Source organism: Pseudonaja textilis, chromosome 2 (assembly GCF_049901715.1).
Source record: "Pseudonaja textilis isolate UNSWEBS1 chromosome 2, rPseTex1.2, whole genome shotgun sequence".
In the NCBI taxonomy this organism is placed as follows: Eukaryota; Metazoa; Chordata; class Lepidosauria; order Squamata; family Elapidae; genus Pseudonaja; species Pseudonaja textilis.
This window is the reverse complement of record NC_141991.1, coordinates 227,425,786-227,569,964: the sequence shown is the minus strand read 5'-3', so window position 1 is coordinate 227,569,964 and position 144,179 is coordinate 227,425,786. Positions and strand designations below refer to the sequence as shown.

Genomic DNA, 144,179 nt, shown 5'->3' with positions numbered 1-144,179 from the left:
GGTGGTCCTGCCCACTTTGGGAACCACTGGTCTAGATGAATGTATACATAACAAAATAGTAGGGAGTCATGGATGATTACATGCTGCCCATATAGGTAGTCCTCATTTAGCAGCCACAATTGGAACTGGCAACTTGATCATTAGGCAAAGTGATCACTAAGTGAAGGCACTGTGATTTTTCAGCTTTTCTTTTTACAAGGATTGGTTGTAAAGTTTCTTTTTTATCACTGTCATATCTGTGAACGGTTGCTATACAAGGTAGTTGCTAAACAAAGGCTCCCTGCTCTTCAGTTTGGGTTCTTTAATATAATTCTTAATATATTCATCTTGATTTCACATTTGTTCTAAAAAATCATGTATATGTCACCCTCTTAAAGACCATCTCTTCTGTAGCCTAGAAACCTTACAATTTAGATTTAAAATATCAAAGATATCTCAGCCAGAATCTTGGATTCCATGCTGCTTAGTAAAAACATGATGGGGTTGATGTGGGGAAGGGCCATGGATTCAGACTTCTGGATAATTTTGAAAGGGGAATAATGACCCATATTTACACTACAAAGAAATGCCAGTTATTTCTCTTGATTATCTATAAAAAGAAATATTTTGTGCCTGATATTCTTATTATGAAAAAAAAAAGTTATATTAAGTTGTCTCTCAAGGAAAGCACTGTTTTTTACTAAGGTTCTTGTGGATTTTTCTTTTAGAGGCAGATTTTTTATTTTTTTGAGTATGCCCTGAGATTTGAACATTTGAATTTCATCCCAGACACGATTAATAGACCTCTTTGTTTTTCCTAACTGTAAAAGAATGGCTTTGGCAGCTTCAATACTATTGATTTGTTGCTGTTTTATCAAATTGGGAGTACTTTTCTTCTGCCCTAGATCAATGTTTTATTGTCATTCATTTGTAACTTTTTGTACACAGTGTCATTGAGATGACTGGCCATACAAATTGTTTAAATAAAGATAAATACTCTCTCATTTTCCTCCTAGAAGATACGCAGCCCATATCTTATAGTGCTTCCCATTGGGGAATATAGTTATCTTTGGACAAGTCTTCCAAAAAACTGATCACCAAGCTTGCTGTATCAAGAATACATGTTATATGAATTTGCCTCTAGGAAAGAATCACAATAGGGCATCCTGAGCCATATTCTTTTGCACACATTTCTATTTAGACAGAAAGATGATTGTCCCTTCAAAAGAGTTAAAAATTTTGTCCAAGAAAGCATCAAATAAAATAAAACGCACCAATAATTTGATTCTATCCAATGTGTTGGCATTTACATATTGCATTTTGGACAAAACAGAGGCAGAAGAAAAACAGGTGACAATACATATGTTACTTTTCAGATATTATGAAACTGCAAACTCAAGAATTCATAGCCAGTGATAGGTATACTCCAAGATACCTGGAAAACACATGATATAGGAAAACCTACTTCAAACTTTTGGCAAGTCATGAGAGTCATTTCAATAGTAATCCTCATCAGGAGATAAACAGGAGCTATATTCTGTTAACTTATTGTCATATTATTTATTACAGTTTGTAATAAACCCTTCCAGAGGGATCCCCAGGCAAGACACATATTTTTTTTTCATAATGGCTGTGTAAGATGAAATTAATAAAGAATATACCTGGCCTAATGTAACCCGGTGAATTTTAGGGATTAATTGGTTAGAATCTGGATATATTATATTCAACAGTCTTTATAGTGCAATATATTGCTCTGGTTCTCTCTGTATGCCCATCATGTATTATTATGCTGGGCTATACAGTCTGCGAGGACATTTTGATTTAAATGAAAATTATTTCTACTCTCTTCTCTAATAGCCAACATGTATGACAGATATAATATCTGAAGAAGCAGTGCTTCTGAGTAATTCTGTAAATCTAAATCTTTGATATGGATGAAACTGACACCAGATGCAGATTATGTATGTGGAAATATTAGGGTATGAGCCAAATATTGGGGTATGAGGCAATGCATTAAACAGTGCATTTGAGAAATGTCTTGTATAATTTTTCATACATTTCATACATTTTCATTCCCTTATAGCCTAAAATTTTGCCAAGATTTTGGGGGAAATTGTGCACTGAATACTTAATGGTGAAAACTTTGCTGCCAGTGATTTTATATGCAAACACCTTGCTTCACTCTCTTCCTCTTACTACACAACCATTACTTCATCTCCAGTAATATGTTGATTAGGTTGCAGGCTATTGACTAGAATTAAAATATCATTCGATCTATAAACTGTAGCCAATCAACATGACTTGTGATCAGGCCTCAAAATTCTCAATAGGATTGAATAATAGAAGGGAGGTAAATCAAAGTTAACAGCTCTTAGCTCCAGCCAGTCTGTCTCCACTTAAGGCATCCATTCAGCTAGGAAGCATATCAAAATTTATAACCTAGACATTTATTGTGTGGGGCATTAAAATGATGAGGAACCCTACACTCATGCCATGGGAGCCATTAAGAGGAGATATGGGCTATATTTGTCTCATGCTAAACAATTGCTCAGTAGCCAAAAGCAGCCAGGGGAACTCAGAAAACATTTTATCTACAGGCTAGTTGGATTTAATCTCTGTATAATGACAAAAGTCCTTTATTTTTGAAAATGAATGCTACAATCCAAAGCATCCTATCCTAGAGGAAAGTCCCACTAAAGGTTGATGGAATTTATTTTTGAGGAAGCTCAGAATTAGGTAAGACATTTGCAGAATATTAAGAATTTTCCCATATGGATCTTATTATAGCGCAACCAATAAAGGAAATTCTTGAATCAGGTTTATGGCAGCAGGTACTGTATAGTAGATGTATGATACTTCTGGGGAAAGTCTTTTACTGTAATAATGAGATGCCCTAACTATGCTTCTGTTTTTCATATGCAACGTTAGCATCTTGAAAGTACACCCTTGTTTTGTTTATTTAATAAAGTTGCAACAGGTTTTAAAAATAAGATTAAAAAATAATCATTGAAATTTTCAAAGCCAAGTGAGAACAGTGAACCTTTCAGAAGATTACCTGAATCCACTGCTTTGCATTACTATTAGAAGCACTATCAAGTGTAATTGCAAGGAAAAGTACAGGGGTTAATCACTTACAACCAACATTGTAATTTTTTTTAAAAAAAAAGAGGATGAAAGAAAGTTTTATTTTACATATATTTTGCAAATCCTAACATGAGCATGTAACTGTGGGGACTCTGGATCTCTGGTCAGTTCTCCATTCCAGATTGGGTTAGAAGGAAGAAGTGATAGGAATGGCAGGTGTTTTTGATGTGAGGGCAGTCAGGATCTTCTTCTCACTTGGATATGCAATAGGCGTACCAACGGTCAGGCTGAGTTAGCATTTTGAAGCTCATCTTATAGCAGGCTGTATGTGGTCCTGAAAATTCCCAAGATTGGGAGCACAATGCTAGTCCAAAGTTATTGCCAAATTGCAACGAACAGTATAACTAGAAGGCAAAAATTATAAAGGCATGAAAAGTATAATTTATGTGTGTTCACTTGACTTGAATTACATTAATTTTCCTTGGTTCCCACCCATATTTTTGGATGCACCTCAAAGGAGAACTAGGTTGCTCACTCTCCTTTCTCTCATTTTGGGAAATACTGTAGGACGAAACAAACCTGCTCAGCCTAAAATGGGCTTTTTCCAGTCAGAACAGAACTAGAATTAACAAGATACAGTATGAGATTTATATACCAGATTAGAGAGAAGCTTAATCCTCCTTGATCTGTGCAGTTTCCTTCCAGAAGTTGATTTGAGGGAGTCCTTCAGTAAGTGATTTGTGATGTAACCCACAAGGCCATTGACAGCCCTAGAGAGGAGGTAAATTTCTAACAGAATTCAATACTTTTAAGTCAGAATTTTTATTACACCAAAGAGTCTTTTTATGTATTTATTTTAATTGCAATGCACATATTGCCTCAATACACATAGCAATTATTTTTTCGGACAAATCCATTCTTCACAGTCAGAGGTCTGTTTCAACCCAGAGTACATTCCACCAAAAATTTCTGCAACGAAGTGAGTAGAAGCACACCCACTCTTAATTTAAAATAACAGAAGAGCCCATATTAGAATTGCGGCAACCTGAATTATAAAAGAAATTAAAACTCAGCATTGATTCCCATTTGCATCCAAATTCTTCACAGGTTTACAGCAAACGATGGAACATAGCACATAATCAAAAGCACTAGGAAATGTTCATGAAAATATGTTTCTTCCCATCGCACTGCCATATGCTATGGTGTCTGTAGATTATGTAGCCTGCTTGAATTGAGCAGCTTTTTCCTCTGAGTTAAGGAAACTTTAGGATAATGGTTCTGGCCCTGCCTAATAAGAGTGCAAGTACAGATAGACAATCCCCCATTTTTGGGTTAATAACTTTACAGTATTATAAACCACAATGATTTATTCCCAGGAAGCTTTGCAAGGCAATGTAATCAACCAACAGGGCTATTGCTACGCTTTTCTACCATTATGTTCTATGCATGCCTCCTCAGAAACAGATATCAGTGTCTTATGAAGATTAATTTTCAGATTACAGTTGCAATCTTAATGGAATGATCCTGGAGGAGTGGCTGAAAACATTTGAAGATGTGAATCTGATGTTTGCCTCTTGAATTAGGTCAATTGCTAAAAGCATTTGCACTGATACCCTTTGCCAGTTCTGTCATAGTAAGGTGCACCACAAACAAAGATAGATAGATAGATAGATAGATAGATAGATAGATAGATAGATAGATAGATAGATAGATAGTTGTATGTGTATACACACACACACACACACACACACATTAATAGACCTTTTCTTAAGTTTTCATGGGTATTTATATGTATGGTATTCAGCTCTGTTTGGGTATTTTCCCACGTCATTATAGTTGTGCTTTTAAAGTTGTAGCAACATTTCAGCAGAATCTCATCTACCATCATACAAGCCTGATGATGGCAGATGAGATTCTGCCAAAATGTCGCTACAACTTTAAAAGCACAACTGTAATGACGTGGGAAAATACCCAAACAGAGCTGAATACCATATGTGTGTGTGTGTGTGTGTATAAATATCTCCACTTGATAAAAAGTACGAAAGACACCTAAAACAACATGGATCGATGACATCAGTAATTATTACCCAATTGGCAAAAGAAAGCTCAGACCATATTGGTGGAAACATGTGGGAGAAGCCTTCATCCTGCAGTGGATAGACAATGGCTAAAAAGATGAGGATGAAATATATTCCAGCATCTTACTTCAATTTCAAAAAAGGGGAAATTATTTGAGTTATTGAAATTTGTCTGACTGATTTGACTGATTGTTCTCTCTGAAACAAATTTTTCTTTTATAATAACTATTCCTTTTGTACGTAGATTTCAGAAAAAATATTTTCTGAATGAATGCTTGACAGGGGCAGGTAGTCATTGGCAGAACCCAACCATTGCTATAATCTGTGCTGAGAATTCAATTTCCTTTACTGTTTCCATATTGTCTCTACTTCATCCTGCAGAAGGTCGATCTATGAATTGGCACTAATTTGATCGCATCTAATCAATCATTGTTTACCAATTTTCTAATATTCTCCAATGTGTTTTAAAAAGTAAAAAAGATAAGGCAGATGTAAACATATTTATTCATATATTTACTTATTTGCAATAGCCTTGTTGGCTTACTAGTGTATCATGATCTCTTTATTCTCAGGGCACTTGTAGTACTATGTACAGTTATGGTCAGGTGCTTAATTTTGGGCTGGTTGTTGTTTCAAAAGATACATCACTGTAAGGTATATTAATTTTATAAGGTAGGTTAGCATGGCTTTTGTTTAAACAAGGTTTATGTCCAGATTCAAGAAATTCTTTTTCAGTTTTGTTGTCTAAATGTAACTAGATTTATAGAACTCTGTGGTTATTGATTCCATTCAACATTTTGCCTTCCATTTGTGCTAAGGTTTGGAACGAAACTGCCCTGTGTCTCATTTAGACTTTCTTTTTGAAAAACTGAAAAGAAAAAAAAGTAATATCTAGTCTATTTCTAACTGTCATTGTGGCAGCCTGGTAATTAAAATCAATTTATTTTCCTGTCACTTTTACACTGCTTGGAACAGAGCAACCAAAATAGCCAGGTATTTTAGAACAGAAAATGAACAATGTATAGGCGATGTGTTTCTATTTAAAGTAGCTATTTTGAACCAGTGTTCCCCTTGCACAAGGATGGTAGGATGACTTTTAATTTTATTTTTATTTAACCAACAATATAATTGTCATAAACCCACAATGAAAATCACAATTATCAAGAATTATAGTTAGGGTAGATTTACATATCCCAATTATAATATGGTTTTCTTACTGTAGTTTTAGTGTGCTGTGTGAACCTGGCTACTATGACTTGTCCAGCAAGCCACTATTAAATACACCTTAGGTTAGAGTAATATGCCACTGGGCTAGACAGTGCTGGCAGACAGGACCAAGGGCAGATATGGGATCCACAGGAAACCAACAGGGAAGAGACCAAGCCTAACACCCCCAAGGGAGACTGGAGACTGGAAAACACATACAAGAAGAACTCTCTAAGATCAGCTATGTAGTCCTGTAAAGGTCAATATTACCTTTGCAACAATGGTCATTGTTTTGGTTGTTTTTATTTTCATTTGCATTTGCATGTTGCTTTTCTTCCCTCCAATTGGTGTGTGCATTAAATTTAATTTAGGCGTCCTTGGTTATGCTAGTAATAGTGATCGCTTCCATAAAGTAGTTGAACCCCATTTTCAACCATCCTTATGAGCCAACACCAGATAGCAATAACAATAGCACTTAGACTTATATACCACTTCACAGTGCTTTACAGCCCTCTCAAAGTGGTTTCCAGTCAACATATTGCTCCCAACAATCTAAGTCCTCATTTTACTGACGATGGAAAATTGAATCAACCTACAGCCCATAAGACTCGAACTGCCAAATTGCAGGCAGCTGGTGGTAGCTTGCAGTACTGCATTCTGTGTGTGTGTGTGTGTGTGCGTGTGTGTGTGTTTGAAGAAAATCTTTCCAAAGAAGTTTCTGAATTCCAGTAGCAGGTATAAAAGAAAATAAAGGGACAAGTTTACCTACTATCCCAAAGTTTCATAATTTTGCTTTTATTCCTAATTATGTTTTTCCTAAGCTAAGTGGTCCCAGGTTTTAACACCTTCCATTTCTTTTAAACAAGACGTAAAAGGATTGAAAATATTGTGTTTTTTCAGATGATGTATCCTGGGATTTCACAATCATGAATAGTTTGGTAGCTCATAAATCTTTACTATTCACATCTGATCTTTCACAATCATGTTTGGAACTCATGAAGATGCCTTCAAAGAACTCATGGAGGTGCCTTCAGATGTACAGCTCTCGGTATGAAGCCTTCTTCACTGCAGACAGGCTGTATTTCTGTAAGATTATTATAATCTTTCTTAAGATGGGAGGGGTGCTTACTTAGTGAATTCAGCATGACATGTATCACTGATGTGAGAAACGGTATCATAGAATTAGAAAAGACTGTAACTATCCCTTTCCCCAATCCAAGAGTCCCAATTAAAATATCTCCTAGAAAGGTCTGGCCATGACACCCAGTGAAACTAGGGCTACCAAGTCTGGGTTGAAAAAAATTGGAATCATCACAAGATGGCAGGAAAGAAATATATAACCCTTTAAACTTTTTGCTGCCATTGTGTTATTATCCATAATTTTGCAGTGCAAATCTGGTAATCCTACTAAAAGCTCCTAAATATTGGTTCCATGTAGATAATTTAAGTGAATCAGCTTTCTTGTTTTCATTTCTAGAGCCATTTTGCATATAGTATAGAATATATTAGCTTTTTTACAACAGTCTATACCTGTGATGGCGAACCTATTGCATGCGTGCCACAGGTGGCACGCAGAGCCATTTGTGCAGGCACAGGAGCCCTAGGCAAACTTATCTCACTGTGCATCTGTGCGCCTCCCAGCGGATTTTCAGCTGGTTTGAGGCCTTTTTCAGCCTCCCAGCCTGGAGGAAAGCCTCTGCAGCCTTTGGAGGCTGAAAAAACAGACCGATTTCATCACTTCCTGTATTACCGGAAGTGACCAAACAGGCCTTTTTTTCGGCCTCCAAAGGCTGCAGAGGCTTCCCTTGAGCCTCTGGAAGGCTGAAAAAGGTCTCAAACTGGCCAAAAATCAGCTGGGAGGTGCAGTGCAAGTAAAAAGGTGGCAGGGGGATCACACATGCATGTTCAGGGGTTGGGGGGGTGTTTGCGCACATTGCCTTCTGGGTGCTGGCAGGCAAGAGTGTGTGCACAAGCGCATGCACAATCTTTGGCACAGGAGCCCAAAAAGGTTAGCCACCACTGGTCTATACTATGCATAGAATCAGGCAGTACTTAAACATACAGCCGTGTGAAGGAATTTAGCAATGCCAGCTGGTCCTATTTTATTTTACATATGCTTATTATGTGTATTTGCTATATTTGGTATTAGATAAAGCATGAAGGTATTAGATAAAGCCTTCTTGTCACCTGTTACATTTTTAGCCAAATAAAAGAGATGTTTTAAGTGCATGCATTCAAAAATAGCAATTATTGATATGCACACACAATAACTTAGGTACCTACAAAAATACTACTCAAAAATCTTCTTAGTGCTCCCAGCAAGTATTCTAGAAGTTTGAAGAGAGCTCTGGACCTCTGTTTGCCCAGACATCATCAATATTGGGGAGATAAAGTTATATATTTCAGGCTCAGCTTCAAACAACCTAGTTGAAAGACTGGGAAGTAGGACTTCTAAGCTCCCAGGGATCTATTTTTCCATTGGACAATACTTGCCTTACTCCTTCTGTTGCTCCAGGTCTTCAAAGAAAAGTGCTAGCATAAAGGTTTGGCAGTCCTAACTTGCTAATGAATATTTATGAAGTGAAAAGGTGGTTGTGTAGAAATGCCCACAGTTATCTGTGGCTCCCTGTTAAGTCTTGTTTGAGAAGCAACCCTAGGTGTCTGGAGTGAGCCAAATATCAAAGGGATACCATTGTGCAAACGGCATGATTATAAAATATTCTTGTGACATCTGATGTAAATTATAACATTTGTGTCATGATTTTATGATGCATGTGTTGCCATTTGGTCCACTCATATGCATATAAGAACAGCCAAAAGTCTGCTTCGGTATAAGGTATTCCAGCGCCCAATATGCTAAATTTATTACCAAAAAAGATTAGAATTCACAATATATCTTTCAATAAAACTATATTAGTGTGTTGTCAATTGAAGATTCCATCTGTGTCTTATCAGCTTTGAGAAACCCCATTCAGTAATGTTACTTTTTTTAAAAAAACAACTCATGGGTATATTCCGCTGAAGACAAACATTATTTGACATTTCTAAAAACTCAACTGAGACTTATTACCTTGCAATAGTCTCAGTCAGAGCAGTTATCAAAGGATGAAAGATGGGTTCCTTCAATTGGATCTGCTGCTCAAGCTATTTCTTATAGAATTATGAATATGTGGTTACAGCACTATTCATTTTAGAAAACTATACTTGTTCCTTATTTTAGAATAAAAAGGGAGATACATGTAGAAGGAATAACAATACACATAAAAAAGAGATTGACTCGTGGTAGAAACAATGGCTCTAAATGATTATCTTTATGTATCAATAGCACTTATATACTGCTTTATAGTGCTTTACAGCCTTTCTAAGCAGTTTACAGAGTCAGCATATTGCAAGAACAAGCTTTCTGATGAAGTAGAAGAGGGATGGGTATGGAATAAATAAATGAAACACAAAAACGCTGCAATAAGAGATGTTTGCTCTGGCACTAATAGAGTGCTTTAAAGCTTCACAATAGGAAGGACTTCTAAAGCACGAGCTTAACGAATAGCTTGTTAGAAGCATGTAACTTTTGGATGCAAAAGTCTGGGTTACTACTAGATGGAAATAAAGCATTACAGGACATTAATTCTTTGCTGTCTTCTTAGTGGCCTTTCAGATTTTTGCAGTATTGGATTCATCAGGAAGCACCTTGTACCTTTCCTCTCCCCCTTTGAATTGGCTGCTATTCAAGTATTATTCTCTGTGCAGGAATTGCACTTTCCCTGGTAGGAAAGGCAGCAACTGTTTGCACAACATGCTAACTCTGACTGGCTAAGCCAAAACCAAACAAACCACATAATGTGAGTGAGACTTTTACATTATAATAAAGTATTGTGTTTGTTTTGGCTTGATATGCTAAGCCAAAGGAAAACAAACTACAATATGACTAAGTGTGATCTGTGAATTAGCCCCTGGAAAAAGTGCACGTGTGTGTGGTAGGCACAGGAGCATCCCAGGAGAGGGTATAAAAAGTCAAGATAGTAGACATGACAATGAAAACCTCTGCATTGACTTGACACACCCCTGGGTAAATAACATTTGAGCAATCATGGACAGCAATCCAGCCTCTTAGCCTTTCTCTAGGACAGTGGTGGCTAACCTTTTTGGGCTTCTGTGCCAAAAATAACGTGTGTGCCAGCGCGCATGCACTTGTGTGCCAGCACCCAGAATGCAATGCGCTGCCCCCTCCCCATGCCCCATGCACACACACATGCAATTCCCCCCCTTACCTGCACAGCTGGTTTTTTGGGCTGGTCTGAGGCCTTTTTCGGCATCCTAGAGGCTTGGGAAAAGCTTCTGCATGGCTTTTCAGGACGAATTATAGGCCCATTTCATCACTTCTAGTATTATAGGAAGTGACAAAATGGGCCCATAATTCAGCCTGAAAAGCCTTGCAGAGGCTTTTTCTAAGCCTCTGGGAGACTGAAAAAGGCCTCAAACCAACCGAAAAAAAAATCGCTTGTGAGGTGCACACATGTGCAGTGGGGTAAGTTTGCCTGTGTCTCATGTGCCAGCACAAGTGGTTCTGCATGCCATCATGGCTCTAAGATGTGGCAACCAGGCCAAAAAAGATGAGATTAAATTTTTCGACAAGGTGAAAAATTGTATTGTCAAATTTTGGTTGCCAAAAGGGTGATTAGGTTGTGTGTGTGTATGCATGTGTGTGTTGTTGCACACAAAGAGAACACAAAATAAAATTCATGATGCAACATTTGGCTCTTAGCCACCTAGTCTTGGGGCTCTGAATGGAGGTAATATGTAGCCCAGAGTTGCTGACATGGAAACAGTTTGATGGGTAAATATTAGAGGATAGTTAAATTAGTGCAAAGTGTCAATGTGTTTATTTATGGAAAATATTTTAGATACTTAGGCAGTAGCTTAATTCAAAAATATTTAATATTTTCATATAAAGTACTGTATTAGCCAGAAAAATATAGCATATTTTAAAGGAAATTAACCTGCAAAATCTTGTTTATTTGAATCAGTGCAATACTTTGTCTTAACTAGAAAAGGAAAGGAGTTCCTTTGTTTACCTAATTAATTGTCACTATGATATACTAGGACAGCATCTAGCAGAATAGGTATATACATCAGGTTGTGACATGTTTGTCAAGACTCTCAGAGAAGCTGAAAGTCTGCTGGACTAATGGAATTCAACCAGACCTCTTTTTAACATGTCAGGATTGCTTTTTTGATAAGCATATAATCAAGTAGAGTAAAGATAGAAGTTCAATAGAAGTTTCTCAGTTTTTATTCTATGAAATGTGAGAGTTATCCCCTTGTGTGTATGCAAATCTTCCATGGCTGTTATTTTGTGAGCATGTTCTTGAAAATCTAAACATGACCATAGCACAAACAACTTTCCCACCCAAAGGAGGGATTCTACTGGTTCAGACCAGTTCAGGTGAACTGAATGTTAAAGTTACATCTGGTTCACCAAACAGGTATTTCAACTGACCGGCTGGCCCTACCCCACCTACCCCTCCCCTCCCAGGAGTCTCCATGCATCTCATTTTCAATGGAGGTAAGTGCAGGATCTGCGCAGAGGCTCTGGGAGGGGGTTGTCTGAAAGTTTGGAAATGGGCCTGTTTCCAGTTTCCAGTGGGCCTCCAGAGCCCAAGGGAGGTTCATTTTCACCCTCCCAGAGATCCAGGGGAGGTCTCCGGACCAGGGGCGGGATTCAAATTTTTTAACAACCGGTTCTGTGGCCGTGGCTTAGTTGGTGGGCATGGCTTGGTGGTCATGTGACTGGCTGGGCGTGGCCAACTCAACATCACTCTCATTGTGGCACACATCTCCTTGCCTGGCCTCTTATGACTGTGGAGATGCTGCAACAATCGTAAGTGTGAAAAATGGTCATAAGTCACTTTTTTCAGTGCCATTGTAATTTTGAATGGTCACTCCACACATGCGAAGTACTAGTAAAGGAGGAAAAAAAAACCCTCCAGAGAAGTTACTGAGACAGGAAGTCTAGTCCTGCCAAGAATGTAATAAGGGTTAATGGAGAGGCAGTTTCTGTAAGCAACACCAGAATGTTTCCTTCCTGCCTTCTTTACAAGATTAGGCCAGTAATTTCTTCTAACAACCAGTTCTCCGAACTGCTTAGAATGTTAACAACCGGTTCTAGAGAATAGGTATGAACCTGTAGAATCCAACCCCTGCTCCGGACCCTTGGGAGGGCAAAAAATGGCCCTCCCAGAAGTACCAAAAGTTCGGAAATGGGCCTGTTTCCGACTTCTGGTGGGCCTTCAGAGCCTGGGGAAGGCTGTTTTCGCCCTCCCAGAGGCCCAGGGGAAGCCTCCGGACCCTTGGGAGGGTGAAAACAGCCTCCTCCAAGCTCTGGAGGCCCACTGGAAGGTGGAAGCAGAAAGTTCTGTTAGGCCATGCCCACTATGACCACACCCATCCAGCAACCAGGCAGCAAACCATTGCTGGGATTTTTGAATCCCACCCCTGTTCCCACCTATATTTTATTGGGAGATATTATGGTATGGGGTAATTATTTATGCTTCCTTTTATTTCTGCCCTTGAAATTCCTTTTCCATTGTTTCTCAGCTAGTTCTTAAAGTTATTTAGGTCAGGGTTTCCCAACCTTGGCAACTTTAAGGCACATGGACTTCAACTTCAACATGCTGCCTGGAAATTCAAGTCATATGTCTTAATGTTGCCAAGGTTGGGAAACTCTAATTTATATTAAAAGAACACATAAATTCCCTGCTGCACAGGTAGATGAGTCTTGCATTGATGGAACTCAGCAATTCTAGAGCAAACTTTACTATTATTTTTTAAAAAATCTTCTGTTTCTTATGCAGTACTGTAGTACAACATTCAAACTGTTGTTTTTTCCAATGGATAATTTCACACATGGAACCTGTGGTACAGTGTTGATTATAGAATAGCTCAGCTTTAATTCGCTTGATCTATGTTTCAGTTTGATTTATATGTGATATTTAATTCACATAATCCACTTCATTAATTTGTGTTCTGACCGGTTCATCATGAGAATGCTATCCACTCTATCATGACCTATATGCAAAATACTTGTAATCACAACCTGATTGTGAAATGAATGGGATGCTTCCCATTTCTATCATCATAGGAATCATGAGATCTGTGCTTGTTATAATTTATAGGCACATCCTGTCTGCTATTTGTCATTTCTATGTTGCAAAGATTTCCATGTGTAATTCCTCAACTCACAATTTATAGAGTCATCCTAGCTGTAGAACCAAGGTCAATTTGTTCCTTTTACTAGTTGAACTAAAACTCCTTTCTCTTTTTATGGAGATATTGGTCCCATGGGGAAAATTAATTGTTGTATTAAACTCTATCTTTAGTTACAGAGGTGTGAAGGAAAAAGAAAGGGAGGTGGAGGGAAAACATGTCAATATAGCTAGACAAAAAGGTTGATGAAGATCTGAATATTAAGAAAAGAAAATATGAAGTAATGGAAAGAGGCTAGGTCACAAAAGGAAATTATATATGTGTAGCCTAGAACTATCATGATGATATCAGAAAACAAAAGCTTTTAACAAACTGAGGTTATCCAGTAATGCTGAAAAGAGCTACCAGTTGCTTTCAGAAGGTAAAATGATAAGAAGTGCAAAGAAAAGCAGAGGAATCTTAGTTCCGTTCTTGCAAAACTGTGTTTTCCACAAAGAAATGTGAACAGCAGCTTGAAGGGGTAGGATTGAAACTTGCGAGTTATAAAAACATGGTCTAAGAATAACTCTTTAATCTCAATGGATTTTAATTTTAAGTATCAGATGAATTGCATGATAGGATACAAAGGAAATAGAACCTTTATGTGTTATTTTTGAGAGAACCTGAAAAGTGGATTTCTAGTAAGGGTATGGTGAGCAAGACATCCCAAAAGGAGCAGGGATAGTATTATGGCAGAAGCTGGTGACTAAGAGAGTGGACCTTGACTATCAAAATATCTCTGGACAAAGGAGAGATTGTGATATAACTCACATGTATTCTGGACAGCTGTGCGTTACAAATGGGCTGCCAGAACTGAGCAGTCAGCTAATGTCAAGGGATTGGAAGTCAAGGGATTCCAACTAAGCTTTTAGTTGTAATGGACATAAAGTTTGGTTGAGCTTCATTTCTTAATGTCTTTTTGAATTACTTTTTTTTTCTTTTTTTCATATAATAAGACTCTTCAGACCAGCAGGTTTTATTGCATTCACTGGATAAGTTTCTTTTAATTCTTAATGAAAGAGGGCTTTTTTAGGACATAGAAAAATTATTTGGAGGGGAGAAATAAATGGCAAAAGGGTTATTAGAGTATTATTTTTGGAAAGTTATAAATGGACCAAGGATCCAGGTGGATTTGAAGTAAGATTTTGAAATTAATTATAAGAATCCATCCCATGGAAAATGGCTTTGTTTTGAATTCCAGAAATAAATAAAAAATGATAGGATGGGACTTTGAAAGTTGGATATGAAGTGGGAGTCAGGAGGAATTAAATATTACAATTAAAAGAAAAAAAACACTGAAATCTATTTGCTGACAAAGGAGCAAAATACTTTAACATTTGATGCATTGAAAGATATTTGTGAACAATGGACTCAGATGAATATCTGCTATCAAAAATAGATGGTGTAAATGATATAACAGAAGAGTTTTACTGGACAAGACTTAAATAAATTTGAATGTGAATTTTAAAATGGTAGGTTATAATAATGTTCTGGAAAAAGACAATATACTATATGTACCAATGAAACCAGATAATGTCTTAACAATTAAAAGGGATGTATAAATAACAAACAAGAAGAGTGAGTTGGATAATTTTCCTATATTGGCTTTATGAAGGAGACCTGTTGAAATTATGAAACACTTGGTAAACAAAGACAAAGAAAGTAAACCAGTCTAGTTTTAAGATATCATTTTAACAGATGAAAGATCGACTGTTCAAAGGAAATAATATAAAGTTGGTTTACTTGACTAAGTTTAAAGTAGATATGTTATTATTTCTGGTAATCTTTAATAGGCTTTTGCTGACTAGGATTAAAAGGTGAGGTTTGGGGATTTGTTTATAGATAAAAACTGAGATATGGGATGTAGAGATTGTTTGTTGAATTTTAAGGGAAGGAGATAAACTATTACAATTGTCTATAGTTATGAAGTAATTATAGTAATGAAGGGGGAATTTACTTTTTTACATATTTTCTTCTTTTTTCCATATTATTACTTTTTCCTTTTTTATTTTTCTATTCTTTTCGTTTATTTATTTTTGTAGTTCATATTAGTTTTTATCTGTATAACTGTAATGCTTAATAAAATTATTACAAAATAGAAATGAACTGATGACCTTTCAGATGACTACAAAGAAAATATTACCAATGATTTCAAAGAGGGCTAAAGGAAAAGTCCAATCATTATAGTTCTGAAGACCTGGAAAGATCATAAACAATCAGTCTGGAAATTACAATGAGGAAATTTCCAAAGGTCAGCGTGGATTAGACAAAAAGAAATCTTGCCAAGTTATTCATTTAATTTATTGATTGGGTAATGATTGTAGGAATGTTGGAGACATAATATACCATGAGTTCAACAAAGCATTTGACAAAATACCCCATGGAATGCTGATGAGACATCTAGATGAATGACATGACAATTACCTTGAAACATACTTGGCTCCAAAACTATACTCAAAGGGTAATCATTGGGGAAGGATCACATGGGATGTTACAAGGATTAGATAACCCAGTATACTATTTTTATTTATAAAATATTCAAAAGAGGTGTAGGTAATGCTTTGCAGATGATATAAAACTAAGTAAGATAACTGAAAATCTTTCAACTTTATACACTGAAACTTTAGGGGAACAAATGCCTTCATAAGGGGGAAGTAAATAGAGAAATAAAATTCAAAACAACTTAGATAAGTTGAAGAAATAGGCTGAAAATAATAAAGTGAAATGAAATATAGAGATAAGAGAAGTGATATATGGTGCAGAATACTTATGTTGGTACTTATGAAAATGATTTTGTAACAGCGGTTCATTGCATAATATAAATCCCGCAGTGTGATATTGCTGCAGTGAAAGAAAATTCAATTTTAGCTGCATCAACAGAAATAAATTTCCAAATCATGGAAAACAATGTTTGGTCCACCCTCACACTCAATATATCTATTTTGGGACACAATACTTTAAGAGTGTTTTGAGACAAAATGGAACCAATTGAGGAAAATGCAAGAAAAATTACTAGAAGACTAGAAATTAAGTTCAATAAAGAGAGATTAAAAGAGTTTTGTATGTTTACCCTGGGAGTCATGAGAAGGATGTGAAAATACTATATAAATACCTGAAAGTATGTCACAAAAAGAGCACAGCCTGAAATAATGGATTAGCAAGGCAGATTTTTGCTATAAGCAAGTGGGGGAGGGGGGGGGCTTTCTAAAACTAAGAGAAGTTCAATAGGAATCAATGATCTGAAAAGTATCCAGGTACTTTTTTCGGGGTATATTCAAGAGACATCTAGAAAGTCATTTATTTGGGATTTATTTCAATCTGGATTCCTGTATTGAGCTATGATTCTAAGAATATGGCCCCATATGGCTGTGGCCTCACCAGCGAGGATGAGAAATCACACTGACACATAGATTAACCAGTCATATTTCATGTGGAATGAATTGATATAGTACGGTTAATGGATAGATCATCATTTATTTATTTATTTGTTTATTTATTTTTGTCAATTGCTTACAAGATAATAGGTAGAAGTAAAAAACATAGTTATGAATACATGGATACATATAAGAAAAATTTAAAAAAATAATAATAAAACAATAGGACAGAGACGGTAGGCACGTTGGTGCGCTTATGCACATCCCCTACAGACCTCTTAGGAAAGGGGCGAAGTCAATAGTCTAAGGTTAAAGGGTTTGGGGAAGAAACCACAGAGTCAGGTAGAGTATTCCAGAATTGACCACTCTGTTGCTGAAGTCGTATTTCCTGCAATCAAGTTTGGTGTGATTAACCTTGAGTTTGTATCTATTGTTTGCTCTTGTGTTGTTGTGGTTGAAGCTGAAGTATTCATTGACAGGTAGGACATTGCAATGTATGATTTTATATACTATACTTAGATCGGACTGAAGGCGGTGGAGTTCTAGGTTTTCTAGGGCTAGAATTTCAAGTCTGGTGGCATAGGGTATTCTGCAACGAGTAGAGGAGTGGAGAACTCTTCTTGTGAAATATTTCTGGACTTTCTCAACTGTGTAAATATCAGATATGTAATGTGGGTTCCAGACTGATGAGCTGTATTCAAGTATTGGTCTAGCAAATGTTTTGTATGCTCTAGTTATTAGTGTAATATTATCAGAGAAAAAGCTCCATAAAATTAGGTTAACAACCCTTAACGCCTTTTTGGCTATGTAGTAACAGTGGGCTCTAGCACTTAGATCATTAGAGATGAGTACTCCAAGATCCTTGACAGAGTTTGGATCATCAACAAGGTCTTGACTATTCAGCCTCTATTTTATTTCCTGATTTTTTGGCCAATATGTGGGACAGAGTATTTGTTGAGATTTGAAGTTGCCATTTGTTTGACCATTCTGATACATAGTCAAGATCTTTTTGAAGGGTAGCAGTATTGTCTGTGGTGTTGAATAGTTTTACATCATCAGCAAAGAGAACGCAGTTGCTCTTAATATGATCAAAGAGGTCGTTTATGTAGAGTATGAAAAGAGTTGGTCCTAGAACACTGCCTTGGGGGACACCCAAGGCACTGTTGACAGGTGCAGAATTTGATAGGATGCTCCCAATTTTGACCATTTGTTGTCTGTTTGACAGGAATGCTTCTATCCAGTTATGCAGGTGAGATACCATAAGATTTTAGTTTTAGGAGTAGTTTGTCATGTACCGCTGAATCAAAGGCTTTACAGAAGTCTATGTAGATTGCGTCTATTGCTTTGCCCTGATCGAGTTGTGTCGTCCATATGTTTTTGCAGTATAAGAGTTGCAGATTACAGGATAGTTTTTTTCTGAAACCAAATTGTGTATTAGAGAATAGGTTGTTTGTTTCTAAGTGGAGGATGATGGATTGGTTAATAATTGATTCCATGACTTTACAGGAGACGCAGCATAAGGAGATTGGTCTGTAATTTTCAACTAGGCTGGGGTTCATGTTGTGTTAACCTAGAATATTTTTAAATTAAATAAATAATGAAAATCTAAATAATGAAAACCTCCTTAATTTGGCCTCTTTTAATTAGTTTTGGGAGATCAAAAAAAAATCTGATCATTTTGATGGGTACCAAATACTTACTGAGATGTATTTTTTAATTATGAGTAGCCCATTTGGTTCCCATTCATCATTAGAACTCTGATGCATTTTAAACTACAGTATAAGAATTACTAAGTTTCCTGGCTTACCTTTTTCCTTGCCAGTGATTTTTCTTTTCTTTCTCCATTTTATCTTTTTGAAAAAGGGCTCTTCTGTTTCTAATAGGTGCCTTTTTGGTTTAAATAGTTTCATAGGAACCTTTTCATACATAAAACAATTCATTCCAGTGAAATGTTCAATTTTTTAAAAGACCTCTCATGCATAAACCCAAATATAAGACAATCTGCTCCTTTTACCATTGAGGAATGCTATGTCAATTATTCTCATAGTCTGTCCACTCAGCCTAAGAAAGAATGCTCAGAATTCCATTTGGAGATAGGAAAAAACAAACAAACCCTGAAATTCTGGATAGAAATTTAGATATTAGATAGGAAAATATAAATTCTGGATAGACAAATGTGTAAACATCTCTGCAGTATTTCTAATTCATTCTAAGTAACTTATTTATTTCCTATTTCATTAAAAAATGCTATGTATATGTGTTAATAGGTAGATGCTGATTTATGGATATTGTTATCATTTATATCAGGGAGATTAGTTCCCAGAATAGAGGCTTGCATAAAAATAGAAATAATATAATTAAAAGTCCTGGACACATCGTATCTATCCCCAAAATATGACACTCTTCCTGGCATCCAACAACTGGGCTTACATAATGAACACTTCCAGTTCTGTTGAATAGTCATTGACTGCTCAGAGAAAAGAACATTTTTGGTGGTAGCTGATGAGTGTACGTCTTATTAAAATGTATAACTGTTAACTGAAAAGGTCACAGTATGCTTGTTTTGTTCTAGAATGTGGTTAACTTAAGTTCACTTCACTTTGTTTTTTGGGGGAATAATTTTATTAAATTATTCCATTTAAAATTAAAATGATAAATAATAATACCAAAAACTCAAGAAAAATAGAAAATGCAGAAAAAAATTAGAAAAGAAATGAAAAAGACTTTGGTAAAGAGAAAGAAAAGAAATATATAAATTAATGACTTTCTTCTTCATCACAAGTATAAATAATTTTAATAGCTTTATCATCTTCTCTTTAAAAAAAAATCTTTCCCATATCCCATATTTTAACTATCAAAAACATCCATAAAACTCTTGTTTCAGTCCTTTATCAGCAAAATTCCATTAAGGGTTACCAGCAATAACAATATCTCTCTTTTTTAACCTTGATCAAATACACCAATTTTATACTCCTTTCTTTTACTTGATTTTTAGTTCTTGAACTTGAACTTGATTTGTATTCATTTTCTTTGTTGTTGTCCACCCTCCCCCCTCCAAAAAAATTCTTCAAAACTTTAACAATCCTCTTTTGCAAATCAAATATGGGAAAATATTCAGGTTTCTCTATTGCTTTGTTATTTATACATCATGTTTAAATTATTAAGACATTGGCTGACTTTTTTTTGTATACCCAATGTAGCATCTTTTTCCATATCATTTCTGTAGGGGGTCATTTTTAAATCCATTTCTTAATCTTAAATCCAAATCTAAATTTTAAATCCAAATCTTAATCTTATCAGATATAGCTTGTTAGTCTTTCATAATATATTTTAAACACAGCCTCTTTATACAGGCAGACATTCTTAAATTTACTTCAGGGGCCATTGTTCAAAAATATCATTCAACATATTCAGTGTTAAAATATTTTGCTTCATTCTGTAATTAGTAAGTCAAATTTAAGTGTTCCTATTCTTCATTATAATCTTTAGATTGTTTTGTTTCGTTCTAATGTCCAATGTTTAAAGTCTCATCCTATCTTTTTTTAGAAAGAGCATTCAAGAATTTTCTCATGGGTTACAGTTAATCCCAAAATCTTATTTCAAATCTATCTGGACCCTTAGTCTGGTTATAACTTTTCAAAATCAGTTATAATTATCCTCTTGGTGTTTATCCTGGTTTTTTCTAATGTCTGTACTCCTGTGTTTAATTTTTTTCCCACTGAGGATCGAAGGAAACTCACATGGTGCTCTAAAATATACTAATCCAAAAGTTCCTAATAGCAGAAAAGTAGTTTACAGTTAAGATCCAAAAATGACTAGAAAAGGAAGTATGCAAACCCAATATCCTTTTTCAAGATGCTGACAGTGGTTATAATAAGATGGATATCATATTCCCTAACCTTCCAGAGCTTTAAATCCACTAGAGACCATTATCTTGCATTCTCCTACTAGAGAGCAACTATTTGGAGCGCTTGTGGATGATCTCAAATCCTCTCCTTGTCCGGACAGGAATTATAAAGAGCTGGACTACTCATTCATTCTATTGTGGTTATCAGTTCTACTTTTAGCAGAGGCATCCTTATTTTACCATTTCATCCTTCTAAGTCCAAATATACTTCATTTTTAATGCAAATTTCAGATTATTTCCATTTTTAATAAAATATTCCCATATTTCCAGGAGTCATGTTAAGCAATATTAACATTTTAAAAGTATTAAATAACATCTATTTTGACCTTGTGTAGCCTGAATGGAACACCTGATGATCTGAGATATATGTATGTATGTGCTGCAACATAGGCAAAAAAACTGGCAGATGTGTTTCACACATTAAAATAGTTTTTATTAAATTATTTTAGAAGTTTAAAAAGAAGAGCCTTTTCTGCCATAGTTCCTGACCTCTGAAATATTGTGCCACCCCAAGGTGAAATCCAAAGCCATCCTTTTGGCCTTCCAAAAGGACTTGAAGTCACAGTTCTGCCACCTGGCCTGGGGCGCCAAAAGGGGTGTGGCATTCTGGAGATGATTAATGGATTAGATAATACCTCATTTCTTCCCAGTGCACAAAGTGAGCTGCCTTTGCTGCCTTTCTCTCCATTTTGGTCAATTCAATTTTCACTGAACTTTAAATTTCAGATCACTAGAGTCACTTTTGGTGAGATAGGTTTAATTAAATAATGAATTAAAGATTGGATCAAACTAAAAGGAAGAAAGGTTATAGAAGCATGCAATTTACATGAGATGGCTAATAATGTTCATTACAGAAAAAGCGGGAATAATGTGTTCAGTGGTTAAGCTGGAACTATTTTATCTATTTTAAAAACTGGCTGAAACATCCAGGGTGAAAAACTAGACTCCTGCAAAGCAAAATAACTTCTCTTTTGAGTTAAGTCCAATCCTGCAATGATGTTGCAATTAGTTATTGCCTGAAAGCTGTGTAGGGTTGGTTTCCTAAATCAAATTACTACAACATGGTTTGAATTCAAGAAAGTTAACAAGCAATGTTCTGCTACAAAGAACTATGCTACAAAACTGCGGCAAGACAAAACAATCCTGATGAAGTTGCTGTGGCACTCATGTTTACAGCCATTTAATCAAAGGGCTTGGATTTAAGAGGTTACTTTCCTTTGAATTATGTTTTGAATCCAAGACAATGTTTTTACAGGCTCTGAAAGCAGATAAAAGAATGCCTAAATTATTTGCTTTAGCTGCAGCTTGGATTAGGCATGCATAGGCTCTACATTATTAGCCTCTTTCATAAGCCATTCCTCTCAACTTTCTGTACATTCCTGGAAGGGAAGAGAATTGTACAAGCTAGTCCTGTCCTGCTCAACCTAACCTTGTACATTTTGAAAGCACTTGGATGAATATAGTTGGTAAAATTACTCCTGCAGTTGGTAACTCTGCTCCATTGGGATACTGCTAATAGTACAGAGATGTGCCTACTGAACTATAAAAATGACTGGGAAGTGGGGATTGGCAGGAAGAAAATACTGGAATCAAGTCTATTAGGAATTAAAAAAAAACCTTAATCCTTTGTCTGCTGAAGATGTTACCTAGCCTGGTAACAAAATGTTTGGAAACCAACTCATAAGCTCAGAGGACACACCTTCATTCTCACCTTAATCCTTCCCACAAATAGCAGAAATGCTGCAAAGCAAAGGGACAGACTCCAGTACCATCCTTATTTGTATAATAGAATGCTTCTGGATCCCTAAAGCAGTGGTTCCCAAAGTGGGCAGTACCACCCCCTGGGGGCGTGGGGGATGCCTTAGGGGGTGTTAAGAGGCAAGGGGGCTGGCAGGGGGCACTAAGAGGTGGCAGGGGGGCGTTCGAGGTGCCGGCCCTGCAGGTTCACTCATTGACTGTAGCACCGCTCCAGAGCCGGCGCCTCCAATGCAGAAGTGGTGGCACATTATGTGCCACCATGGCCGCGTTCGATGCACCGCCCCCCTCTTAGCACCCCTCTGATGGCCCCCTTGGGGACGCTAAGAGGCAGCAGGGGGGCATTTGAGGCACTGGTCCTGCAGGTTCACCCATTGACTGTAATGTTGATCCGGAGCCGGCGCTTCCAATGCGGAAGCGGTGGCACATTATGTGCTGCCGTGGCAGCATTCAATGCACGGTCCCCCTGCCACCTCTTAGTGCCCCCAAGGGGGCCAGCAGAGGGGTGTTAAGAGGTGGCAGGGGGCGTTCAAGCGCCAGCCGGCCCTGCAGGTTCACCCATTGAGGCGCCGGCTCTGAAGCGGTGCTACAGTCAATGGGTGAACCTGCAGGGCCGGTGCCTCAAACGACCCCCTGCCACCTTTTAGCATCCCCAAGGGGGCCAGCAGAAGGGTGCTAAGAGGCAGCAGGGGGTGGCACGTCAAACACAGCCGTGGCGGCATGTAACGTGCCACCGCTTCAGCATTGGAGACGCGGGCTCCAGAGCAGTGCTAGTCAATAGGTGAAACTGCAGGGCCGGCCGGCGCCTTGAACGTCCCCCTCCTGCCTCTTAGCCCCCCTCTGCCAGCCCCCTTGGGGATGCTAAGAGGTGGCAGGGAGGCGTTCGAGACGCCGGCTCTGCAGGTTCACCCATTGACTGTAGTAATGCTCCAGAACCGGTGCCTCGAATGCGGCAGCACGTTGGGAAAAGCCGCTACCACTGCTTTCCAAAAGTGCTGCCGCTGTCGCATTCTGTCTGTCTGTCCATCCATCCATCCATCCATCCATCCATGTTAGAAGTGCTGGCCCCGCAGGCATATCGGGAAAGTAGAGCAAAGCCAGTCTGAGAGGTAGGGAGGGAAGGAGGGAGGGAGGGAGGGAGAGAAGAGAGAGAGAAAGAGAGACCTGATGCATCAGATTGAATGAGGCCTAGTTTAGACTGAGGCCCTTTTCCACATTGAAACATCTTTGCCAGCATCTTTGCCAGCACATTGAAACCTCTTTGGTTTCTATTAAAGGTTTTGTGGACGAAACATGGTCAAGACTATCAGGAAGCTCTCACATTTTGTTGAGGCTTTAAACAGGATCCATTGGACCAGATCTCCACCCTAAAAATTACTTTACCCCAATGTATTACAGTGCCAATTCTGAAGAAGGCAAAACCAAAATGTACTGGTAAATTACAAGAACACACACACACACACACACACACACACACTCCCTTCTAACCCTGCTGGAGCAGGTGATTGGACTAGAATAGATATCTCATTATCTTTCTCCTCCCTCCCTCCCTCCTTTATTTCTTTTTCTTTCTGTCCCTTCCTTCCATCCCCCCTCTTTCTTTGTCCCTTTTGCTTTCTTTCCATTTTCTCTCTTTCTTTCTCTCTTTTCTCTTTCTCTTTCCCTCTCTCAGGCTCATCCCTTTGGATCAGGGTCGCCAAACTTTTGGACCTCAGGGACCACCAAACTCATAATTTTAAATCCTGGAGACAACTAATTTGAATTTTGACTGACGGTGGCTTTCTGCATTGGTGGGAGAGAGAGAGAGAGAGAGATCTCATCCAACCTCTCTCTCTCCCTCTCTGTCACACACACAGACAGGGGTGGGATTTAGACCCCCTGATCTAAAGCTGTCAAAACTCCAAAAACTGGTCAAGTAGCTCTGGGGAGGCCAGTCATAAATTAGAACATTTGCTAAACAACCAGTCATTAAGTGAGGACCACTTGTATTTGGTTTGCCAGTCACCTGGCCACGCCCACCCAGTCACATGACCAGCAAGCCACACCCTCAATTTAGGCCACACCCACAGAAATTTAAATCCCACCCCTGGGTGGGGGGCACCGAGGATGAGTTTGTAGCACCAAGGGGGCAGTGAACCAAAAAAGTTTGGGAACCACTGCCCTAAAGGTTTCTCAGAAATGGACGGGGGTGACACAGAGTTATACATGGGGGGAGATCAAGAGAGTCTCCTCCCCATTTTGTGTTATTTTATATGACCAGGCATAAACATTGTTTAAATAAATAAATAATGTTTCACCATTGTGACACCTGTTCCTTTAGTTTTTGACTCATGACATCAAGTGAAGCATTCAGTCTTGCAGACATTCTGGGGAATAGCTTTCACCAGCACTTTGCTTAGTGGCATGTGCTTTTGCTTTTCAAAAAGATCAGCTGAGGTGGTAAACAATATCAACAAGCACATTTATTAGACTTATTTCTCAAAATTCCCAGTGTATACCATGGGTCCAAAGATTGTTTCTTAGTGATGTGGTGATCTCGTTTCTGAACAGGGTTAATCAGTCCTTCTTACCAGAGAATCATATTGCTTCTGTAGGACCCAGTGGTATGAGTAGAGGAATGAAGCTTAAACATAGTATCTCCTTGAGATATGTTGATAGCTCCTATTTAGAATACAACCACCCTCATCCTGATAATTTGGGGTTGCTGCTCATCCTTAAGAATAGATTTTGGAAATATGCAGGCAGTATAAATGGAGAGAAGAGGAAAAGTGCTTTGTTCCACTGGAACCCTCTGTATGGTCTCAGGATTCAACCTTTAATTTTAACATGAAGCTGGTAAATCAACAACTGAATTTATTATCTGAAGCAAATAGCACTGCAATCTTTTCAAGCTGAGTAGCTTTGGATTTGGTTAGTCCTAGACAGAAGACTGGCTAATAATTCTGCATATAAATTTTGGATATAAATACAAGAAATAGATAAAGTTATGAAACCCAAGGATTTCAGTGTCTCTGTCAGTATGCAAAATATGAGGAATGAACAAGAAGAATTAAAGGGCTTAATATGAAAAATATAAATACAACCTAGTATACATTACTAAAAGCCAGTGGGGAAAACCATTGGGATGAAAATATTAATGTAATTTATTAAAATGGAAATCACCAGATAATGCAGGAGGAGCAGTCATTTTATAAGGTAAAGGTTCCCCTCGCATATATGTGCTAGTTGTTTCCAGCTCTAGTGGGTAGTACTCATCTCCATTACAAAGCCGAAGAGCCAGTACTGTCCGAAGACGCCTCCGTGGTCATGTTGCCGGCATGACTAAGTGCCAAAGGTGCATGGAACGCTGTTACCTTCCCACCAAACTGATCCCTATTTTTCTACTTGCATTTTTACATGCTTTTGAACTGCTAGAAGCTGGGACAAGTAACGGGAGCTCACTCCGTTACACGGTGCTATGGATTCGAACCACCTGATCGACAAGCTCAGCGTCTTAGCCACTGAGCCACCGCATCCCGTTTTTTTTGTGGTGGTTTTATATGTGATGGCAAACCACACTTGTATAAAGATCCAGGAATCTGAACATTTGGAATATTTGGAGCATACGGAAGGGAAAACAACAAGATTATATCAATATGCTATAGACCACAAGCCAGGCAAAAGACCTGGATAATGCCTTTCTGGACCAGATTACAAAACTTTCAGGGAATAGTGACACAATCTGTCCTATACATTGGTAAAGAAAAATCAATACACCAAATACAAGCTAACTGGATATGACCTTGTTGATGACCCTCACTCTGTCAAAGACCTTGGAGTTCTCATATCGAATGACCTAAGCGCCAGAGCTCATTGCAACAACATTGCAAGAAAAGCTTTAAGAGTTATAAATCTGATCTTACAAAGCTTCTCCACTGGTAATACTGATTTGCAAACTAGGGCATACATAACTTTTGCTAGACCAATACCTGAATACAGCTCCTCTGTCTGGAATCTGCACTGTATATCAGACATTAATACGATTGAGCGAGTCCAGAAGTATTTTACAAGAAGAGTACTACATTCCTCTGTTCGCAACAGAATACCCTACACCACTAGACTTGAAATTCTAGGCTTAGACAACCTTGAACTACGCTGGCTAAGATTGGACTTAATCATAATACATAAAATCATATGTTACAATGTCTTACCAGTTAATGAATATTTCAGCTTTAACCAAAACAACACAAGAGCACACAACAGATATAAACTAAATGTAAACCACTCCAAACTTGAATACAGGAAGTACGATTTCAGCAACAAAGTGGTCAATGTCTGGAACTCACTACCTGATTCTGTTGTCGCATGCTCAAACCCCCACTCCTTTACCTTCAAACTAACCTCTATTGACCTCACCCAATTTCTAAGAGGTTTGTAAGGAGCGTGCATAAGCGTACAATCGTGCCTACCATCCCTGTCCTATTGTCCCCAAGTATTAGTTGCTATTTCATGTATTTAAACTTATGCTTATTCTTATTTCTATTATATTGTAAGCATTTGACTAAACAAACAAACAATAGTAATGGAAGCCTTCAAAAACCTAGACATTAATTGGAAAACCTATTAAAGCCAAGACTTCAAGATCCCATAAATTATTCAGAGATGCTGCTATTTTATTTTCCAAGAGGCTAAAATAGAAATAAGGAGATTGTCTCTCCTTTATCAGATCCTAAGCAATAGAGAAGAGACGGTTGAAGTGGGAGCTTTGAGAGGAAGTGACAGTATTATCTTGGGTTTCAAGATACTACAGAAAGAGAAGTTGAAGTTCTAGATTCCATGAGAATCAGCTTATAAGTAATGTGAATTTATGGACAGAAATGCTTACATTAAAGGTCAAACTGCAGGATGGGAACCACTAAAGAAATAGATTTGCATAGCTTTCCAATGACAAAAAAAAAGGAAGTTAGCTGAGAAAAAAGTTGTGGATAAAAATGGAGTTAAAAGGGACAAGTATATAAAATGGAAGGCAGATGTAATTACCAAGGAGGAATACCATAAATGTTTCAGGAGAAGACATTCAGACCTTTATCTTTCTGCTGTTCATTAAATAATCCACACATTTTCCTGTCTCATTTGAAAGTCCCCCCCCCCAAAAAAAATACCGGCACCCCTGTTAAAATTAATCACATTAATTTTAATGAGTGGATTCATTAAAACATTTTCAAAGGCTCTCATGAAAGCCCCAGAAAATTCTGGTTAATGAATAGAAAGGGAGTGCTGCACTCACATGAGGTCTCAAAGTGCTTCTGAATCATTTTGGAAGTGTGCACAGCTGTACTGATTAGTCATGCATAGACTTGGATTATTAGTGAGATCTACCACAATACCAATCTTTCCACTTGGTAATAATTCTCAGTTCAATAAACCACCCTGCAATTTGTTAGTAATGTTTTCCTTATCTGCAGACTTTAAACAGTTTCAATCCAGTATTGCCTTCATATTGCAAGTTTGGAGCTTGAAGAGGGGGTTCCCCCCCCAGCCAATCATCACTCTGTCCAAACTAGCGAATCAGCTGAATGCAAAGAATGTTAACCAATTAGTGCTCTTTTTTTTTTCCATTTCAAATTGACCAATTGTTGACTGTGCAACCTTCAGACCATCCAGCACTGTGAGATTTTTTTTTAAAAAAAGTCTTTCCTCTTCCATCACAATGAAGAGAAAGAAATACATTTCTATAATGATTTACATCATTCATGTATTTGTCTCAATGTATTTGTGTATTGTATATTTGTTTGGTAGTTTTTAAAAATATTTCTGCTAATAATCTATAACAAAGGTGATTTCAGGAAACTACTTCATTGATTTATGAAATTATTGATAAATGCATTGCATAGCCCCAAAAGTTCTGTTCCCTATCGTGTAGGTGGGGTCTTTATAGGTAGCCCTGTTAATGTGTTATCTATGCAAATCCAGAGAAGATCATATAAAAGTAGTGTGCAGGAACAGACTAAAACTCTGGAACTGCCAGTAAAGCAAAGCAACTGTACATGAATGAGCATGTTCAGATGACCTAAGAAAACCTTTAAAAAGCCATATCAGGCTCCTCAGAAGATTGAAGTGTTGCCTGAGCGCTTCAAGGAATTGTACTTTGTTCACACCAACTCACTTTATGAGTTCAAACACTTTGCATGGCCCTATTTTCTAGTAATATAAATGTAAATATCATGTTGATTGAAGCCTGCATTCAGCACTGTGTTCTCATTAAAAAGCTCATGTTAAAAAAAGTGCTGCTATATGAACCATCTGCATAAAATGTGGTAGAATGGAATGACTTATATTTTGAATATCTGCTTCCATAATGATAGCCCCCAGGAAGGAGGCAATCTTTTTTTTTTTTTTGGCAATATCCTTTCTAAATTTCTTAATTCAGGCCAAACTCCCAAGATGTTAGTGAGCCACTGGTCTTGCCCTCCATCAGTAGTTTATGCTTTTGCATCATATTGATATACGTAGATCCATTGATTTCAGCTTTCATAAAAGACTGATTGCTCATATATCATTTCAAGGGAAAGAAAACAAGATGAAAGCAGTGAGTACATAAATGATTCCAAAGGTGGTGGAGGAGGAGGAAGAGGAGGAGGGAGGCGGCTCATGTGGACAAACACCATCTCTATTTTTGGCCCTTGCTCCAAAGGAGGAGGAGGGGGGAGGAGAAGGAGAGGGAGAGGAGGGAGGAGGAGCAGGAGGAAGAGGAGGAGGAGGAGAAGAGGAAAAGCCACCAGTTACTGACATGATAAGAAAAGCTCCCATTTCCCACTAATTCCATTTGGAATTTGGAATTATTTGCCTATTCCCATCTTTTAGTCTGCTGTGCTTTAAAGTAAACCCTTTGTTTTATGAACTGGAATGAATTCAAGTAACCACACATTTGAACAAGGTGGCTAACAGAAAAACTCTGGCATATATATGCATATTATTCTTACAGTCAAAAATGCATAACCACCGATCAAAATATATTTTTCATAAGTCTTTCAGCTTATTTTTGCTTGTCTTTTTCTCTCTGCATGCCTTTTACAATACATTCCTTTGGTTTCATTTTAATAACATTTCATATTGCTTTTTATTAATTTCTCATAAATCACTAACATTAACTTTTCCTTAAATTAGTTGACCTTGTGTCACCATACTTGATCCAGAGAATTTACCGTGCTTAAAGTCTTCAAGAGTTTCTGGGCAGCAGGGGAGTGTGGGGGAGAGATTATTATTACTTTTTTTTATACTTGCATGATATAAATGCAAAAGCTATCATCACTGTCTGAAAAGAAGGGAATATTGGTTTATATCACATTATTTGCTAAATTGTTTTCAGATGATGAATGTGGTTGTTTTATATCTTGGAAGAAAATTCTAATGCATTGTATATTTCAAAATTTGGATGCATATAATACTTCATGCTGTTCCATTTACAACTTTCTGTTCAGCAGTTTATCAAAAGGGTGTCCCTGTCTAAAGGCCAACAAGATCTCAAGGTTCCTAGAAGCTGGATTTGTTGGGAATATGCCATGGAAACTATAAATGCTATTCGTTCTTGTCAAAGAACAAGGCTGCTGAAACTCCTTGAAACAGAATTATGTTGCTAATAGATATATAAACCAGTTAACCATTTGGAGAACTCCAATTCTCTAGCTTAGAACTGCAGTGTTAGGTTGCAGGGGTTTTCTGAGCTTGGTTTCCCATTGACAGATGTTAAAATACTTGCCAAGATAACATCTTTAGTTCTGTCATCTTGGAGAAGTGAAGTTAGTTGGTCAAATATGGAGTGTATAGTTGCTTATCCTACTAGTCTTGTATATGATTAGGTATATTGTGTTGTTGTTATTGTTTTCTAAATGATTGACATGTTATCTCCTTCTATTAATACAATACCCCTTTTTGTTTATCCAAGTGTTGATTAAAAGTCACGTAATAAAGGGGGAATTCTTTAATATTATGGGTATCCCTACAGCAAAAATTAGTGCACATAACCTTAATTTTTCTAGATTCTATGGTTATTCTACAGTAATAGATTACTTTTATAATGGTTAAACCACTGGATTAAGAACATACATATGCAAGTTCAAGTCTACGCTCTGCCTGCACTACAGGTAGCCCTCTCTAAGCAATTTCCAGAGTCAGCATATTGCCCCAAACAATTTGGATCCTCATTTTACCGACCTTGAAGAGATGGAAGGCTCAGTCAACCTTGAGCCAGTCAGGTTCGAACTCCTGGCAGTGGAATGCAGAATTAGTATGCAATGCTGCATTTTAACCACTTTGCCACTATGACTGTCCAACAGCTCACAACACAGTTCTAATGTTCCAATGGCTGAACAAGCCTCATAGTCACATAACCATATTTCAGGCACTTGGCAAGTGGCTCACATGTACAGCCATTTAAAGCATTCCATGGTCATTTACTGTAATTTATATTTTTTTTACTTGTTTCCAGCTTTTTGACTAGTTTTTGGCAAAGATACCCATTGGAATTTAATGCCCATTTAATGACTGCTGCCAAAAAATCATTGTACAATTGGGTGCCTCAACTTACAAGCATCATAGAACATAGAATAAAAATGTTGGAAGGGAACTCTGAGGTTTCTAGGCCAACTTCCTGCTCAAGCTGGAGGCCTTTTACAATTTTGGACAATCTCTTCTTGAAAGTCTCCAATGACAGACACTCACAATTTATGAAGGTGAGGCATTCCACCATGACTTACAACAGAAATGCCAGGCTCCATTATGTAAGTTAAGGATTACCAGCGATATCCAATTGGGTATTCATTTTAGTCATTTTCAGCCCAATGCACTTTGCAGGGTTGTTTTACCTAATTTCAGAAGCTATACGTGGATAAGTAATATAAATCTCTGAAAGGATTTTTTTTCTTGGAAAGGTAAAAAGAAAAAAGAACAAGGGAAGGAGGAAAGGGATTTATCAGGGAGAAGGAGAGGAGAAGAAGAAGGAGAAGTCTGGTGTGGACAAAAACAGTCTCTATTTTTGACTCTTGCTCCATACAGTGTTTGATTCCTCCCCATCCACCACTGATTTACCCTGAAAGGAATGTGGCTTTTTACCAAAACAAGTTGCCTCTGTAAATAAACACATAATGAAATATTTTTCAAAATTACATCTCTTCCTCAAATGAACACATATTACCAGGGAAACCAGTGAATGATTCAGCAATTCACATCTATGTGAGAATTGCAGTTGCCTTGGATTAATTTACACTTCTTTAAATGTTTACAATACTCTTATTAACCCTTTCTTTATTTTTTTAATCCATCCTAGCTTTTGATGGAGTCAAATTTAGAAAGGTCATCAACCACTAAAAAACACCGGATAGCTGAGAAGGACAATTCTCAGGTTTAGCTATTTTATCTTAATGCTATAAACAAAAGTTTGTAAGGAATAGATGAGATAGGCAGGTCTGACAGTTTATATGAACTTAGAAGAGAAGAAAAAGAATGCCATCTGAATTTTAACACTTGTTTTTCTTTTATGTTAGCCTGAAAATGTATATGTTTTAAAGCACTTACATCCAGTTTTATTATATCTTTCTTTAAAGAGGAATTTATCAAATTAGTTGAAATAGCACTCTGCTTACGAAAGTGCATTGATGTTGTGGTTAGTTCTTCTTGGGTGGCAGGAGACATGGATATGCATGGTTAACAACTATACATTTTGAAATGCATTATTTATTTGCTGCAGACCAGCTATTATGTTCTATAGATGTAACTCCTGCATTTAAACTTCAGCTTTGTGCTATAATTGTACAGTATTTGCTTCAGGTCACAAACTAGCTTTTTAAATAAATATTTTGTAAATGGGCCTCACTCTATTCCATCCGTTACCCTTACATAGGTCTTTATGGAACTGAACACTTTTCCATGCAGATTTTTAAAAAGTCTATGAGGCTGTTGGCTAATAAATTCACTCCTTGAATTTTTCAAAGGCACTTCCTGTTAGACAAAGAGAGAGATGAAAGAATTGGTGTTTCCAATTTTGTTTTTGTGGAAGATATCAGCCACTGACCAACCATAGGATTATTTTTCTGCATCAAAATAGTTGGAGCTGGCATGGCTAGCTCTGTTGAGATGGACATACCTACATATCTAAAGGATCAGGTTGTTTCCTATGTGAGTTTCTCTTTAAAAATTACCAACTCCAAACAATTGGAATGCAGATTACCCATAGGTCCAGCTGTTCTGATGCAGTTCTGAAGGAATGTAGACTAATATGCCTAATCAGGGGTGTCAAACTCCATTTCATTGAGGGCTGCTTCAGGGTTGTGTTTGAGAGCTGGGGTATGGCCGGGATGTGGCTGGGCTGGGCGTGACCATGGTGGGTGTGGTCAGGCCGCATCTGCACCCTGTTTTTGGTAGCAAGCCACCACAGGCCAATTCTTTGCTATTTCCAGGCTAGCACCACGGGCCACAGCTAAGCATCCCACAAGCTGGATCCAGCCCACAGGCTTGACTTTGACACTCCTGGCTTACATGGATACAGTTGTATCATCACTGTAAAACAGTATTTTAATCTTGAATATAAAACATTCATCTTGACATGCCAAAAATAATTGAAGGCAAAAAAGGTGGTTTTCAGAAGCATGAATCTTAGACAATGACTTCATATATACATTACTTGAACATATGAATAATTATGTTGACATTCTACATTGGTATCATTTGGCAAATGGTGCATTTTAAATCTAGATTTCATATCTACAGATGACATTGTGGCATTATCTGTCAAACTTAGTTTTTAAAAGCTGGATGCTATTGCACTTACTTAGGATATGTGGTTTCATATGCAGTTGGATTGGGGAAAGAATGGGTTGACATAGAAAAATCCTGATACTGGATTTGACTTTATGGAGTCCTCATGTTTTTTTTTGTTTGTTTGTTTCTGCTTAACAAGCAGGAGTAAAGTTTTTTACTTATTTTGTTTCTTGTCAAGGATATTTAAAATGTTCATGCATGGTCAAATAATAGGTAAGAAGTTTTATTTAAATGATATTAGGAAGCACTTGTTAAAATATTGGGAAATTCATGGGATCTCATGCAAATATAAAATTCTCTTGTTCAGTTTTCAGTGATGGTTATGATGAGGCACTTCACCTTGATAATATTAAACCAGGATTCTTAGAACCACAGGCAAGCCATCATGATCTGATGACACATAATACTAAACTAAGATTGAGGCAGGATGCAGTCTTCCTCCTACTGACCACTTGAGGCTGCTGTAGATGTGCAGGCTCACAAACTATTATTTTCAGGGATATTTGGCTTTTAGCAGAGGAGAGAGTAAGATGTCTTAAATTTTACTGTATATTTCACATCTCATGCTAGCTCTCCATATCTGGTAGCAGATCCCCAAGAGAATTGCAAAACGGGGAAAGCTCTTTAGCCACCAGTTCTATTCTGCAGAGTTTTTCCATGGGATCAGAGAATTGTTGGGAGAAGAGAAGTGTGGAGAAGCAACTCTTCATTTATTTATCCAGATCTATAGGTCTCCAAATCTGAGGACTCCTTCACTACTTCCTCCATGTTAAAACTGCTCACCCAGATCTGCTGGAGAAGTGCCTGATTGGTGAAATAGGGTAGGTCTACTGAATGCCCATCAAAATATTACTCTCATCTGCAGATTAAGATGTACAGTATTTAGTTGGCAAATTTACTACCTGGAAGTAAGGTGAGAACTTGCATTAAAAATCATTTTCTCTCTGATTACACAAGGCAAGTTGGATCTTTTGGTCTCCAGTTGCCAAAACCCACAAAGCTGGGCAAGATCAAGAAAGCAAGAATTACATGGTCTTCCAGAAAGTGCCATTAATGCAAGTATCAGGGTTACTGGAACATCTTGGATGCGGATGAAGCTTGTTCCTTTATAATATTCATATTCAAATTTATTTAGAGATATTTTTCAATATGTTGGTTTCATGGGATCTTTGCATCTTTGAAAATTTATTTTATAATTAGGATTCCAAAGTTAAGTGGGTGTTTATTGTTTATATTCTTCCCTCCTCCAGGAATTATACATGATATCCCCCCTGGAAGGAGTAAAAGATCAGATTCCATAAGCTTTGCCAGTGAATTCTCCTTGTGTGATCCAATTCAGACAATAACCCAAACAATTGGATTCTAAACTGAAACAAAGCTTTGTATTTATTCTTCACTCCCCATGTGGGTTTTTAAACAAGATTTCTCTCTCCCCCATCCCAATCTTCTGCTATTTAAGGCAAGCGTTCGGGATAATTCCTTCCTGCCTTCATTTTGTACTTTATATCTTTCTGTGTTGATCCAACTATGTCTTGGGCTGAGCCATGATTTCATTCTCCTCAGTGCTTAGTGCGAAAAAGAACATTGTGTTCCTGAAAACAGCCCAGCAAACATACTTCAGGGCTGTGCCAAGTTTGCAGCTGACCAACTGGCCCGCATTTGCAGAGGATTCGTTTTCAAAGCTATCTTTACAAATAAGCTGAAATGCTGGAAGTTTCTTTGATTTCATTTTGCTGAAGAGTCAGATCTGATTCCCACTGACAAATTAAATTTTAGATTATTTTCCCAGTTCTGTAAGCAACCTGGGTGAAAAATACTATCAAGACAGTTCCTCAAATGACTGGACCTATTGTATGTGAGCTTTTTCTCTGGCAACATGAGCCTAGAAAAATAGAATCATTTAGATGCAATGGGCTTAAAATCTTATAGTCAATTTATTAAAAGAGAGAGAGAGATCAAAGGCAATTCTGTTTTATTAGTAAAGCTAAGTTAGTTACAGCCCAATTTTGACTTACCTGAGTGAGTAACAGTTATCCAACAGTTGTTTTCATCCCACAGTTGCACATGATGATGATGATAAGATAGACCAGTGTTTCTCAATCTTGGTAAGCTTTAAAATGCATGGATTTCTGGGAGCTGAAGTCCATGAGTCTTACTGGTTAAGGCATCTGGTTAGAAAGCAGGAGAGTTAAAGTCCCACTTTAACCATGAGAGCTGGCTGGGTGACCTTGGGCAAGATCCTCTCTCTCAGCCCAATTCATCTCACAAAAAATAGGAGAAAATAGGAGGAGGAAGGTGTGTTGGCTATTTTGCCACCTCGAGTTATTTGTAAAAATAATAAAGGCAGGATATAAATAAAGGTGACTTTGGGCAGTGTGGACATGCAAAAATAAATATTAATGACTATTAAAAGCAATTAGGCCTACAAATCAAGACTGAAGGACAATGGTCCATATCCTAAACATACATACATACATACATACATACATACATACATACATACATTTTCTTAAGTTTTCGCGGGTATCTATATGTATGGTATTCAGCTTTCTTCAGGTATATATATATAGAAAAACTGAACAACTTCCTCACATACCTCAACAGCCTACACCCCAAAATACAATTCACCATGGAAACAGAAGCCAACAATCAACTTCCCTTCCTAGATGTCTTGGTATACAAAAGATCCAATGGCTCCCTAGGACACACCATCTACCAGAAGAAAACACATACTAACCGCTATCTACATGCACTCTCACACCACCACCCAGCACAGATCAATTCCGTAGCCAAGACACTCATCTCCAGAACAAAATGCTTAGCCGATGAACAACACCAAAAAACCGAACTACACACTCTCACCAACGTACTTACAGCCAATGGATTCCAAAGAAAGAAGATTACCCACCTAATCCAAAAAGAAACCCCAACCAAAATCCAAGACAGAGAACAAGAAAACGGCAAAGCCCTCCTCCCATATATAAAAGGCACTACAGACAAAATTAGCAAGATCCTCCAAAAACACAACATCAAAACAGCATTCTGCACAAACAGAAAAATATCCACCATCCTAAGAAACCCCAAAGACAAAATCGAATTAGAAAACCAAGGAGTATACGAAATCCCCTGCACTGCCTGCCCTACCACATACATTGGACAAACTAACAGAAGAATAAGTGCACGCATTGAAGAACATAAGAACTCAATCAAAAAGAAGAAACGACCTCTTCCCTGGTCCAACACCTCAAAGCCACAGGACATGAAATTGATTTTAAAAATACCAGAACTATCGCCAAAACCGAACACTTCAACAGCAGAATAATCAGAGAAGCCATAGAGATAGAAAACGCCCACACAGCATGAACAAACGAGATGACACCTCCCGCCTTCCAGCCATTTGGAAACCCGCCCTCATGAACAGACGAGTACCTAACATGAAGAAGGACACCAGACCCACACCCATGAGAGCCACACAAGATGCCACCACCACACTTCCATATAGAAAACAGACTCCCACCCATTCAGAAAATGAGACACGACCATGGACCAGAAGCTGCACTGCAGCTGCATCACTACCCACTTCAAACCCCTCTGAGCCATACATGAAGCAAACCGACACCCACTATGAAGATGCAGCAGGGCCACGTACTAGAAGCCAAACAGCAAGATCACAGCTCACCAGCTCAAATCCCCCAGCAACTAAGACTAACCTGAGCACAACCAAGCCCCCACCTGAACAGAACACGCCTCCAACCAATCAGAACACGGCTAACCCCCCAACCAATCAGAACACAGCCAAACCCCCTACCAATGAGAACACACCCCCACCCAATCAGAACACAGCCAAGCCCCACCCAATCAAGTCCCACCCCCACTGGCAGTTAAAAGGAGGAAGCAGCTGCAATCTCACATTACTCTGAGAAGCACAGAGCCAGAGCCAGAAGCCTGAAGATGATGAATGAGACTTCATCGAAACGTTGCCTAGATACTTGAATCTTACGCGGAGAAAACCCGAACAACCAAAGATCCACATACAAATACCCGAGAACCTCAGAAAACATATATATATATATATATATATATATATATATATATATATATATATATATATATATATATATATATACACACACACACACACACACACACATACACATACAGAGAGAGAGAGAGAGAGGTGGGGGAGTGGGGGAGGGAGGGAGGGAGAGAGAGACAGAGAGACAGAGAGAGAACATGTTCTAAGGGCTTTCCAAAAGACTGGTAGAAATGAAGCAAACCTCATCTCCAGTGGGATGCTTTTCCAGAAGGTGGGAGCCACAACAAAAAGGACTCATTTTTTGGATTCTATTAGATAGAATTCTTTAACAGACAAGGCCCATAACATATCCTTCTTGCCAGACCTGACAAGATGGGTAAATGTAATTGGAAAGAAGCAGTGCCTCAAATAACCTATTCCATTGCCAGGTAGCGCTTTGAAAATCAAAACCAGCACTTTGCATTGAACCCAAAAGCAAACTGGGAACCATTGCTGTTCATAGAGTGGGGTTGTAACATATGCCATTCTAGTGGCACACATAACTACTTGCAGCATTGTATTTTATGCAAGCTGAACTTCAGGTCAGAGAGGATATAGGATAAATTTACTGAATAAGGCAGTCAGATAGTATTATGATTGGTTTGGCTCATTCTTATTCTGAGTTCACATTGTTTATATCTGAGTTAGGTTTAAAATGTATCTATTATACAGGATGTCCATAGTGGATCCATCTAATTGTAAAATTAAGATACATCATGACTTGTTTTTGTAGTTATCTGGTGCCCGAAAAAGCAAAACAAACATCTGGCCGTTACTTCTCACTAAAAAAAGATAAATAATTCATCTGGTAATGTAGAAGAGCATTCATAATTATAAAGACACCTGATGCTTGCAGAAATGACTCAGGGATATTTGTTCTCCAAGCCAAATTAAAAGGGAGACACATACATACATACATACAACGATTGACCAGGAAAAAGTACATCTTCCATTATACATTGACATTGCAAGCTAGTTCAGGGAGTACAGGGCTAATGATGTAACACAAAAGCTCTGTCCTTCCCTACCCTGTTGCCAAGTTCTCTCTCCCCCCCCCCCTCCCCACAACTGCTACCTGAGGCAACCTTTGTATTCACCTTCCTGCAGGTTCAGCTCAGAGTGCTGGAATAATTCAGAATTGTATGGGGAAAACAATTGAACTTTAGCAAAAATTCCGTATAAAGAATTTTCTGATATGGAAGGACATCGTCCTCTTGCCCTTGGCTAAGGCATCATGGGATAGATGTATTATTAAGAGTATTTCCAAGTCAGTAATCCATTTGTTTACAGGCCCAGAGTAAATAACTAGCTGAATTCATCTGCTGTTACTTTTCAGAGTGAAATTACTATTTGTCTGGAGCATTTACCCTCATTTCAGCAGCGAGTGAAGAAAAGTGTTACAGAAGTCAAGAAAAAAATAGATGAGGACATCAGCTAAAGGGGGGAGGGGACAGAGTCAAGAGAGCCTGACCTGTAAGAAGGTCTTCCTGACACTGCCAGTTTGCTTAGAGTTATAATAGTGCCTGACCCCAGAGATTTACCCAGCATTCTCTGTTATCTGGCAAGGATTAAGAAATCCCCTGAGAAGCAATGAAAGATTGAACATGTTCTTTCTACATCATGACTCAAATCAAACACTGGGCATATGACACAACTTGAATGCTATAGAGCAGATTCCCGTGACCAAACATTGACAGATATGCTGCATTTCAGCTCCCAGAATTTCTATTCAGACTGACAAACACCAAGTTGGGAAAGGTATGTTACAACTAAGGTATGAATACATCTAAGATCATAGTTTTGAACGTATATATAGCATCACCACTTCCCTGTCATGATTTAATGGCAGGTTAGTTTTCAATTGAATATTAGAAGTGTCTTACTTGTAAGTTGCAATCTATCATTTTCCTGTTGGACCAGTGTTCATAATTAATTAATTAATAGGTTTGTAAGTTTAACTCTGTATTCCCCATATTAGGAAAGGGAATGAATTAGTGAGCCAGAAAGCCTTGGGCAACTATATGAATATAAGAATGGATCAGATCAAGGTAGAAAGCAGAACAGGAATAATTTGAGCCACCACTCAAATAAGATAATTTATACAATTGAATGTCTTAGTGAAAAAGCTGATGCTTTTGATGTAGATCAGGGGTGTTAAACTTGCAGCCCACAGGCCAGTTGCGTCAAGTGCTGGTTCCGCCCCCAGTTTAACAAAGTTCCGATACGTCACGTGATGATGACGTGATGTGAGTTTGACACCCCTGATGTAGAGTCTTCAAATTTTCTCTGTAGGATTGGACCAAATACTGTTGAAATGTTGAAGAATTTTTGTCAGTGTCAATAGTGCATTGGTCTAAATCAGGATTTCCAGAAAAGTGAGGTGTACCTCCCTTGGGTAGTGTAGACAGAGTCCAAGGGAGGTGTGAAGAAAGTTTAATAGGTGGCCTTCCCTTAACAATCACTTGTTCAATGACTGTTCACACTTTGATGGTGCTAAACAAGGGGAACCTGTTACTGTACCTCATAGTTGCAGCCATCAAACATCTCCATAGTTATATGACCACAATTGCTTGGCAAATGACAAGCAATTATAATGTTGCAGCATCGCACAGTCACATGATTACCATTTGTAACTATTACTGCCAGTTTCTGACAAGCATAGTCAATGCAAAAGTCAGCAGCAGGATGCAAAGAGTGACCAGTGATGTCAAGTTTAACAAGAGTAGCAACCAGAACTGCCAGAACGGTCATTGCTAAGCAGTGCAGTCATGTGATGTCACCCTTTATGACTGTGTCGTTTAGTGAAATTCTGGTCCCAATTGCAGTTGTTAACTGAGGACTATCTATAGCAGGGGTATCAAACTTGAGGCCCACCGGCCGGATCCAGCCTACAAGGTGCTTAGATCTGGCCTGTGGGGCTGCCCTGGAAACAGCAAAGGACCAGCCTGTGGTGCCTCTGTCAGCAAAAACAGAGCCCAGGAAGGCCGTAAGCTCCATTTTTGCTGGCAGAGGGCTGCAGAAGGATCCCTCCAGCCCTGTTGGGGCCACCACAGGTGTCCATGACACAAGTGATGTCGAGCTGGCCATGCCCATCCTGGCCATGCCACCCCGCCCCCCTCCGAGGTCAAACACAACACTGATGCGGTCTTCAATGAAATCGAGTTTGATACCCCTGATCTATAGTTACATTGCTACATAAATCTGCTTTCCCCAAAGTTCATTATTTTATTGTTCATTTGCATTTATTTTGATATTTGGATTTTTAGGGGTGGTGTGTATTTTGAGATTACACTGAAAGGAAGTGTGATGGTAAAAGTTTTAGAAACCCCTGGTCTAAACCAATGTGAGACCACTTCATTTAAACTTCAGTCTAAACAGCAAAACAGTTCCCACGTTTTTTTTCCCATCACATGCTGTGCTCATTAGTGCTTTTTATGTTTCTCCATTTGTGATAGGCATTAAACCACATGTTCCTTTGAGGGTTAGAAATATAAAAAGACAAGCAATATTATTGATCTCACACTAAGAAATATGCACTTGAAAGGACTTTAGAATGTTTAATTATTCTGTTTCTAATTCTCTAACAATGCTGGATGCAATCTGTAGAACCAGTTTTTCCATATTGGAGAAGACTTGATTAAACAATCAATTTGGATGTGAAATGAACATAGGCTGCATAAATTTAGTCAATTGTGCCTTATTCAGTACACTGTGGTTTAAAAAAAAATCCTATAGCTTAGTGATCTATGCACATCCTAAACTAGTTGGGATCTTATTTTTGGATAGAGATTAATGGAGGACAGTGTCAGACAAAAACCATGTCACTAAAATGAAATATTTAGCCAAACTGGAAAAGGATGGTCATGTGCTCCAGGCTCATAGAGGGATGTTTCAGGAAAAACACCGTACACACAATTTTTCTACTTCTTCACTCTTCAGCCTTAAATGTGAGTTTTAATGTTATATATTTAGCCTTTCTATACATGTTAAGGATTCTGTACTTCAGAAGTGTGACTTCTTGATACTCTAAGGGTGCAGCATTGAAGCAGCAGAAATGTGTCATAGTACTGAAAATGGTCCCATGGGGTCCATCATTCAATCTCACTGGATCTACAGTTTGCATCCAGCATTGTTAGGGAACTAGAAACAGAATAATGAATGATATTCATTTTAAATTCTCACCCTCTTTCTAAACTATCACAGAACACTAATGAGGGCTAGGATCAGAGTACACCTCCCTTTAACTCAGTCTTCTATTCCATACAGACAACTACTTGAAATTATCAATGGACTTCAGCAACTTATTTTGTGGATTTCAATTCCATCTATCTGTCTGTCCATCCGTCCGCCTGTCTGTCTGTCTGTCATCTATCTATCCATAAGGTTCATACATTCAAAATTCAATTAAAATAACACTAACCAGGATGGAGAGGGATGGAGCAAAATACACACAGGGTAGGGAGTTATCTACTGTATTAGCCACCTCCAAAGTGCCACAGTTGATTATGGAAGTCTGTCATTATGGAAGTTAAAGTCCTGCATAACATCAGGTTGGGAGAAATGGCTTCAGATCCTTTCTCCTCTCCATTGGTTCAAGTACTATGGATAGCAAAGTAAGCAACAAACAAGTTTTGGTCAGACATGGTTTGAAACGGTTTTTCAATTACCTTTTTTCTTTTTGTTTATGTGTTCATACATGTTCTACATCTTGATTAGTGCTGAGCCATCTGAGGCAACGCTTATCTGGCTTTGGCTCTCTTTGAAAAAGAAAGTACTGGAGGCACTCTGTATTTTGTGATATTGAGTTTCTTTACAGATAAGTGGATGAGCAGACTGCATAACCCTCTCGGATGCATTGAGATGACAGCATGCTGCTTAATTTCTTTTCTGATTCTCTCATTTTCAAAACTTCTGCTTTTTCCTTCTTCAACTAAGAGATCTTTCCTCTCTCATTAGCTTGACAGGGAATGAGTTATCTTGACTAAAACGATTCTTAATTTAAAGATATGGTGTCCTTTTCTAGGATGCTTTGCTGTTTAAAGCAAAGGATTAATGGCGATGCTTTCTTCTTACACTAGATTAGATGACCAGTCGGCTCTTGAGTATTGCAATGGCATCAAGGAAGTTTAAAGGTTGCAAGGCAGGTTTTGCATCTCCTTTTCTCCCAGTGAGAAGAATGACAAAGGTATCCAGAAAGAATAGCTGCCAATGTTGGTTTCCAACTCTAACATCTGCAGCACAAGGTGGTTCCCATACTCAAACTATTTATAACAGAGGTGTCAAACTCATGTCATCATGGTGGTATCACGTGATGTATCGGGACTTTTTTCCCCTTCGCTAAACTGGGCGTAGGCATGGCCAGTGTATGAGGCATCCGGCCCATGGGCCGGGAGTTTGACAGCCCTGATGTATAATTTCCCTAGCAAAATATGCTGTGGACACCTTTGGTTGAAAAATTAAAATATATTTCATGACTTCCTTATGCATCTTTTGTTCAAAATCCTTTCATTGCCATGGAAATGTATAACTCCACAATTTCTGTGAAGCTAAGTTGTTTCTCATATATGTAGAAATCTCTGTCTTATTTTTGTCCCATTTTTCTTCCAGATTGAGAAAAACATTTGAAAAATCAGGATTTTTGCGTGAATTTGCACATCAACATTTGTTGAGGCAAATACTAGTCTTCTCCTCAAATTTTCCTTCTTCTGAAAATTGGATTTGGACATATATGATTTTAATATCCATTGAATAATTATCCATTCAATCTAAGCTATTATGTAAATAAAATAGATGAATGAATAATGTCATCTATAGTTGCATTTGCAAAAAAAAACCCGATATTAAATAAAAGTTTAATAAATCCATGTTGAAGGTTTTCATTGCAGTTTTCATTCCTGTATTACATTTTCTTTAGAAAAGATATCTTAGTAGATCAATATGTTTTTATATAACAATACATAAAAATAAAAACTTAAATTCACTTATGAAGGGTCATGTTCATTCTTTCTAACCAATACACAATAACTATTTCCAACAATAATAATTGAGAGACAAACTGCAAGTGTACAAGAGTAAAAAAAGTTATATAGAGAAGTGTAAACAACAGATCTCTCTTCCATTGTTGCGCAATGCAATGTGGGTAATATCAATCCAAGTTTGTTGCTTATTTTTAAAATGACTCATTAGTAATGTTAGGCTTAATAAATCTTATCTGGGTTACTCTGCCAATTTAAAGTTGTTTCCAACTCCCATTTGCAATATACAGAAGGAAACAAAAGATGAAATATTTTGCCATTTTTTATTTGTTACTTTCCTGCATACTGTCTAATGAGATGTGGGAAACTATTATCAGGGAAAATATATAATGTTAAAACAGCCTGCTTTCCTGAAACAGCCTGTCTTTGCTATAGAAGATGATTCACATCTGAAGTGGTAACTAGTTCTCTGTTTTGTTATTTTTTGTCATAATAGTCCTTACAGAATACTAATTTGCAGAGATAAAATGTACTTATAAATCTACCCTACATGTTCTCATGATAAATTAATATTCTGTTCTTTGTCAATAATGGAATTAGTCTTTCTTTTTCATACTTTTGTACTTTGGTATCAGAGCAACAGAATTAATTGTTCTCACACTCTATTATACAAAAGCAAGTGGACAGGGAATTTTTTAAAGAAAGAAAGAGAATTGCTAAAATGACAGAAAGAAAATTTCAACAGCAAAGGAAAAAACACTATATTAGAACTATAAATTTACTATCAAAAATGAAAATGTTTCTTGTTTCTCATGAAAAGTTGGGCATTTCATTTTACAGAACAGTTGAACGGTTGGTTGCTTATCATTAAAAAAAAGTACATGCAGCTTCAGTTGTTTATTTTCTTTCTAAGGCTTGAAAAAAAAAACCCTTAGTAACTAAAGAAAAATAAGTGCCTACGCCTCATGTTCCAGACTAGTCTTAAGGTCACCTTACTGAACATGACACTTTTTTTGAGAAACAAAATCAAAACAAACAGAATGGCTACCAAAGTGATTGTCTTTTCACATATGAGAGAAAGAGACATACCAGCTATTAAGTCCTTGTTGAAAGAAGCCCTTTATGAAAGATGAATTCTAATAAACCTGTAGACAAATACTTCCATCCTTTGACAAACAGCTCTGACAATCTTCTTGATACTAGGGTTCTCATCCACCCAGGAAACAATGCACACACACATTTTCTTGCTCTAAGAGAATATTAAAAGCAAAAAACAAAAGTGAAATTATTTCTTCTTTTGCACGTTCATGTATGTTAATGTCAGTGGTGGGATTCAGCCAGTTCGCACCAATTCGGGAGTTAACTTTCTGAGCAGTTTGGTGAATTGGTTGTTGGAAGAAATCATTAAGGCAGAGAACTGGTTGTTAAATTATTTGAAACCCACCACTGGTTAATGTGTATACTGCATTAGAACCAAATTATTATTTTTTATCTTCAGATTCATCAGAAAGCTATCCCAGTTCTTCTCCATGGCCTGCACCAGTATTTGCACATGTTGTCCATGGGTAACAACAGGAATCAGATGTTACCTTTGGACTGGTGTCAAATGGGGGCATTGCTCTCACATTTGCTATCCTCATTAGTTAGATACCCCCAAAAGTTTGATCATTTCAGGTCAGGTTTCATACTGAAAAAATGACCTTACCTTCAATGGTAGGTAGCTCTGCCCATAAAATAACCTTTCCACTGTCTGGCTGGCAGTAATCCACCCCTATAAGGAATGGAGGAATGATGTTTCCATGGTTTTTGCCATAATCATTCCCACAAGTAAGACAAGAAACTGGGTAGCACTTGGAACCTGCTAGAGAACAGAGTCCAGAAGCGGAAGATCACTCAAATCTTGCAGTGCTTCTGATCCCTGATTTATTTAGAATAAAGCAACTTTCCCTAAACTGGCAACTTTTAGATGTGCTGGAATTAGAATTCCCCAGTATTCCAAGCCTCTATAGTTGGGAAGAGATTGCACAATGAATAGTCAACTTTGTCTGAAGGTGTATTAGATGCAAACCTAGTAGGATATAACTAGTCTCAACTAAAATCTGGTGTTCTTTGCCAAAATAACCATTTTCAGTTTCTTTCTTGGCACAAATCATATCACAAAGATTTTTTAGTGGGACTTTTCATAAGATTCAGGCCAGACCTTAATGCTCACACGAGTCCATGTCCATTAACGGAAAGGGAGAAAAAACAGGAAAAAAGAACAACTCCCAGTATTCAGTACTTGAGAACAAATACAATAATATTTCAAATAATGAGATACTGACATTGTTTTAATAATAATTATATAACTTTGTGTGTATTTAGAGCTCTATATACTATAATCTACTAATTTATAAAAAAGGTGGAGCTAAATCTTAAATTAATTTCACAAATGAATCTTGTCCACAGTAGGGGAAGGAAAACACTTATTCTGATTAGAATACAAACTTCTCCAATTTACACTTTGTGAACTGATTTGAAAATCAGAATGATTCACATGGCAATTTTGATGAATCAGATCAGAACTTTAAGATTGCATGCTTAAATACATAGATGAAGTGTTCACAACATTTACCCATTAAGGTTGCATGGAGAAGATATGGGCAAATTATTTTAAATCATGTTGGCGTTAAGTTTATAAAATGTTTATTATTAGGAAACAATGTATACAAAATGCACATTTTAGGGCAAATGTACAGAAAAACATGGACACTGCAAAACAGATGAGATTGAATACAACATAAAACCAGTGAAATGAAAATTGCATAAAATACTGCAATTTTACAAATATAGGCATGACGGTTATATTCAACTATTAGTAACACAAAGACAGTACCTAATCCATTTCCCCATTTTTCTCATATTCTGTTCACCTTTAATAATCCCCAGTTTGCATTTTCTACATTAAAAAAAAACAAAGATGTGACTGCAGGTGACTTTATCATTTACTTACACGTATATGGAGCTCAGTACAGTGTAGCAGTAGTTAGGAACATTATCAAAATTAAGGGACAGAGTTTCAGTCTTATCTTTCAATTTCCATGTTTTTCTTTATTGTTTTATTACGGTTTTTGTGGTTTGACTGATAAAAAACAGCTGGTAGGAAGTTGTACTACTTTGTATGTGTTAAAAAGCATTAAATCAGTTAGTTATGCTGTGCATTGCTGATATTGTGAAATAGCAGCTGAACTGTGGGGATAATTTTACTCCCAGTTTATCATTAAAAAGAAAACAAAATATTTGTGGTCTGTTGATCTCAGCGAAAACTTCCCTACCATGTTCTATTACATTATGTAACACTGAATGAACTGCTACCATAATAATACTTAACATTTCCACACTTTTTACTAAATGTTTGTATAGAATTCCTAGAAGAAGAATACATGATCAGGTAATTGGAACAGCAAACTTATGCAAGCTTACTTTGAACTATAACATTAGCTCTGTAATTTTGCATGTTTTCAGTGGTTCAGTGATAATGTATTAGGAGGGAATAACTAGGATAATGGAAGATAGGAGTTCCCTTTCTCGAATGATGTATAGGACCTGGAACTTACTGAAAGAGTCAGAACATGAAGTCCACATCAAGTAACATATGATTTCGTAGCATCAAGTCAGTGTATGTTGGGAGAGTAGAAGAAAAGTAGAGAAGAGGATAACCAGCAGCAAGGTGTTTTAATTCACTAACAGCCGTGGTGAATGTACTGTTGGGAGACTTGAAAGAACATGTTAAGGATAGAATAGATCTTCATGGGGAAGATCCATCTATGTAGTTGCTAGAAGTCAAAAATGACTTGATTGCATATAATCATTCAGTATATTTCTCATGGAAGGCATTGAGTTATTGTAGGATTCCCATTTTTCCTAAGGACATTCCATAACTTGATATTGTCAACACAATCAAAGGCCTTACTATTGACTTCTTTTTGATATTCTTTGGCTTTCTCAATTGCCCTGCATACACCAGCAATGACTCTTGTTCTTTGGCTTTTTCTGAAACCAATTTGAATAATGTGGCATCTCCCTTTCCATGTAGGCTCTAATCCAAATTGGATTATCCTAAACATCATATTTTTAGCAGTGAAAATAAATATATGTACAAAAGTTTGCACACACTAAATCTTTTTTCTTTGGTGTTGGTATGTAGACTGATGTCTTCCAAACTGTGACTACTACGTTATTCTCCAGATTTTCTGTCATTGTTTGATTAAAACCTTTATTAATCTTTCTGCCATTATGGATCATATTACTACAGTCATTCCATAAATTGTTGTAGCTGTCTGACTTGGCAATGAACAGAATGCTAATATAATTTTTAATATTATAGATTCTTTTAAATAGGACCTATCTTCTAAATTATTCTGGTTGTTGATAACTCAAATGTATAAAGTTTCAGTATACTTCTTCCAGCTTTGTTTGAACTGATTAGTACAGTTTGATTCAAATTACTGTCTCTCCTTTGGCATCTTTTAGCATGCCTATTTGAAGTTGGAACCATCTTCTGAGTGTGGAGATTTTGGAAGACTACTTGTTTTCCATGCCTGTTTCCATTTTCAATATCTCTACAGCTGTTATTGTAATATTATTTGGTAACTCCCCAGGAGTCTCTGAAATTCTTTGTTAGGTCCTTTCCTAAGGTCATGTCTTTTCTACCTTTGGCTTCTCCCTTTTCTTGGCAATTTCCACTATTTGTTTTGATATAAAGTTTTCTTTCTTCTCCTTTCACATTCATTCTAACAACATGAATCCTTCTTTGGGGGGAATCCTTTGATGAATCCTCCTTTGGGGTTCTCCCAAAGGATCCACCCATCAGAGGATTCACCCCAAAGGAGGGGAGTGCATTTAAGGGTGTGAATCCTCCTTTGGGGTGGATCCTTTGGGAGAATCCTCTGGGAAGCTTGGTGCTAAGGGTCTGTAGGATGATTCCCTTTCTCTTCTGTTTGGATTGGAAGGTTCAAAGGGCAAAGTGGATAGATTGTTCCCTTTTTAAAACTACCAGGAGGGGTAGTCTGTATTCTTAGGTCTGTATTCTTAGGCACGGCCAGTCCGTATTCTTAGGGAACAGACGGGGGGAATGAGAGTAAAGAAAACTTAAAGGGGGGGAAAGGTCCACAGGGGGGTTTCGGGTGGCTGGAGCAAGAGAAGAGCGCCTGATTGTACAAGGGACGAGACCATGACCCGAAACTCTGGGGTGGGAAGCAAAGCAAGGCGTTGGGGGGAGAAACGATCGCATCACCCTCCCTCCACCATTTCCACCCACCCAATCCCGAAAGACTCACCAACTTGCAGGACCTTGTCGACACAGCTGCCGTCAATCAAAGCGATGCCCCTGTGGGAGGGCAGGCGGTTCTTGTCGGCAGCGGGGTCTGTCTCACTGCTGCTCCTGTTGTTGGAGACGGTGCTGGTGAGAGAGGTGCCAGCGCCAGTAGGAACCGTGAAAGCTATGGATTCCCCACCTGAGAAGCAGCTGAAACGCTGCCGGTGGAGGAACGTGAAGCACTCCAAATACAGCGTGCAGGCAGAAGGGAAAACAACAGCGGCAGAGGAAGCAACAGCAGCAGGCGCGATGCAAAGTGCCCCACTGCCACCAAGGCCGACATCCACGCTGCCACCGCCACCCATCCGCTGATCCGGCCTGCACCCAGCACCATACCTGGGTCTGCAGCAAAGGTGTTTGGCGGGGGTCGGGAGCTCTCCACGCTCTGCCATGATGGGCCATTAGGAGCGGCTGGTGGCAAGGCGTGGCTGCCCGCGGGGTGCTCCTAATGGCAAGTTTCCCCTGTCCCCCCAATTTTGCATGTTTTAAACTAGGCCTAAATTTGGGGGGGTTAATTTCACCTTATGCCTAGAAAATATGCTGGGTCTTCCTATTGGGGGGGGGGCATATTGTTGGAGAAACACAGCAGTTTGGATAAAAGCTGCTTTTGCCCTTCCTCTCCTAACTATTGGTTCAACTATTATCAATAGAAAAACAACAACACTCTTAAGCTAGGCAACATTTGCACTTTTTTAAAAAAAGTGTTTTTACTTTTCTTTTGAGTTTTACTTTTCTTTTTAGTTTGCACACTTACATTATATGTTCCCCACTTCAATACATATTCAGACTCTTTGGGGCTATGTTTTCTGGCTTAGATGGGTCTTTTTGGAGAAAGGGAACAATGGAAACCAAATTCATTTTCCAATATTTGGTTTGCTTATAAATACATTACTAAGGAAACAGTATTGGACAATATTTTGTGGGTTAACACATTTTAACATTTTAATATTCTTGGGTTATTTTCCAATTCTGGTCAAATTGCTCATACTATCAGGTTTTGGTGAAAGTGATTTGTGAGTAAAAAAGACTGTATTACTCACCCTAAACTTTCAAAACAAGATAAGCAAAGAATAAACCATCATAGAAGAATGCTAAATTCAGTTATCTTGAGAATGACAGCTTTATAAGTATATATTACAAGACTCTTATAAAACTGGCACTAATTAAATATTTTGTCTTCATCCTATCTATTTATGTTCTCCTCCCATTTTGACAGTTATCATGATGCACAATTAAAGAATTTTTATCAATGCTTTGCAATATTTCATAGCAATATATTTTCTTTAAATATTTGTTTCACATGTACATGTGCTTCCTGTTTACAACTGTAGCTGCTAAATGCACCATCTAGCAATTTGCATGATTTATGTACATACACAGAAACACTTATTTTTGAAGTTAGATAGAACATTATTTTATAATTTCTGAATTTGTGAAATGATGTGGCACCCTCACTCACATATTGTAGATATCACTAATGTAGTGAAACCTCAGCTTAAAGAATCATTTGCAGGAAGGGGTGCTCATTAAGTATGAATGTGCTTTACATTCAAATTTTTATCATTCCTATACATTTATATTTCATTAATTTGATCAGTTGTCTGGAATTTAATTTGGATTTATCAAACTTTGTTCACTAAATGGTGGTGATCATCTGCTAAGTGGAGGTGGAGTCTAAAATATTGTCCATTAAAATTGAAATCTGTTAAACTGAGGCTTGTTAAATGATACTACGGTATCTATGAGTGGCCTCTAGTGCAACTAAATATGAACATTATCTCAACCTGCTTTTCCTCTTTGCCTCTTTTTCTGCATCAGTCATCCTAAATTTCTGCCTTTTTCATATTTTTGAGCCAAATCCCAGAATTTCTCAGCCAGAATGGCGAATGCTGAGAATTCTGGAAATTCAACCCTGCAATTCTGGAAAGTGTCCAGTTTTGGGGACACTTTCATTTTGTATTCCCCTTTAATTAACTGACTTGATTCTTAGTGAAATTGCAGAAACACTCATCAAACCTCAGTCATTTGGTGGCAAAAAAAAAAAAAAGACTGGGTCTTATTTTCAGGGAAACACAGATATGTGTGTGTATTTCCCCCAAAATAAGACCCAGTCTTATTTTTTTTGCCACCAAAAAAGGTACCAGGTCTTATTTTTGGGAGAGGTCTTCCACTGACTCATCTTGCAGTGGTGGCACCAACAGCCTGCCCAGCAGGAGCCTGCTGCTGGTCCACTTCTTCTGCAGCCACTTGTCACCACTTGTGCATGTCGCCCCCGGTCTCTGTTTCTTTGTCAGAGGCCTTCAGGAAAGACTTCTGCAGCCGAGATATGGGCTCCAGATTGACGCACATGGAACCCCTCAGCCAGAGCTCTGTTATTGGCTGAAGAGCCCTTTCCTGAACGGCCTCTGACGTGAAATGGAGTGACACGTGTGTCAATCCAGGCCTTGTTACTCAGTTGCAGAGGCCTTTCCAGAAGGCCTCTGACAGTGAAATGAGACTGGAGGGCATCACATGCATCAATCCAGAGTCCTTTTCTTGGCTACGGAGGCCTTTCCTGAAGACTTCTAACCATGAAATAGAGGCCGGGGTTGACGCACACAAACATCGGCATGTGGCTGTAAAAGAAGTGGGCTGGCAAGTGTTGGAGTGTGCAAGGCCTAGTAAGTATGGCAGCTTCATCCCCAAACCCATCCCCACCCTAGCTTAATTTTTACCTGTATGCCTCACTCCACCCTGTGCACCCTGGAGTGGACGGGGGTCTTAACTAGGGCTTATTTGGGGGGGTAGGACTTATATTGGGTAAATATGTGTAAAAAATCAAGCTAGGACTTACTTTCAGTGTAGGTCATATTTTCAGAGAAACACGATGTGTGTGTGTGTGTGTGTGTGTGTGTGTGTGTGTGTGTGTATCTCCAAATCTTCCTTCTATCTGCCACATGATTCTTGGGGGGGGGGGAAACTTTCTTTTATTGTATGCCCAATTTTAAGATTTAAATTTAATCATAACAGAAGATAGGAGAATGACATAAAATACATTGCAATTTCTAGAGGAGGTTCTGGCCAGTCACACTTTATGCTTTCTTTAACAGATAATATATAATAATTTTTAAAAGTGCTTCTTCTGTCACAGATAACTCTAAAAAGTAGACTTTCGTCTCTGTGATTTTTAAACATATACGGGCCTTAATTAACTCTCCGATAATGTGACTTTTGCCTTATTGTGATTCTGTCAGCAGAAAAAGCCTTATATATGACTATGTAAGTCAGATCTCTTATCACCATTTTACAAGGCTAAAAAATAAACACAGATGTCACTCTTCCAGATAAAGTTTGTAGTCAGTGCATTTCATACTTGCACTGATTTATCTAATAAAGGTTTGGATACTGTATTCAGTTATCAGTGTGTAAAATGTTCAGTAGCAGTAATCTCTGAAAACTTCTCAGCATTTCTATCCTGATAAAAAAGATAAGTGAATCTTTATTGTGAAAAGATAACATATGGTAAGTTTCATTAAATGAAACATGAACAGACATTCTATGCTGATCCACTTTCAAACTTTGCTTGTATCTTTGACTGTGCAAATCCATGGTGAGCAGTTGCTATACTGCAGGGTCTTGAGAATTCCTGTGTTTAATAGATGAAAATATATTGATCAAAAGTGACATATTTATTTGTTGCCCAGCCGTAACATCAATGAAGCCATTATGTTCATGCAGAGATCACGCTAACTTTTTTTTTTGGAGTTGAAGGAGCTGTTGACAGCAGCAAGAATACTCTAATGCACAACAATAGAAGGATACTTTGATTCCCACAGCGGAAACATGGCTGCAAAAGTTGATTAAGTTTTATTTTATTATTTATTTTATTTATTTATTTTGTCAAATGCTTACAATAGAAATAAGAATAAACTGTTTAAATACATGAAATAGGAACTAATAATTTGGGATGATAGGCACGATTGTGCGCTTATGCATGCTCCTTGTTAGCAGATATGGCTAAATTGACTGCTTTGGTTAAAGAAAAAGAATAAAATTAATTTTGTTTCTACTTGGAAACCGCTTCTGGACTTTGTGCTTGAGGTGGAAGAAAATGAAACTTTGATTTTGGGTTTTGCTGATTAGATAAGTTGTATGTTATTACATTATTCTACTGTGCTAAGAAGAAGCAGAAGTCAGTGGAGGGTTTTGTTTTTTGGTATTTTATATGCAATTCAAACTTTGAGAACCATGCTACAATTTAATTATGGAGTATCACCTTGCTATAATTTTTTTAAAAACCCACCTCTGAAAGTATGTGGGGTGGGGGTGGACTGCTGCAGCAGTGGTGAGAATTGGCGGTGAACAGTGGCAGTGCTTCCAGCCGCCTGAACAGCGTGTCGCGAGGCCGGGTTCCGGCTGCTTCACAGCTGGCAGCAGATGCTTCAGAATTTCCCTGGTGGTGGCTGCAGGCGATGACGGTGCTTCCCATGAAGTTCCTGCCGCCCGAACTAGCTGATTGGTGGCAGCTGCAGCAGCAGGGGCTCAATCAACCATCGCTGATTCTTGGCTGGCTACATCATGGGACTGCACACTGACTGGGGCCTTAAAGTTGACTACTGAATGGTGGTTGAGCAGCTGGAGCCGTGTTCAGGTGGAAAGAGGGCCCTGCCTACATAAGACACTGGGAAACAGAAGCTCCTAGCGCTGACTTTGCAACGAACTTTCAACCAAAGGACTCAATGATTATTGAGGCTCTGGCCTAAATAAACCTTTCTGTTTCTGTTTAACAGTTCCAGAGTTTCTGTTTTGGCCAGGTCCGGAGTTTGGGCCATTGAGAGAATGACTGTTCCATCTGGGCTACAAAAACCAAAGCAACCAGTAGAGGGTAGCAGAGAACCTGAGTTTTGTGCATTTCTTTACTGTCCTCTAATGGTCATCTAGATTTTTGCTGGGACAGCTATAGCTCTCTTTTTAAAAACTGCTCCTTTTAGTGTTTTGTCAAGACTACTCTGTAATTAAATGTTCCTGACAAGTCTGAGCACCTATCACTCATTCTAAACTTGACCAAAAAAACAAAAACAAAAAGCACTAGTGTTTTAGGTTGTGTAGCACAGACCTTTTCAAAGAGAGCTGACAGTTTTTAGGAAGCAATTGGCCTGTTGCATCATGCTATTAGGGAAGTCTAATTGTGTCTGGTAATGTATCAGACATGGCAAGTCCGTGTTGTAATAAAAAAACCTTTTTTATTCAGCAGGTATAGTATCTGTAGTTTTACCTTTATTTATTTCTGAAATATAATAAGCTGCCCGCTCCTATGTTGTCTCTCTAAGCTGTTTACATACACTCTTATATTAAAAAAAATGAACCATCAACCATCACCCCGAGGGTGGGGTCAAATGGATCCTCAGTTTGGAGTCACTATGCCCCCCCAAGATCTAGTCCATCACCCCCCTTGAAGTCCATTCTTGTGGTGCCAATTTGCCTTGACTGTTAGTAGATCAGATTCTTGTACATGGAATAAATTCATGCTTTTGAATTCTATCTTGGCTCCCAATTTCCTGTACCTGACACAAGCAAGTGGAAAGGTATACTGAGATTCTTCTACAAGAGAATACTATGAAATAAATAGTTGAAAGAGTTTCCTCCCAGCTACACAATAATTTACTAGAGGAATGAACCTAAACTGGTACATTCTTCTAATAAATTATCATCTAATAAATTATCAACTAACTTATTAGAGGAATAAACCCAAAAAGTTCAGAAACTTTTTTCTCAGAGTAGAAATTCTGACATCACAAGAATGCCAGAAAAAAGCAAACCTTTTTTGGATTTGGTAAATACGAAAACTAAGAATGGGGCTTCTGGTTGTGATAAATTAGTATGAGGAAAGTAAAAGAATGAGGAATGTAATAAAGACTGATATATTTTTTTACTGGCCACAAAATTACAGATGTTTAAAGGGCAAGATCCCTTTATCAGATTGTCCACATTTCTCATTAAAAATGAATTTCAATCCAATGTTTTTGGTACTCTACGATAAGTGCACAGAATTGCACACCCTACTGGTCTGTGTAATATTAATATATTCACAGTCATAATGACTTGATGCAATTGAAAATTTACAGTCAAGTCATCTGTACATGTAACTTAAAAGATTTTATCTCATGTTGAATCTGCGCTTTAATACTCTAATACTCTGTGAGATGGTCTTCCATTTTCTTAGATTTATAGAGCTACAGGCCATATTAAAATCAAGCTTTTTGGAATTTGTGTTTTGGGGCCATATTTGCAGAGTAAAGGTAGTCTTCGAGTTACAACCACAACTGAGCCCAACATTTCTGTTGTTAAGTGAGACATTTAAGTGTATTTTGCCCCATTTTACAACCTTTCTTGCCACAGTTAAGTGAATCACTGCAGTTGATAAGTTAGTAACACAATTGTTAAGTCAGTTTGACTTCCCCATCGATTTTGCTTGTCAAAAGGTTGCAAACATTGATCACATGACCTTGGGACACAGCAACGGTCATAGGTATGAACCAGTTGCCAAGCATCTGAATTTTGATCACTTGGGGGATGCCACAAAGGTTGTAACTGTGGAAAAACGGTCAGAAGTCATTTTTTTTCCAGTGATGTTGTAACTTTGAACGGTCAGTTAAAAGGAACAGTTGCAAGTCGAAGACTACCTGTCCCTTCCGGCTGTATTGTACCACACAGGTCACAAAAGCAGATCAGGTAAGGCTATTTTGCTGTCTTCCTGAATTCCACTACGCGAGGAAGTTCAGCTTGCTCCTTTTTTAAAATCCCTAACCCAGGTCCCTTTTCAGTCCCCAAACTTTAAATGCGGAGACAGGCCGCCACAGACACCAACCGATTACTACATTAATGTGATTAAGGCTGAGCGGGGGCGCGCGCACGTGCCTGCCTGCGTTGGAATTTCAGCGCACGAGCTATATATATATATCATATATATATGAAGAAACAAATGCGGACTGGGGTGCAGCGCAATCCCGCATGAAGCAACCGAGGCTCTGGCGTCGCCTTGGCCAGTTCCGTTCCGAGCCTCCAAGGCGAGTGAGAAAGGGCCAAAAGAGAGGTGGCGGAAGAGAGACACCCAAGTATTACGCTTTACAACGCCCTCCCCATCTCACGCCGGCGGGCCCCCTTCTATTACGCCCCACTCCTGGGCCACGACCGCCCTATTTTTTTTTCCCCTGCTGGCCGGGGAAAAAAAAAAGAGGACGGGGGTCGCCGTGCGAGGAAGCAGCAGGCCGAGCCGCTCCGAGCCGGCACCAGCAACCAGCCCGCGGCGGCTCTCAGCCCGCTAGCAGCGCGACAGCCCAGCCAGGCGGGGAGGCGGTGCTTGGGTCCCCAAGGCGCGGAGCGGGTTGGCAGGGGCGACGGAACGGAGGAGGAGCGAATGGCGAGCTGAGAGGGCGGCCAGCCTTTACGCGGCTCGGGCTGCCTTGGCCGGGACGGAGGCGGCGGGAGGGAGCGGCGCGGCTGCGGCAAGCGGCGAAGGCGAAGGTACGGGCGGCTTCTGCAGAATCGCCTCCTTTTCCCTGCCTCGGTGGGGAGGCGCGCGGATCCAGGCTTCGGAGAGCTGGCGGCGGAAGGTGAGGTGGGTTCCGCGGGTATCTGGGCGGCCTAGCGAGGGCAACGCCAAGAGGACTGGGACGCTGCGCGCCTGGGCAATATCCTGCGCGGTTCAGCGAGGCCTCTTGCAAGCCCGGGGCTGGAAGGGGCGCGCGAGGCCGCGGGCTTCGCTGCTGCTGCTGCTGCTACTGGCAGCTTCTCCCCGCGACGGGCTCGGGGCTGCAAGCGCGACGCGTGGAAAGCGGCTTCCTATTCCTGCCTGCCTGCCTGCCTGCCTCTTCCCCCCCACCCCCCGCCCGCGCTTTGCTGAGCATTGCTGAGCAGAGGAAGTTCCAGGAGCCGCTACAAGCGCTGGAGCCCGACCTGCATGGGGTTCCGTGGAGTCCCCGGGCCCTGCGGCTTGGACGCGGAGGCGGTTCGTGAAGAAAATGTGCTTAAGCGTTTAGCCGCCGTCATAATGGTTGCGTTACCTGGCATCTCGTAACCCCAGGCACGCGGGACTGCCAGAGACTGCGGGCAGACGGCTCTGGCAGCCCAGGGGAAGATATTGCAGGAATGCCCACATTCAACACGTTTTTTCCTGTCCACCGAAGATAATACGTCCTGACCGCAGTCACTGTAAATTTGCCCTGAATTGCAACACGAGTAGGCGAACTGTTGAAAAGGCTGTTGAATCCGATAAATTTCTGAGCGTCTCGAGTTTTTTGGCTCTTTAGTTCAAGATAGACATTAATTGCCCTTCTAATATTATCTACCGTTTCCCCGTTCTTTTTATCCAATGCATCCCGTCTGAGCACCAGTGGCGAGGAAACTCATTGCCAGCTTATTAAGTTTTATTGTTATTATTACTACTATTTTTAGCAATCCAGAAGTGAGTGTCCATTCTTCCTTGCCTAGAAACAGTCTGCAGGGGAAGTGTTAGACTAGTAAATGCTAAATAAAGCTTGGTACTAAAATTGCACACAACTGCAACCATCACAATTGGGGGCTGTGGGCGGAAAAGATTTGATTGCTGCTGGGTACATGGAGGTGCCATGGGTTGAATCAATAGCAGTGATATTTTAGGAGGCCTGTGTAAATTTCAGTGAAAAAGCCTAGTGAGCTGTTGAGAGAACTTCTTGTGCTGCTGAGAACACTGCTTTGTCTTTCGTTTCTTTATTAATGGCATTTGGGAAGAATAGCTCTTATTAAGGAGTATTGTGACTTTCTTGGAAATCAGAGTGTCTGGTTCTGAAAAGAACAAATGAGTGGTTGAAGGTTTTGAGCGCATGGGAGGGACAAAAATCTGGTGGGTTTTTAATGCCAAATTCTTCTTCCCAACCACTGGAATAGCTGCATGTGTAAAATTGTGTCTGACAACTGTGAGGCAAGCAGTTGTGATACCAGTTCTGGCCAAAAATCTTTGGAAAGCAAGCGGCCTCTCACACTGTTTTGGCTGTTAGGAGACCCAGTGACTCTACATCTGTGGCACATCTTGTGATGACTGTGGAATAAAGTATGTATAAGCTAACTTTGTTGGCAAAAACTAAACATTAAAAGGATAATTTAAACTGTATGTAATTAATTGTATGATAAAGCAGATTGCTGGGATTCATGGTTATGTTTACTCCTGAGAAATCGCACATCAATAACAAGACAAATAAATTGCCTTGTGACACTTTAAAAAAATCACTGGAATGAAATTTAAGTAGTACATGGTTCCTAATTTATTGTATTCTATTTTATTTTATTGTAGAAATAATTAAAATTCAGTTCTGAATTCAAAGCATATTGATGTAAATGAAAGTTGATTGACTTGAATAGGAGTTATGCTTAAAATAAACTCAGAATTGGGATGATTTTAAATTTTGATTAATTATCCACTTTCCGGCATATATATTCATTGTTTTGATACAACTTTTTCTTCTGATTGCTGATTTTTTTATTATAACTTTGCAGGCTCCAGAAAGCTCTGGAAACTATATTAGATTAAATTATGAGTACAGTCATAGGAAAACGTTTTAAGCTGAGTGCAACAACTAAAAATTTAAGTGCAACTTTTTGCTTTCAGGATGACAAATGCAAAATGTGTAGTGAATTGAAAAAAAATACTTTAAGCAAAGTCAAGTATGTTAATATAGTTTGTGTTATTGAGCTGTCATTTACTAAATCAGAGATTGGACAACTATTTATCTGAAATGGTATAGGGTCACTTCCTTGAGCAGGGGGGTTGGAGGTCCCTTTGAATTCTGTTATTTTGTTCTGTTCTATCATAATTTTAAGACCTCTGATGTGGAAGTAACTACTTTGGATATGTATAATATTTTTAAAAATATGAAAAATATGTTAATATTTCCCTGGTGTGAACAGTTAACGCAATTTTGTGTTTGTCTTCTCGGAAATAGGTTTGGCTAAGTTCGCTGGGATTCATAATCAGGAAAATAGATTAAGATTGCAGCCTTAATCTGGTGGCGTTATATTGATTTCTGTTGCATTCTGGTTTTTTGGGGGGCGGTGGGGATAAGCAGAGCTTTTCAGAGATGCAACTGGATGATCTTCATGACTTGGGATCACGTTAACTGCAGATATTTAAAATGTGAGCCATATTTATTTAATGGAGGCTCTGTGTATCTCTGACTATTCTAAACCCATAATCCTACATGTATTATCTGGCATTCGTGTATATGAATAAGCTGTGTAAAGACTTCTATAATTAATCAGTTCTAGACAGTTTATGTAATCATAGCTATAGGCAATAGCTTAGGTTTGGATTAAATAGGATAGGTCTGTGTGTCCTCCTTCAAAAACTTCTGATTTGTTTTCTAAATATTAGGTCATGTAAATGTGCTTAGGCAGAGTACTTCAGCATATCTCCAGAAGCAGAACATTGATACCGAGGCTATTGCCCAACTGGGCTTGTCACGCGAAAGTCACTTTCCTCTCTGATAGACTGCAGACAAGATAGTGCTGCAAAGCTGATAGTTTGGCCAGTATTGCCAGCTGTGCTAAATACTACTATATAGAAATAAAGTTGAAGAACCAGAGAGGAGTTGTACAAGAGAATGATGGTAACTTCTATGGGCAAACAGCAGAAAAGGAAATCTTTCATAATAGCTCACAGTGAGTTAGATATTCGATATTTTCATAGTAATGAACGTATTAAACTTTACCATGGGTGATTGGGTGTAAGAAAGTATTTGTACCTAAGAAAGTAAAATACATTCTTTTTCCGTATTATGTATCATTAATCCCAATGGGTTAGAGCTTCTGATAAACCTTGTTTATATTATAATAATCCTTTTATGTTTTAATATGTGGGGGACTGAATTGTATCCTACACTAGCACATTAGGGGACAAAACCCGAGTAATCAGTTTTTGTAGTTTAGAGAAACTATTTGACTATCAGAATACATATGGCTACAAAAATAAACTGAGAATATCTCCTGACACCCCTATTGAACCCAAAACTATTTCTCATTAAGATAATAAATATTTCAAAACAATTTGGAATATTTGGGCAAGTGTTAATTTTCTGGTACATAGTGTACGCATATTAAGTTGAACGTTGGCAGTATTCCAACATCTCAAGGCAAGATATATTTAAAAGTATATTTTCTGGTTTGCTGCAGAAGTTAGGAAGGAAAACAGTACAGTTAAAATGACTTCAGAACAATTTAATTCATACTTAGATATTTTCACCCCTTGTGTCCAGTTTTTGTCATGTTATAGTGTGGAAGTTCTAAAATAAGCAATGGATTGATAACCTTTCAAATTAATGTGAAATATTTTGGTGGTGTGCTTTAAGATAAGATACAACTTTAATCATGAGTTCCAAAACACTGAAATATTCTCCAAGATTCAGAGTTTAATATAAAAGAATTATTATATGATAAGTATATCATATTTGAGTGTGCCTGCATGCACACTTGTGTAAATTTTTTTAAAAAAATCTAAGATTTCAGTGGTGCTTTGGTCTCAATACTTCTCTATACGTTACTGCCACTGGATTCTTTTGGTACACAGTTTGCCGTTATGCATAAGTCTAAATAAAATACTCTCAGGCAGTGTCTGGAAATGGGCAGAAGTAACTTATTTTAATAATGCATGTTAATTCTTTCAGTTGGAAAGCATAGAAAAACAATGGAAAGGACCTATTGAAAAGAAACTCTGCAATGCACATGGATAATTACTGGTGACTTATTTAGATTAAGAAGGTAAACACAGTAAGGAGAGAAGGACAATAGGTACATTTAAAGAAGACAATTTGCTGTTCAAAGTAACACTAGTTTTGGCAGGCCCTGTTTGTTTTGATTTTCTGTAAGAAACTTTTCAGTAGTGTTGAATAGATGGTGGTTGGTACAGAAGTACTTCCTGATATTTTGTATTAATAGGACTTTTTTCTAGATGTAATCGCTTGGAGAGGTAGGGTGGTATAGTGGTTAAAGTACTGAATTAGAGCTAATTTCTAATTAATTTCAGGTGATGGAGCTTTGGGGCAATTAATTTCTCCCAGCCCAAATTGCTTTAGAGAGCTGATTTAAGAAACATTGGAGGAGAAAGTGTTGTGTACCAGCAGTCCTTGATTTACAAACATAATTGAACCCAGAATTATGGTCATAAGTTGCGGCAATTAAGTGGGTCGCCACATGACCACACCTAATTTTCTGACCTTTTTTGCAGCAATAGTTAAGCAAATGCCACAGTTGTTAAATGAATCTATTATCCCCAATGAGTGTTTTTTGCCAGAAATGGGAAATAAATGCTAGAAATTCAGAAATCACTGAAAATGTGACTGTGGGATATTGTAAGGGCCGTGAACGTGAGCGGTAGCCAAGTGCCCAAATGCAAATATATGATTGTGGGGTGAGAGGTGGTGGCTATTGGAACTTCGAAATTGGGTTGTAAGTACCTTTTGGAGAATTTGTCATAATTTTGAATGGTTGCTAAACAACCAGTTGTTAAGTAGAGACTGTCTGCTGCCTTGAGCTATTAAATGAAAGGCATATAACTGCTGCATCCGAATGGTGAATGTAATTGTTTTAGGTTTTACAAAAAAAAAGGATAATAAATGGCAATATGGGAAAGTTAACTAATAATTATTGCCCATTCTCCCCAAATCTGCATTTCACTGGAGTTGCAGGTGAAGATAATGAAAATTAAAAGCTATTATGATTGACCTATGGATTATAATTTGAAGTTATTTTTCCATTTTAGCATGACTGATCAATGCAGATTCATAAAAATAACATCTGTCTTCAGTTGAACTTGATGGATGCAACCAGTTAGATAACTTGAAAGCAAGACAGAGGGTTTTGCTGTTCCAGCCTTTTAGAATCTCTGTGCCTTTCTTTGTGTGTGTGTATTTACCTACTAGTCTAATGTAGCATTTCCTGGAGGTCCCCCATCCTAGGACTGACCCTGCTTAGCTTTTTAGCCAGGTAAGATCAGCCAGGTGCTGCCACCTGCTGGGACACAAAACAGGAAACTATAGAAACATTTCCACTGAATATTAATAATTCTGACTTACATAAATGTATCTCCAGAGTTATTCCCTGGTGTTACTGTTCTACCTTTAGCATTGTTGTTGCTTATGAATCAGTGATAAACAAATAATTATTAAGTATTGCATTTCTCAATGACAGTGTCAAAAACAGTGCTGGACTTTGCAGTATTCATATACCTGCAAACCATGCATTAAAAGTATGGACGAAATGGTCATGGATTTTTTTCTCCAATAAAAATAATTTTGTTTTGCTTTTATATTTTGTTTGTCTATGACATACTGTTGAAATTTTTCCTAGCCTGGTCTATAACTTTTTTCAGTATTCCATAATCAATCAAATCAGTGGGTTTTTAAGATTCACCGAAATTTTCTTCAAATGCTACTACTTTGTAGGTGTGAATAAGCATACATAGGTGTGCATATGACTGCATATGGTGGATGGCTCAGTGGTTAGATGAATGGATAGATACATGACAAATGAATATATAAAAAGATAGGGAGGATGGCTTCATCTAAGGAGAAACAGTTGTATAGAAACCATGCTGCATCTCAAAAGTTTCATCTCAGAATAACAAGACATATTTGCACAGATGCCAAATGTTAAAAATGTTATTCTAATCTAGGAAAAAAGAGTGACTCTATAGTTCTATGGGTTTTTCTTAGTACAGCTCTGGGGAAAGATTACCAGAGAAAAGAATACTAATAGCAATATAGCATTTCTTTAAGATAAAGGCCCTAGCCATAGTAGTGAAATTTGACAAGAAACTATATTAATATTTTCGTTGTTATAGTGTAATAAAAATATAAAAGCTATTAAGTATGATTCAAGGCAAATGATTCTCTCACTGTGTATTGTTCTTGGATGTACATGCAAAAGGAGAAATGTCAGTTTGATGGTCAAGCACAGATGACCAATGAAGATATGGATTACTGTAATCATATTGTATTGATTAATGATGAATAGGCTGATATAGTTATATTTGTTGTTTGGAATTATCCATTTCTGTGGCGAACAGGCTGCCTACATGTAGAGAATTGTTGGCCTTGACAGTTTCATGGTTTAGTAGAAAAATTCCAGTCTTTGAAAAAGACATGAAGTAGAAGCTATTTGGTCCCTGTTAATATAAACTGCTGTCTACATCTCTTGTGTCAGTGCAAAATAACATCATCATAAAATATGTTGTCTTAATTGTCAGTCCTTACCCTTCTCTTGTAGTCATTCATTGCCCAGATTGCAAATGTGTCTAATTTATAAGCAAGTTGATTGGTTTCCTCCTCTGATTTCATTGCCATTTTTCTTGTCAATATCTCATCATCCTGTTGAAAACATTCACCAATCAGTATATATGAGGTGAAGCGGGTATTCTATACTTTTGAAATTTATATTTATATTTAAAATTATATGGAATAAGGAAACAATTGGGAATACGGTAACCCATTACAAATATGTACTTAACAAAAATTAAAAGTTATCTGAGCAGTGCCAAACATATTTTAATTTTTTGTACTTCATTCTATATTTTTAGTAGGTAGGGTGCAAAAAACCCAAAACTAAAATATCCAAGGAGAAGGAGTCCACATAAAATAAATTTGCATTTGCTCCGGGAAGTTGAATTACCCAAAAGGAGTTGAAGTGGGTAAAAGAAGAAGCATATACAAAACTCCAGTACTGAAAAATTACCGATAGAATTCTAGGGCTCCATTGCTGGTTTCAAAATGGTTAAGAACTGTATCTGGTTTTTTTTAAAAAATCAGAAATGTAAATGCAGACATAGTTAAAAGAGGAGAGAGAACAAGGCTACAGGCAGCTCAAGCAAATATTTGTCCTCATTCTATTTACTTGCATTTCAATAGATCCCATGGATAGAAAAGGGCAGAGGCCTAATCATCCTACCAAATTTGAGCATCCAAATCACTTATGAATTATTTATTCAAATTAATTGCATCTCCAGTGCAATTTGGATTCCATAATTGAGCCCATAACCACGATTGTAAGTTGTGAGGATCGCTAAGTGGAAACTGGCAAAAAATGCCAAAACTTGCAGTCACTTATCTTGGACAATTCAAACAACCATAAATGTGAGCTAGTTGCCCAAAATACAATCATGTGACCACAAGGGCCCCCCGAGGGGGTGCCATCAGAACTGTGAAACTGGGTCATCAGTAGCGTTAGGAAGATCTGTCATAACTTTTAATGGTTGTTAAGTGACTGGTCATTAAGTGAGGATTCTGTGTGTGTGTGTGTGTGTGTGCATGCACACGCACATACATGTACACATGCAGTGCAGAAACATGGTAAATAATTTTCCAAAACTCAATACATTTTCCAATTATTTTGAGCTATTGTATTTTAGAATATTGAAGAGTGTGCTGCAGCTACGTGTAAAAGATCTTCATACAAGACTTTAAAAGTTGTCCAAGTATGCCCTTTCTTTTCTTCAGATAAAAGGGGTAATGTGGTCTGGGTTCTTCTATTTCTATTACTTTGGAAGCTTAAAGTGTGGTTGATTTCAAAAATTGAGTGGGTGGGATAAGGGGTAGGTGCAGTGGTGCGATTCAACCGGTGTAACAACCAGTTCAGTGACTGCACGCTTTGCACGTGTGCACACCATTTAAAAAAAACATTTTTAGCGATAATACTTACCTTCTATTTCAGCCCTGGTGAGTAAAACAGCTGAGGCGCAGCAAAACCACTCTGCCACGCAAATCAGCTGTGCTCCAAAACAAGGAAATAAAGCACAGGGAAGAGCAGGGGAGGGTGGGTGGGACCAAATGATCACTGGAACTACCTGCTTGCCTGAACCAGTCCAAACTAGTAGAATCCCACCCCTGGGTAGGTGATAGATGAAACATATATAGGCCCGAAGTGAGAGGACACATTTTGAGAGGGAAATAGCTACCCAAAGCTGCACAGACAGCTCCAATTTGTGCAAAATACATTTCCATAAATCATCTAAACTTACTACTAATAGTTAGCAAAATGTTACAGGCTTTACATACCTTGAAACTGGTGGGAAAATATTGGATTGAGGATAAGTGAGAACTACAGTATTTTTTTTTCCAATATGTAAACTGATAAAGATATGACTATTTAAATCATGGCTACAGAAGCCATTATTGTATAATCATGAGGAAAGATTGGGGTTTTCATGTTGGAAAATAAGTAGATAGCCTATGAACTACAGTTGACATCTTTGGGAATACTCTACAACAACTTAACTTCTTACACTCCCCAAGGAACATGTTAGCTTGTGGGAAAATTAGGAAGAAAAAGCTGCAGATTTGAACCATTGTTACAATAAAAGCAGTTAGATTTCCAATCATCTATTCGCTGTCAAGATCCTTATCTAGCCACATATTATCTGTGAGATTTCTGCTTAAGTTTTAGCACAGGGAATGAATTTAGCTGCAGTGTGTAAAATCACAGGTGGTCAGTGATTTGAGAAAGGCCAGAGGGTCTGTAGTTTGAGAAGAGAATTGCATTAAATGGATACAATAATGGCTTGGCCATTAAGAGACAATCTTCCATTCTTCAATTAATGTGGCTTCCCAGTTATGTTTTGTTCATTTTGCTCATAGAATAACTTGGAAATTTGTCTTAAATCAAGAATAGATGTTGCAACAAAGACTAGGATCTGTAGGGAGTTGGGGGAGTTGATGGACACGTGCAATTTTGAAAGCACATTACTGGCATTCTTAAAAAAGGGATGCCATGATGATATATCTATTACAGAAGACAGAGTTACTTGAAGACATAAGCTTAAATTGATCTTTACTGTTTGCATCTCTTCTACCTGTTTGGTCTCTATTAACTAAGCTCTTTTTTTCTGGCAAGTGGGCAAATGTGGGAAGTATTAGTCTGCAACCATACACCATTTTAATTTCTAAGAATCCTTCAAGGCAGGGGTCCCCAATGCCCAGGCCGCAGCACAGTACAGGCCTTGATCCCTTCAGAACCAAGCTGTGGAAGTGGCGGGTGAATGCACATGTGTATGCATTCCCCACTTGAGCAAGCAGCGGGCAAGCACCCCCTTTCCCAACCCTCCCTCAGGCCAGTACAGAACCACCCCCTCTCCCAATCCTCCCTCAGGCCAGTCTGCAAAATTGGAAAGGTTGGGGAACTTTTCTCTATAATCTAAATGGATTCCAATGCATTGTTGGAAAAGATAAATCATGCTTCAGGATGTTTTGCTTTGTGTATATTTACTATTCAATTATTTATTATCAATATGGTTGTCCTTTGAGTTTAAAGAACACATATTGTTGGGCAGTTTATCTTTGGGTACAGAAGTGGCTCTGTTGTCCCATTCTGGAAGCACAGAGTTTAGTACAAGGTGGGTACTGGAGGTCCATTATTGTAGACACTATAGGTATTATTTTGTGACATCACGCATGGTTTTCTATCAGTTTTTGGCAAAGTTTGTCTTGCAAGCTAGTGGAAGCTTCATAGCACAGGGCTCACCAAAGTGTCATTTATTAAAAACATTTAAAACAGCTTAATGTCAGGGAAATGTCAGCAGACACATAATAGTGTTCAAAGCAGCAGAGAGGATTTCTATTCTATCTGATTTGCAAACAAAAGAATCTTTTTTGGACTTCATTGGAGTTAAATATGCAAAACTTTTTTTAAAAAAAAATCAGAACTTTATCTTTTGTTTTGGTTTTTATTTATGACAATGTTCTCTTTATGAAAAAGTTACCACGAAGAAAAGTTGCTCATCCCAGTATTTTTGTCCTCCAAGTCTTAACTCCCTTCAGTCCTCTCCTCCATATCCACAAATCATATTGAGATTTGTAGTGCATGAACATTTGGGTGACCATCATTGATACCTGAATAATTGCACTAATTCTGTGTCTCAATGTTTTTTTCTCCATAGGTAAAGTATGTGCAGAATTCTACAACAAAGGTTTTAAGAAAAGTGAACATTATGGCGAAGCTATCAGAAGAAAGTTCAGCAAAAAGTAACATTCACTCCACTTTGAAAAACTCTGCCATTAAGTGCCAAACAGACCCGAAAAAGAATTAACTGGGAATCTAAATCACAATTTCTCCTGGTCTAACTACAAAGAAACAACAATAACATCAATGCACAACCACGGGTTGTGGTGCCTTTTTCATATTTGAGTTACAATCCTCATAATTCATATGTATCACCGTGTTTAAAACTTCTTTAATTGTATATACAATAAATCCAAGTTAGAATTGGCTTGCTGTTCATTATAATAATTGTGCTAAAATTTGCCAAAATGAGTGCAGAAGGATACCAGTACAAAGCTTTATATGATTACAAAAAAGAACGAGAAGAAGACATTGACCTACATTTGGGAGATATTTTAACTGTGAGTAAAGGTACTTTAGTTGCTCTTGGATTCAGTGATGGAGAAGAAGGAAAACCTGAGGAAATTGGTTGGTTGAATGGCTATAATGAAATGACTGGGGAGAGGGGAGATTTTCCAGGAACTTACGTAGAATATATTGGAAGGAAAAAAATTTCTCCCCCTACTCCAAAGCCTCGTCCGGTTCGACCACTACCCATGGCACCAAGTCCTGCAAGAGTTGGAACAGAGGCTGATCAACCAGGTTAGTATTTGTTGTTATTATAATTGGCCAAGCAAACTGAATACCAGATAGTACAACCTTGCTTCTTTCCCCTCAGGTAATTTAGATTCTTTAGCACTTCATGCTGTAGAATATTAACACTGCACGTGGGAAGAAATTAGTTTAAATGTTGTGTAGGGTGTTAAACAATGGAAATGAATGTAAATGTAAAAGAAGCAAGTTCATTTGATAACAAATGTGACTAGAAATTATTTCACGCTGTTCACATTTCTTCTAAGTAGGCAAACATCTATTAAAAGTAGGGAAATATTTAACACTCTCTCCTAAAAATGTTCCTTCTACACAGCAGGGATTTCTGATACAATGTGGTAGGAAAAGGAAGCCCAGTATTATGAGGCACATAATCTATCTGCAAAGATGGCAGATCTGATCATGTCCCCGAGTGCCCAATCTCAGGGAAATCAAGTCCTGTAAAATATTCTGACAGGCAAGTAAATGGTTGTTTCAATGTATAGAAAGGAGAAAATTCTGACAAATTTAACTGCTGCTTCTGAATTTATTTAAAATCATGGATCTATTGCACTTTAAATATGTAAAGGTTTTTTTCATATAACTTCGTTGTTTGTAGTCACAGTATGTGCATATTGGTTTCTGTTCAAAATCTTTTAATAACGACTGATAATTAGGCTGGGATAATTAAAGTTGAAAAGTTGAAATAAAATTATGTGGGCGGCTTTGTATATTATTAATTAAAAGATAAGAAACCTAACATTTAAATAGAGTTAACTAATTATGGAATATATCAACATTGCCCAATTTGAAGTCAGTGGCAATATGCTTAAGTAAGTGGTTATTATCTTTCTCCTGTTTCTCTTCCACATCCTTCTATAAAATATAACAATATCCTGTCCAAAGTATATGAACAGATTTCTAAAATGGAATTTCCCCTTCTTTCCTTTTCTTTAACACCACCATGTGTCCCCAGATTTAGTCCAGAAAGTTTCCCAATAATGTTTGGGGTGAAGGATGGCTAAAAATGGACTCTCCATTGAGTCAGTCTGTTGCATGTGAAGCATTACACTGGTAGACAGATTCTTCCCAAACTAAAAGAGGTCATACAGCATGAATATACTGGTAATCTCTGAGTTATGATAGTTCACTTAGCAACCGTTCAAAGTTGTGACATAATGCCCTCTTCAGTACTTATGGCACAGTCCCAAAGTTACAAGTGTTACGGCACTATGGCAGTCATTCACCCTTACAAACGACTGCAGAGGGTCTGCAATATTTGCCCTGCCTATTTACCCCGCCACCCCCCAGGCTTGTGGATAGTCATCTTGCAAAGATCTACTGAGCTTTTGGTTTCTTGGCCTGTTTCAGTGCTTCAGGCTGTTGGTGCGTTTGCAGAGAGGCCTAAAGTACAGTCAGTTCTCTGCAAACAGGGGCCTGGATGAAATCTATGGTCAGGGGAAGCCTTGGATGGTCAGAAGCACTAGCCCCTCCCTTTCGGCCTTCCCCATCTCGTGCACTTAACGACCTCCGCATTCATCAGCGAATGTGTGTGCAAAACCAGGGAGTGATCATGTTCAAGTTACATGATTCACTACTATCAATCCTCCATTTACGAATGTAATTGGCAGGCTCCATTACATTCGTAACTCAAGGGTTACTTGGAATCCTTTATATAGTCAACAAATTTTATCAGTGTTCTGGAGGTGGGAGGAAAGCTATTCAGATTATTGAAGGTAAATATAGGTTTTTCTTAAGACTTCCACTCAAAATTAAAAAATACTGTAAAGGTGTATTTAGGCATACTTTTAACATACGGAGTTACTTCTCCAATGCTGTAACTCCACGGATTACCTTAAATCCATGTTTCTTTTCCAATATGATTATTGCTTAGCTGCAACATGACTGCAGAATGTCATATACATGAATAGGTTCTTCTGAAACATGAGCCATGAAAGATAGATTTGTCTAGTCTTCAAAAATGTGACAGTAATAGCAGAAATGACTACTATATCTATATGTAGAAATTACTTCCTAATCTATTACTGATACAACAGAGATGCAAATAATGAACAAATAATCCAGTATGTATGCAACCTATCCTTAAAAAAGAATAGAACACCTGAGATGTTAACATTAGTGCCTAATCATTGCATTTAGAGTTTCAATTGTTAAATATGGCAAAAATAGAACTTCCAGAGAATAAAGTGAATAAAATGGTTAATGGTTTACGTAGTCCAGATGGGTGTGGGCAGCAAACCAGAAGAAATCTTTCCAGAGTAATAAACTGTTGCTTTGCAATTTGAATATAAGGAGCATGGTATAAGGCTTGCTTTACTTTATTTGGTCAAGTTATATTTTCTAAACTTCACAATTTCAAACTGCTGTGTGCCAGTAAGTGGTGAAGAGTCTGAAAAAGTGTTTTTCTTTTTACTTTACTGTTTGGAATTAGATTGAAAAAGCCATTTGTTTGTGTGGTTTACAAAGTACATCTCCTGTGGTTTCCTTCCAATACATTAGCTATGATACATTTTCTACAAAGTTTTCCTAAACATATAAGGTTTTCTATAAACATATTCTACTTGTGTTTTTGTGTAGCTATTCCATTATGTTAATCAAACTAAACAGCTTGACACTTAGTTGTTTTGGTTAATCAGACAAGTGTTTTGTAGTTTTTAGGAGCACTTAGACTACTTTTCATCTGATTGGAAGTCAAATCCCATGTTTGGAAGGCTGATGTTTCAATTATGCTTTATTTATAGTTGAGATAATTTTAATTCATAAAGTTAACACAATAACGCTGTTAAAAATAGTTTATTCGCTTTTCTTACAGCGGAGAAATTCCAAGTAGTGTGGTGTAAGTTTTATGCAGAACTAAGTTTGATACAGCAACAGTTGATTCACTGTAACAAAAAAAAATATTGTGGCAGCTTTAAAATCTTAACAAATTGTTTAGTACCAATGATTCTCACTTATCATTGCCAATAACATGATTATTATGGTTTGTACTGTTTGTGTTTCATTTTCTTCTAGTCTTGGAGCTTTTAATTCCCTTGAGTGTAGTCCTTTTCTTTCTGTTCATATTTTGAAAGAAGAATCATACAATGTGCATAAATACTGTAGCTTTCAAATACTAGAACATTTCTTTCAGTGATGCTGATAACTGGACATAATCAGGTTATTTACTCAGACCCGATGATCTCTATTCTTGGACACTATGAGAAAGTAGTTAGTACTAAGTGGAAACCACTACTGCTAGACTTCACTAAATAAAATTCTAGCACATCATAATTTATATTACAATTTTAGACCTGCTGATTTCGACAATCCTGAGAGAAAAATATAAATCATCTAATGCCCAATATCAATGTTTCCTTTCTTCCCCTTAGCCGAATGATCATATATGGCAAAAGTTGGCAAAGCATGCTTAACAAGCCTCTTCAGTTCCTCTTAAATATAATTATATAGAAGTCATAAGACTTCATTGCACATTGGATCTGTTTCCCAGGCAAGCAGGTTTTTTTTTAGCCTATTCAGTGAGATTTTTCAGAATAACCTTTTTAAAAAGGGGGAAATGTATTTTGTTAGTTTTGTTTATTTTATTGATAAAATATACAAAACTAGGCAACACAATATTTTATAATATTCTGATCAAAGGATTATTTTTAAAAAATGTGGTGGGTAATTCTCAGTAAGTGTTGCCAATGTATATTATCAGGAAAAGTCACAAATTTACACACGTAATATCAAGAGTAGGTTGGAAATTGTACATTAGAAGAAAATACCAAAATAATTTTGCCTATTTATGAAAATCTGAATACAATATATTAATACTGTTGAAAATGCATAGAAACTTCTACTTCCTTCCTTTAAACTCTGTTTCTTTAAATAGTGAATATTGAGGAATTACGTGGTTTTTGAAACATATTGATTTTTCTTTAAGAATTAGACCATTAGGGCCAATGATAAAGGAATGACATCTTGTCTGCTGTTTCCTGGGCACAAAAACTATAATACAGTTGTTTATGCATTAGCTATAATTCATAATCTCAATAGAATCTGCAGGAATACTAAAAAGATCCTCAGATTGCTGCCCATTTCTACAAATGTGAATATTACATCACACGTATAACTGTTTAGTAATGTGGCATGCTTTGTAGTTTGTTTCAGTATGGCTAGTTAAAAATGAAAAGAGTATAAACACGAAGAAAGATGTGCATAGCTAAATGTCTATGGAGATTCTCAGCCATCCTGGTCATAGTTGGGTCTCAAAGGGACTTTTTCAAGAGGGAGAGTTGAAGAAGCTTCTTGGGTGAGAAGCGAAACATCTTCAAAGAAAAATAGTTGCCTTCTTTTTAGGGACAAAAAGAAAAAAGATGTTTCCAGAGGCATTGTCACACAGGAATGGAAAATGAGCACACTGAGGTTAGGAATCTGATTGGAAAAGGCAGTGGATTCTCCCTTTATACTTCAATTATAACTTACATTAGCCTTTATTAATAATGATAATAGTAGTTAATTTTTCAGGTTGTAGTCCAAAAGAAGAGAAAACAGTAGGGGGAAAAAAAGTCAATGGAAAATACTGGATTCACTTAACAACCAAATTGTTTCCTTAACAACCGTTGTAAAATTGAGTAACAAATGCCCCAACTTACAGCCAAAATTCCGTGCCCAATTGTGATTGTAAATTGAAGCCTATCTGTATTCTTTAAATATTCAAGAAAGCAACAAAATTGCCACTCTGAATAGCAACTGAGTATGAGAAAACCTGTACAACAAAACAGAATTTAGTGTCTTTAAAGAGATACATATATTTCATGGTACATATCAAGAGTGGTGAGAAGAGCTTTGGATATATACCTAAAATTGGGAAGACTCCTGAGAAATATTAAGAATATGGCATGAGGGAGGTTGAGTCAGTTAAAATTACCAATAAGAAATGGCCATTCACAATATGCTTCTTTTGTGAGTGGCATGTACTTTTGTCTTGGTGAGTTGATAGATATGTGTAGTAGGATAAGAAATCTTAGATTTAATGAGAAAGAATGCTAATTCTTAACAAAAGGTGTTTTAGTTCAACCATTTTCCAGTAAAATTTGTTTTTCAGTAAAGATACGACTAAGGCCTAAAATTGATTTCTCTCTTTCCATGCACAATCTATAATAAAATTGCTAACTATCTTTAAACTGTTCTTTGACTCCACCTGCTGGTTAATGTTCATAATACTGGAAATATATCTGATGCCAAATTAATGGATTTTCAATTAGTAAAAAAACAAAAGGACTATTTTTTCCAGATTTGAAAGAAATGTGATTTTTGTAATACAGTGATGTTTCACCAACCACTGTTAATATTGTGTTTAACTCGGTAATTCCTGCTGAAACAAAACATACACAGATTTTCAATTTGTCTGTTTTTGGATTTATTTTTTTTAATGTCACATTGAATACACATTAAATAAAATTTCATCTCACTCCCTCATTCCCCAGTGTAGGGGAATCATTATCAGAGAAACTTTTTAATTGAGGTAATATTTACTATCAGGAAAAGCTGGAATAGGTTAGTTATGTTTCAGTTAGAAAGATTTAAAAGGAACACCTTTTTTCTGCAACATGTGGTAGTTTGCAACTGCTGAATTCTTGCCAAGGATGATAATTCTGTACCATTCTTTCCTCTTAAATCTTTATTTAATGCTATTTACAGATACGCTGCCTCTTGTGAAAGAACCCAGATGTCTGCATTGCAGCTGCTTATAAGCCCTTTGCATGTGCAGCTTGCTTAAAATTTTATGTTTAGTTGAATGACCATGAAATCAGTTTGAAGACTAAAATCTGAGGAATTATAAAATTTTAATAGCTTGGAATGAAAAATGTGCTTGTGTAGAGTTTATATATTCAAGTCTATTATTTTGTAATACTTTGTCAGTTGGAAAATTGGGGTACCTTGTTTCAGTATAGCTACAGTACTCAATTTAAATATATTTCAAAAGAAAGGCTGTACTGTGACATATTGTAATTGATTATTGAAATTGCTAAGTCCTACTCCAAAATTTATTGCAATAGTAGCCTTGCACAAACATACATACATAACAAACAATTCATACAAGAACGCTTAAAAGCTCTGTTGACTAAATTTAAACAGTGCTTAAACTGACAATATTTTTAGCACAAGAGAAGGGGAATTTCCCAGCGGTGACACAGCCACTTGTAGCACATCATTAAAACTCTTTGTAGTCCCAAAGTCATAAATAATATAGGTCCAGAAAATATTCTGATGCTCTAACTTAATTAATTGCCATAAATTAATATAATTAATTGAAATTATCATATTTAGTGATAGTTAACACTTTTAAAAAGGACAGCACAATAATTTTATGTGCTACATGAATATATGTTCCAATAGTTAAAACTATTTCAATGTATTCATTTGATTGCTTATTTTAGAAGTAAAATATTTTGTGTCACTCATGAGAATCCAAGAATGACACAAGTAAATGCTCTAAGCAATTTCTTTATTACTGTTTACCCTTAGACAAAATCTTGCCAGACTAAAGCACATTCTACATAACTATCTGATAAATGCTGAGAAGAAATTAGGGAGGATCCCTTCCATTCTGCTTTCTGCATAGCAACAACTCAAGCTTGATGTTTCTCTTCCCCTTCCTGTAATTCAGCGCCAGATTCCACCATATGCACACTCAGAAGCAAATCCTTTTGTTAGGAATGTAAGTAACCTAACAGCTATTTGGGTTGAAAATATATAAACCAGGAGAAACATTTTAATACTGTATCTTTAAGAAAATGCAAAAGTGTAATTGGGTGTGGTTTCTCAAATGGCCATTAGATGGAGCCAGAAACCTGGGTTGTCTTAGTCTTAATCTCAGAAGAGAATGTGTCTCAGTCTCTGTTTCCTTCTGTTGGAGAGTATTGCCGTTCCTCCATTTTTCTTCTAATTGACTGCTATTCCTGGATTTGATGTAAGTCTGATACTGAACTGTTTTTGACACTTGAATTTGTTATTGGATTATCCCTGGACTAAAAACTGAGTCAAATACGTCTCCCTGTATGCGCTCATTCTCCTAATGGGGAATTACCTCAACACTGGGTATGGGCCCAGGCCATACCAGGCTCAGATAACTGAGAGTTAGTGTGAATGCACAGTACTGTATACAGACAGCTGTTTACTGTTTAATTGTGGGTTACTATCCTGGTAAAGATGGCACAAGACACTTCAACAAGTCTATCACTGATAACCCGGTTGGATGGAACAAACTATGTTTCCTGGTCTATGAAGTGCAGTCTACTTCTGCGTAGAGAAGGTTTAAGGAATGTAGTTCAAGATCCACAGAATATAAATGCTTGGGATACAGCTAGTGAGGACGATGCCAAGAAGCTTGTTAACTTTAAACAGAACAACAAACGAGGTCTTTGTATAATTGGACTAACACTGAGTGACCAGCCGCTAGTACATATTCGTGGAGAAGAGTCTGCTGCTAAGTGTTGGGAGAATTTGAAGAGGATTTATGTTCGTGACAGTGTAGGTGCACACATACATCTTACACATAAACTGTTTAGAGCATGTGTTCTGAAAGGTGGAGATATGTTAGCTCATTTAAACTTCATGAAAAGAACTTTTCAAGAGCTACATGAAAAGGAACTGATATTTTCAGAGCTGCATCAAGTTTACATCATTCTTTCCTCATTGGATGAAAGTTATGATTATGTATCTTCACTGGAAGTCCTGCCCAGAAATAAACTGACATTGACTGACATAACTGGAAGGTTGTTAGAAGAAGCAAGAAGACGGCTGGATAGAGACCAACTGAGAAAGGAAAAACTGCAAGAAGAGGATTTATCTTCAACTGCCTATACTGTTAGGAAATGTTTTTCTTGTGGGGCTAGGGGACATACAGCTAAATTCTGTAAGAAAGGAAAATAACAGAACACTAGTAAACACCAGAAGGCTAAGAAGAATGTTAGTTTAGCTATGTCTAGCAATTCAACTGTAAACCATGATTTGTGGGTTGTTGATAGTGGAGCATCGCAATGCATTACTAAAGATAGAAAAAGGTTTGTAAAGATGTCCACAAGTAAACAACATGTATCATTGGCAAATGGATGGAAGATTAAAGCATCAGGTGAAGCTACTGCATGTTGTTCTTGTATAAATGAACATTTAACTATGTTATATGTACCTAAACTGAAATTTAATTTGTTATTATCAGTAAGGGCTTTAGTTAATCTTGGTTATGTAGTAACCTTTAGGGGAGATAACTGGATAATAGAGAAAAGAGGGTAAAAGTGTTATTGCTACTTTAAAGAATGATTTATATGTGTTACATGATGACCAGTTGAAGATGGCTAACTCAGTTTATAACAATGTTAAGCCACATGATGAATGTATACATTTACTACATAGACATCTAGGGCACATTAATTTCAAAATGCTAAACAAACTGTTGAATTATCAGAGGGAGTAAAATTGAAACCTTGTAGCAAGTATTTAAACTGTAATGCTTGTAGCCAAGAGAAAAGTAAGGTTACTCCAGCAAACAGACTTAATGGTTTTAAGACCAAAGAACCTTTAGAGGTTGTTTTTGCTGACATGATTGGTCCTAAAAAAACTAGTTTAGGAGGTGCCTGTTATATTTTGAGTATTATGGACCATTACTCACGATATGGTTTCTGCTATCTTATGAAAAACAAAACAGAAACATTCCAACATTTCTTTAACTGGTTAAGGTTTGCAGAGAAAAAAATGAAGAGTAAAGTAATTACTTTAGTTACTGATAATGGGACTGAATTTGTTAACAAAAGATTCCAAACTATGTTGAAATTGGCTGGTGTTGAGCATAAACGTTCTGCACCTTAACAGACCACAACATAACTCATTTGTAGAATGAAGAGGGCAAACATTACAAGCCATGGCTCGTACTATGTTATCTGATTCAGGTTTGCCTGAAACACTGTGGGGTGAAGACATAATGTGTAGTAATCATGTGTTAAACAATGTAGTTAACACAACAACTGGAGAATTGCCATTCACTTGTTGGCATGGCAGAAAGCCAAATTTAAGTTACCTACACACATTTGGAGCTCCAGCATAGGTGCATATTCCCTCACAAGTAAGAGTGAAAGGGCAACATAGAGCTAAGAAGTTATTTTTTGTGGGTTATGGGGCCAACCATAGATCGTTTAGATTTTGGGATCAAGGCACAGCTCATGTTTATTGTAGTGCTAATGCAAAATTTCTAGAGCACGTTGGGTGGGATAAACTGGAACCAGGAATCCAGCAATGGTATTATTATTGACACCCAAATAGTCCCTAAAGATAAAATAAGTAAAGAACGAATAGCCATTAAATAGAAAGCACAGGAGGAGGTAGAAGAACAGGAGCAGGTGGCACAGGAAAGTCCACCAGTAAGGCCTGTATTACCAAGACGTTCAACCCGAGTAACATGACCACCTGATAGATATCAGGGTAGTGTTGTATGCCAAGTGAATACAGTTCCAAGTAATTATAGTGAACTAAAACTGTATCCTGCTAAGGATCAGGCTGCTTGGCAGTTAGCAATGGTTAAGGAACTAGAATCTTTAAAAAGACTGGAGGTATACGAAAATGTTAAGTTACCACCAGGTAAACATGCCATAGGATGTAAATGGATATATAAACTAAAGACAGGTGTGGTTGGGACTGTTACCCATAAAGCCAGGTTAGTAGCACAAGGGTTCAATCAGACAGCAAATGACTATGATGAGGTGTTTGCACCTAGTCTGAAGGCTACTACATTAAGGGCAGCATTAGTGTGGGCAGCTAAGGAGAAATACATTTGTAAATCATTTGGATGTAGAGACGGCATATCTGCATGCTCCATTGCAACACACAGTATATTTAAAGAAACCTTTAGGTATTAAAAATGATAATACAACTGATTGCTGGAGATTGAAAAAGAGTCTTTATGGTTTAAAGCAATCAGGATATGAGTGGAACCAATGTATAGTTAAAGAATTAACTATAAGATAGGTTTTGTAGTTGGCATGGCTAATCCATGTTTGTTTAAAAGATAAAATGGTGGTATAGTGTCATTATTGCTATTATTTACTGATGACATAGCATTAATCACCAAAACTGAACAAGAAGCTACTAAAATAATCTCACTGTTAGAGAGGAAATTTAAGATAAAACAGTTAGGAGAAATCAAACAATATCTTGGTTTAAAGATAGTTAGAAATAGGGGAGGATACAATATCTCACAGGCAGATAAACCAATTACTAAAAAGTTTTAAAATGGAACTTTGTAAACCAGCTAAAACACCAATGAGCCAGGAGTTTAGTCATAGTGATGTTCAAAGTCCTATTTTTGATAAGAACATTTATCAGTCTTTGATTGGTAGTTTATCTTATCTCAGTAATTGGTCAAGGCCAGATATTGCATACAGTGTTAATCAATTAGTGAGATTTAACACTGAGCCAACTGAAAGGCACTGGCAAGCTGCTAAACATGTATTAAGATATCTGAAACAAACAATGCATTATGCATTGTATTTCGAGCCTAAAGATGAACTGAGTTTAACTGCATATGCTGATGCAAGTTTTGCTACAGACATAAATACACGAAAATCTACATCGGGTACTGTAGTATTATTGGGAAAGGCATTGATTGGATGGTGGTCTATTAGACAGCAACATCTAAGTTTGTCAACAATGGAGGCTGAATTCTCATGTTTGTCTTTATTATGTACAGATTTAGTTTTGTATAAGCAACTACTAATTGACATGGGAATTAATGTAATTAATTATTGTTATTTACGATAACAATATCTTATCTTATTGTTGTTTACGAAGATAACAATACAGCAATACAGATGGCTTCAAATATTGCTGTTAAAACAAGAACGAAACACACAGATTTAAGATATTTAAATGTGAGACAATGTGTGCAAAGTAAGATGATTAAGCTCGAATACTGTATGTCAGAAAACAATATAGTAGATCATTTTACAAAGGCCCAAGGCTCTATAAAGCATAAAGTTTGCTGTGAAGATTATGGATTTAGAATGTAAGGTTATATATATTGTCTTACCCAAAAGGGGAGAACGTTAGGAATGTAAGTAACCTAACAGCTATTTGGGTTGAAAATATATAAACCAGGAGAAACATTTTAATATTGTATCTTTAAGAAAATGCAAAAGTGTAATTGGGTGTGGTTTCTCAAATGGCCATTAGATGGAGCCAGAAACCTGGGTTGTCTTAGTCTTAATCTCAGAAGAGAGTGTCTCAGTCTCTATTTCCTTCTGTTGGAGAGTATTGCCATTCCTCCATTTTTCTTCTAATTGACTGCTATTCCTGGATTTGATGTAAGTCTAATACTGAACTGTTCTTGACACTGGAATTTGTTATTGGATTATCCCTGGACTAAAAACTGACTGATCTTACCTGTGAATGACTTTGGACTGCCTATTTTGAACTTTGCTTAAACATTTCTGGAAGTAAAAACCTACATTTACTGTACAATAATACAGTGTGTATTATTCAAACACTACTCTCAAATACGTCTCCCTGTATGCGCTCATTCTCCTAATGGGGAATTACCTCAACACCTTTTGTGATTTTAGTAAGACTTATTTCTAGGAAAAATATAGCTGCCCCCCTCCCCACCCCTGCTAGTTTGGTATTTTGAAAGCTTTAATCCTAATAGATCTGCATCCCACCAGGATAGAGAAAGTCTGGGAAAAAGAAAGGACATACACATTTAGTAAATTATTTTCATTAAATAGGATATTATTTCTTTTAATTCACCAGACTTGTACAAGTAACTCCTCTGTATTCAGAACTGTAGAAGTGTCTTTGACATTTTTCAGACTGTGCATCAGGTGTTCTGCTGTGCCGGGAGATTTAGATTAGGTTGAAAGCAGGAAATGGTTGGATGTCTTGATTTCTAGCTAGTCTTTAGATAGTCTTTTAAGCACAGTCGAACCTCCCTTAGGACTGAAGATTCTATTATTCAGTGCAGATTCACGGCAAGCAAATTTGAGAGACTGAGCTAGCCAATGGCAGATAGATAGATCACTGAATGATTCTGTGAGCAACTCAATCTGCCTGCCTGCTTTGTCTGATTTTGGGTAAAAGTTGCTCTTTTTTAATAAAAAAATTCAATATTTATATAAATGTAAAATTTCCATATAAGCCATGCCCAGCCAGTCACATGACCACCAAGCCACACCCACAAATTAGGTCATGCCCACAGGACCGGTTAGTGGTCCCTGGGATTTAAAATTATGAGTTTGGTGGTCCCTGAGGTCCAAAAGGTTGGTGACCCCTGATCTAGAGAACTGGCTGAGACCCTGATTATTTTTTTGTTCTAGGTGATAATTTTGCCATAATTGCACTGGGCTATACATTCAGGATTTCTAAGTCAACAAGTTTGCATTTGGCTTTCATTTTATTAATAGTCAAAGTTTGCCCCTTTGACTGCATGTGGCTGTTGTAACCATCTCAAAGGTTATTTCTGAGAATGGAAATCTGATAATTCTTGGAAACTAGCAGTCTACTCCCAACTGTTGCTGGAGTGGAAATTACCCTGTACTGACCAGCTGCAAAATGAACACCGCCTTCTGTCCTTTTGTGTAAAAAGCCTAGGATGCTCAGAGATTTATTCTTGAAGTACAGGGCTGCGTTATATAAGATAGTCTTATGGGATTTAGCGAAAGAGATATTTCAGTTCTGATTTCAAGTTGGAAAATTCCATATTCAACTCTAGTTAAGGCTTCCTCCTTCAGTGTTGCTTAATAAATGAAGTCTGATTAAAATAATTATTTTCTTTTTATGTTCTTAATGTGGATAGATGAAAACTTAGTCATGGAATTTTTCTTTAAAATGTTTATGGAAAAATTCCATTTAAAAAAAGAAAGCCTATGCTTTCATAAGAATGTTGATGCTATCAATATTTCCCTACATACTGAATAATGCTAACATTTTGATTTTTCTCTGCTGTTTACTTTCTGGTGCCCTGATTCTTTCTCACTCTGAAATATCATCCCATCCAAGTCAAAATCATATAGGGATATAATTTAGATACTGTTTATTCATTCCATTATGGGTTTTGGGCAATATAAAATTATAAAAATGTCATTACCAATTGATTTTTTTTTCTCGTTAAGAAATAGAAAAAATGCATATGATTTTTTTAATCTTAGTACTCACCTTAGGAACAAAACCTCAAAAATTGTATAGTTTCTAGTTAAGTTTTACTATTATATCTATAAAATTATTATTATTTTCCCTTGAGACAAACTCAAGAAATGGTATGTTGTTTAATCTTAAGCTTTTGAACATATTAAGCTAGACATGAATGTACATTGATATAAATTCTTGTAATTCATGTGATGCTTCAAATTCAAAATAGCAGCATATAATTGGCCTATATAAGCAAATTTTATGAAAAGCATTATTGAAAGATTTTTTTTCTCCTGGCAGCATTTAATTTTGACTTGACCTCTCTGTGGGCTTGAGTATCTTGCCTGGCAGTAGGAGAAAGTGCTGACGAATGCACATTCACTAAAACGATGGTAAATATCAAGAGTTGTTTTGTTTTACCATAGATATTTAATCATCCAAATAAAGGGACTGCTCAAGTGCAGTAATGCTGCATATTCTGCTTTTATTTAAAAGTTTTTGTTAAAAAGAAATCAAATACTAGTTCGTGGTTTGTTTTTTGCAATTTCTTTTTTTGCTATAGTTTTTTTTTATAGTGATCGTAATAACCCTCTTTAAACTGAATAATTTTAATTGCTAGGCATCTTTAGCTTGTTCTGGTTACGCACTATGAAAAAGAGATCTCATGTAACACATTTCCTGTTTATAATACATTGGCAACCGTCTTTACTGATTCACTCTTCAGAGTTCACACAAAATGCATCTTTAAATTAGTACACTATCGATGGAACATCTAACTTATAGTGTATTATTGACAGATCTGCCAACTTATGCACACTATAAGATGGATCTGTTAACTCTTGATAATTTTTAAGGTAAGTGTTGTGATGAGATATTGCAGAACAATTTAAATGAGGATGGGAAAGCATGTTAGACACAACAGGCCAGAAAAAATCCTTGAAAACTCCAGGTGTCTCTCAGCTCCTTAAAAGCATGATTGGCTAGAATAATCCATTGGACTGTTCTAAATAGCCTAGAGGTCAGTTTTGGCTGCTATTTAATCAGCATGTCTGTCATTTGAAACCTTCCCTCACTGCTTTCTAATAAGATATGTTTTATTATCTTCCCGAGTTTTAAATAGTCATTTCTCTCACAAATGAAGACGAATATACGTGTCCCAAGATAATGTTGCAGGATCCAATCTGGGTCAATCACTGGGACCAGAGGTTTTCGATGGGCTCCAGCATGAGTCCGAAAGTTCAGAAGACAAAACCTCTGGTCCCAGGGACTGACCCAGATTGGATCCTGCAGCCATTTCTCTGCTTGCAACAAACAATAATTCCTGTTCTGCAGTGTGTGTCTGTGTGTGTGTGATTAATTGATTGATTTTGCAGAGGTTATATTCTCTCTTTTCTTTCCCCAATGTGAAATAATATAAAATGATATAATGGTGAATTAGGTGTGGTGGAGGCAGGATAACAATATTTTTTGTGTGACTGACCAAATTAAATCTCTTTTTAGAAACAATTGATAAAAGCTCCAAATCCACATCAAACTTCACACTGTAAATTTTCTATGCCCAAGGGCATAAAATTCTTATATTGTATGAAACTATACATCTATATTTACTCTCCTTATTGAAATATACTTGAAACTTCAAATTGAGGTATTTTAACAGTAATACATACATAATTGTTGAAAGCACCATTAAAATAAAAACACTATCAACAGATTTTTGTTCAGATTGCATTGCTAACTTGAAAAGGGGAAGATTGATTTATGTTGATGTAGTTTTTTAAACTACAGATGTTTCCTCCAAAACACACATATAGTCAGTTTATTGAAGAGAAAGACAAAATACCCTTTTTAGCTTATGTATATACCATTTTAAATGAAAGAATCTATATAATCTTTTTTTTAAATCAAGGATGACATTATTTCATAAATCTCAGTGGCTAAAATACTTTAGCAACAGAATTATCACAAGATTCTTGCTTTTGTTCTCATCTATTTCATAGAAGTTTGCAGATTTTGTCTGAAAAAGTAGCATAAAATAGGACTTCAAAAATAGCCTTGGATTGCTATTAGCCTAAAGAAAACAAGATTAATTATTGCTATACCCACAAATAATAATTTGAGTTCTATACTGTACTGTTTGGAAAGTATTATTAAATACTCCATAGGAGCTAAATGGTTGACTTTTTTAGGTTAGATGGAAAAATCTGTGAAAAACATCTGTGAGAATAGTTGCTTATAACTAGCTCATGTTTTTCACATGGATTAAAATGTTTAAATAAAAAGTAAGTAAGTATTATAAAGACACACACACACATCAGGAAAGAAACACCATAAAGTTGACTAGAACTGTACTACATAGACTGTAATAACAGAATCTTGAACATCTGCTTCCCTCTCTCTCAAACCCCAGTGACTTAGAGTGAAGTTTCAGCTACTTTCTCATGCATTTCCTGGGCTTAACACAAACTTGTTTTTGTAACTATTTCTGTATATTTACTCCAAGGTCATCTTTGTGGGTCTCCTCAAGTATATTGGTAAAAGATTATAATTACATGTGGCATGACATTTCAAATTCTCCTTTTCTCATGCATCTCATTGGGGATTTTCTGTAATAGATTTGAAGTTTTGTACAGAATAGGGCAAAGTAAAGTAAAGTCCCACTGCATCGCTAGATACATAGCGCAGCAAGCATTTCTGAGGTATTCTGATTACTGATCACCTATTTTTTTTTCTCAAAGTGAGTGACTATAAGGGCTATAGTATCCACTTTATGTACCCTATACTCAGTCCTCAACTTATGACTATAACTGAGTCATATATCATTTTGATTGTAAGCCATTGTGGTTGTAAAACTAGATTCAAAATTAACAAGCATTTCTTATGAGAATCATTAAAAGAAAGCACTAAAATCGTTAAGCAAATCCATTTTCCCAATGGATGTCCTGTCCCCCGTTCCCCCCCCCCCAAAAAAAAACCCTGGAAGTAAATACTGCCAACTCACTTTCCAAGTTTCTAGCCCAAACTGGATCTTTATAATCTTTTAACAATGCAGATTTTGTTCCATTGTGGAACAAAAAAATATGTGAATATATGAAGATAATAAAGGGATGTTTCTAAATACACTATATCATGAGTAAAAAGGAGCCAAAATGTCTCCTCCATACATTTAAGCTTTATGTAAAATGTGAAGTGCCTGTTTTGGTCTTTCAGCTTTTCAATATCCTGAGAATATCTTTTCAAATTAAATCGTTCTGTGCCAGATTTCTAAAAGGGTTTTTTGCCAATTTCTTTAAAATAACTTTATTTATTTCTTCTTTAAAATAAAACATCTTGTATACAACATATATAATAATCAAAATAGAATTTTACTTAACTTCATTTGTAAATATGGTCATTTATTTCTTTGGAATGTCATTATATATAATGCTTTCATTTGCATACCTATTTTTGTTCCTTGTTTTTTCTCCTCTGCCTTTTAAAAATGACATTTAAAAAAAATTGGGAGGGAGAATAGGAGCCATGAACAAGAGATGGACGGAACATAATGATAACTATAATTTTTGAATGTCAAGGAATTGTGAATGTAGAGTTATATAAAAGCAATTACTGCAGGAACCCATTTGCGCTTGGCAGAGCAACTTCTGACAGATTATAGGAAAGTACATGTGTGCACACTTCGTTATTTGATTGTTTTAGGAGAGTGTTATTTGAATAGGCAGATGAACATATTGAAGCTTATCTGCTGATAATAGAACTTACTGGGAATGTAAAAAACTGGAACATTGTCTATTTAGAAATCTTTAAATCTTACTAGGTAAAGTAAATTACAAATTTTGAATCAGAATAATTAAGAATATACTGATTGATTTATTACATTTCTAACTTCTAGAAATATTGGATAGTTCTAAATGTCTGAGCAGGTTTTTTTCTTTCTTTTAAACATAGTCAGATAATCTTGGAAAAATGTATTCTAGTTTCCAGTGGAGGTGCGTATACTTATTTCAAGGTAAGAAGAAAGTAAAAAGGCTCTTTCTTAACTCTTGAGTTTCTTGTCCATCCATTATCGAGTTATAGGGTATATTGTCTCTTCTCTGACCATTATTTTGTCAATGTCTCTGCCCAGGATCTTTCCCACACACCATTATTAGTAATAACTAGCAGATCAGAAGGAATTCTGGCAGTGTCAACTATTGAAGGCTCACTGTTGATTCCAGGGACCACAGATCCAAACCTTGTTTGAAGATGTCGCACAGTCTGGCTTTTTAACAAAAATATTTATGTTCATGGTATGTTACATACACCCACATACACAATTGCCCTGGGAAGCTCATCATATTTATTTATTACTTTAGTTCTTCCAAAATGCATATTACATCTTCTTGTTATTATTTTTCTTTTGGGATTTTTATAAAAGAAATCTAGTAGAAAAAAGTGTCATAACTTTTGCGAATGAAAATGCTACTTCATACGCAGTTTATAGAGTAGCAGCACATAACAGATATTTTCACTCATATCGTATTGGGGGGAAAAAGAGGTTCCAGTTGGAGCCAATAAAAAACATCTGTTGCCTTATTTATAGCACCCATTTCCAAGAAGTAAATTCTTTAGCGCATGAAAAACTGGATGACAGCTCATAATTCATAATGTTACCACAGCCTAATCTGATAGTACATCATGTACAAAACTCCTCCCTATCATACAGACAATATCACTTCCTTTTAACACGAGATACTATGCTGCATATTAAATTGATAGCCTACATATTTTGGAGCGCTCATTATAATAATTAAAGAAAATACAGGGCACTAATATTGTACTGTTGCAAAAAGTTGACTCAAAATCAGGAATTCTCTATTGGAAGATGCATTTTATTAGCATGTCGCTACTGTATTTTGTCAGAAATCAAATTTTCTTTCATTCCCAAATCTGTTTGCTTTATATTATACTGATTCTAATTTAAAATGTTTGCTAAATCAGGGAGCACTTCACACACTCTGATGATTGGCTCTGAAAAAGGAAATTTTGAAACAAAGGTATGTATACCTTTGTACTAGCATGGAATGGAATATCCTTTATAAAATGGAGTCAATCCAAAAAATAAAGTATCATTCAAATCAAGACTGGGTTCAGGTTTTATTGGTAACAGAATGGAAGTGTTTTGTATTAAACTTCTCATCCCTCTTACCTAAGCATATTTGTTACAATCGTAGAGAAAGTTATATTACTGAATCCCTGTTGAATCATTGGGTACAAATCTTATCTATGTTCTTGAGAAGCTTTAATTTCCTTCTGAAGCACAATCTCATCTTTCTCCTTGGTCATCATCATTTTCCAGATTAAGTAAACCTGAGCATCTTTTCAGTTGTATATTTAGCTGAAAGTGGCTGGCTATGGAAGTCTAGTTTGTGTTTGTACAGCATGAACCTTGACTATAAAATTCACATATCTGAGTCATTTTATCTATATGATAACAATCTTTTGAGCAGATACATAATAATTCCTTTCCCCGGAGTACTCCTGCAACACAAAATGTTTTGCACAAGTCTCTGAACATAAAAGAATGATTCGGCTTTGGAGGTAAATCATAATATTTGTCTCCTGTATACCTTCTACTAAATGAATCTCTTTTTTCCATGCTATGTCTGATTACAAGGCAGATTAAGTTATAAATTATATTATATCCACTTTCATGCTTCCTCAAGCAGTAATGAAAAGTTTGAGAACTTGCAGAGCCAATTTTCTAGCTTTAGTTTTCCATGCACCTTTGCCAGGTAATAACTTTGAAGATCTCTTTTTACTGAGAACTCCTCCAAAATGTGCAGCTGTGTGCTGGTTTCATCTTGCAGTTTGTAACTATGTTGGCAGTGTTTAAATACAAAGTATGTTGTCAGCTCACACGTTGTCATTGCTAAATGTTGTTCAGGCCTGTCTCCGTTAGTGAAAGGGGAGAGCTTGTAGATTGGAGGAATCCCAATCTCTTTTTAATTTGATTGGTTACAACGGTGACGAGATAAAAATAGAACTAGCATTTCTGCCTTATCGTTAAACCTGGGATAAATGTTTAATGACCAGTGAAGAAGGCTCAGTGGGACACTTTCAGTGGCTTGTACGTTTTGGAGACTATACGGCTTAAAATAAAACCGAAGAATGTGCTTTTTCATGTGGGAAAAACTAAGATGATTACTTTAAGTAAAAAATTGATACTGGATTGTAGCAAAGAAATCTGTAAAATTGTTCAGATTCTTAAGAGTGGACTTGGGTCTCCAAATCTCTGGGCAGTTTTACAACGCACTTCAAAACAGAAGATAGTTTTAAAGTCAGGTACTGGTTGATGACTACTTGTTATGTTTTGTTTTATTTTGTGCATGATCATTACAGATTGCATGTTGGCATTAATATAGTATCTTGATAATGTCTTAGTTGTAGGCTAGTTTAGTTAGTTATATTCCTAACCTATTTCTTTTTATGGTTTGGTTTGATTTATAGATATTCCTCAACTTAATGACCATAATGGAGCCTACCCATTAAAGTCATAAATCAGGATGGCCATAAAATGGATCACCCCATATGACTGATCAAATTTTATGACCTTTTTGCAGCAATTGTTAAGAAAATCCATTGTTCACTATGAGCTAATTTTGCTGGAAACTAGAACTTAATGCTGTTTTTCAGCAAAAATTGAATAGAACATGGTCACATGGCCAATGGGACATTGCAGGCAGTTGTAAATGTGGGCCAGTTGCCAAGCACCCAAAATGCAGTTACATATCCTGGGGGCGACCATTGGGACTCAGAACCTGGTCTTAAGTACCCATGGGGAGGTCTCATTACTTTGGTCATTAGGCAACCTGTACTCCTTGGTTTTGCTTAGTTCTAATTATATTTTGATACATGATAATTTTCTGCTCTATTGTTTCTCATCCATATTCAAAGCTTGTTTCGACATTGATAGGTGGATTATTAAACTTCATTCCAATTTGTTACCATGTGTTTGCAGCATCATTTTAAAAAGTAAAAGCATCATGACTAAATCTGGCCTTTTTTGTAAGTCATGTAAAATGATATTTTGGACTAAGAATATTTAATTTAATTTGGAATGCAAATGTTTCCTGATTTTTTTTTCTTAACCTAAATGAGGACAAAAAGTTTGATTTCCCCACCACCGCCATCAAAGGTGGAAAGTTAATGTTGACAGTCCCAACTGTAGTATATGAGTAGTCCTTGACTTACAACCACAATTGAGCCCAACATTTCTGTTGCTAAGCAAGACAGTAGTTAAGCGACTTCTACCCCATTTTATGATCCTTTTGCCATGGTTGTGAAGCAAATCACTGCAGTTGTTCATTGAATAATGCAGTTGTTAAACAAATCTGGGTTCTGTCATTGATTTTGCTTCTTGTAAACTAGCACGAACGGTGACCACATGAGCCCGGGACAGTGCAAACGTCATAAATATATGCCCGTTGCCAAGTGCCTGAATTTTGAACATGTGATGGTGGGGATACTGCATTGATCATTAGTGTGGAAAACATTCATAAATCACTTTTTTCAATGCCATTGTAACTTGAAATGATCATTAATCAAATGGATGTAAGTCGAGGTCCACTTTTAATGGTATAGGAAGTTTATACAAAAGCTTTGCAACTGGAAGATGTTCCTTAAAAAAAAATTAAAGTGTGTTGAAATGTCCTTTTTTGGTATGATAATAATTCGTTCATTATGTGTTTAATTACTATGAGTAGAATCTACTAGGATGTTTTTTCCCTGTAAGCAGTTTCTGTAAAAGAAATTAGTTCCTTTTGGGTCCCAAATTCTCTGAATTGGAAAAGTGAAGCGTATTTAATGAACTGCAGGGCACAGAGACAAAGAAGTCTTTCATTTCATTTCAGTCTAGTACTGATGTTGTTACCTAGTTTGGGTAATGAAATACCTGCAAGGAAACAACCAGAGAGCACCATTTATTCCTTATTTGAACCCTGACCTACAATTACACTTTATTGGTACCTTTCGTTTCCATCCAATTTCAATTAATTTTAATAAAACTTATTGGAATGTTGAACTGGATGAGGGGGAAAAGCAAAAAGCAAATGCAAGAAAGAAAATCCTAGTTGTCCTAGATGAGTTGCATTTTAAATAACAATATTTCATCTAAAACATAGATTCATTTCCAGGAACATTACAAACAAATGACTTGGAAGAAAAGATGCCCTATTTCCTTCCCTCATTAAAGTATTGTTTTTAAAATCTTGCTTTCTTTGCAGGAAATTAGAAAGACTTTAATTAAATTGTCTAGCACATTAAGGTTATCATAATATGTGCACATTTAGAAACAAGCCCCACTAAGCGTTGGATTTATATCCAAATAAATACAAATTGGATAGCACTTGACATATTTCAGAGCTCAGCTTTCTATTTGTTGTAGCATCCAGATTGATTGCAAAAATATTCCTAAGCTTGAATCATTTAGTTTTGCTAATGGCATTATATTATGAAGTTTATTTTTATAAAGACACACACACACACACACAGAGAGGGATGTATGTATGGATATATGTATTTGTATGTGTGTATACACACACACATATACATAAATGTACAGAGAGAGAATGAGAATTTATCTCCTGTATTTCTTTCAAAATGTTTGCTTTAAAATCTCACTGCATTAATGGTTCATACAGAAATCACTAGCTAGTTAGGACTGCAGAAAAAATAATTACTACCAACCTCCCTTCCATCGAGGACCTGTATATTGCATGAGTCAAAAAGAGGGCTGTGAAAATACTTACAGATCCCTCACATCCCGGACATAAACTGTTTCAACTCCTTCCCTCAAAATGACGCTATAGAGCACTGCACACCAGAACAACTAGACACAAAAACAGTTTTTTCCCGAAAGCCATCACTCTGCTAAACAAATAATTCCCTCAACACTGTTCAACTATTTACAAAGTGTACACTACTATTACTGTTAATCTTCTCATCACTCCTTATCACCTATCTCCTCCCACTTGTGATTGTAGGACTGTAACTTTATTGCTTGTATCCGTACGATTTATATTGACTGTTTCCTAGTATGATTTGATTGTTGAGTGTATCCTATGACTATCATTAAGTGTCATACCTTATGATTGTCGACTCTTGACGAATGAATCTTTCTTTTATGTATATTGAAAGTATTTACACCAAGACAAATTCCTTGTGTATCCAATCACACTTGTCCAATAAAAGAATTCTAATTCTAACATAGGAATGCTCACTTCATGCTACCACTAATTTGTGTATAATTTGATTTAAATATGAACTTTGATGTATATGAAGAACTGAAGAAAAAAATACAAGTGCAGTTGATAAAGGGAAATTGTTCGGTATTTTAAACAATCAGGTGCATTATATCTCAGTCTTTTTAGAAATTTCAAGCATAGCTGAATTTTATTTGTTTTTGTTTGTTTGTTTTACAGTTTTTACGCTTTCAGATCTTTGTGAGCAGTTTTCCCCTCCAGAAAGTGCACCACCTCTTCTTGTGAAATTAGTGGAAGCTATTGAAAGAAAAGGTATGAATAGGGTAGAATATATTAACATATCTAACAACATTTTCCTAAAACAGCTAAGAAACAGACATAAAATTGAAAACAATGTACTTTGCATAATTGAAGCAAATTATTTTGACTTAGACAAAATAATTAGTTTGACAAAAAAATCTATTTTATAAAGTTCATCTAAGTTGCCTCACATTTATTTCCTTAAGAATGGTGTAAACAGGCAAAATACACAACAGGGAAGTAGTTCCTATGCCTAAGAATTATTCTCCCTCCTTCTGCCCCCCCCCCCTCCAATTGTATCTTCAAGACAATGTTGTCTTCTGGTGACTATCTAGACTAGTCCCTGCATGTTTCGTGGCAAGGTTTTTCAACAATGGTTTGCCATTGCTTCCTTCCTAGGACTCAGACAGAAGAACTGGCTCAAGAGCATCCAGCCCCTTCATGCCTAAGGCAGGATTTTAGAACTCATGGTCTCAGTTTCTAGCCTTAACCACTGCACCAGACTGTTTCCTCTACCAAATTATTTCACTTTATCTCTTCTTACCTTGATTTAAAACTTGCTGTGATAAGTTTTTCAATTGATGCTGAAGTTTTAAAAAAACAATTTTCGCTATTGGTGATGGTGCAAAGGTGGAAGGGAGTTGGATGAAATTTCTTAGCATTGTGCTTGCTACGCACAACTTCTCTTGCGTGGGCCAAGTGTTAAATGGCAACAACCTCAAATACTTCCTTTGATAAGAAAATAGTACTTGTGTTACCTTCAACACATACAACACGTGCCTGATTTTGTTTTACATTGAACTAAGCATTCACTCCCAACTTGCCCTAGGTTTTCTCTATTTCCAAATGCATTCCATATAAAAAAAGGTGTATGAAAAAATGTATAGATTTTTTTTTTTTTGCAGACAGTTATTTCTGAAAAAATCGACTCTGCTTTTCAGACTCCAGCTGTATAAAGTACAGGAATGGCAATCGTGATACCAGAGTACTGTGACCATTGTCAATGTGATGGTTGCAAAATTAGGAGGGGGTGGTGATTCCATCATAATCTTGAGTGGTCACTAAACGAAGCAGTTGATAAGAGGACTGCCAGTGCTGCTGTAGTTACAAAATTATGAATGGAGGCTAATTGGGGCAGAAAAAAATATCACTGAAAGCACAGTCTTGATAATTTCAAATAATGAGATTGCTGCCTAATGCAAAATGTATTACATTTATTCCTTTTCCTTTATTTGGCAGCTCAAGGCAGCGTTCTCACTATTTCCATTTTCTACCATAGAAACTAGTCAGGGTATTTGGCAGTAGGAGTGATTGGCTCAAAATTGGCCTTTCTGCATGTCATAGCATGCAGAATTAAGGGTCCTACATTACCTAGGTCAGAAGTCCCCAACCCTTCTGGCTCCACGGAAGGGCAATAGCAGCAGTGGAGATGGAGGAGAGGAAGCGATTCTTTTGTACATAACCTAGTTCCCCCACATTTGTGCAAATGAAGCTTTGCGTGCTCACTCGCCATGGACTGGTACTGGGCCATGGACCAGGGGGCCCCTGACATACGAGATCAGATGCTCCTCCTTCTCTTTCATTATTATGATGCTATAAATAGTTCTTTAAAAATTAAAATAAGCTACAGGAGACCCTAAATCAGGGGTGTCGAACTCGGTGTCACTTGACATATCGGGACTTTTTCCCCCTTCACTAAACTGGCTGTGGGTATGGCCAGAGTGTGACATATCCAGCCTGTGAGCTGGGAGTTTGACAGCCCTACCCTAAATAAAATCAAAACCTACTATTATAGTAGAAAATACCTACCTTTCCGTTCTAACTGAACTACAGTATTATTATAATAATTAGAACCTTTAAGTTGTAACTTAAGATCCTCAGCACTCCTTTTAGGAACACATAAGCTTAACACATAAGGTTTGGTTTGGTTGTTTTATAGTCTTGATGTTTTGGCCTTTCTCAAGTTAGGATTTTGGATATAAAATTAGATTAATAATGTTACACAGTCAAGAGTTTGCAAGAGTGCCATACTGTTTCTGCAAAGGAAAGATAGCGAACATAATTATACAAGAACATGGAGGAAATATAAACAACCAAAGGCTACAGGAAATTTTCAGCATCACAAAACTTAATGCATTCTGTTTTTCTTAATTCTTTTTTTAAGGTCTGGAATGTTCGTCATTGTATAAGTCACAAGGGTCAAGCAGCAGTGTTGAATTAAGACAGATTATTGAGTGTGGTAAGCACAACTATTTTCAAAAATCAAACTGGATAATCATTTAAGATCAATGTAATTTGTTTTCAGATAGCAACGCCATTTATTACATTTAAATTCCATTATGTGAGATATATCAAATACTGTGGCAGAAATAGTATTTGAAATAGTGGTAGAAGGAACTCTCATTACATGGGCTAAGGAAGTGAGGGAAAGGGATACTTGTTATTGATGACATTCCAGTAAATTGAAAAGTAGATCATAAGAGATCCAATCATAGAATATTTGAAAATACCACTATCCTTACCAATAAATTATAGTTTGCCTCTGTCATCTGTATATCGGGGAACTCAGTCACAGTAACAACACATCAGCATTACAAATGTCTCTGCAAGCAGTAGAAAAAGTTCAAGACATACCCAAAAGTTCCCACTGTCACCTACTATACAGGAAGTCCTCAACAACCACAATTGGGACCAAAATTTTCATCCTAAATTGTTACAGTCGTAAATCAAGTTGGATCCTGTTGTCTGACAATTTTTATTAAATGAATCCAGCTAATCCTATGGCTGTTTTTTGCTTTTAAAAAATCCACAAAATCACAGTCACGTGACTGCAGGCCATTGCAACTGATCACAAATGCGAGTTCGTTATCAAGCATCTGAATTTCAGTCATGTGGCTGCGGGATGGGATGATGGTCATAAGTGGGAGTACAGATTGTAAGTCACTTTTTCAGAGGTGGTTGTAATTTCTGTTGGTCATTAAATAAACAGTATAAATTGAAGACTGCCTGTAGTAGCATTTTACCGAGAGGGGATGAAAAGAAAAATGCTGCAAAAGGTAGTATTTATACAGGATTCCCTTCCTAGAAATAATTCTTGTGAGAGTTAAATGCAGATATTGTTCAACACTGCTTGTGTGGGATGGGCAAAGGAATGGACATCACAACACAAACTTTTGTACTTGTGTCATGAGGTCATACCCAACATTTGGATAAAACCTCCAGTTGCTATAGATCAGGAATGGGCAATTAATTTTCCCAAGGAGCCATATGAGAAACTGAGATTGATATAGAGGGTCTCTGTCCCGACCTCTGCCAGACAGGGACAGCTGAAGGCCGTAAAATGCCCAGATCTTATCATTCATTTAAATATACTTCCCTGAGTGAAGTAAAGCTCTTTGCAAAATGTAGTGCATAACATGTTTGTGTCTCTGTGTTTTTTAGAGGTTTCTTCAGTTGATTTTGAGGAAATTGAACTTCACATTTTAACAGATGCATTGAAGAGGTACTTTCTAGACTTGCCAAATCCTGTCATTCCAGCATCTGTTTACAATGAAATGATTTCTGTTGCACAAGGTATGTTTATAAATGTTACTTTTGGTAGAGTTGGATGTTTGAGGATCCTTATTTCTGCAGAGCATGCTCATTATGCAATGTTCATGTCATTGTATCAGACATGGCATCTACATAATTACATCATTGTATGAATGTTATTTTAGTTTGTTATGGTATGCTGCTGATGAGTTTTGTTTCTTTTTCCAACATAATAATGTAAAAGCACATTATAATAGCTTCTTCCATTACATGATACGCATAAATTGGGATTATATGCAGCTGACCTTGTTCTCTGGCATGCATACCTGTAAAACCCACAATTGAAAATGTATGTGTACATTTTAAAAACCTCATGTACAAAATAGATCTTAGTGTTAAGAACTCCATGTAACTTGGCGAGGATATTATTTGTTCAAACACTGGTTAACCAATCAAGGATTCGTATGTAGAAAGAGCTAATTGTTAACCTTTTATCTGTATGCACAAGGTAAATGTATTAGCTAGACATGATTCTGAAGTCCATTTGCAATTTGGGATGCAGTACAATAAAGACTTAGAGATAAGGTCTGTCTCTTCATTATGAATTCAGACTGTATTTAACCTTTTCAGTTTTCAAATTCAGTTGCTCATTATGGGGACAGGATACAACTTTCAAAGTTAGAATTGCGTTCTTGAGCCTTATCTGCTACATCTCAGAAATTACCTAGTCACGTGAGGAGAAGGGCAGATTTCTGCCAGCATTAACTTTTAGTGGTTTTCATCTAATTATAGTTCAGTTTCAATTTGACTTTGATGTAATTGATTTTTTCCCATCCACGCTTCTTTAATTTTTCATTGTTGTAAGGAAAAGTATTTTAGTTTACATTAAAGGGATTGATGTCTTCTTGCAAAATTGATGCTTTTCCATGGCTGTTTTGAACAATTGCTGGTGATCTTAAATTGACAAGGATTTTTTTTTTTCCAGAAGTACAGAACTCAGAAGAATATGCTCAAGCTTTGAAAAGACTCATCAGATCTCCCAACATACCTCAACAGTATTGGCTCACACTCCAGTATCTCCTTAAACATCTCTCTAAACTTTGCCAAGTCTCTACCAAAAACTCTTTAAATGCAAAATCTCTGGCTGAAATTTTTAGCCTTTTGCTGTTCAGATCTCCAGTAGCCAGGTAAGATACATGTTCCTGAATCTCGATAATTATAAATTTTTCTTCAATGATAATCATAAATTTTTCCCTACAAATCTTTTTTATTTTACACATGGTGATTTTTCTTGTTGTTTTTTTTACAGCTCTGACAGTGAACAACATATAAAAATATTGGAAGTGTTAATTACAAGTGAATTGAATGAGAGACAACCTGCACCAGGTAAGAAAACATGTATTTTGGAAACTTTTTGAAGTCGGTGTCTTTATCTTCTTTTGTAACCAATGAATCCTACATTTGATGAAGTTTATGTCAGATGGGATGTGTTTGAAAAATAATATATTTATTTGCAGCGTGATCTTTTTTTGCTAATATTTGATATTGTTTTGTGTATCACTTTTTTACTTGATACACAGTAAAGATTTCTTCGCTTATTTGAACAGTTAGGTGGTTGTCATAGTGTGCAGAAAGGAAATAGTAAGGTCTTTACTGAAAGTTGTTTTTCTCATAATAGTAGCAGCAAGTGCATCTTGGCACAAGATAGTTCACAGCTGTAGCACATAACCCTCTATAAGCTATGTGGAGAATAAAAACTGCCCGCCAGGTATCTGTGGGGTGTGTTGGACTGTGTCCAATGGTAAAGCCATTTCTTATGGCATGTAAAGATTGTATATTTCCTGCTAGTGTGGTTTAGATTTATCATCCAAATACAATTTGTGTGTGGATATATCCCAAAGTCAACAACATGGTCTTTATTAGTTGTTTCACAATAATGTTGTAATGAATATGTGTTTTCCCATGGATGTGGCTTTAAACAAATTGTCATAAATTTTTATTCTGTACTTGAGAACACAACAGTAACTGCTACTGGTAGTAAACTACATATTTGGTGTAACACTCTGAGTAGTAATGTAAGTTGGATTCAAATAACTTCTTTTGACTTGAACTTCCTAGATAGTCATGCAAAAGCTATAAAGTTTTTCCAATGCCATCATAAGGCTGTTGTTTTTGCACACTGGCAAAGAACTTGCTTAAGTTAGGGTTAACAATTGATATTCTAAGTCCTCTGAATACTAATCCTTATATAACTCTAATAGCACCACTCAAAGATACATAGGGGGAACATCAGCATATTTGGCAAACCCTTCAGTTTATAAAAGTTCATATAACCAGGGAGAGGCACATACCCAGAGGTGTAGAAGAGCAGATATATTATGAGATGTTTCAAATGATTGCACACTGCAGGTTCTTGTCAGTGGTTTCTTCAGTTTTACATTTTTGTTACTGATTTCCTTAAATCTATTGGTCAGACAGGTACAGCCAATTTCAGTAAAAACATTTATATATGATATAGTAGATTCCTTTTGACACAAATGTAATGCATAGAAAACCTACTGAATGAATTCAGTTTAGCGGACGATGCCACATTTCATGGCATAAAGGTATATCTGATTTTTTTTTTTTTTGAGCTTCAAACATAAATGTTCCTTTATTACATTTACTTGTTTTCAGAATGATTTTCTTCAGAACAGGATTTTGATTGATTTTAGAGAACAATGGTATTTTGATCGTTACAAATTGTAAATAATTTCTCTCTCTATCTAGATATTTGTGTTGCAGATTCTAATAGTGGCCTATAATTTCTAGAGAAATCATTGGGATTATTTTAATGGTATATGCAAAGTAAATACAACCTTTTTATTAACTAAACAAAAATTCTTGATTAATTTGGCAGCTTGTTTTTAATAACGCTAACAATATAGGTGGTAATAAAATTGCAGATGCCACATATAGTTCAGGTAAGGATTGTATGTTGCTATAATAGCAATAGAACTTAGACTTATATACTGCTTCATAGTGCTTTACAGCCCTCTCTAAGTGGTTTACAGGGTCAGCATATTGCCCCCAACAATCTGGGTCGTTTTGTTGACCTTGGAAGGATGGAAAGCTGAGTCAATCTTTTTTTTAATTTTTTATTTATTTATTCATTTATTTTTATTTGTCAATTGCTTACAAGATAATAGGTATAAGTAAAAACATAGTTTTGAATACATGGATACATATAAGAAAAATTAAAATATATATATATATAAAAGAAACAATAGGACAGGGACGGTAGGCACATTGGTGCGCTTATGCACGCCCCCTACAGACCTCTTAGGAAAGGGGTGAGGTCAATAGTAGACAGTCTAAGGCAGTAGTTCCCAAACTTTTTCAGTCCACCGTCCCCTTGGTGCTACAAACTCATCCTCAGTGCCACCCACCCAGGAGCGAGATTCAAATTTCTGTGGGCGTGGCCTAATTTGAGGGTGTGGTTTGCTGGTAACATGATTGGGTGGGCATGGCTTGCTGGTCACATGACTGGTGGCGTGGCTTGCTGGTCACATGACTGGGTGAGCGTGGTTTGGTGACTGGCAAACCAAATACAAGTGGTCCTCACTTAATGGCTGGTTGCTTAGCAAGTGTTCTAATTTATGACGGGCTTCCCCAGAACCACTTGACCTGTTTTTGGAGTTTTGACAGCCATTCACACACATACACATACTCCCTTCCAATCCTGCTGGAGCAGGTCATTGGACTAGAACAGGCAAAGCATCTCTGATTAGATTCTAGTAGTGAATAAAATCTAATCAGAGATGCTTTGCCGATTCTTGTTGATTTGTTTTATTTGTATTTCTTTATTTTATGTTGCTGAATTGCATTGACATGTGTGTCCCTTCTTGTGCACCACCCAGAAGCTTTTGTGATTCTTTGCATCAAAAATTACCAACCTCTGGCTTTGTTCTACTTTTCAAACGTGCTGGTACTGCTGCGTTCTAGGTACCGGCCCTGCAGGTCCACCCCATTGAGCCTGCTGCACTGGAGGGACCTGCCCAAGCAAGTCTGAGCGGAGCGGTGCAACAAATCAGTGGGGTGAGCCTGGGAGAGAGAAAGAGAGAGAGAGAAAAGAGAGAAGGAAGAAAAGAAAGAGAAAAGGAAAAGAAAGAAAAAGGGACAAAGAAAGGGGGGCATGGAGGGATGGAGTGGGGAGGGAGGGGGAAAGAGAGAGAGAGAGAGAGAGAGATTGAAATGAGGCCTAGTTTAGAGGCCCTTTTCCACATTGAAACATCTTTGCCAGCGTCTTTGCCAGCACATTGAAACATTTTTAGCTTCTATTAATTAAAGGTTTTGTGGACAAAACATGGCCAAGACTTATCAGGAAGCTCTCACATTTTGTTGAGGCTTTAAACAGGATCCATTGGACCAGATCTCCACCCTAAAAAATTACTTTTCCCCAATGTATTACAGTGCCAATTCTGAAGAAGGCAAAATCAAAATGTATTGGTAAATTACGAGAACACACACATACTCCCTTCTAACCCTGCTGGAGCAGGTGATTGGACTAGAATAGATATCTCATTATCTTTCTTCTCCCTCCTTCTTTATTACTTTTTCTTTCTGTCCTTTCCTTCCATCCACCCCTGTTTCTTTGTCCCTTTTTCTTTCTTTCCCTTTTCCCTTTCTCTTCTCTCTCCCTCTTTCCTCTCTCTTTCCCTCTCTCAGGCTCACCCCATTGACTTCGTGCACAGCTCCGTTCAGACTTGCTTGGGCAGGTGCCTCCAGTGCAGGGGGCTCAATGGGGTAGAACGCGGTGGCGGCAGGATGTTTGAAAAGGAGAGCAAAGCCACTCTGGCTTTGCTCTCCTATTCCCAACGCTGCATTCGGGGCAACGCCCCGAACACGGCAGCGGCTTTCCCAACGCTGCATTCGGGGTGGAGCTCGTTGCACCAAAGTGTGCAAGTCAGTGGGATGATCCTACGGGGCCTTGCCTCGAACGCGGCAGCGGGATTTTTTTTCACCCCAGAATTGTGCCCTGCCGCTCACCTCCAGCACCCCCCTGCCGCCTCTTAGTGCCCCCCTGCCGGCCCCCTTGCCTCTCAGCACCCCACAAAGGCACCCCACCGCCTCCCAGGGGGTGGTACCATCCACTTGGGAACCACTGGTCTAAGGTTAAAGTTTTTGGGGTTTGGGGAAAAAAAACCACAGAGTCAGGTAGAGTATTCCAGACATTGACCATTCTGTTGCTGAAGTCGTATTTCCTGCAATCAAGTTTGGTGCGATTAACCTTGAGTTTGTATCTATTGTGTGCTCTTGTGTTGCTATGGTTGAAGCTGAAGTATTCATTGACTGGTAGGACATTGCAATGTATGATTTTATATACTATACTTAGATCAGACCGAAGGCGGCGTACTTCTAGGTTTTCTAGGTTTAGAATTTCAAGTCTGGTGGCATAAGGTATTCTGCAATGAGTAGAGGAGTGGAGAACTCTTCTTGTGAAATATTTCTGGACTTTCTCAACTGTGTTAATATCAGATACGTAGTGTGGGTTCTTGAGCCTGTGAGAATTGAACTACCAAATTCTTGGCAGTCAGCAGAAGTAGCCTGCAGTTCTGAATTCTAACCACTGCACCACCACATGGCTCAATATTAATAGTTTTTTCTCAAATAGGATAATGAATAAGGTTTAAGGATAACCTTAAACCTGCTTTGTGATGTATTCTTTAAACTATACTTTTGTTCTTCTCTTTAAAGTGTTGTTACTCTCTTGTGGACAGGAAAGTAGTTAAAAACAAGTCAGATTATTGGTTTATATAATTTAGTATGGTCCACAGTTGCTCCCTCAGTTTTCAGACAAAAGTGTTTCTCAGCCCTATTGGACCAGTTAGGCATCCTTCACCATAGGAAAGTTAGAAATCAGGGAATAAGAAAACAAAAATAAAGGAGTTCCGTCGAATTGGTGAATACCTTTTTTGGCCTGCTTCTAATCTCTGGATGACAAATTCTTCTTTCTTAACATATAATATAGCCAAAACAATTTAATTAGTCCAGGATTTTTAACTAACTACTGAATATGAGCATAAAATCTAGGTGAGAAATCTATTTTAATACACAGAAAATTAAGAAAACCATATATGTGAGTCTCTTTAAAGGAAATTCTATGTATAATATATTTTTATGAGAACTTTGGCAAAAAGGAGGGAAAAAAAACCCCTTTTCCCCAAGATTAAGTTATACAGAACCAGGGATGGGAGTCTACCAGTTCAGACCGGTTCGGGCGAACCGGTAGTTCTGGTGAGCATTTGGTCCCGCCTGTTTGCCCCTGCTTCCTGTGCTTTATTTCCTGGTTTTTTAGCACAGCTGATTCACACGCAGGAGTGGTTTGCCACGCCTCAGCTGTTTTAGTCCCAGGGGATGCAGTAGAAGGTAAGTAATAGAGTTGAAAATGGGCTTTTAAAAATGTAGAGCACGTACGCAAAGCGCGCGCCCTCACCAAACAGGTTGTTGCACCACTGTACAGAGCTATCTAGAATAAGCTCTTTGAAATGCAGTAGGATTTAATTTGTGTAAGTATACACCTAGAATGCCCTATCAGGAACTATATAGGGCTGCAAAACTGCCAAATCTGTATTGGAAATACATAGGTTGAAATTGATGCTTGTTGTATATCAAATCATTGGTTAGGCATTAGGCAAGAAAGCAGGAAACTGTGAAGTTAGCCATGAAAGCAAGCTGAATGACTTTGGGCCAATCACTCGCTCCCAGCCCAACCCTCCTCACAGGGTTATTGTTATGGAGAAAGCAGGAGGAGTAACCATACGTTTACTGGCTTGAGTTATTTGTAAAAATAATAAAGGTGAGAAATGAATGAATAAAAAACTTGAGTGAAGAGAAGATATTATGGTAATTAAATGAAGACATGACATATTTTATAACAGAAAAATATTAAAGACAAATCTCAGTTTCAACATGAATCACAGGCCATTTGTGCTTAGAATCGAATGTAGTTGACATTACATCATTCCAACCCCTTTATTCAACTTGAAGTGAATCAGTATTACAATATTTGTCCAGCAGAGGGCTCTCTTTTTTACTGAATAATAATAACCGAGCATACCATTTTAACATATTCAATACTAAATTCAGCACGGTGCTTTGCATCAGAAGCTTGTTATTCTTTAATATAAATTGTAGATAGAATCACTGAAGCAGCCACAGTTGAATGTTAGACCCTTTGTACTCATTCAGTTTCTGCTTTGAGAATTAAGTTGTCAAATGTCAAAATTCTGCCCTTTACAGCACTTAATAAAAGAGAGAAAAAAGAAAGCAGAAGTCCACAAGCTAGTTTCTCCATGCAATGCCATGACTTTACTCTCCTTTGTGTGTGGAGCTATATAAGAAGGTTGCCTCCAGTAATGGAAATACTAGACTGGGAGCACATTAAATACCACCTCCAATTATAATACTCCTGATAAAATCTATGCATATAGGACAACAAACTTCCATGAATCATTAAACATGACATGAAACAATTTCTTAACTTTAGGATGTTGCAGTTACTGTTTTTTTATTGCAGTGAATTTACAAATATTTAGGTTTGGAAATAGTCTCTTCTTTCTTTGTCCCAGCAAAAAAGTTGTTGTTAATCAGTTTGTGAGCTGCTAGGTACCATGAAGATGGAGTAAGGATCCATAACATTTTGAACTAATAGCTTCTGCAGATTGTGGGTTTCCCACTCCTGATTAAAGTCTTAGCCAAGATTGGAGCTAAAAAAAAATAGTAGTTTTCTGCTTCTAAAAGAAAACAAAAAATGAGTACCCTAGTACCCTAGTTATCTTGTTGCTGCCTTGTGGAAAGTGTTAGTAATCAGCAGTTATCTAATTTTTCTGTCACAAAAAGCACAAAATTCAAAATGTGTGGAAAAATAATGTTTATGGAGAACTTGTTGCTGCCCAATATAACTCATTACTGCTGGATAATGGTACACTATGGTATATGTAGGACAGGGTTCTTCCAAGTATTGCATAGCAGAGTGTTACAAAAGATGTTAAATACATAAGCAAACAGATTGTAGTCAAAGTTTAAAAAGCAAATAACATTAAAAGCCTGCTGATTCGTAAGGCTTTGATAATGTTTTATGTAAGAAATAAACATGTTTGTCCAAATTGTTCTATTTCTACCGGTGGGCTTCATTGGGAGCCGAGCAGGAAAAAGAAAACCAAATAAAGAATGAAAATTAGGTCTACAAGCTAGCAGTCATGTTAGAGGGCAAGAATTCAAACCAGTTTGGCTAGAGGACAGGAACTCAAAGTCCATACCTACGATAACCAGTCCATTTTAGGGGGAAATGCAAGGGAGAATTACTACCAGAGAAATAGTCAGAGAAATGATTGAAGTCTGGTAAATGTGTCCTTTGTCAATCAATAGGAGTGCTGAATTACACCACCAGCCTATCTGGTACTTAGGAGTCGAGGCCATGGTGGTATAAAGAAACAACAATTAATGATTTAATAGCTGGCCATTAGTACCCTAATTAACAACTAAAACTTATTCACAACCAGGAATCATAAAAAAACAATGCACAGGTCAGCCCAGTGTATATATTCTGGAGAGAAAGAGAGTTCCCTGATGATGGACTTCAGCACGAGCACCAAAGCTTGGGAAAATAAATCTTTGGTCACATTGATATTGGATTCTGCAACATTTTCCTGGGATACAGTATATATACCTTCATTTATGAGAATTACTACCACATAACAACAGTCTTCTGTTGTCAAATTCGAGAATAGTTTGGGCATATCTTTTTCCCAGAATTATTTATTAAAGTGTGTGTATGCAGACCATAGTGCGGGAATGACATTAGGAAGAAGATTTATTAAGTCTGCGTATGCACGTGTGTGTGTGTTTTCTCTCTCTCTCATACAGTTTTTCAAACATTATTTCCCAAATTTCCTTTTCATAACTCCTACCTTTTAATATTCTGAACAGGAACTGACCTACTGTATTTATTCTCTGCCTCTATTTCTTCTTCAGTATATCAAGCCAAAAGTATAGTGAGGGGAGCAAGAGGTGAAAATTTTTCTAGAAAGCAAAAGCAGCTGGGGAACACTTTTCTGGGGCGTTCTCCTTCAGCACCCATTACAACCGTATCGTTCTCAACCATGCCTTGAGTGGAGGTTAAGAGCAGAATATCCCAAAGCATAATATGTAAAGAAAGAAGGAGAAGAATGTTTAATTTCCAGAGAATATTTGTCTGTTTGCCAAGAAAAGAGAGAGAGAGAGAGAAAAAAAAAGAAACCAAATAAAATCCACTCATTAAGTTGTAAAATAAAATTGTGCCACAAGACTAATGGATTTATAGAAGCTTAGGTACTTAGGGTGTGCCTAGCTGGCTGATATAGGCACTTCTGTAATATTGCTCCCCTCCCCCCAGTACCTTTCTGTTGTCAGGCTATGAGAGGATTTCTTATTTTAATGAAAGTTTGTGGGTTCGACATCCATTTATACTGATTGTAGGAGGGTAAGCGATTTCTTGTTCAACTTTCCTATCCAGATATAGTGAAATGGATTTGATCAGATAACATTCACTTTAAACTCTTTTATCTTGCACAGTGTTATTGACCTCCTTCGACCAAAATAATGGCGTTGTTTAGGGGATCTAATTTATGGCACATCTGCTTGCGAACAAGCCCCATTGGACACTGTGGGAAGTACTTGCAAATAAAGATGCACAAGATTGTTCTTTATATTATAAAAGCTCTGTAGAAGCTGAAACTAGCAAGAGTTTGGGGAGGAGTTAGACTTTAAGTTGATTTTAAATTGATTCTGTAGTATACAGCTTGGTTTGGGGAGTCCTCAGACAGCACCTGTCATTGTGTGGTCCATTGGAAAGTGGTGTCATGAATGCTAAAGAGCTTCTGAATTTGTGGGCTTTTTGAGGCACAAAACTTTACAAGGAGGGCTTTCATTCTATCTCTCCCCCCCACCTCCTGAATTAGCTTAGCCACTTCCTGTATTTGGCTGCTCATAATGCTTTTCCTTCAACGCTGCACGGAGGAGCTGGTTATAGAAACTGTTTTAAGGCTACTTACAATGGTCTTCTCATTTACTTAGCCAAATTGAGACTGGTTAGTCTTGCATTGGCCACTTGTTAGCCGGTGACAACTCTGACTTTGACTCCAGCTCCCCTCCCCCACCTGAAATCCCTTGCTCAGCAAATATTTGAACCTGCCCAAGTTAATCATGAAACTGAGATCTTTATCTCGGAGAGACGTGCAAGCTACAGAGGACTTTTTTTAAAAAAAGAAAGAAAAAAAGCCAGCTAAATTCAGTGATGAAACAGAAATGGGCTGATAGTCTCAGCAAGAAGAGAGAGATTGATTCTTTCCAAAGGGAAAAAGACGTGGAGCTTTCTGATACTACTCGCAGCAGCTTTTTCTTCTGGATTTACCAAGCAGAAGAATTTATTACAGTTTTTGAGATAACTTCTTCCCAATTGTTTCAGAGAAGATTTGAATGCAAGGAAAGTCTGGTTTAATTTGTGTTTTAATCTGTGAAGCTCATCTGAAACCACATTCAGTCTGGAATTTTCAGATTGTGATATACAAGGGTGAATGTGCACCATGCATAGTATGCAAAGTAAGTAATTCTTGATTTAATTTGAAGGAGAGAGAGAGAGAGAGAAACTGATTCTTTAAAGGAAGGAATTCTGGTATGTGTGTGTATGTGTGTGTATGGATTTACATATACCTGGATATCTCTCAATCTCTATCACAATTAGAATAATTTATGCTGCAGCCAAGCAGATTAAATAGTTATACTTTAATAGTCAAAATGTGTTTTAATGAAACCTGTCCAACATATGCTGGAACTGTGGAAAATCACTGGTTTGTCAGAATCTCGCTCTTTCTGGTTTGCCACGTGATGTCATAGCAAGCTAGACTAGTTTGGGTTAAGCAGTAACTTAATCATACAAGTGCAACTGTCCTGAATTTAGCCACCAGTATAATTTTAGTGAGAAAATCCTTTTCTCCCACCTGCAAAATGTATTTTGTTGAAATCTACTTCAGGGAAATACAATGAGGGAGACAGAGAGAGAAAGAAATAACCGTTTAAGGGTTAGTCGTGTTGCTTTATATCTCACATACCCTATGTAAGCAATGTGCTTTGGCGACAGAGCTATTTGGGTAGCAGGTGGGCGAAACTTTTGAGTTTCGCTTGTTTGAGCTGGTGTCTGGGATTCTCTGAAGTGTCCTGTTACTTGAAACAAGTGGAAGGAATCTCTGGTGTCTGTCCACCTAATTGGGCAGGGAAGGGTGGGAAAGCGACTTCAATGGGCTTAAGCATGGTTGTGGTAAGGTAATGAGTTTTAGGTGCATTTATTAATATGGTGCTATAAGTATGCAGTTACAAAATGTTGGTTCTTTCAGAAGATAAAAATGGGTCACGAGATGATTTTTATATGCAGTGCTTTGTGTGTAGAATACATGGCTGTTGCAAGGCAGAACTGTATAAATACCAGTGCAATCATTTGTGTGGCAATTCTTGCACTATTGAGTTCTTTAATCTCCATGTCTGGCCTTCATATGTGAAAACTATGCTGTATATTCAGAATGCAACTCATGACAAGTTGTATAATATGAGAGACTTTTCTGAAGGCTAGAGGAGAAATTATTTTTTCAAAAAAAGAACTTTGCTTTCGGTTTGTTTTAGTTGAGAGATTTTTCAGGGCTTGAGGAAACGTGAAGCCTGATAAACTGATTATCACAAAGATCTTTTGTTTAAGAATGGCAAAACGGGCAAAGTATGGAATCAAGCCAACTAAATCCATGCAAACCAAGTACATTGAAAGAGCGTTCCCTCATTTCCCCAAACATTTACGGGCTGGAAAGTCAGCTAACAGACAGTAAGTGGTTGGGTTTTTTTTCCCCCTTGCTGCAGCCGAGGCGTTTTTGTTCTTCTTTTTAAAAATCAAGCAATTTAGAATATTAACCCCTAAAGCAATTGAAATACTCTGCAAATAGCGACCTATGTCAATCCTACTTAGAAACAAATGACATCTTAACATTTTATTAGGATAAAGCTTATTCACAACCAAACATCCACAAAATAGGCATTGGGCAATACCTCTTGAGGTTTCTGGTTTCTCTCTTTTTCTTTTAAAAACGCCACCATCAAAGCTAAACAATACCCTGATATTGCATTCCTGTGTCTAGAAGGGAAGTAGCTCTCCATCCACCGAGAATCCCACAGTGGTAGTGAAAGAGAAGGCTTCCTGCTGCAGCATATCAGCCTTTGTCAACCTGCCAGGAGTGGAATGTACCAAATGCCAGACAGAAAAGATTAAGGGGGAGGGGGAAACTGAATGTAAACTGAGAAACCCGTTCAGTCTTTTTTTAAATAAATAAGATCAGGTGCCGATCATTAGTGCCTGCTCTTTCTGAAATGAGAATTGTTGTAAGATTAACAATGAATAACAAAAAATGATGAAATAGGAGTGGTCCAGTGACATTATTTTTGACATGATTGGCTGGGGATTATGATGTAATAGGTTACAGTGCAGCCCCTTAGAGGTTTTAAAATGAATTCCAAGACACCATTACAAAGAGATCCTGACTGTTTCGTTTTAACTGAGCTTTCTTGCTGAAAGTCATACAAATGTACAACACAGTCTGGAACATGGAAGAAGTGGACCTAGAGTATCCTAGGACAGATGTAAATTGTGGCACAGACTTGATTTTTTACATAGAAATGGACCCACCAGGTAATAGTAATACTATACTGCAGCATTATGATTGAAAAGGCAAGCGTATTCTAGATATTACAGTTGCTGTTATTAGAGTAGGGTGAAATGTTTAGGAGGAATTTTGTGATATTGTTCAGTTGTATTTAATGCATGGAAAAAAAGAGTCAGGAAGAGGGGTTTGTGCAAATGTCTTTTTTCCTTGTTAGATGAAACTGCAATTGTTGTATGTTTCTGTTTTAGTTTTGTTCTTTCACCTGTAGGTCTGTGGTTATACCGAAAAGGGGGTCTTGTTTTCTGTATCATGATTGACTCAGAATGCAACCAGGAAGCTGCTTTTTTTTTTTAAAGAATGCTATCATTAAAAATTGTTAGTCAGTATTACAGTTTATTAGATGTGATCCTGTTTATCTGCAAGCATTTAGCACAGGATGAGCAGATTGTTACCTTTCCTTAAACCTCTGAAAATGCAATTGTCGTTTTGATTTATATGTTTCATAAATGTTTAGTGGGCAAAGGCATGAGTGAACTTTAATGAGTGAACTTGATGTTTATGTATTTTTAAAACATGACTCCCTTTAGCCGATAAGCCAGGGAATACTGCAGTATTTTTTTCTTTTTGCCACCCCCGGGTGTATGTATGTATGCAGCTTTGATATTGAGCAACAGAGAAGTATGTGGCTTGAATCAGTATTGCTATTTGAAAGAGTTTTATCCTACAGACTGCTCAGATTAAGGCAAGGGATATCTGGTCACAGATGGGCTCCTTAAAGTGTTTGGGGACAGCACATCATGAAAGGAAGCATAAGAAACCCAGGTGTGTGCTAAAAGATGTAGTAGTACTGATGATTTGCTGATTTGTTCTTAAACCACAGCAGGGCTGGAGTTGATAGCAAGGCAATTCCCCCTGGGTAATTAAATTGGGGAAGGAGGGCTTAAAAATAATTGCATTGTATAAAGTGATGCACCAAGAAATTAATAACAAAAGATGTGGCATGAGGAGGAGACTAACTTCAGTCTATACATTTGGAAGTCTAAATTGTGTTCTGTTCTAGATGGAGGTGGGAGGGCTGTTGACTTGGAAGCACAAGACTGTCAGATAACAGAGGCTGCAGTCTTATACCCAGAAAAAAAAAATGACCTCCAGTTCTGATAAATTAGTTTCTTTCTTTCTTTTCTTTTTGTTGAGTTAATTTTGCATGCACGCTATTTGGACTGGTTAATGACAAGTTAAAAAATATGGCAGATGACCGAAAAAAATGAAAATTCAACTTGCAATAGTTTAATAGATGTAAATTAAACATAGTTTCATTAAAGCATTTAAAATTATATTGCCTGCAGGCTATAGCTAAGCTATTTTATTTTTAAATTTCATTGCAGCATTGCCTCCAAAGCCTCCAAAGCCTAACACTGTAACAAATAACGGTATGAATAATAACATGTCTTTGCAAGATGCTGAATGGTACTGGGGAGATATTTCAAGGTGAGAGAAAAATATATCTTTTATCTTAGTGATTATACATGTGTTTAACCTGCACTATATTATGATAGCTTTACAGCATTTGTACTACAGTTTCTGGATGCACAACATATAAAATAATTAAAAGTATATGGGTACATACATTGCCAAGAATTTTAAAAAAAGAGAGAAAGATTCATTAAACATTTCTATGCTGTTTTGCTCTTACTGCAAGGATATCCAGAATTTACCTAGATTTTTACATCTAAAACTTTTAATGCACAAGACTAGTAATACGAAACTTATCTATCCTTTTCCCCTTTTCTTTTGTATATACAAGTTACTATCAAACTCTTCCATGATACAATTTTTGGGAAAAAAGATTAATTTAGTTTAGTTTACTTTATTGTCATTGCACCTTGTACAACGAAATTAAATGCCATCTTCAGTGTACATTATCACTATAAAAATAAAACACTAAACACACATGCTTCTCATTCTATACAAATTAATTGAAAACCCGATATTGCATTAATATTGCACAATTATAGTTGCATTATAATAACTCAAACATTCCAGTGCTTACCTTGCAATCAGAAAAAAGTAGGAAGGTTATGCAAAAGGGTGCTCTTCCTTGAAGAGATTAAATCAGAGGTTGCTTTTCGTTCCCTAACAGGGAAGAAGTCAATGAGAAACTTCGTGACACTGCTGATGGCACATTTCTGGTACGAGATGCCTCCACCAAAATGCATGGTGACTACACTCTCACACTAAGGTAAAAACAGCTGAATCAGGTATCATCTTTACATCACACTGCAGACGAAGAAAAAAATAATCATGAATGTAGCTGAGTCTTTTTTTCTGAACTTTACAGGAAAGGAGGAAATAATAAATTAATCAAAATCTTTCATCGAGATGGGAAATACGGTTTTTCAGATCCATTAACATTCAGTTCCGTGGTTGAACTAATAAACCACTATCGAAATGAATCTTTAGCTCAATATAATCCAAAACTGGATGTAAAATTACTTTATCCAGTATCCAAATATCAACAGGTAACATATGCATCTTATTCCCTTTCTCTTTTCTGCATTAATACTAATGAATTATGTAAAACCTTAAATTATTTTGTAGATATGGCAACTCAAAACCCTTAAAGTTAATGCTGTGGAAATTATACCAAAAAATACATGAACAATAGCAATGCTGTGGAAATTACACTGAATTCTGAAAACAATTCTTATTGTTAAAATTAATATGTTCATTTTATTGGAAGCAAATTCTGGGTTCCTGTCTAAAAGAAAAATCTCATATCATGAAATATTTACTAAGGTTAATCAAGGAAGATTTTTCTTGTTGCTTTTTGTTTTTGTAAATTGATAGCTGACATAGCTTCACACCTGGATGTGTTTCAGATGTGAAGGATGAAGAATGAAAAACTATCTTTAGGCTGATAATTATGAGCTAATTTGTATAACAAGCCCAATTCCACAATGACCACTATTAATTTTTAGTAGCAAACCAAAAAATATATACGATAAAAAAAAGGGTTCACATGCAATAACTTATTAGTCTAATAAACTCATCCATTTATCCCATAGCAAGAGATGGTAGCAGCATTATAAGCAATGGTTTATGTTCTGTACAGAAACTATTCTACAAGCTTTCGCATGATCATTCTTTTGCAAATTATGAACTTCGATTGCTTGCTGTTTTATGAAAGCTGTTAATACTGTAAGAAAGGGACTGTGTTCATTGAATGTATTTCCATGTATTTATCCTCCTAGGATCAAGTGGTTAAAGAAGATAGTATTGAAGCTGTTGGAAAGAAATTACATGAATATAATATTCAGTTCCAAGAAAAAAACAGAGAATATGACAGACTCTATGAAGATTATACAAGAACATCTCAGGTTAGCAGTGTGGAATGTCAATTACAGTTTAAAATATAAAGTAGTTTATCCAATAGACACATTAATCCAGTGAAATTCAGTTTGATGGAGTTTGAGGCTAAATCTTGACCTTTCAGTTTCAGTTTTAAAAGCAACATGGTTTCAAGCAAGATTAGGATTGATTAATAGTGCTAAACCATCCAAATATTACTGATGTATTGCTATGGTCTCCCAACAGCAACTTCAGCAGTAAATTAGTAATAAGCTTTTTCTTTAAAATTAGGTATATTGTAACTACAGAAAACCTAATGGCTTAGAATTATTTAGATGAAGCATTCACACAGTATGTCCACAATATAACAATATATTACAAGTATATTATAAACTATCTCTGCATAAATACAAATATGTAGGCCTATTTAAATTAGAGAAGTACAGTGCTCTAAAATATTATTTCAAGTATTTTGATAAACAATTTCTCTAAGATATTCCTTGAATGCTTACATACATGGTATACATAGGTATTGTTTTTGAATGCCAATGATTTTAAAAGGAGGATGGTTAATGAGGCATTCATACATCAGCCACAAAGAGGAACTATAAAAGTAGGAAATGCTTTGTGGAAATAGCACATCCTTTCCATGCAGAATCTTCTGGGCTCAATCTACCCTATTTCCAATTAGGCCTGGAAAAGACTAGACTAAAATCTTGGAAAGCTACCTCTTGTTGTAGAAGATAATAGTGAACTAATAAATGCTGTACAAGACATCTTTTTCAGTTCTATCCTTTAGTCCTATCCCTTTTATGGTATGATTTTTTAAAATCATTTTTTTAAAATCATATCATAGAAGTGCTTCAGTATTACTCAATTAGTCACTTTTAAAGTATTATTAAACCACTTTTCCTTCTATCCAGGAAATTCAAATGAAAAGAACTGCTATTGAAGCATTTAATGAAACCATAAAAATATTTGAAGAACAGTGCCAAACACAAGAAAGATATAGTAAGGAGTATATTGAAAAGTTCAAACGGGAAGGGAATGAAAAAGAAATACAAAGGTTGGTTACAATGCTTCAAAAGTATATATTTTAATATATAGATGTCTTCAGAAAAAAATAGAAACCAGAATGGAATGTAAACATGCCAAATTATTTTTTCCAGAATTATGCACAATTATGAAAAGCTGAAATCTCGAATAAGTGAAATTGTGGACAGTCGACATCGACTGGAAGAAGACCTAAAGAAGCAGGCTGCAGAATACAGAGAAATAGACAAGCGCATGAACAGCATTAAGCCAGACCTTATACAACTCCGAAAAACTAGAGATCAGTATTTGATGTAAGCATTTGTGAATTCCAGCCTTTTAACTGCACTTCTTTCAGTTGAATTTCTATGAATGTTATCTTGATTAACTGTGTTTTCAAAACTGCTTTCTAGGTGGCTGACACAGAAAGGTGTTCGGCAAAAGAAACTAAATGAATGGCTTGGCAATGAAAATTCGGAAGAGTGAGTATCCAAAATATTTCAGTGGGGGGGAAATGTTATCTCAGATTCTGATAATTGCGTTTTTAAACATTCAATGTAAACATTTATAAATATAAATCATTTTATAACATATGTGCGGATAATGCAGTATTTTTATCAGTCCAAGAGCTTAGCTTGTAAATTCATTTTTTTTTTTGCCTAAGAATTATTCAATTGATCTCACTATTGATCCAAAGTTATTAAGTAATAGTAAATAAAAACTTCTCATTCTTTCAATGTATTGCTTTCTAAAGCTGGAGATCAAAATATACATGGTTCGGGTTATTTTATAACCAGTTCTCAAAACCCAGGTGCAAACTTCAATTCCTGCTACCCACTGATAACGTTTATAGAAAATTCTGTTGCCCTTCTATTATGTTCTATAAAGAATAATTTCCAGTAGGAATTCCTTGCATACAAAGCTCAATTCGTCATTTTTAGCAACATACAGAGAATAATAACATGACTGCAGTACTTGTCTATAACTCTTTAAAGCAGCTGCATCTTTTCCTGGGATTGTGCAGTTGCCTTTTCAGCTGCAGGTGTTCCAGGCAAAGGACATGGAAGCATTAAATGCATAGAGGTTGTCCTCCACATGGTTTGAAGTATCTTTTTGAAATGAAACCCAAAGTATTGCACGATCCTACTTATTTTAAGAGGTCTACTTTTTTCCAAAATCTAAATTTATAATTTCTAAGAGTTTTAACCTTAATTATTTGGGTCAAGTGAATAAGAACCACTTAATAAGTTTTCACTGAATTATAGTGAATAGTCCAAAATATATAATATACTATATCAGGAAAGTAAACGTTTAGTTAGATTTATTTTTATAAAACTAAACTTTATAGACGGACACAGAGAGAAGAGTGCCATGCTATATAATACTGACTTCTCTGAAAACCTAGCAATGGGCTTTATGGTCAACAAAACAGCCTTGGGTCAAAGAGTTTGATTTTGTTACAAATTCTTGTATTATGCTTAGCCTTTTATTACTTCTGGTTTTTAACTGCTTCATGTTGCTTCTGAACAGCCAATACTCTATAGTAGAAGATGACGAGGATTTGCCTCATCATGATGAACGCTCATGGAATGTTGGAAATATCAACAGAAGCCAAGCTGAAAATTTATTACGTGGGAAACGAGATGGAACATTCCTCGTTCGGGAAAGCAGCAAGCAGGGTTGCTATGCCTGTTCTGTTGTGTATGTATTCAAATATTTACCCTGCTTCTTCAGCAATGAATTGAACTCCCTCTATTCCCTCCTTGTGTTGATTAACCAAAGCTTGGATCCATGCATCTGATTGGGTTGCCCTTCAAAGGATTATTGTAATATCGGTTTTCTGGCTTGAAATAGTTGGTAATGAAGTAATGGGCAACAGCCTTTCAGCAAATAGTTGTGAAAGTATGGGATTCTGATACCCATTAAATTGACCACCTAATTTCAGAATATGATAGGTCATAAATATAAATATTCTTTGCAAAGAATATTCATTACCAGATTACAACTAGTCCTTGAATTATGATGGAAATTCCGACTGGAGTTTCTATCTCTAAGTGATACAGTCACATGACATTGTGCTTTACAATCCCTTTGCTTAGTGATGGCATTCCCCACAGACTTGGTTGCCATTGTAACTTTAAGCCTGCAGAGATTGTTAAGCAAGGACCTCACATGACTGTAACATGGAAAAAAGGTGAAAGTCTCCAGCAAGCAGGCCAGTGGGTGAGAACTGCAGGTGGGTTCTCTAGACAGACTTTGCAGAATGCAGCCAGGTGTGCAGCAGCCACAGGTGGGCATCACAGGTAGGGGTTACAGAGCATGGAAAGGTGGCTTTGTCATGTGGGCAGGCAGGCAAAAAAGCAGTGGAACAACTTGGAACCTCCTGCCGCTTCACCAGTGACATTGCTTGTGAGAAACAAGCATGAACGGTTGCAAGTGGTGATCACATGTCCATGGGATACCGCAAACATAACTGCAAGCTGGTTACTAATGGCCCAAATTGTGATTATATGACCGTAGAGACAGCCACAACTTCATAGACTGCTCATAAATCTCTCTTGTTCAGTATTCTCATAACTTTGAACAGTTGTTGAATGAGGACCATGTGTATTTTTTCCACCAAGCTACTCTAGCTAACTTCGTTCATAATATTACAGAAGAGAGCCAACTGTATCCCTATTTTGTAATGTTCCTCTTTCTATTAAGCATTTGTTTGCATGATGCATTTAAATTCTAAATGCCCACCAAACCCTGCCTAGTGCTCCATGCCTTGTGGCTAAATTTATTTCTAGAGAATATTGATGTATATGCTTTCTTCATGCTTAAAATGGTATGGCTTTGGCTTCCTTAGCAACAATCTATTTTATAAGCCAGAGGGGGACTGGACTGTGTGCAGTTGGGTTCCCCCCACTGACACATACTCAGTGGAGGCTTCCATCTGAATGTGATGGTTTTCAGCACATTCTGATAGAATCCATCCCACTCAGACTCCTCTTGCAGTTGCCAAAACTCTTTGGGGAATTGAGGAATTCTTCAAAGCAAGAGCAGAGTTGTCTTCCTACTGCTGATAAAGGCAATCTTCCATCAGCCATGGGGACAAATTTCCTGCAGAGTACTGATAACTTTGAACAGCACTGGAATCTGATATCTATAAGAAATATTTGGAATGAAATTGGAAGAGTTACTGAGAAAGGCAACTTTATCACCTATGATGGAAGGACAATCAGAGCAATACAGTGTTACTGATTTGATAGGGTTGCAGTAATGGGTCAAAGAATATTGCTGTAATGTTATACCAAGAACAAGTTATATAAGAAAATGTCTCTTAGCAACCATTTTTAAATCCTTTTTTCCTTCTTCTTCTTAGTGTGGACAGTGAAGTGAAGCATTGCGTCATCAACAAAACACCTACTGGGTATGGATTTGCAGAGCCATATAACTTGTACAACACACTGAAAGAACTGGTGCTACATTATCAGCATACTTCATTAGTGCAGCACAATGACTCTCTCAATGTCACATTAGCCTATCCAGTATATGCACAGCAAAGGCGATGAAGATGTTAATCCTTTGGGGTTATCTCTTTTTATTAAATACCCACAAAGTTAATTCGGCAGTCTTGAGGCTTCTGAGCAAAGAAGGCTATTGAGTTGGAGCTAAGGTGTCAAAGCCTTCAGATGGAACTGAAGCTTTCTTCACAACTGCAGTGGGAGAGGTCACGGTTGAGAGCTATGGACACACACTTCTAATCTAAAGTGCTTTTAAAAAAAACTAAGCAAAATCAAAAATGCAGCGAAAGAGAGAGAAATGCTACACCTGTCTCCCTGCAGGGACATAGTGGCCTTTAATCATGGTGCTTTTGACCATCCCTTTGAAGCTTTCCTAGCTCTAAAGTTGGAACTTTGAAGACCCTGATGTGCAGTGGGGGGGGCCATGTAAATGGCGGCAGAATTTCTCAGTCATGACGTGGAGGATGTTGGTGTGCAGTGTGCAGTGGATGCAGTTGCCGGCATTGTGGATTGCTGATTTTCTGGTGAATGATATGTAGCAGAATGGCACTTTCAATTTTAAGGGACACTTTAAGACTCTGACAGGGTGTTCGTTGGAGAAATGAACGTGGTAACAGAAGTGCCAGGAAGTGGTTTTTGTTTAGACATTTAAAAATCTTGTTTTAAGATATTTAAGACTGAAGAGAACTGGACTTTCATGACAAGTAGTAAATAATATGTACATAGTTCGGGATGACTAACTATCATAGATGGATGCTGTCAGAACCAACTCATTCTATTCATTTTTTTGTTTGGATTCCCTGCCCCACCCCCCCCTCCAAAAGTTGAATCCTTACACTGCTATGCAATACTTCATTTTTCTATATTTGTTTCAAGTGTAACTAAAGGATAAGCTGTTTCTGTTTTTTTTTTCTTATGTCATCTCAACATTTTTCAAGCTCATTTTTTTTGTGTGTTTTCATGTTGTCCTCTTTCCCTCCCCCCTTTTTTTAAATAAATGTACAGGTTATTGGAAAATGTTGGTTTCAGAATTAAAACTATGAACAGGGTTTTTTCCCTTTTTGTAGCATTTTGAGCTGCTAGCTCAAGGTTACAATTCAAGATTAATTTCTCAGCTAAATATTTTGTTGGGCAGTGCCTGATAAGCGTAAAAGCTGCTTTATTCAATAAAAATAAATGACTATTGCAAAAATATCACTTGAGTCCAACAATTGTTTTAAAAATATCTTCACATAATGGTATCCACTATATTTTATTTAGTTTTTAGATTATTATCTTGATTATATGTTTTATTGGGAAGAAATTCTACTTTGAATGTTGCAGATAAGCAGGTGAAAAACACTGACTACTAAAGTACCAAATTTAATCCTTCAGAGTTATTTGCCATGTGTAATTTTGAACAACCATTTTAGATACTGCATCAAGATATATTTTGCATCCCATGGAAGAATTGTTTTTCAGCTACTGTTTAAAAATATACAATTAGGTATACCTTTGGCTTTTCATACTGTTCTGAGTAGAGAATCAAAACAAATTTAGGAAGCTCTGTCTCTGTGATACTTACCTCTCAGAATCAATTTCTGTTACTTTTTAAATGAAGGGGAAAAAATTTAAGTCACCCTAAAGAACAAACATATCAGGTATCCATGTAATTAAATTAATGAAAGAAATATAAACCTCCGTGTTACAGTATTTAACCAAATTCTACATTGCTTGACCAACATAATAAAAATCATGATGTGTTTTATAGTTTCACAGATTAATGTTAAGGAACTCTGGAAGTCTTTTCTATAGTGAAGCAAAAGGAAAGCAGATCTTATGGGATATTTCTTTATGGTTTCAACCCCATAGGCAATCTGTGCTTCTAAAGAGGCATTAAAGACTATTCTAGATGTATTTTTATTGTTTGGTAACACTATGAATAAATTAACTTCAGTCCTCTTGTTTTTATTTACCCATATATTTTATATTGAAAACATTTGTTCAGAACTTATTAACTTTGCTTTCCTGAAAAATATGCAGACTTGAGACATATTTAAAAGCCAATGGGGTTTTTACAAGCACTGGAGAGCCCGGTAGAGGTGGGGGTTTTTTGCGAGCTGTAAAGCAGTTATCTCCTGGTGTTTAGTCTCACTAAAGTCTCGCCAAAATCAGTGGGATTGCTCCCAAAATCTACTCCAGAGGAAGTTGACTAAAAATTGCATTTTATTTCCCAGAGCAAAGATTAAGCCAAATGTATGCCAATTTTAATCAGTTTGTTTATTCTTCCCACTAGATTTTTTTAAGAGGAAGAAATCTGCATTTTGCTCTTGATTATTCTTGAAGGGCAAATTATGACCAGTCACTGAATAGCAAGTAATTTACTAACATGCACTTTTTGTGTGAAAGAGACAGAGAGATTGATAATGTGCATCAGTGGGTCCTACACCTGATTTGTCATCATCTAATTGGCTTTATCCATTCTGATTACCTCTAGGTCCCCTTGATGGGGAATAGATGGGGCCTAACTTCTGTCCTCCCACATTAAAACAAAAGCCAGCTGAACAGCAGTGTTTCATTTACCATTTAGTGCTGTGCATTGTTGGTATTCTACTGAGAATCATGCAAGCAGCCTCTCAAGAACTAGGTTGAATATAGGTTGATCAAGCCTTGAGAACTGCATGCACAGTTAATATATGGTTACCAGTCCAACATTTGGTGCATACACAAAATCATTGTGTGTGTGCATGTCCCTCTCCGAGGATACAGAGAGACAAACTTAAACTTCTGAGCTACAACAATAAAATAACAGGGCTTCTGAAACATGAACTACCATGTTTATACCACGAATACAGCTACTTCAGACAAAACAAGTTATGGATTCTGTAACTTGAGGCTTAGTTTTGTGGTTTTGATGTACTTTTGTATATGTGTTTGTGAAAGAGAGAGTGTGTATAAATGGGCCATGTTCTGATTGCAGTTTTCAGTGAATCTAAATGCGTAGTGAAACTTTTCTCCAAATTTCCCAAGTCTCTAAATTGCCTGGAAGGAATTAACGTTGACAGGGTCTTTCAAGGCTTAGTTATTATTATTTGTGTTAACAATTACTCTTTAAGAATTCTGTAATCTTACGTTTCATGTTAAATGAAATAAAAAATCATTGGAAATTTTAATTCAATTCAGAAAATTAAAATTTTATTTTATAAATGATACTTGAATAAAGTTTGCTGTACATGCAATTCTCGTATTAAAGTCAGCATATTTTAACTTTTATTGAAAAGAAACATGCAAATCGATAATAGCTTCAAACTAAAGCTTCACTAATAAAAAAAAGTGATGATATATGGATGTATGCAGGCTAGACTGGGTAATAAAAGACAAAAATCCCAGTGGCAAACTAATTCGGTAAATGTCCAGATTATTGTCAAGAAAGTTACATATGGTTGTTTCTAGAAAATCACCAAGAGTCAATCTGGTTTCATTGGAGACTTGACCTTATCTTATTTGAAAGGTGTATGGAGCTTGGAAAAGATCATGTTTCTAGAATTTGTTTTAATGTGTAAAGCCAAATCTTATGTTTCAGTGTCAGCTGTTATGTAGAAAATGTTGCTTTGTCTTGTAATTAACAATGAGCTATGATGCTTGAGGGAAAATATTGTGATGTTTTCACTGGGGAGAACATCAATTAGATTTAACACAGTGCTTTTGCTATGCATGGTATTCATTTGAGAAAGCAATTCCAATTGTGACTTATTCAGGATTGCTTTTGAAATGGGCAATTCCAAGCACAATGCCTCCCATGGGACATGGCTCAAAATATAATATTTTTAGGTTTTGTACAAAACAATTTTAGTAAAAACTGATGAAAACAGGCCACATACAAAATTAGGGAAGAGCTACAGTGCCATATTGTCCCTATGAGACCGCATTAGCTGCCCAAAATGCTGCTATTTTTATTCTTCGTTTCTCCCCCTTAAAAATAAGCTCTATTTTGTTAAATGTCTTTAAAACATTAAAAACATTTTTTTTAGGGAGGCAGAGGCTAAATGGATGTTGCACGTTGTCTTCAAAAGACAATATTAACGAATGCGCCTCCTTTAAAATGTTGGCTTTCTGAAATTGATGGAGCTGTGTCCTGTTTTTAAGTTGCTTTAAAAATTGTACTAGGTCTTCAACATGAATAAAGATTGTTTTGAAACTGCATTTTATGTGTTAACTACTCAATAATAAGTGAGGTGGGGGTTGCCTTATATTTATTTATATTTTACATCCTTATTTTCTAATGCAGCATAGCTGGCTGGAGAGTTCTAGGAGTTGAAGTCCACAAGTCTTAAAGTTGCCAAGTTTGGGGACCTCTGTTCTAATGAATAGATAGATGACTAAAGATAGCAGAAGTTTCCCCTTTCACCCCAATTCCAAATATGAGAGGAAAACAACTCATCAGTATAACAAACTTCTCTAAAAGACCCATCTCAAAGGCCAAACTAAGGTGCAAGCCTCCCCATATTGTCCTACTTCATCAGGGAGAGCTATAAGTTCCTATTTCCTTTGTCACATCAGGCATGTTTCAACCCTAATACTGTTGGATTTGGATGTTTTGTCCCATATCAATAATGCTCCAGTTCCCTTGAATGTTACCTTCTTCCTGTTTTCATGTCTCAGGGAGACATGATAGCAGTCTTCCAATATTTGAGGGGCTGCCACAGAGAGAAAAGGGTCAAGCTATTTTCTAAAGCACCCGAAGGCCAGACAAGGAATAATGGATGGAAACTGAAGAAGCAGAGATTCAACCTGGAAATAAAGAGAAATTTTCTGACAGTGAGAACACTCAACCAATGGAACAGCTTGCCCTCGGAAGTTGTGGGAGTGCCATTACTTGAGACTCTCAAGAAGAGATTGGACTGCCATTTGTTAGAAATGGTGTAGGGTCTCCCACTTGGGCGGGGGGGTTGGATTAGATGATCTACAAGGTCCCTTCCAACTCTGATTATCTGTTATCCTGGAACAGGGATAAAATTCATGGTCCCTTAAAAAAAGGTGCATTCCTGTTATACCTCTCTTTTCCACCTACTACTATTGTGAGCATCACAGACTTTGTATCTTCTGCCAAAAACTCAATACTTTTGATACCATAATACTTGGAAGAACTCCAAAGAATGATACGTGCATCTTTTCATTTTAAGTATAATATAATGGTATTAATATAGTACAGCCATTGCACCCAAATAAATTTTAGATAAAACAAAGTGACCTTACTCGTATTTTAAGTTTTTTTCTTTTCTTTTTTGCTCTAAAACCACAAGTTAAATCTAGAATCATGGGATATACTTTCCTAACTCTTTGATAATATTTCTCCAACCCTTTTTGATATGATAAATAATTTTATCATTTACCGACACATCATTTTTGAAATTTGACAAATTTCCATACAAATTGTATATAACAGGTTGACTAGCATTTAAGTGGGGAAGGGAGAGATTCTTGGGTGGGGAGGGCGAATTACACACTAGAGTGAAAAAATCCAGATGACCACTAGATGGCACAAAGGAGTTCTGTATCTCTGCTATAATATGGTTGGTTGGACTGCCAGTTTTGGTAAGCCTCTCCCAAGTTTCCTAACAGGGTTGACAGAAACTTTAGGGCAGAGAGATGCCCCAATTGGGTCTATTAATGTCTTCTATATGCCAACCTTTTCTAGATACCATTTGTTTTGTTTTTATTCCAAAATAAACCCAGGGTTGTTTTCCTGAGATTTCTATATGGAAAAAAATAGGCATTTTTCCTACCATGGAACGAGGGGAGCAGTATCCGAAGAGATAACAAGGACTGATAAAACATAGTTCAGTGTCAAAGAACATGTTTTTGATAAAAGAAACATCAGCCTCAGTAACAGGAATCTTCTATTAATATAGTTGCTAAATGTTATTCAAATCCTATCTTGCCTATTGTTAGCACTTAAGGTGACTTAATACAACATAAAACAATTATAATCTGTCATAATTCAAATCAATATTAACTAATTCAAAATTTTAAAAAATCCTGACAATTAAGAATCGGGAGTTGACAGAAAATACCTTTAATAGCTATAGAACTACTTTGAGGACCCAGATTGGGGGCAATATATTGACTCTGTAAACCGCTTAGAGAGGGCTGTAAAGCACTGTGAAGAAGCATATTAGTTTAAGCGCTATTGTTACTGCTACTTTATCCTAGCAGAGGTGGTGTAACTTAGTGTTTGGGAGACAAACTGAAAGAGTTCTCAATTTACTCAAGTGATGAACTCAGTAGGTTATCTTGGGTTATTCATAATTTTTTTTCTCTTGTTTTTTGAAAGTTCAGAATCTATATGCGATAGAGTTCAATAGTAAGTATACATTTGGTTTGGCTTTGTAGTTTTGTTTTCACATATGAGAGAAAGAGACATACCAGCTATTAAGAACTTGTTGAAAGAAGCCTTTTATGAAAGATGAATTCTAATAAACCTGTAGTCAAATACTTCCATCCTCTGACAAACAACCCTGACAATCTTCTTGATACTAGGGTTCCCATCCACCCAGGAAACAATGCACACACACATTTTCTTGCTCTAAGAGAATATTAAAAGCAATAAACAAAAGTGAAATTATTTGGAAGAAATCATTAGGGCAGAGAACCGGTTGTTAAATTATTTGAATCCCACCACTGGTTAATGTGCATACTGCATTGGAACCAGATTACTATTTTTTATCTTCAGATTCACCAGAAAGCTATCCCAGTTCTTCTCCATGGCCTGCACCAGTATTTGCACATGTTGTCGGGTGGGATTCTACCAGTTCATACCTATTCTCTAGAACCGGTTGTTAACATTCTAAGCAGTTCGGAGAACCGGTTGTTAGAAGAAATTACTGGCCTAATCCTGTAAGGAAGGCAGGAAAGAAACATTCTGGTGTTGCTTACAGAAACTGCCCCTCCATTAACCCTTATTACGTTCTTGGCAAGACTCGACTTCCTGTCTCAGCAATGTCTCTGGAGTTTTTTCCCCCTCTTTTGCTGGTACTTTGCTTGTGTGGAGTGACCATTCAAAGTTACAATGGCACTGAAAAAAGTGACATGACCATTTTTCACACAACTGTTGCAGCATCCCCACAGTCATGAGCGGCCAAGCGAGGAGATGCGTGCCTCGATGTGAGTGATGTTGAGTTGGCCACACTCAGCCAGTCACATGACCACCAAGCCACGCCCACCAACTAAGCCATGCCCACAGAACCAGTTGTTAAAAAAATTGAATCCCACCTGTTTGCAACCCATGATCTATGACTTAGCAGTGTGATCCTAGCCATTGTAGCTTATTCAATGAACTGTTATTAAAAACATACATAGTACAGTGTGAGAATCCAGCCTATGCTTCACATACTGAGTTAGACCTCTGACATTAATACAAGACAGTTGTGCTTAAATGAACAGACACTAAGGGCAAAGACCATTCTACATTTTATTTAGTTGCCCCATTTATCCCAGCTAAATTTAAAAGATTAATATATCTGAGGAAACAGCCTCTACAGAGCATTTGCATTTCATGATTTGAAATGGTGTGTATTCAATTCTCTTTTTTGTTTTCCGTTTTCATTAAGCCTTAAAATACTTTATTCCTATAGCTTCTCACTTGATCCTTTCACCTGCTAAATTACCATAAAAGCATTATTGGTGTTGGAGCTTCAAAGTTTAGATAAGGATTTAAAGAACAGCAATCTCTCTACCACAGGAAAAGATGGAAGTGAGAGACAGTAAAATCAGTACAATCAGACATCTGATTCAGAAATTACATAACTGCCAATTCTCTCTGACTAGAACACACCCTCTATGTTTAGATTGCGTGTAGTTTATCACTCCTCTTCTGGGACATCCTTGTTTGTATTTGACTTTTCTTCTGGTGCCATGAATTTAGTTCCATGCATTTATACAAGAAACTCTTTTTTTTTCTGGGTTTCCTTAGTTTCCTTACCCATCCAGCACTTTTTCTTTTACAGCTGGTCTTCAACTTACATCCAGGTTACCACATAGCTGTGTTCGATTTTATGACCTTTTTTGTGGTGGTTATTAAACACCACAGTAGATAAAATGAACCCATTATACCCAAGGGGCTTTTTTTTTTTTTGGCCAACAGTCAGAAGTAAAGGCTGGTTTTTGGTGTTTTTTAAAAAAGTCAAACATTGCAGTCACTTGACCATGGGATGTTGCAAAGAATCCCAAAAGTGATCACATGACCCCCCCCCATTTGGGGGCTGCAGATGGAACTTTGAAACTGGGGCTTAAGTATCTCTTGGGAGATTCATTATAACTTTTAACGATCACTAAACAGCTAATCATAAGTCAAAAATTATTAACTGTAATAAGTTTATGATTTTGAACATATTATGTCTTACCCCTCAAAATCCAGTGCACAGTCAAGTGACTCTTTCCATATGGAATTTATTGAAACATGTCCTAGATACAACAAGATAAAACATCACAGTGAACTAGGCTCTACTTTGAAGCTATATAGAAGAAGAGCTGATGAAGATGATGATGGAGAAGAGTCCCCAACTGTTGAACTGGTGAACATATCTGAATTTTGAGAAGTTATGGCTACTCTGCTGGAGACAGTTTGCTTAGTCACAAAATGGTTGCCACAGTAGACATGTTGTCCCTTGCGGATTTTACTCTGCTAGTCATTGCTGTCTATAAATGGTGGGGCTCATCTTCATTTTAAGGCCATTGAGCCAGTGCTGTGTGAATATATTTCCGTGGTCATGTGGCCAGCATGTTATCATGGAAAGCTGTAGCCCTCCCACTGAAGTGGTACCTATTCATCTACTTGCATTTGCATGCTTTCAAACTGTTAGGTTGGCAGGAACTGGGGTGAGGATGGGAGCTCACTCCATCACACGGCACTCAAGTCTCAAACCTAAGCTGCTGGCTTTCCAATTGACAAGCTCAGTGTCTTAACTGCTGAGCCTCCACGTCTCTTCACAGTAGCCATGACTACTTACAAATCCTCAATTTACTAGAATACTAGCTCTCACCCTTTAGCCTGCATAGATTCAGTTTTCTTTTTTTTCTTGGCAAGTAGTCAAATTCCAAAAAAAGGCCCGGATTGCCCTTTGCCCATCATTTTTACTTTTGAAGAAATTTTATGAGGTCTTTCAAGGATTTGAGTAGTTTCTTTAAAAAGAAGATAATGCTGGAAGCTGGCATTTTGTTTGAGAGTAATTTTATTTAAAAGTTAAACGTCCTTTTTTTAACAGAATAGGAAACTTGGCAGAAGAGAGTTATCTGTGGTCACTTGGATACTGTAATTTTTAAAGTCTGCTTTATGGTTTAGCACACTATGAAAACTTAGCTAATTGTGATTTATATAAGAAATAATGACCAGAGATTTTCGAACATTTTCAGGCTGTCGATCCCACTGGTTAAAATATAATATCTCAGAATCCCCAACCCAATTCCCAGCCCAAAGGCAAAGCTGCAGTGGTAGAAAATTAGCTACCTTCAAGTGAATATTTTGTTTGTACATGCTTTGGGATTGTTTTTTTTTTTTTTACCTCAGTCTGTCACATAACCCCAAGAGTTCCATGGAACAGTCTGAAAAACCCTAGATTAGATCAAAAGCAGCTTATCCCAGTATTATTTTTGTTATCATCGCACAACGTTTGTCCATGTTGAGACATGACTGAATTTTGTTCTTAAAGAAGTGGTTATGAAGAATAAGTTCACCACCTCTTATGTTGGTAAGTGTTAGTCCAGTGTTTTTTAAACTTGCCAACTTTAAAATGTGTAGACTTCAGTGATGGCTGGAGAATTCTGGGAGTTGAAGTCCACATATCTTAAAAATGCTAAATTTTGTTTATCTGACTTTGCCAAAGTCCAGCAAATAAGATGCAAGATAAAGAACAGATTCCTTCCTTTTGTTGAGAGGCAAGTAAGGAAGTATGTTTGCTGTGACATTGAGCAGGCTCATTGTTTGTTATTCAATTTTTAACCTTCCTTTTCCTTTGAGATTTTAAGAGAGTTGTCCTCCCATTTTTAAGAGTCTCTGTGGTGCAGTGGTTAGAGTGCAGTACTGCAGGCTATTTCTGCTGACTGCCAGCTGATTGCAATTTGGCAGTTCAAATCTCACCAGGCTCAAGGTTGACTCAGTCTTCCATCCTTCCAACGTCAGTAAAATGAGGACTCAAATTGTTGGGGGAAATATGCTGACTCTGTAAACCACTTAGAGAGAGCTGTAAAGCACTATAAAGCAGTATATAAGTCTAAGTGCTATTGCTAAATACTATTTTATTCCCACAATAACATCGTTTTGAAATCGATGGTGCTAAGAGAAAGTGGTTTTAGAATAATCTAGTGAATTTCACAAATGAATGGAGACTTTCATGACATTCATAACTAACTTCTTTCTATTGTTGGCCAGAGGTGCTGGAAGCTTTCTCATGCCAATCAAGTTTGGTAGCAAACCTAAAATGTGTTTTTGCTGGGACATGCTTGCTTGCCCAATTGTGGGAGTATTGTCCCCAACCATGTGGCAGAGTTCCAAAATGCCGCACTAGCTTAGACACAAATTGGACTTCTTATTCAGTTTATCATTGGTGAAAAGTGCCTGCTTTTTCTACTACCAGCTCTTGACGAATTGAAGCTCTTGTGTTAATTGGAGTAGTAATTATATTAGTATCATTATACTTCACTGTCCTGCACATTTTTGATTTGCCATGTCTCCTTCACCCAAAATTGAAAAGTGGTATTTTTCAAGTATAGCCATACAGCTGCAGGTTTTAATTTCTAAAGCTGAAATTTAATCTCTAATGTTTTTATAATGCTTGTCTTCAGGTTGCATAACTGCTCTCTTCCGCTAGGACAATGGAAAGAAACTGGTGATCCTTCAGATATTGGTGAACTTAATTTGCATCATCTCAAGTGTCTGACTATGCTGGTTTCCAGAGAAAGTCCTTGCCAGGACCTGCTTTTATTCAAGTTGCCTGGGGAAAGAAGACAATTCTTCATAGTCTGGAGGAAAGGATTTGGGAAATGTGATTGTAACTACCATACTCTCATTCATTGACATTCATTGTGATGCAGAAAGATTTCCAAGTTGAGCTTAGAAAACCATGCATTTCTTTGGAAAAAAAAACTTTGGTGACCAAACTCAGTGATAGATAGTATCCTTTCAGTAGCTGTTGTTGGTTTGCTATTTAACGTATGTTTAACTGGTGCACAATTGAATCCATGGCCCTATTTTTAAGTTATCTCAATGGCTAGACTGAGGGGTATGCTTTACTATGCATAAGTGCTCAAGTCAATCTCCAGTTAACTGAAATTCATCCTGGAAAATTCTCTTAGAGAGCCAGTTCCAATTTTAGAAGAGGAAAAAATTGTCAAGACAGGCTTACAGAATGATTTGCTCTCTATCAACGTTTTGTGTCCTTTGCAGGTAAATTTAACAAGGTGCCTTGTTTAATGAATGTATGGGGAAATTCATCCAAGAAGTTGAGAAATGAGAGAGGGAAAAGCTTGTAATTAGTGGAGTTTAAGACCATGGCCACAAGGAAGGATTTAATCCCAGCTATGGGAGTTATAAGACAACTATGGTTTCTTCTGATGAAGTATCAAATCCCACTCTCACTGGGTGGTCATTGTACTGGTAAAGCTGAGACTTCTTGTTTGACAGACAAAAGCAGGTGGTATGAAACATGCCATTTGGGCATATTTTTATTGCCATATCTTTATTTCAACCTAGCTTTGAATTTAAAATGATGATTTTGCTGAAGTCCACTCAGCCCAAGTTGATAGAACAACACAGATCTGGATTTCATATTTGCCCTGTACTGTAATTTGCTCCCCTAAACCAGCCCTTATTTTCCTTCTATGCATAATATTCAGTGTAAGAGAAAGTTAAATTTGTAACCACAGAGGAATCTGTAGAGGCCATTGGAAGCTCTATGGAGACAAACTAGGACAAGGCTGCTGGAACAAAGCTATTAGAAGGAAAACAGCTGTTGATGCCCTGGGAAAGGATAACACAGGCAGGAAAAATTTGAACTTTCCAAAGCTCTTGGAAGTCTAATAACATTTGAATCCCAGGATTACTAGAAACATCCATGAAATATCTTCAGAATGTGTTAATTGTTTGTCATTGCCATGTGCTAGGCAACCCATGAAGTCGAAAATCCAAATGGTTCCTAACAGCCCTAAAGGACTAAGTATATTTCAGAACCATGAATTCAATGGATGCTTTAAAGAAGTGCTATAACGGGGAGGGGAGGCAGGAGGGGAATGTGTTTATTATTGTTTGTTATTGCAATAACTTATTTTAAAAGCCACTATAGATGTTTTCCTTAAGTTTTTCTATACAGAGAGAGTATTGGAGATATTTAGTTTCCTGCAACAATACATTTTGAAATCCAGAGTGCAGACAACAAGCATATTCACCTGTTGTCACTATGTGGAACAGGAATTTCATTGCATATTTCATATCTAAATGCCCATTAAAATGCAGCATCTTCCTTGATAGTTGACTGCTCCTATGCAGACTAGATATTGATCATGATGATCATGGCAATAATAATAAAAATACTGTGGAAGTCGCAAGGTGGGGTCATGAAAAGTGATACGGACTATATGAAAGTTGGTCTCATTTATCTTAAAATGAATAACGCTAACACAAAATAAATTATTTGAATCAATAAGTTCCTAAATCATTTTGAGACCACCTGGCTGAACATCTTCAAGAACAACAGAACAAATATTGGGACAAAATTAGGAAGAATTCACCAGTTACCTTTCAAGTGTATCATCAGCTACAATCTCATTGTCTTTCCTAAACTTTCTTAATTCCATTGACAGGAGATGCTGACAACAAGCTCTTCAGATGTTCATCAGGTTTTATGTAGATTTTGAGGAAATGTTGACTTTCCTGATATTACTGAATTACAACTACAAAAGTTTTTGGATGCATGGACTGTAATAAAACCCACATTCCTGATTAACACTCTTATTAGAGTTTCACTTAACATCACAGTGATTGAGAATAGGAGGAACAGGTGTTAGGTTGATCCCTTCTTGCTATGTTCAGGGATGGGATCACTTCCTGAACAAGACAAGCTATGTTATTTTATGGAAGATATCCTTGAAAACTGCATAGATTCTACATCAAGAATTTCCAAAATTATTGCAGAATGACTGCACTGAAGAATTAAAATGCAAAGCATTGATTAACTGAAATGCTATTTGTCACCCCCTCAATTCACTTGTGTTCCCCCATCCTGGATGTTTCCTGCATCCCTCCTGCTCTGTTTTTTCATACAAAAGCATTCCTAAAAATAAAAGCAATTATATTGGAAGCTGACATTTTCTGCACAGAATGATACACACCCTCCTTTTATTCATTCTAGCTTAAGAGGAAGCTGGAAAAATTATGTGGATGAGCTAAGGAATCTGTCTTTCTGTCCATCTAGTTACCAATAGAAGAAAATATTTGTAGCTCAAGATTGAGCTGTGAGATCCTCTGAGCTTGGTTGTTTCCTTGCTGTTGTTTCATTACTCAACTGTGCTAGAAAGGAGTGAGGTTTGCTCTCTTTTAATATGCTAGTGGTTTGGCCTGTCAGTGTTGGTGGGAATGGTCTTGGTGCAGTGGTAGTATTCTACCGGTTTGGCCCAGTTCGGGTGAACCGGTAGTAAAAAAACAGCTACTGGTTCAGCTGAACTGGTATTTCTTTTTTCCCCCCGCTTCTGATGATCAGCTGTTCTGGGATCCCCCTCACTGTCTTACTGCTTCATCCAGGAGGCTTCCCTGAGGTCCAGGAGGCAAAAAAATTGAACGCCGGGAGGGGCTGCAAAGAAACCAAGCCTACCCAGTCACATGGCCACACCCACCTAGCCATCCTCACCTAGTCACACCCACAGAACTGGTAGTAAAAATATTTGCATCCCATTCCTGTTCTGGTGGTTCCTTGATTAGGCTGTTGCTTACTATTAATTTGTTTGTCTGAGCTGGTAGTTCCCTCATTGGGGTATTGTTTGCTTCTTTATTGTTGGTCTATTACTAATCTTAGTGTTAATCTCTGCTCATCTCCGTTTTGATTGCTGTCAAGGAGGTGTTTGTTCCCTTTCGTTTCCTTTTTGACTTTTTGATTGTTTCTTTTGAATGTAGATGTTGATGGTCAATATGGCTGAGTGTCAGGCTTTCAGAAATTCACTTTTTGACTTGGCTTGATCTGGTTTCTGACATGTTTTTGATGTATGAAAGTATTTTTTCACAGCTTCTGTTGGTTGGGCTATAGTAGCTCTTTTCATGTGTCTTCTCTAGATGTTCTTTTTTATTATGAGAAAGATACCATTTATGTATTGAGTCCATACTTTAGTTTGAATGAGTGCTATAGATTTGAAGTATTGCATTATTTGGGCCCTGAAACTGGTGGTCTTATGCGTGTCCTGGTGAGACCTTCTGATGTTTACCCACAAACACACATACAGAGCACTCCTGCTTAGTCCCTTGGAAGAAAATATACCCACAATCCCTACAGATATGGAATACATTACAATACAGATGCTTTCTATGACCACAGCTAGTAAAGGGATTGGAAAGAATTCCAAAAGTGTGTTTGCTCTGCATGTTCCCACTAAACAGTTTTAATTAAAAGAACATTTTAACAATATAAAGTCAGATGAGGCAACAAACCTGCCATAGGGTGCAGATAAACAATTTTTAACACAGTTGTAATGTGGTCAGTTTGAATCCTTCCAGAGACAAACATGGCTATCAAGTTTTATATTCACTGAAGTTCTGAGAATGGGAAAAGGTACGTTGCAGTACTCAAGCTGAGGTTTTTAGACCATACTCTATTGTTTGAAGTATTTTTTTTCCAAGAATGCATGCAATTGGAATAACAAATAAAGATGCTCAAGATAGCCCTGCCTTTTTCTTATGAATCCAGGAACACCTTCAAATGACCAGCTTTTTGTGGGGCACAGAAACCGATGCTGAACAGGAGACCTGGCTACTTCTTGAAACTATGACTTTCATAGAAGTATTGTTGACTAGTCTGGATTATTCTCCAGTCCAGGGAAACTTTAAATGCAAAACTCATCTTTTTTGTATGTAAGCAGTGCTCTCTCTTTCCCAGAGGTGCTTTTTCAGGAGGCAAATGGACTTTCTTGCTTTTTCTTTTGAAGACATTTTGCTTCTCATCCAAGAAGCTTCTTCAGCTCTGACAGGATAGTGGGGAATGGAAGGATTTATATTCCTTGCAGACAGCTAGTCATTTGCATCGTTTGAGGGTGATTGAAGCACTTGGAGGTTTATCTGTGTCCTCAGGGTCACCTGAGTAGTGCTCCTGGTTCCTGTAGCCTCCAATTTTTTTCCTCTGGAAATCCATTCCTATTTTCACACCATTCAAAGGGTGTTCATCCCAAATTGTATACAAGGAAAAAACCAGGAGCACTACTCAGGTGACCTTGAGGACAGAGATGAATTTCCAAATATTTCAATGACCCTCTAAAAGGATGCAAATGACCAGAATATAAATCCTTCCATTCCCCACTATCCTGTCAGAGCTGAAGAAACTTCTTGGATGAAAAGTGAAATGTCTTTGAAAGAAAAAACAAGAAAGTCCAGTTGCCTCCTGAAAAAGCACCTTTGGGACAACCATGACCCGGTGACTGAGAATCTCTACAGACTTTTTACTTTCTCTTTCCCTCTCCTGCTCTTTCTTCTTTTGCACCCTATCCCCATGACCTTAAGTTCCCCTTTCTCTCGGAAGACTAGATCAATATACTGTAAGTTATTCCGTACAGGAAGACAACCTTTTCTCAGCTTACCAAAGCCAACAATTCAAATGAAGGTGATTACGTTGATCGAGTTGTACTTTGGCCTTGTCCTGGTGGTGAAATGTTTGATCGTCATGCAGCATAATCAAATTTACACAATCTTTCAACAGAGCCAAGGGGCAATTTGAGATACTACTGCCCCGTGATGTTTATTCAGTTCAGCTTTGAGACTTCCAAAGAATCCTTTGGTGGCAGGGTGGCAGAAAAACTACTGGGTTCATTCCATTGAAGAAAAATTAGAGGACAAACAAAAAAGCCGATGTAATGGAACAGAATGCTTAGTGAAGATTTAAGAATAAGAAAGGACGCTTATGGGAAATGAAAAATGGGACAGTTAGCAAATGAACAGTTGAGTTATCACTGATCTATAGATATAGCATCAAAAATGTGAAGCTGAGAACAAGTCAAGATTGGTGAAGAAACTGTCATTTGCAAGTCAAAAACTAATAAATGACAAAGAAAACAAAGTATTACTTAACTCCTGGCTCAAGAGTGTGTATGTTGGAACAGGAAGACTTGAAGAACTGTGAGAGGGATCTTGGAATACTAGTGGACAATCATTTAAATATGAGCCAGCAGTGTGCTGCAACTGCCAAAAGAAAAAGAAAACTTAACACAGTCCTAGGCTGTATTAACAGAGAAATAAAATCAAGATCATTTGACGTATTAGTACCATTGTATAATGCCTTGGTAAGACCATATTTGGGATACTGTATCCAGTTTTGGTCGCCATGTTATAAAAAAGATGTTGAGACACTAGAAAGAGTACAGAGAAGAGCAACAAAGATGATTAGGGAACTGGAGACTAACAAATATAAAGAACGGTTGCAAGAATTGGGTATGTCTACTTTCATGAAAAGAAAGACAAGGGGTGACCTGATAGCAGTGTTCCAATATCTAAGTGGGTCAAATTTTCCAAAGGATTTGAAGGCAGGACAAGAAGCAATGGATGGAAACAAATTAAGGAGAGAACCAACCTAGAAACATGGAACAAATTCCTGACAGCGAGAACAATTAATCAATAGAACGACTTGCCTCCAGAAGTTTGGGTGCTCCAACAGTGGAGGTTTTTAAGAGGAGATTGGACAGCCATTTGTCTGAAATGATATAGGGTTTCCTGTCTGAACAGGGAATTGAAGAAGACCTCCAAAGTCCTTTCCAACTCTGTTATTCTGTTCATATGAAAAAAAAGAGTTTTAAAATGTAATATTATTTTATTTTATTTATTTTATTTATTTTTATTTGTCAATTGCATACAAGATAATAGGTATAAGTAAAAACATAGTTATGAATACATGGATACATATAAGGAAAGTAAAAAAATATAAAAGAAACAATAGGACAGGGATGGTAGGCACGTTGGTGCGGTTATGCACGCCCCCTACAGACCTCTTAGGAAAGGAGTGAGGTCAATAGTAGACAGTCTAAGGTTAAAGTTTTTTGGGGTTTGGGGAAGAAACCACAGAGTCAGGTACAGTATTCCAGATATTGACCACTCTGTTGCTGAAGTCGTATTTCCTACAATCAAATTTGGTGTAATTAACCTTGAGTTTGTATCTATTGTTTGCTCTAGGGTTGTTATGGTTGAAGCTGAAGTATTCATTGACAGGTAGGACATTGCAATGTATGATTTTATATACTATACTTAGATTGGACTGAAGGCGGTGTAGTTCTAGGTTTTCTAGGTCTAGAATTTCGAGTCTGGTGGCATAAGGTATTCTTCAACGAGTAGAGGAGTGGAGAACTCTTCTTGTGAAATATTTCTGGACTTTCTCAACTGTGTTCATTTCAGATATGTAATGTGGGTTCCAGACTGATGAGCTGTATTAATAGAAAGAGTTGTCTGCAATACTTCAATGATGTCAACGTGATGGGCAGACTTGAAGCCTGTCCCTTTTTATGTGCATGGATAGAAACATGGTCAGAGAATAATCTGAGTTCACATTGCTAAGGTACTGAAGGAACTTTAAGAAATCAGTGGCTTAATTTGCTTCTTTCAACTCAGGGATACTGTGATCAAAGGACACCTTCTCTGGAGAGACCCACTACTTATTCTTTTTCTGCAAGAATTAAAGGTTATGTGCATTTTAATTTGAAGTGCTACCACAACCCTACGGAAATAGATGTTTCAGGACACTCAGGGAGTGTCCTTATAGAATTGTTGGTAACTCCTTAAAGCAGCTTAAAGCAGCTTTTCCCAGGATCACACAGCTTCTCTTCACAACTGCATGTGATCCTAGAAAAAGATACATTTGATTTAGGGAGTTGTCAACAGAGGCTAATGGGTCTAGGTCCTATTCACTTTCTAATCCAAAGTACTCAGAGGCTTAACATGTAGTTTATGGCATGATGTCAAAAAAACAACGCAGTGAGGTTGAAGAATGAGACTCCATGTTAAAAAACCTTCCAAATTGACTACATTTGCATTTATAAGCTAGAACATGAAGGGCCAATAGAAATAAATCCATTTTTTTCCAGAATTAGGATTTTTTTTTTAAATAAAGTTTTATTTGGGTTTTCACACACAAAATACAAGTGAAACATCTTTTTTGAAAATAGCATGGTCCCGGGTTGAACTTCTTTATACAGACACAAAACTCAATTTCATGCTCATTTTTGTGTTCTATTCCATATCTTATACTATTCTACATTTCCCCTCTTTTTATTTTTTCAATTTTATTTTGATTATCTCATCTCAATTCAAATCATTATATTTATACTTTTGTCTGTTCTGTTTCAATTTCATATTATCTTTTCTGGTTAAACAAGTTTTCTCCTGTAGTTACTAATTGGAGTATGACACTTTTATATCTTTTAATTACATCCATTCAACTCTTATTTAAACTTCAATATATACCTTAAGGTTATGACCTTCAATATAATACATAATACATAACTTCCAATTGAATTCTGCTTGGTACATTCTTATAATACACATTATATTCTTTTTTTTTTAAAGGATTATAAATATATGTAATTATAAACCCTCATTCCATTCCAATTCACTTCTGTCATTAATAATCATTAAAATCTTAACATCTTTAACATTTCTTTTCAATTAAATATCATACTTCCTTAAAGACACGTATAATCTCCATAATTAATTTTTCCCTTATTTCTCTTCACATATGTTTTGTAAATCATTAAATATTCATTTTGTTACATTTATTTATTGAGAAGCTTTCCATTGAATTACAATAGCTATTTTATCAAACATTTTAATCATACATTGTTGCATATTTTCTAAAATAATTTTTATTTCTAATATAACAATACTACCTTATGTACCTTTGCAGAATCCCTTTTTCCATTAAATTTTTACCCCTTATCTCTGAATGGGCCCTGTTTCTCTATATTTTGTTTCTGTCCTTTATAACTTCTTTTCCTTTCTTTCTTCCCTCTCATCTTCTCCCTCCCCCTTTTACCCCCTTGTTTCTCTACTTCTAATTCTCTCTTCTGCATTTCCCCCTTCTGTTGCTTTCTGATTTTATACTTATTTTTCACTCTATTTAAATCCATTTTTTCCAGGATTAGGAAAATTTTGATATGGAACAGCATGTCCAAAGTTTTCCCTGACGCTCCAGTTGGCTTCTTCCTGGCTGATAACTGTTGCTGCAAATCCAGCGATGAAGCAAATATTAAATTAGGTCTAAATAATTGCAATATTAGGGACTGAGGAGTTCATAACCTTCCCTAAAACAGATTGCCTATGCTTATATCACATTGTCATCACTAATATACAAGGAGCCATTGTTCTGAAAAAGTGTCAGCAACAACCTTTTCCAGCAAAGGTCATCTAAGCAAGTAAAATTTCTTGCAGTTCTCAGCTTTTGCGGAGAGATTCTAAGGGGCTCCATTTTGAACAAGATCGAACATGTCCACAGCTGAAATCTAAATAGGTTCTGCATCAATGTTGAAATGGTGTGCTTAAATGCTGATCCTTAATGCAACCTACACACAACCCACGGCAAATGTTCTTCCAGCTGCTATTGCTCCCATTAACTGTACAGGGGAGAAGAATTACAGAATCGACCTTGCTCAAAAATCTGAAGCTGGGGCCTTCACTCATTGTCAATTTGTAGGCGGAAGGCTGCACTAGATTGGGAAGCAGCAGGAATGCTAACCCAAGTTCAGCTACTTCAAGCTTTACCATACTTTTGGCTGGCTTTTGCGAAGGGAGAAGAAAGAAACTCCCTTACCTAGAGCCTCTCTACCTTTGCTTTTTGGAGTTCTTTTTCTTTTGTTCCATGTTTTATTGTTAAAAAGGTGAAATACAAGGAAAGCAGGAAAAAGCAGGATGAAACAAAAGACTAATTTGATGTCCATTTTCTTGGGTTTTCAACAGCCCTGAAATCTAGGGTCACATTCTACTGAATTTTTTTGAGTTTATTGAGATATTTTTTATTGAGTTTTATCATTTTATTGGCAGTTTAGCATGAGAACAACATGTCAGAGTTAATGAGAAAGATACATGCCATCTTTTTGAAGACGGAGTGATGGGACTGCCATTGTCTGTGAAGTCTTTTTCTCTAATGCTATCCACCTTACAAACAGCACATTGTTGTTGGCACAACAAGAGACAGATCTCATTTTCCCACATGACCTTACATTTAGATTAAAATCTAAATGGGTATTAGCAGGGTTTAGTCAAAAAGTCAAGATGTCAACGTTAATGACACAATTAAAACTTCCTGTTTTTAATACACTTTTACAGACAGGCAAACCCCAGCACAGTTGCTGGACATTTTCTGGGAAGCCTGTTCTCTCTCACACCCAAATGTCTTTTATGCTTCTTTGTTCTTAGTCTGGCCACAAAGAAGTTAAAAATATCCAAATGAACCTTAAGAGCAAGGAAGGTGGGGAGGAGAGAGAGCAATCTTTCAAACATGGAGAAGCCTAATTTATTTCAAATTTTATTAATTAAATGTATATACTTTCTATCTCACGGTCCGAGGCAACTGTGATACATAGATCTTCCTGATGCCAAACAAGGTAAATAAAATCACACAGTTATTTTCATATCTATCTTTCAATTCTGAATATTTTCTATTTCTATTTTCTACTATATCTGCTTGTCAAATAAACATGATTACTGGCAAAAGCCATTATGCACTGATGAACTGTATTTACACTAGACCAATTAAAAACCAAGCAATTGCATACTGCTTACTAAAGTTTGGCAAATTTTAGGCTAGGTTGGCCAATTATCCTAAGGAAAATAGGATAGGAAAATAGGTAGACTGTAATGTAGATTAGTACTTTTTTTAAATAAAGTGCACTCAAACAATCATAACAACAAAAATTCCCAGAAATCCATAACAATGCAGTTTAGTGCTAAAGGTATACTCACTAAACCTATACAGATTCTGCTCCCTTCTTCATATTTTATTTATTTTATTTATTTATTTTTGTCAATTGCTTACAAGATAATAGGTATAAGTAAAAACATAGTTATGAATACATTGATACATATAAGAAAAGAAAAGAAAAGAAAAGAAAAAATAAAAGCAAAAAAGAATAAAATAAAAAATAAGAGAAATAAAATAATATATGCATATTTTTCTCTTTTACACACATACAAACCCCTGTTTGTCATCCTGCCTCCACTCTGACTCATAATTTTGTAAAACAACAAACTAAAAGATTCAAGGTCCATCCCACCCCTGATAGGACCTAATGGTAAAGACTGCAACGACGACACCATTAAAGCCAACATCTTTAACACATTTTTCGGCTCAGTATTTGTAAACAGCAATGGATCATGCCCAGTATTTCCTAGCAGAACCACAGATAACTACAATGATCTAATACATATCGATTTTACAGAAGACAATGTTGAAAAAGCACTACGCAATCTAAAACCATCTCTATCTATTGGACCGGATGGAATATGTGCCTATTTCTTAAAAAAGCTATCCACTGCCATAGCCAAACCTCTAAGCATAATCTTTGAAAAATCTTTCAGGACCAGCTCCTTGCCTAACCTATGGTCACAAGCCACAGTCATCCCCATCTTCAAAAAGGGAGACCCCAGCCTAGTTGAAAATTACAGACCAATCTCCTTATGCTGCGTCTCCTGTAAAGTCATGGAATCAATTATTAACCAATCCATCATCCTCCACTTAGAGACAAACAACCTACTCTCCAATAAACAATTTGGTTTCAGAAAAAAACTATCCTGTAATCTGCAACTCTTACACTGCAAAAACATATGGACTACACAACTTGATCAGGGCAAAACAATAGATGCAATCTACATAGACTTCTGTAAAGCCTTTGATTCAGTGGTACATGACAAACTACTACTAAAAATAAAATCCTATGGTATCTCTGGACAACTGCATAACTGGATAGAAGCATTCCTGTCAAACAGACAACAAATGGTCAAAATTGGGAGCGTCCTATCAAATTCTGTACCTGTCAATAGTGGTGTCCCCCAAGGCAGTGTTCTAGGACCAACTCTCTTCATACTCTACATAAATGACCTCTGTGATCATATTAAGAGCAACTGCGTTCTTTTCGCTGATGATGTAAAGCTGTTCAATACCACAGACAATACTGCTACCCTTCAAAAAGATCTTGAATGTGTATCAGAATGGTCAAACAAATGGCAACTTCAAATCTCAACAAATAAATGCTCTGTCTTACATATTGGCAAAAAAATCCGAAAATAAAATACAAGCTGAATAGTCAAGACCTTGTTGATGATCCAAGATCTGTAAAGGACCTTGGAATACTCACCTCTAATGATCTAAGTGCTAGAGCCCACTGTAACTACATAGCTAAAAAGGCATTAAGAGTTGTTAACCTAATCTTACGTAGCTTTTTCTCTGGTAATATCACACTACTAACTAGAGCATACAAAACATTTGCTAGACCAATACTCGAATACAGCTCATCAGTCTGGAACCCACATTACGTATCTGATATTAGCACAATTGAGAAATTCCAGAAATATTTCACAAGAAGAGTTCTCCACTCCTCTACTCGTTGTAGAATACCTTATGCCACCAGACTTGAAATTCTAGAACTAGAAAACCTTGAATTACGCCGTCTTCGGTCTGACTTAAGCATGGTATATAAAATCATACATTGCAATGTCCTACCTGTCAATGAATACTTCAGCTTCAACCATAACAACACAAGAGCACACAACAGATACAAACTCAAGGTTAACCACACCAAGCTTGATTGCAGGAAATACGACTTCAGCAACAGAGTGATCAATGTCTGGAATACTCTACCTGACTCTGTAGTTTCTTCCCCAAACCCCAAAAACTTTAACCTTAGACTGTCTACTATTGACCTCACCCCTTTCCTAAGAGGTCTGTAGGGGGCGTGCATAAGCGCACCAACGTGCCTACCGTCCCTGTCCTATTGTTTCTTTTATTTTTCTTTTATTTTTCTTATATGTACCCATTTCATGTATTCATAACTATGTATACACTTATACTTATTATCTTGTAAACAATTGACAAATAAAATAAAATAAAATAAAATAAAATAAATAAAATACTTGGGGCTTGGGGAACCCCAAACTAGAGGTTTGCTTCAAAAACCTTTCCACCTAGACAATTCAAGCCTCTCCATTGCACAACTGTCTGGCTTAACATGTTTACTAATAAAACCTCTTTATATTTCATTGTATTCTCTAAACTCAACTTCTCCTCTTCCTTTTCCTCCTCCCCCATCACCATCAATCACCATCTTCTTCTTCCTTAAATACCTTGTGCTCATCCTTCCCAGATGTGCAGAGGTGGGCTGCTGCAGGTTCAGATGGGTTTGCCCAAACCCCTTGTTCCAATTCTGTGCAGTTCTGAGAACTGGCAAATTGGACCAATGGCTGGCCCTGACCTCACCTGTTTTGGGGGTCATTTTTGGCCATTTTGGGGGTAAAAACAGCCTGAAAAAGGCCCCCAAAAGTGACCTGAAAAACAGGCTATTTTTCAGACTATTTTCAGGCTGTTTTTCCAGCAAAAATCAGCCTAAAATCAGCCTGAAAAATGGCCTGAAAAGAGCCTGAAAAATGACCTGTTTGGGGGCTGTTTTCAGACCATTTTTCAGACTGTTTTCAGGCCATTTTTCCAGCCCAAATCAGCCTGAAATCGGCCTGAAAAATAGCCTGAAAATGGCCCAAAACACAGCCTGAAAATGGCCCCCAAACAGGCCAAAAATGGGTGGGGGCAGGGCCAGCCAGTGATGGGATTAGCCCCAACTGGCTGAATCCTACCTGTTTTTTTGAGGTGAGTGGCTGGGAGGTGGGGCTGGGTGTGATGAGTGACATCACCCACCTATTCACATAACAAACTGGCCACACCTACCGAGCCAGAGAACCAGTTGTTTAAAAATTTGCAGCCCACCACTGCAGATGTATAAGTCAAGTATGAACTTATAAGAATGCAATCATAATTGAAGAGAGATAGGAATTAGAGATTACAGATAAGAGATAAAGAATTATTACTAATTCTACATACACACCCCCAATGTCAGATTGCTCTGATCAGAATTCAGCAGGAAAACACACATCTCTCATGTCTCATAATTTAGCTCATTTTCTTTGTTAAACTTAAAACAACTCATGGATATGATCTTGCTACATTTGAAATTTTCCTATAGAGAAGAATGAAATCATACACAACAACTAATTGCCCTTTGCTAGTGGAAAAACCTGATTTTATAGCCCTGGGTTTTAAACACCTGGATTTTCTGTCTTTCAGAATTAATAGATATTTGTCACGGCCTTGTGCCTCTGTAGCTGTTGCTTGATGACCTAGCTTCCACAGTCGGGTAAGAAAAAAAAAGTCATTTGCTAGTACAGTGTGAGAGAGACCTGGCTGGGCAGTATTACATGTAAAAATAACAAGGAGTCTGGATGTTCTGATTGACCACAAGTTAAATATGAGCCGGCACTGTGTTGTTGATGTTAAAAGATTTATAAGAATTCCAATTATCCAGGATTTATTTAAATCTCTATAGGATATTAGTGCTTTGAGAAGATTGTGTCGATGCTGAAAGTTAGCACTATTGGCCAAATGCTCTTCATTAAGAGGCCAAAACATGGAAATAAATTAATATATAAGAGAGGAAGTTATTCATAAGTGCTGGGCCACACTGGAGAATCACAAGTATAAGGAGAAATCAGAAGCATCAGCCAGTACAGAGGATGAGTAGATGATGAAGGATGGGCTGAGAAGTAAATACATGTTTTAGCCAAAAAGAGATTGTTGGGCGACCAGTATCTATCTTAACAGATAGACAAGCCATGATTAGGAGCACATTTTCAGCAAAACAGCAAACTCCTAATTGGAGTGGTAGGTGGGGAGTCTCCAAGATGGAATGAAGTGTTCTTGAACAATTCCTTTCACGGAAATTAGTATAAAGATGAAGTAATGAAATATTGAAGACTTGACTTCACTGGTGTGGAATATATTAATAATCAAGAACTTCTCTAGAAAATCATGGTAATTATGATTTATAATGCTTTGTAAGAGCATCAGCCAATGGATGACTTTCAAACTTCCCACAGGAAAAATCAAAGGAAGTTTAACACCCCTGCTTCTCTGTTTTATGAGGATCAGTTCCATGAGAGCCAACTGATAGACCTATGCCTTTTGCAACTGTTCCAAGAATTCAATTACAGGAAGAGACTTGAGTTCTGCAAGAGAGGAAAAAAACAGAATAAAGCATTTTTATAAGTTCTTGTGAATAAATTCCTTAAGGTATTTGAAATTGGATAGTGGGAACCTGAGCTCCAATCACAAAACCAATGGGAAGGAAAGGATGTCTGTTTCTCACTTATATTATTATACTAATAATAATATTAGTATAATCCACAAATTTGGCAGGCTAGTTTGCAGAGTGTATTAACTAAAGTAACCTCCAAAATAGCTTGCCAAATTGGTGGATTATGCTAATATGGATTAAAGTGGGTTGATGAACCGGGGTCTGAGTCCTGAGAGCCAGATGGGGAATTCTGGGAGTTGAAGTCCACCCATCTAAAAAGTTATCAAGGTTGAGAAACACTAATACAGATAAAAGTCTGTTGTCATAAAATCTTATCAGACGGTGGAGTACCTCTGCTGGCTCACAGCTGCATTGGCTCAACTTACCAACTCTCTGACGTGCAATTGAAGAATATGAAAGTGAAAAGTGGCAACCACCTTCTCTGGCTGCAATCTGCAATTCTTAATCTTTTGTAAACAGCCAAACAAATGTGACTTAATGCTATCATTGTACCAGGGATGCCTTGATAAATGTATTCATCCCATATTTCAACTAAAATTTTCTGATCAGATCAGTTTAAACCTTAGTTATCTGAAACTACCATACCTATATCCTCAACTAATGGCTGAATTCAGTATATTCTTGCCTACTGCCATAGATTGTACATTTTATAATTGGCAATCACTTGTTTGGCTGAATTCTAGAAGTTCTAAGGAGTGCCACAATATTTTCATAGATGCCCAAGTCTGGGCTGTTTTGAATCAGAAGGGGGTTGGCCAGTGGTGGGATTCAAAAAAATTTACTACCAGTTCCTGGTATAAATACTACTACTACTACTACTATGGTAGTATTTATAAATACTACCAGGTTTATAATTAGCCTGGGGGGGTTGAGGAAGTGCCAACCCCCAGAGGTGGTATTCAGCAGGTTCTTACCAGTTCTGGAGAACTGGTAGCGAAAATTTTGAGTAGTTCGGAGAACTGGCAAATACCACCTTTGTCTGGCCCCACCCCCATCTATTCTCTGCCTCCCGAGTCCCAGCTGATCGGTTGGGTCTTCTTTTGTTGCCCTGCACAGGAGAACGGAGCTGGAAAGCAGGTTAGTGGGGTGGGGTGGGAATGGGATTTTGCAGTAACCTTCCCCCAGGAGTGGAGATTTTGCAGTATCCTTCCCCTGCCACACCCATCAAGCCACACCCACCAAGCCAAGCCATGCCCATCAAGCCATGCCCACACAACCGATAGTCAAAAAAAATTGAATCCCACTATTGGTTTCCACATAATGTGTTCAAACATGGTAATTTGAACCTGAGCTCAACTTGATTCCTAAGCTAAACTTAGCCAAAGATTTGCAGACATGGTTTGATTGATTACCTTAAAATCTTTATGGTCAACAACCATTCCTTACAAGTGATTGTCTATTGCCAGTTATTTTTTTTAGCTTGGCCGTTACTTGTGACTTTTCCTACCTACTAAACAAGGGGCTTAGTAACCTTGAAGCCAAGCAGTTATTGTATATTTGCATAACTGACCTGAGCACCACTGGTTCCCACCATAAGGCTCACAGTCTTATCCAAGATGTACTTTAGCAAATTTTTCAGGCCACCAAACTGTTTACAGGCAATAGAACCCCAGACTTAATTACTCCTTGTGAATGTTTGTGTAACTGTTTTAATTGCTGGTCTTCTAAGGTTTTGTGACCTTCTTAGAGGAAAATAAGCCTGTCCCTGATATGTGATATCTTCTATCCAAGGCCAGAAAGATTCAAATGGGAATAGAGAAGCTTCTCCATGAAGTAGTTGAATAGTGGGATTTTCCCGGTGTAACATGTATATAGAATATCTATATCACAGGCTAAGGATTTATACTCTGCTCTGAATTTAGCAATGTAAAGACTGAATGTTCTCTGAGTTTTGTGAGATTGGAATATTTAGAAATACCACCTAAAATGTACAAAATGAATAATTTTAGCAATAAAGTGGGCAAGTCAGCTTATTCTGAACTGTATGGCTTATTTTACATATAGACATACATACACCATTCCATTCAAATTCCCCATTAACCTGGGTATCATTAAAAATGAGACAAAATTGGCATTTATATATCTATATTTTAGGATGTAGTTTCAATATTCATCTCCTTTCAAAATATGAAATGAATATATCATTCCTTATTGGTATTTGCAAATTCCATTATAACTGGATTTTTCAGAACAAAATTTCCAGAATCAGATTCCACTGTCTGTAGTGTTGTAGTACAAAGTGATTTCTCCAAATGCTGTTTTTCAGATATCTTTGTCAGATTTGCTACTTGTGAAGGCTATTACTTGTCAGAAATTGACTAAACCTGAGCTTCCAGATGGAAAGTATTAATCTTATAATCCAGATATATTTGTACAATTATTGCATTAGTAGTTTTTCTCATTTTTTTTAAAAAAATGCACAATGTAATAGAGGTTCCTGGTGGAAAGCAAAGACAATGTTTTGAGATATACCCATGTAATTGAAATTTATTGATTGAATTAGACAATTTATATAGTTGCCTATCTTACAGAGTGATTTTGGATAGCACACAGATGATTAAAACAAAAGAAAAGATAAACACAAAAACTTAAATTGATAATAACAATAATACTTATGCCCAAGCCTTGAAATCCACTATTAATCCCTATGGCTCAAACAGCAAATCCACCCAGTCTGAAATGGGCATGATGTACAATTAAAAAGAAAAACCTTCATCTTAAAGTAAATCATGCAATTTCCACCTCTTTCTACAATTGGGTTGAATCCAGTCCTAGTCATGCTTAAAGCAGATTTATGTTATTCACGTTGAACTTAAATCTCATTAATTTGAATGGATTTACTTTAAGTATGACTAATACTAGAACCATCAAATTGGTGACAGGCAGTGACTGCTTTCCCTGCTTGTGGCTTAACTACCTGCCATTCATTCCCAGGCACTTAAATCACTTTATTCATTTATACAAATAAATGAATAAGTCCTTCCTCAAATGTTTTTCTTCATTGGGGTTTAGTTTTACAATCAAAAGCTGTGTGAGAAATAAAGCCTTGGTTGGCTTTGATGATTGGTGCAGGAAACTAAGGCATAAGTGATGAAAGAATAATCTGCCTTTACTATACAGCCCTTATATTCTTGAAAGCAGATTCACCACCTGCTGCTCACAACAGTCTGATATAGATTTGCATTTTGAGTCTGCTGTCAATGCGTGCAGTCTGGCCCAGAGTTTGCACAGGTTAATAGAAAGGTCAGAAGTTAAAGACAGATGTTTTGAAAAGCCCCTCAATTTGCAAGACCCAAGATAAGAACAGACGCAGCTTTAAAAACAAGGGGTCATGAAACAAGAGTAAAGTGCAGAGCTGAATATTTTGGGATGGCTTCATCTCATTTTATTCCCCCAAGAAGTATTTCCTGTTTAGATTATAAAGCAATTGCACAGAAGATGAATTAGCATTTACCTTCTTAGCCAGATAAGATAAGACTCTTAGTGACACAAGGCTGTGACAGAGCTATCACACTTTGAACATGGATTAAGAGCCTAAAACTTAGGCTCTTAAACTACTTTAGAACTACCATGGAATCAGATAATCTCAATTCTACAGTATATTGCAAATTATAAAATTAAAGTCCTCTCTTGAACTTTTGGGGAGGGTCATTTTTCCTCTCCTGGAAGGAAGTTGAATGAAAACCAGATGTGTTCTGGAAAATACAGATTTTAATCGGTTTGTCAATTCAGCAAAAAAATTAGGTATCAGTTCTACCAAACCAGTACAAACTGACTTAATCCCACCACTGGACACATCCTAAAAAGATGCACAGTACTGATCCATGGAACAATATAATCTTGCATATCCTAAAAAGATGCACAGTATTGATCCATGCAACAATATAATCTTGCTTCTCTTCTGCTTCATGTTACCATTTAATTTCTATACATACATAGCATTTATTAGTTCAGGGTTACTGAGTAAAGTTCAGCTGCTGATAGTTGCATCAACAGATGTTCATCATCCTGATACTTTACTAATAACTTGAAGCTTTTCCAAGAAGGTTTATAATCTCTTCCATCCCCATCAATCCATTGGCTTCCCTGTCTTCTACTTTCCTCAACCTTGTCCGGTATAACCATTTTTGTCAATCCATCATGTGTTCATATCACATTTCAATGATATGTGAGTTTCCAGTTTCTGATCATTGCTTCATGGAACCAGTCTGCTTTTGTATATTATTAAGAATCCCTGGCAGTCTTAGTAATTGTCCCCAGATCCATAATTTTAACTCAGCAGTATATTTGTTCTCTTATTCTTTTCAGGATCTAGCTATTGC

The 144,179-nt window shown here is 37.1% G+C and overlaps 1 protein-coding gene across 7 annotated transcripts; it reads left to right on the top strand.

Annotated features, from left to right (window-relative positions):
* Nucleotides 1-56,259: 56,259 nt before the first annotated feature.
* PIK3R1 (phosphoinositide-3-kinase regulatory subunit 1) lies at nt 56,260-118,482 on the top strand. Of its 7 annotated transcripts, none has more exons than XM_026717444.2 (16): nt 56,260-56,417; nt 66,758-67,461; nt 90,081-90,173; nt 92,326-92,400; nt 93,603-93,734; nt 94,678-94,879; nt 95,002-95,078; nt 107,797-107,899; nt 108,552-108,650; nt 108,750-108,930; nt 109,663-109,788; nt 110,683-110,825; nt 110,929-111,105; nt 111,205-111,273; nt 112,322-112,492; nt 114,159-118,482. In XM_026717444.2, the coding sequence occupies exons 2-16, from the start codon at nt 67,128-67,130 to the stop codon at nt 114,346-114,348; spliced, it is 2,172 nt and encodes a 723-aa protein (XP_026573229.1). In that variant the 5' UTR covers nt 56,260-56,417; nt 66,758-67,127; the 3' UTR covers nt 114,349-118,482. The 7 variants fall into 7 exon arrangements, with proteins under 7 accessions (XP_026573229.1, XP_087783332.1, XP_026573238.1 ...); XM_087927206.1 differs by having other exon boundaries at nt 56,260-56,422; XM_026717453.2 differs by having other exon boundaries at nt 56,260-57,892.
* Nucleotides 118,483-144,179: the final 25,697 nt, after the last annotated feature.

Excerpts from the sequence above, each read along its gene's own strand:
- PIK3R1 (XM_026717444.2), top strand. The coding sequence starts at position 67,128 with ATGAGTGCAGAAGGATACCAGTACAAAGCTTTATATGATTACAAAAAA. Across the intron at positions 93,735-94,677 it reads AATGATTTCTGTTGCACAAG|AAGTACAGAACTCAGAAGAA; the intron begins GTATGTTTATAA and ends TTTTTTTTCCAG. Across the intron at positions 108,931-109,662 it reads CAGTATCCAAATATCAACAG|GATCAAGTGGTTAAAGAAGA; the intron begins GTAACATATGCA and ends TTATCCTCCTAG.